Raw genomic sequence first — 102,524 nt, 5'->3', positions numbered from 1 at the left:
GCGGGGCAGGCTTTGCAGTCGGTGCGCGCCGGGCGGCCGGGTCGCTGCTGCCGCCGCAGCCGAGGGCGAGGAGCGGGGCAGGGCGGCGGGGCCGAAGCCGCGAGGTCGAGAGCCGCGAGGGGAGTCGGCTGCCGCGCCGTCCGGGCCGCGCAGATCCGCGCTCGGAGCTTGCATGGGGCGGCGGTGCTGAGCCGCTCCGCTGCCCCCCGTCGTCCCGCTGCCCCCCGCCGCCGCCGCCATGGCCGAGGCCCCGCAGCTGGTGGACATCGACCCTGACTTCGAGCCGCTGCCGCGACCTCGCTCATGTACCTGGCCCCTGCCGCGGCCGGAGTTCAACCCGCCCAGCTCGGCCACCTCCAGCCCCGCGCCGTCCTGCGGAGGGCAGCCCGACGGGGCGGCCGCGGCCGGAGCTGCCGTCGCCGTCGCCGCCTCCGGGGCTCTGAGCGCCGACTTCATCAGCAACCTCTGCCTGGTGGAGGAGAGCGAGGACTTCGCGCTGCCGCCCGCCGCCGCCCCCCCGGAGCCGGCCGCCTGCCGCTGCGGGGACTTCCCGGCGCCCGAGGCCGGCTGCCGCCTGCACCCGCCGGGACCGCCGCCGGTGCCGCCGGTACCTCCGGCCGTGGCCGCGCTGTCGCCGGGCCCCGTGGCCGGGCAGCCCCGCAAGAGCAGCTCGTCACGCCGCAACGCCTGGGGTAACCTGTCCTACGCGGACCTCATCACCAAGGCCATCGAGAGCTCCCCCGAGAAGAGGCTCACCCTCTCCCAGATCTACGAGTGGATGGTCAAGAGCGTGCCCTACTTCAAGGATAAGGGAGACAGCAACAGTTCAGCCGGTTGGAAGGTGAGGGCCGGACGGGACACCTTTTGTATTTCTAAAACGTGCTTTTTTTTTTTTTTTTTTCCTTCTCCCTAAAAGCAAAGAGAGAAGGAAAAAAAAAAAAAAAAAAAAAAAAAAGACGCGTTTCTGCCCACCCCCCGCAAGGCTCAGCTCGCTGGGCGGAGGGCCCCCCCCCGCGCCCTGCCCCGCCGAAAGCAAAAGTTCACGCCGTGTCACGGCGCCGGCCCCGGGCGAGGAGGAGGGAGCGCGGCTCCTCCCGGCCCCCCCCGGCCGCGCGGTGCGGAGGTTCCGCCGCCGCTGCGGGCACTGCGCGGCTCCGGGGGATCCGGGGGGAGCCGTCGGGGAACGGGGATGGGACAGAGGCAAACAGCGATGGGGAAAGAGCAGGGGCAGGACAAGGGTTGCAGAAGTGCCGTGTGTTTAATGAGTAAGCGCTGTGTTTGTCCCGGTGGCTGCGCTCAGCTCGCTTTGCGGGAGCGTCCTTTCAAACATTGAGACGGAGCTTCCTGCGATCTCGGTGCGGCCAGCAGCGGGCTGCCGGCGGGAAACCTGTTGATTTTGGTGCTTTCTGCTCAGCCCCTCCGCTTCCCGACCTCACCCACGCATGCGGTGCGCACCGCGGTGCCGACGCGCGGAGTTTGCGGCAGCGCTGCGTGTGAGCGGCCGGAGCCCCAAACCTCCTCTTCCTCCTCCTCCTCTTCTTCCTCCTCCTTGTAGAGATGGCACAGCGCTGCCCTACTCCTGGCTCCGCACCCGTTCAAGCGAGCCCTGCTCGCCCGTTCTTGAGTTTTGCTCCCTTCACCTTCTAGTATCTCTAATATTCACTTTTTTTTTTTTTTTTTTAAGCTCAAATCCTGTGTTTATATATTGTAATATATTAATTGTGTGCCGAGGAATGATTATTCCATCTGATTTTTGTAGATGATGTTATTTTGTGCAGGTAAGCAGCACCCTACTAAAGAAAAATAGGTGAGGATCTCAAACTCCTTTTTGGTGGAAGGCTCTTAAAGCTCTTAAAAGTAATTTGTTAGTTTCTATCTATGTGTTTGACTATCAAATGTAAAGAATAATTGTCTCAAGATGTCTTTCACGAGAAAGCCTCCCTAGGAGAGGGATTGATGGGTGACAACTTTGAGACAAGGGAGCTCAGCACTTAAAAATGCTGTGTTCTTTTTCACTGGTATTTTGGTCTGCTGGAAATAAGGCAAACTGCATTTGCATGACGAGCAGAAGAGACTTAAAACAGACAAAATTAAAGCAAAGAGTTCCCCAATTCAAGCAAGCAAAAGCGAGCTTCTCCTAGCTGCCCGACTTATGAGGTGTTTCTTTTTTATTACTCTTCTTCCTGTTTTGGTTCAGCAACTAATAGGGCTCACACACCTCTTCCTATTGCCCGCACATCTACGCTGTGCAGTACCGGTACAGAACTGGGGTGCTGGGGGATGTGGTACCCTGGAAGTAGACGTGTCCTGCCCATGCCTTGCTGTGCATGCCGTCCTTTTGACAGGCTGCTTGGCATGATGCAGGATAGCACTATAGCACTGGTGCTGTGTTTTGCAGAGCACCTTTATGGGGAGGGTTTAGGGGCAGCCCCCAGTGCCAGCCCCTGAGGAGTGCAGCCCCTGCAGCACCGGGAGCTTGGCTCAGCCCAGAGCAGGGCTTGGAAGATCAGGAGCTGCAGGTGCCAGCAGAGCAGAGCATCACCCGCAGCACAGAGCCAGCAGGAGGGGTGCGGGTCTGACCTAAGAAGTGGTGTGCTGCTGTTTGGCAGCCTGAGAAAGAAAGCGTTATCTTCTTTCCTTCTTATAAATAAGGCTTCGTCTTGTTGCAGCCTGCTGATTTGGGAGGGTAAACAAGGCACCTTTGAAATCATACACGAACTCTATGAAATACACAGCAGAACGAGCACCTCGTGCCCAGTGGCACGCTTGTGTTTGTCACCCGGAAGAGGAGAGCTGTACTGCTTGTGAACATGTGTGGCCCCTGCTTAATGTCTACGATTCAACTGCTTTTATTTTTCCATTGTATGAAGAAGTTCAGAGGTGTTGACATAATCTACTGGGAGCTTGAAATAGCATTGAATTTCTGCTGAGTGAAAATGTCATTTTTAATAAGGGGAGAAGCCAAACGCGGTAACATGAATTTATCACTGTTAGCTCAAAAAGTAGGTAAAGTTATTCTCAGCTGTGGAGAAAGCGGTTCATTACGGACTGTCTTAGCACAAACTACTCTAAAAACCAAAATCTCCATTAAGCACGGAGAGAACAAAATGGAGAACTCATGGCTGGAGTGGATGGAGTGCTCACAGTGTGCCCTGCCCAACCTGCTGCAGTACAGGACATGGGCACAGGCTGAGTGCATGCAGCCCTGCTCAGAGAAGGCTGAGGCAAGAACAAGATTTGCTTCTGAAATAGCTGAGAGATCATTGTGAAAGTTGCGTGGAAGAGTGAAACTTTGATCACAGCAGTCAAGTGAAAGCGTTGTTTTCTTCTACCTGTGCTAGTGGGAGACTGCATGTGGGGCTTAGGGCAGTTTTTAGGCCTCGAGGAGCTTCATGACAGCCATGGATTGGTTTCTTTTTACTCAAATCTGATAACTTCCTGGCTAATTACCATGTGCACAGAGTGAAACTCCTTTGTGATGGGCATATGTCATAATGTTTTTGCTCTATGTCAGAATCGTGATCTGTTGTAAGGGAGCCATCAGACTTAGGCTTTGTTGAATGGTCTCAGTCTTTTAGCCAGCTACTGAGAATAGGTCCAGATCACAATATCACAACCTGTGGTATTACACTGGCTTTACTCGGTAATTATTTGGATAGAGATTATTAGATTATTAAGCAGAAAATGCAGATTTTTGGCGCACCCATCTCAAGGTGGCCATGGTGGTTGTTTTTCCCTATGGGAGGTGTTAAGGTGGCACATGTATTTACACCTTCTCGACTTCTAGACCCAAGGAAACTTGATCACCCAAATTTATTTGTAGCCATTGCTGAAGGAATGAGGCTAGATGGTATCCAGGCTGCAGAAGGATGAATGGACGTCAGCCTGAAGGCCCAAGGACTGATCTGGGGGGGGGGGGGGGAGGGTTTGGGTGGCCTCCTCGTAGGCATGCTTAATGATCACGATTCTTCTGCAGTGAATTGGTCCCCATACAAAATCAGTGCTGGGGTGTGGTATGTTTGAGTTGAAAGCTACTCGTGTGTTATCGAGTGCTGGAAAGCTCTAGGAAATGAAGAGCCGTCTTCATGGTTGTCAAAAGCTTTTGATTTTACATCAGGGAATAACTGTACAGTGCTCAAGTGTTTAAAGTGGAACAAGGAGGTCTTGGTGAGGTTTTTATTGTGCATTTCTGTTTCAGTGTGGAAATGTCACTTTAGCTGAAGACTGCCTTGAGAAATTGCTCTGTGTTCTCTCAATGCTGGTTATGTACCTGCAAGTGTTTAACTCTGTCCCTTTCTGCTGAGACTACATAGGTAAAAGCTTTCCTGGGAGACTTGCAGACCCCCTGGCATCGTGCACTGTGTTATGCATATGTACAACACACACATGGATGTACATCTGCATATGTCTGTTTATTTATCTCTTGTGATAAATCTTACCACAGCCGTGCTTTTGTACACACGACACTAGCAATAGCCTAAGCATTGGGATGTTGCCCTCTCTGTCTGCCAGGGTCACCAGCTCCAACTCTGCTTACTAAAGGAGAAGCTCCATTTTTGCAGGTGTAGGATGCCTGTTCCTTCCTGTCTAATGGTGAAGCTCCTCAAATGCTTGTTCTTTTCAAGCTTCGTTCTCTTTACCATCTACATTTGCCTTTCAGACTTAGGCCTAACAGAAATAAGCCCTGCTCTGGGCTTTGGCCCTCCTGCTCCTGCCTTGTGTTCCAGACTGGTACAGCCTGCTGCTCCTGGACTCCCAGCCTCAATTCTATGCTGAAAAAATATTTTAGCTTTATATTTTAGGTGCTTTTTTTTTTTTCTTTTTTTTTTTAAATAAGACTCCAGAAATGACGTACTCCTGAGATAGATGTTTGTTCAGATTCTCTCCAATCTCTAAAACGTACCGCTACCTAAATATATGCAGCTCTGTTGACACAACTGGTGAATATTTTGCAAAACGACTGCTTTCCTTTTGGAACAAAAATGCTGATACAGTTTGCAGCCACAGATTTGTGAAATATGTAGTGCCGTTGCCACAGCCTACAGAGGTTCAATCTTCACCTTCTTCTGCTTTGGGAGAAAGTTAGTGTTTGAAGCAGGGATTTCTCCTGGAAATGATTTTGTAACCTTGGGTGGTGAACAGTGAAATAAGAGATACCGAAGGTACCTCATAAGTAGCTGCTTTTCCTCTTCCAGAGTTATGCAAAATGTAGATCGATCTACTTTATCGTTAGGTCCTATGAAGAAGGAACTTAAAATTCACTGATCCTGACAGCAGCTAACTATAGTTAAGCATATGGCGGTGCATACTAATATTGCAGTGAATTTTGTAGCATTCTGTGTGTAAGTTTGGTGTGCCAATGTGAGTTTTAAATGGGGGGAAACACTGCTTTTTGTGATGACAGTCTGCACGTCAGAAATGGATGAAGTTTGCTGGGAAGAGTTGTGTTTAGAACAAAGTCTGCTGCTGCACAAAGAGCTTCGGCATGAACTGCATTTATCTTGGAGGGCAAGTGCTGTTCACATTGAAGCATTACTTCTAAATATATTTGGTGAATGTTATTCGCATGTGTTCATCAAACAAAGCTGCTTCATTCCTGCGCTTTAGTTTGTAATATGCAAACATCTTCAGTTACTGTAGCAGCCACAGGTCTCCATTCCTAGTGTAGGAGGGGGAGGAGTAACGAGAATGAAGTCAACTGCTGTACTGTATTGATGATTATCTCAAACGAAGCACTTCATTAGACCTTGTGCTAGATTTTCGTAGTGGCTAATGATCTCTGCAAAAATAATATCTGAGGAGGCAAATGTATTTACTTCAGAAACATTTCTGTAGTAACTGGTGAAGGCTTAGGAGTGCTTTCCCATGTGATATGTGGGGTGGGAGGTGGCTGGGTTTGAAAACACAGTCACTGGTATTCTGCTGTGATTCTAGCAGCTGCTGCATCAAGCAGAAAGTTTCCGGAGAAACGAAGGGCAGCACTGAGTTTGCTCAACTTGCTTTTGCTCACGGCATCGTGCATCACTGCGTGATATCAATGATTTTACAGTTCTGCTTGCAAGCACTTCTTGTTCTAGAGTTAATTCAACCTCAAGCTACAAGTCTTCTCTTGTTCTAGTCTTAGAAACTTAATTTTTGGGAATGCTAGGAATCTGCACAGCTGGAAATGTGCTTGGTCCTGTTGCTGCTCCAAGCCAGTGGGCTGGAGATAGCTATGGCAGCATTAGAGCAGCCTGCCTGTCCCTGTCGTGTTAACTGCGTGCTGGTGTGAGGCTGTCAGGGCTGTTCCTGTGGTTCCTACCTGTGCTTTGCAAGATGTAAGAGTTCTTATTAATTAGCATCTTTAGTTTTTTTCTTTTTTTTTTTCTGAGAATCTGTTGTTCAGAGCTCATTTCGTGCTGGGCTTCGTGTGTCTCCCACATCAGGGTGTGAAAAGATGAAGGGGTCTGCGCTTCTTGCATGCTGGTGTCTTCCTCTAAAAGTGTGAGAGGCTCAACCCTAGCCCTTGCCCTACAGTTAATTTAATTAGTGCCAGAAATACGTATTTCTTTTTAGTCATGCTCAGAAGTCAGGAGGTGAAGGACTTTTTGGAATGAAATGAGTGGTCTGACCCTGCACTACTGGGCACTGCTGGTGTTGCAGAGGAGCAGAGCAGTGGATAAGCACAGCTGCTTTTCACCCGGATCTGTTCTAAAATCTCCAAAACCTACCTTTTTTTATTTTATTTTTTATTTTATTTTTTATTTTCCTTGTTGGCAGTTATGGTGAATGGGCAGTGGAGGGGCTTTGCTTTTTCTTTTTCTTCAAGGAAGGGAACTCTGGAACTTTGGAGCCTGGACATACGTTTTATGGGGAAAAAAAGTCAAAATGCAGATTGCAGGCTTCTATTTTTTTTATCTCCTTCCGAAATAAGGACTATCTGCATAGTTCAGAGTATGGACTTCAATTATCCAAATACTGTTTGCAGTCTTGCTTGAAATGAAAAAGTAGTGACTTCTTCAGTTTTCTTGAGCTTAGCTCCAGAAACTGTGACGTGGGTGGAGTTTCAATTACCCATCACTGACTTTCAAACTACACAGTTAGATAAGGCTGAAGCAACTCACTATAAATGTGGTGACTTGTTAGACCACATTTATTGTGCAAAGGAGCTTACATCTTGCAAGGTCAGCAGAAATGCTAAATGTTTGCCTGGCTGGAAATTAATTAAATTTGGCGACTGAAATTAAAGGAATGGATTTGTTGCCTGTTGTATTATATTGAGCTGCCTTTCAGTTCCCAGACTCTGAATTAGCACAGTTGCAAATGGTTTTTGGCATGCGTGAATTTTGGGTCCAAGTTGGTGCTGTCTTTTGGCATCTGTGGTGTTTTTAGATGCAGACAACTCGTTTCACTTTGGCTGCTGTCCTTTAATGTGCATTTGACTGTATTTGAAGCAGCTAATGGGGTTAAGGATATCAACAATCCAAAACTATGCTCTTGTGGTGGTGGGGGGTGCTGATTTGCCTGTAGCTTGCATTTGCTAAAAAATGATTCAACTTAATCTGCTAATTGGAATGTAATTGTTTGAATAAAAAATAAACTACCTGAGCTGTACATATATCCAGATTTAAATTTTGATTGCCAAAAGCCTACTTACAGAGTGAGAGATCTTTAGTGTTTGCCAACTAAATTATATCTTATAGCGGGGCTTTGCAATATGTAGAAACTCTTAATTAGGTATTCAAAAAATGAAGACGTTGTTATTCAGAGATGCTTCATAGCAGGCCTCCGCACTTCTCTGCTGTCAGGATGTGAAAGGATCTGCTGTGTGCTCCCATTTGTCGTTAATGTGTTGATTTCTCTTTCCAAAAATACTCTGATTAAATGCGAACTTTCGAATTCAACAAAATTGTTTGCAGCCCCCACAACCCTTTCTCCCCCAAAAACCCGGCTCTGCAGGCATCCTGGTGGTGGGCAGAGGGAAGAGGGATAACTCTTGTTGGACGGTGTGAGAAGTTGGGGGGGGGGGTGTTAAGATGGGGGCTGCTGGGGGAGGCCTGGGGCCTGCCTGCTGCCCCGGTGCTGGCTGGGTGCCTGATTAAAAAGTTAAAACCATTCAAATCAAATTAAATGGGGAGGCTGGTGGCCGTGCATGTGGCAGGGTGGTTGGAGATTCATAATCCCTGAGGTCCCTTCCACCCCTGGCCATTCTGTGAAATCAGGTAGGGTTTTCGTCCCTTGGCCTCTTGGGAGGATGCTTTGCTGCTGCATCTGCTTTTCAGTGAGATGCTTCAGGATGAGGAATAGTGGCTGTGCTGAAGGGAAGAATCCATGCTGCATGTGTCATAACTACTTTAAACTACAAGAGGATAGGTTTAGAGTAGACATTAGAAGGAAGAAATTCTTCACCATGAAGGGTGATGATGTCCCGGCACAGACTGCCTAGAGAAGCTGTGGGTGCTCCATCCCTGGAAGCATTCAAGGAGAGGCTGGATGGGACCCTGGGAAGCCAGGTCTAGGGGATGGTTGTCCCGGAGGGACTGGAACTGAATGATCTTTAAGGACCCTTCCATCCCAAACCATTCTGTGCTACTTTTATTCTTTCATTATTATTTATAAATAGCTTTGTAGTGATGTTAATGAAGGTCAAGATGCTGGAGACAGATCCGGCTCAGCCATTTGCAGGTAGTGTTTGCCTGCTGGACACTGCTGCAGCACTCGTCCTGCTTCTGCCCTGCCTCTTGCAATGAGCTCTGGTCAACTGAAGGATCTGCATGTCTAGCCAGAAGGTGCTTGGCAGTCAGGGTGAGGATACTTCCTCATGTCTTATCTGAACAAAAGATGTTATATAATTCAAACATAAATAAAAATGTACTACGTATTTTTAGTGAGATAAATTTAGGTCTTCATTAATACCTAGGAGTTTATAGAGAAGGCAACACCGAAACCCACACATAACACACACATCAGTATATACATATATATACACATATGTGCATTCAGATGTGAAAACCTGGAGTGTGATGCTATGCTCAAATCAGAGCAACTTCCTTTTTTCCCATAGTTATATTATGCCCTGCTATCCTTGGGGCAGCACTGAGGCAAAATGCACTTCTGCATTCAAATGCAGGTGGCATAATGCTTGAAAAACTTGGAGAGTGCCAGAGAAGGCTGAACTCTCTTTCAGTTCAAGCTGGATGAGTAAGTTTTTTCCCATCTTATTTTCTCTTCTTCCTTTGTGAATATGCTGTCAGTTTAACTGGATGTTTCTTAAGGTGAAACAAGTGTGTATTCTAGCAAGCAGAATAGTAATGCAGGTCTAAACTCTGGTGTTGCTGATGTGTTGTACCTCGATTCACAAATGTAGTAAATCCAGTACGTATGCTCTTGAAATAAAAGTTAGGACAGGAGGTTAAAGCAGTATTTTAAAATGCAGCCTGTTGCAATTAATTTTTTTGGGAAATAAGTAGATGCTATCTTAATGCAGACTGTTCCATGCTTGTTAGGAAACTTGAGTCGCTCTTGAATAATCCAGTTCGTTTAGTCTATGAAAACCTGATACTGCACTCTTGCCTACTTCTTCTTTACAGTTCTATGGCAATTACATAGCAATAAGTATTAAAAGGAGAAAGCATAATCTCCTCTGCTTGCAGTCTGAGCCGGCACCAGTCATCTCCTGATGCTATGAAGTCATCTTTTGCTTTGAGGTTGTTAACTAAAGCTTTGCTCCAGACATCTGCTCCAGGTGAGCAGTCGTGTTTCACTCTCACTGTGTCCAGGCTCTCTGCGGAGCATCCTCAAGGGGCTGACCCACAGTGTAGGAGAGGAATAATGCAGAGTTCATCCTGTCATTCGATGGTCTTCGTTGCTTCCCTATTCTGGAGCACTGGAACAAAAATGAAGATGTAAATGAATTTGCAATTGTTGCACAACCTGGTTATGCAACCAGGCTGACGTAGTAGGGTATACGCATGTAGAAAACACCTCTTTGAAGAGGTGGCGTTAGGAACAGTTTCACCACTTTATCCCCAAAGATGAGGGCAACTGTGTTATTGATTTCACCCCCTCCTTGATTAACCCAGGCATCAAAGCACACACAATATTCTGCTTCTGCTGACCGAGGCTTGTTGCTGATGGAGCAAAAAATAAATTAGTTCTTGTGGACTGTTTATTTTGGGAGGAGATTTTTAGCTTGGGGCCCAGATTCTGGGCAATTAATGTTGCAGTCGATCTGGGGACATGTCTTGCACTGCAGTGAATTTTTGTACTGTCAGCATAGTCTAGAGCATCTTTTAAGCATGTTTAGAATTTTTTTTTAGGTGAGGGATGGAGTTTCAGTTGAAGTCATTGAGTCTAACAGGTCTGTGGGTGAGCACTTCAGCTTTCCTTGCAGCTGGGATCTAAATTTGTTATTTTGTGTGTTTTAGTATTTTCCTGGAAGAAGTTGCCCTGCACAGCTGGCTCCTGCCCTTTGTGTGAAGGAGGGGGACTGATGATAGGGTGCTGTAACTGCTTTTTTTTTTGTGGCAGGTTAGTTGGTAAGGCTTCCTTGACACCAAATGTGATGTGTGTGTCCTATCCCTGGTAAAGTAGCACAAAAGCTTTATTGCATGTCTTCAACTGAGTAGATCCGTATTCAGCCCTGGACTGGCAGGAAATTCTTCTCCCAGCTAAGCTGTACAGTGTCTAAAAATGAATGTATCCTGTCCTGCCACACACACTGTCGTTAGTGTGATGTGTGGCCCGAGTTTTGGTGGACTTCTTTACTGATCTTCTTTACTGTCAGAAAACACTTCCATGTCCAGCCCAGTTGCTCCCCTTCTTTCCCCCATCTGTATTAACTCCTGGTCGGTGTAACAAATAAGTGGAGTCTCTGTGCATAATGTGAACTGCCGATTGAAAGATAAATTCTGCAAAATAAGCAAGTGGGCTGACCTGAGAGCTCCTCATGATAACTGCCTAGTTGAAGTTAACATGCAGAGTGTTTTTGTCCTAGTTTACTCCTTAGAGGCTAATAGAGGGAATACTGCTAGAGTAATTTTAGGATGAATCATGCCATCTGCCATGCACAGTTTGCTGTTTCAGCAGTAGAGAAGCAGAGAGAATACATGCATGCAGTGGTCTGAAACAGTGTATTTGTATTCACTGTAACACCAATTTAAGTTTCAGAGCTTTCTTTTTTCCTTGCAGGCATTTCATATCCCTTGCTTTATCAGTTCAGTGTGGGGTTCCAGCACTGATGCTGCTCTGTTGGATAGTCAGTGCCAAGTTCTGCAGCCTCTTTGTTCTGCTGAGATTTGGAAGGTGCAGGGCATACCTGATCTGGTTTGCTAGAGTATTAAAGTGGACCACTGTGAAGTCCTTTTTTGAAAATACAGTTTAAATGTTGACCTATAGCACTAAGAAACTGAGCCAGATGTAATTTACATGGCATGGAAGAATATTAATAGTGGTAGCAATAAAACTGTAGGCTTATGGTAGCCTGGCAGCGTAGTGTTGAAGATCACTCATGGGCTGAGTTATGTACATCTGATGCTAAAGTCTTGTTTTTCCAGAAGCTCTCCTGATCCAGAGGAGGAGCATCCCCATCACGCGGCTGTCTTCTCTGTGGGAAAGAGCAAGCTGGCATTTGAAACTGAAAAGTCGTAACCACGGCGTAGCATCAAACGTGTCGTGTCTCATCTCGTGTTTTGTCCAGGAGCAATTATTTTGGAGATTGGCCAGTCCATTAGTAAGGTTTATGGGTTTGGACTTAGGAATTGAAAGGGGTGGAATCGTAGTCTCACAGGGTTTGTACTTCAGCTCCGTCCCATCTTTGAGGCTACGATATTAGATAATGCTTTAATTATTACCAGCCTGAGTAAATTCTTCTGTTCCAATATATTAAAAACCTTCCCTTTCTGTCTGTCTTAAAGATCTAATTTTCTCATAAACTGATTTGGCTGGTGAACTGTTGGACTGAACAATACTGATAGATTTTGTGCTTTGTTCATGTCTTAAGCTTTTTATGAGAACTTTATCTCATACCCTTGTTCTGAGTGCCTTGACAAGCTGCATTTAAAGAAACTGAGAGTGGAATATTGAAGCGTGTAGCAATTAAACTATTTTTCTCTCTTTTGTGCATTTCACCCCTGCCCCTCAAGGGAATTATATATCTGGTAAACTCCAGAATTAATTATGTGAGGTCAGTTGAAGGCCTGAACAATAGCATGCTCTCTTTTTCAGACAAGACAGACAGTTTTTAAATACCAGGAATTAAGAGCAAAGATTGCTCGCCTATGGAGAGGAGTTGTTGCACCAGATACAGAGCTGACATGCAGGCAGATCTCTGCTACCCTTAGATGAGGATTAATTTATGCCCTGAGGCAAATGGGTTATTAACTCTTGTAATTTTATTTTAGCATGTTTAACAACAGATACTGTTGTTTATAAAATCCATTTAATCCCTTTTTAATCACTGCAAGTTATTTTCCAGTAGCTATCCTGCAGCCATGGGTTCCAATAGTTATTTACTGAGCAAAATATAGCATTTTTCTGTGTGTTCTTTAATGCCTTGAATTACAGTTCATTTAGGCATTTGTCTTTCTAAATAAGTTGGATCTCTGATTCTGTTGCCTTCTCCTCTCTCTTCATTACCCACTGAACATCTGTAATGGCAATTTCCTTTTGCTTTGTGGTCTCTCTCTGCAGCATCCTTGTTTTACTTTTCCCTGTCTGTTGCTGCTGGTATTGTGAAACACCAGCAGATAATCCTAATCTTGGGCTTTGCTCTGCACCTTCAGGCATTTACTGATAAATAGCGGCCTTGTATTATGGGATGTATGAACGGGAGCACGTGACTGTGCTCTTGTGTTGAGTATGAGAATGTGTGAAATGGCTGCGGTGGAGGTGTGGTCATTGTGTTCTTCAGTGTTTTAGAGAGCCCATGGCACGGTGTGCAGGAGGTCACGTGTGTATGAAGTTAAAGCAGTCATCTTCAAAACTACGTGTAGCTGAGAAGAAATATTTTCATTTTGGTTGGACCAGATGGTCTTAGAGGTCTTTTCCAGTGTCAATGATTCTATAGTTTTCAAATTAAAGTAGGCAAGAGAGTGGCGGAAAGAAGGGACGTGAGGTGAGGAAGAAAGCTGTGCAGCAATTGCAGGGGAGCTGCTGAAGCTTGGAGAGAAGTAAGAGAACAACCATTGTAGTTATTGGCACAACTGCTTGATGTTTTTCTCAATTTTTCCCCATGCGCTCCTGAGGTGAGAGCTGGTTTTTGCTCAGATACACGGCAGCCCAGCAGATGCTGCAGCCTGTCCTTGGAATCCGGGCTGAAGTACATGCACACCAAATGTCTTGATGGTCAACATAGAGCGTGTGCCGTGTGCTATGACTGAAGATAAAGAGCTGCAGTTTTTGGAGTAAGTGATGTGATTCCTGTCTCCCTTCTTCATTGGAGGTCAAGGAGAGGGAGAATTTTGCTATTCCGTGCTTGGATCCATGTGCATGGCCACGTACTCCAAAAGAAGGATATCAGGCATGACTGGGGAGTCTCAAAGCATCTTGAGTTTTTCACAGAGTCCTGGTTACCGTGGGATAGTGTAGGACTATTAGCACATAGCAAAAATTTGCCCTTTCTGTGCCAGTCACTGGGATGCAACACAGCAATGCTGCCTTGCACCTAGGGGAAGTTTTCTGGTCTCTGTCAAATGTATGAGCTGAAATGCATGCTTTCACCCTCTGAGCTACTTTCCAATGCAGTGTGAAAGATTATGAACGAGGAGACAGGGATAACATTTATGTCTTTCTGGCTGTGGGAGCTTTGCCTCTTGGCTGCGATTAAACTTGCGTTTAGTCCATGAATATTTTTTTCTGAATGTTAGGAGATCTGCTATTATGAGAGATTTTGCCACTGGGGCCGGCTGGCATAAAGCAAATGCCTGACTGACTTGAAATGATTTGATTAGTCTGTCTTGCGCTGGGAGAATCCCTCGCTCGGGTCTATCCCAAGGATAAATGAATCATGCCAGAGGAGAAGTCAAAATTGCCAACGAAGACTTTACGTTTGTTGCTATTAAGTGGCAGCAAAAAGAGCTTTGCTGTGGGTAATGTGCCTTTTTCCAGAAGTGTATTTATCTTGGTCTGAGCCATGCTGAAATCTGAAAATTCCTTCCAAATTTAAGGAAAAAAATCAGGAGACAGAACGTGCTTGTATTATCAGAATCTTCTAGCCAGGTTTATTGCTTGTGCTGCTGATCTGCTGAAGTACCTCTTACACTGGATTTTATTACATGAGGAATAGAGACAGAACAGTAAAATGTGTCCATACTGAGCTGAATATTCCCTTTCCCAATTTTTTCTGCTTGGATGTAAACCTTCCTTTAATGTTCAGGTCGCATCATTAAGAAAAGTGATTCTCATTTACCACCTAAGATTTAGCTTTTCATCTTCTACTGGCAACCCAAAAAGGACGTGTTGCCGCTGATAGAAACAGTCTGGGCAAGATCCTGATGATGCTCTCAGCAATTCCTTAGCAGCATCAAAGTTTCCTGGTAGAAAATAGAGATTTCTTGTGTGCCCTGACCAGTTAGCTGGTGTGGAGATCAGAGTCCCCTCCTGACCTCTTTGTGAGGTTGCCTGCAGTTAGAAGGCCCTGGTATTTGCCTTTGATTAAGCCCAATGGATTCTTTCCATGTGTTAACCTAATGCTGTCACAAGGAAAGCCTTTGGGTAGCTGAAAAAAGGAGAGAAGACAACTGGATATGAAGAGGGTTGTGTAGTCTCCTTTTAGCTTGGGAATCTGGTCTGTTTGGAGCTCTTCCATAGTCGGTGAAGGACAATAGGTTGCTGTTCTGTTAACAAGGAGACAATTCATCAGGGGCAGTGAATGACACCTCTAGAAAGGAGGCACCCTTGTGAACTTCTCCAGGAATCCTTTCAGGCTCAAACTGGTACACCATCACTTTAGGGAAAAGGCCAAGGGACAGCTTCAAGTGTTGAGAAAACAACTTTGTTAAATTTACTCTTGTAGTCTTGAGCGTGTTGGAAAAAGATACCTTGTACCATGTTTTCAGCTTTGTGCAAAGGCTTCTGTGCTGCGGCTCCTTGAGGAACTGGCTCAGTTTGCCATGTTGTGCAAAGTTTAGAAACCTCTGGATTTCTCTCTGTGCTTTGGCAAACCGATTTGGAAACCAATCTGTGTGCATCAGCTTGTCCATACCACAGTGGACTTAGGCAGGACATTGAAAGACTGGGAAGAAGGTTCTCTAGGAAGGTTTAGAACAACAAGTGTCCCCTAATCTGTAGAGAAGTCATGATGTCATGTGCTGCAGCAACAGCCTGCTCCTCCAAGGACATAGAAAAGTGACAGGTTTTACATGGGTTCAACCAGTGCCTGGCTCCAGCCTGCCAGCCTGAGAAAGCCTTAGCTCAAGTCTCTTATGAGACAAAGCTCAGCCACACCATCTACATGTATTCTAGGCATGCTTTTGAGATAAACAGCATAACTTGTGTCTATACACTCTTCAAGGGTTCTCCCCCATCTCCATGTGGTGAGAATATACGGGATACTTAGCAGCATGCTGCGCATCCCGATTGCTTGTGATGAAACATGTTCTGTGAGCCAGAGATGGTTGTGATGTCTCTGTCAGAGGGCTGCATGCCTCCAGAACAAACATGAGAAATATCTGAGCTGCATGTTGTTCTGTGCTTTCTAGAAAGACTGCAGATTGGATGTTTTCAGTATGGGACAAATGCTGTAGTGTACCCGTAACATCAGCGGGTTGCATGGAAATTTCCTCATGTTTGGAAGCAGTAGGGTTTTGAAAATCGTAGCAAACAAATGTTTTGGTTGTGGTATTTATAAGAAAAGGCGAGAGAGGAAATGAGAAAACTTTGAAAAGTGAGTGAAGTAGTAATTGGCATGAGATGTGTTTTTTTCCCTCGTTTTTTGCTTTGTAAATTCCTGCTTTCTCTTGCAGAGGCTTAGCAAGGAAAGTTTTACTTTCTAAAGAGAAGACAACATGTGTCATAAGGAAAAAGAACATCTTAAAGATATGCAGTCTGTTATGTAATGGAAGGTTTTGTTATGGAGAATATTTGCAACAGTAAGACTTTATAGGATTTCCTATTCAGAAAAAAATACAAACTACGTGTAAGCTTGAACTCTCTGGGAGCTTTGTGGGTGCTATTAACAGTGCAGAAAGGAATAAAGGAAAAAGATCTTGAACTAAATGGAGATTGCAAACAAGCTGAAAGAAAAGGGGAATGTGTGTTAAGTATAATTAAGAAAATGTCTATTTCAATGCAGATAAGTTGGGGGTTGGACACGATGGTCTCTGGAGGTCCCTTCCAACCCCTACAATTCTGTGATTCTGTGAAGTTATATATTAGAGTCAAAGAGGAGCTTGTGAATGTGGCAAGATGGGAGTCAGCCTCTTCTTCTACTTAACTAGTGACAGGATGAGAGAGAATGGCCCCAAGTTGTGCCAAGAGGGGTTCAGGTTTGATATTAGGAAAAATTTCTTCTTCAAGACAGTGGTCAGGTGCTGGAATAGGCTGCCCAAGGAGGAGGTGGAATCACTGACCCTGGAGGTGTTCAAGAAACATTTAGATGTTGTCCTGAAGGACATGGTTTGGTGGGGAAATATTGGTCAGAGGTGAATGGTTGGACTGGATGATCTTGGTGGTTCTATGATTTTGTGATTTTATGTATTTCAAAGCCGTTATGCTTTTTCACCATTGCTAGTTATCCAGAACAAGGTACAGCAAGGTCTGTCTGCAGATCTTGTCTTTAGACATACGTATTCTTTTCCACTATGTTTGGGTGAGAAGGAAGAGACTTTTTGCTCTTGTTGGTGTATAGTAAAAAAGAGCAGAAGTGTGCCCTCAAAAGTAGTGCTGTGTAATGTCATCGAATGATCTGTTCATATCACTAGCCGAAATTGAAAAAAGGTAAATTCTGGAGCTTAAAATGAATCAGTCTTCTGTATTTCTAAGGACTTAAATCCAAAGTGCGAAAGGGATTAGAAAATTGTGAGTGGACGTTAATTGTTATGTATCTGTGGACTACCTGTAAATCCTCATTTCTTACCCTTCCAAATGCCAAGTGCTTGTGTATCCTTGTATTATTACTGAAATTGTTTTGATTTGTAGTACTTTGTGATGTGCAGCTCTGGTGTGAAAGGTGGCCCTCAAATTGTGGAAAATTCACCCAGGTTAGAAATAGTCTTAAATGAGTCACACAGCAGTAACAAATTCAACTTCTGTGCTCATCACTTCAAAATCATTATGATGGCTGTCATAAGCCACAGACACACACAAACAAAAAAGGTTCAGTTCAAGAGTGAAGTGGTCTTGCCTGGACTATCCTTTGGCCAGTGTGAGCTCTGCTGGGGCTCTTTGCCCCACTGAGAGCTGCTGGGGAGGAGAGTTGAAGGATGCTGGGTGCTTGCAGTGTTTGTGAGCTGCAGAAGGTGAGAGAGAGGAAGTAGGTGTTGTGGTGAAAGAGTGCGGAGCCTGGGCTTGAGGTCATGTACCTGGGAAGCCATGTGGGGCACAGGGGTGAATCTGCAGGAAACCATGGCTTGTGTGGGTCAACCTTCCACATGGTAATGTTTTCACTCCTTATGACCTGTGTTTTGATGGAGGACAGCTGAGAGGAGCCATTTGCAAGCAAAGGCAACCCTGAACACATGAGAAGCCGCCAAACACTGTACAGAAAGCCAACCTGAAACCTAGGGAGGCTCAAGAGGAGTGAGTTATCAGTGCTCTCCATGCAGTGACGGAGCAGCTGAGAGGGACAGAGAAGAGAGCTGAGCCCATGCTAGGCCTTGCAGTAGAACACAGTGAGTCAAAGCCCCATGACTCAATCGCAAGACCATTAGTCCTTTTAAGTAGCTGCCTTAAGGGCTGCCAAGAATTAGGGCTGATGGGTAGCACCAGAAATCGACGTGAATTATTAGGTGTTCCTTTCCAGCTGGAAAGCAGCAGGGGGTAGAAAGGACCACTGCAGTGTGTTTCACAGGCAGACTGGCACAGTGATCGGTGCGTGGGGAGAACTTGCCTGCTGCAGCTGCAGCTCTGAGCCCTGACAGTGGCTACCCAAAGGATCCTGTGGTTTTAAAGGTCGTGATAGATTTGAGTTACTGAAGCATGAGTAAGAAGCTGCAGAAAAGATGGGCAAGGCACTGAAATTGTTCAGTTGTACATTTGAACTGGATGTTTAAAAATCTTGCAGAGATTGTCCAGAGACAATGCTTTAAAAGCAACTTTGTACTTTTATCTGCCCTTTTCTAGCCAGCATTAGATGCTTGGTCTTAGTAGCTGCTGATCAGCAGTTTATTAGCACTACTGTTCTGGAGATTAGCATTTGCTTTTCCTACTGTACTTTAAAGCATCAGTTTACAGTTATTCTGTATGTAACACAGAACAGTGAGTCCTTTTTTCCACTTTAATGAAATATTGGAGATATTTTATATTCTAAATACGTGTTATTTTCATAAAAATAATTTTGCATTTTTTAATGTCTAATGCCACTTACTATATATTTCAAATATGCAGTCATGGAGCTTGCAATTCTTTGAAACTGTTTCCAGGGGAAATATGCATTAGGGCTGTTTCTGTGATATTCATATTTTTTTCCTTTAGTAGTTTGAACAACTTCTACTTTTTCTTCCCCCCCCCTTCCCATCCTCTCTCTTATTCATGCTACTTCAGGTATTTATAAAGACACTTCTAATTTATTTTTCAATATTGTTTTTATTTTTTCCTGTATTGTTCTCTTGTTTTCAAGTTTCTGTATGTATGTGTGTATGTAAAGTACATGTTCTCTGAATTTGAACTTGAAATAGCCATTATAATTTGTGCCTTTGGCCTATGTAAAAGGATGATGCTTTATTGTCTCCTGCTGGTTACAATTCTTTTAGTTTGTCAGTAGTGTGAGGAATGATGGCACCTTGCTTGCAGTACTTCTGCTGTTACATATGTTAGGTAGGAAGTGAGTATTTTGAGGGATGCTGTTGTTTCATCTCTTCATATTCTTTGGTGGGGTTTGTATGCAGTGTTTGAGCAGACCTGCTAAATGTAAGGCACTGTTTGCTTGCCAGCAGTGCACAGAGCAAGAGGTGACATCTTCCCTTAGAGTTTACAACCAGAGGACCTGGCTCTGTGGAAGTGCAGCGGAGTAGCTTTGAGCGTGTTGCATGGGAGTGTGATGAAAGACAACTTCTTGGGAGCAAAAGTGCAGTCAGGGTTAGAGCCTTGCTCCTTGCCTCCACTGTTTTCAGGAGCAAAGTGCTGGAATCGCTTTGGCAGAATGGCTGTTTGTCCCAAATTTCATATTATTTGGCTGTTTGTGCTGTATTTTTTTTTCTTCTGTATTTTTTCCTAAGGTATTGTTTTTGCAGACCATACTGAAAACATGCTTCTTTTTCTTTCCTAATTTGATTGTAATGAGGGCTTTGTTAATCAAAAATAAGTGCAATAAGGGAGAATGACTTGGTTATTTTTACATTTTCCTGTTTAAAAGAGAAAAAAAAAAAAAAAAAGCTCAGTAAGTGAGCCACAATGAGCCGTGATGTATTTCCTCCATCAGGATGGAAAATAAGCCATTTATTATTTCAGCTCTGACTCACAGTGAACCTGCTGACACTGAGACATTTTATAATCACAAGGAACAGGTTAGGGCAGTAACTTGGACGCCAGGATGGGGATTACCTACTTATTACAGTGTTTTACAACCTGGATGCTTTAGGTTTTCTGGCAGAAAGTCCTAAACCTCACACTAAACACCACGCTGTTGTTGTACAATTACTGCTTGCAGGTCTTGCTGTAGGTGGTGCCAGCTAGACAGATGCTTTCATTATAATTATCCTTTTTACTATATATAAAGATTTCATCCCTTTAATCCATGTAAATTTTACTGCTCTTGAAAGTGACACTAATAGTTGTACTTCGAGCCCTTCCTCCTTGTCCTGTGTTCCCAAACTGACTTGGGGATGGACTTGGTCAGTGCAGAAATGGGAGATGTCCAAGGAGAGCTCCTGCAGGAAGCGGTGCTGATGACTCAGTAGACAACTCCGGTGGTCATTACATGGTCCCCTGACACTGGCTGCAAGAATAGCAGTGCTAACTGCAGCTCCATGGCCGAACTCCAGCTGAATAATTGCTTTTTGCCTGCCTGAAATTCCTCCACAGCTTCAGCTGGAGATGTTGAGCTTCGTTTCCCTTCTTATAAACAATCTCAGTGCTTGTGCAGAGAAGCTGCTCCTTTGCACCTTGGAGGTAACAGTATTTCAATGCTGGCTGAGTGACTTTATTCTTGCGCTTGTGTATAGCTTGGGAAATACTGGCTCTTAACATGCTTCTTTTACTGAGATGTGTGTGACAGATCGTGTTGTACTCTGCTTTTTTTTTTTTTTTTCTTCAGTAATAGCCTCTGAACACCATTGCATTTGTTGATAAATGAGGGCAACTGTGAAATTCATGATCACTTGACAGCTAGATGTTGAAAAATGACTGGGAAAGGGATAGTGAATTCCTCATTACAGTGCAGTGAACCAGGAAAACTCTTCCCACATAACTATTTAAGACCACCTTCTGGGTGGTCTCTTGCTCTTTGACTGGAAACCTGTAACTGAATGTCTCTGATGTACTGCAGCCTACAGCTCCACATGGGCAGATATATAGTAAACCAGAGAAATAGAGAGGTATGTCAGGAAATGATGCTTCCTTTGAGAGCATCTTCACAAATATGGGCACAGCCAGTGCTCTGCTCTGATTACTGGTGTTCAGAGAGGCCCATCCCACCACACTAGGAGGAAAGCTGTTACTCATTGGGAAGGACCAGTCCTGCCTGCAGGTGGGTGTTGTGGCCTTATTGTGCCAATATTTCATTGTTCTTCCTTTAACAGCAGTGACCTGAGGCAATCCAGTAGATTGGTTTTGCTGTTCAGTTGTGTAGTCTGGTGCCCGTCTAATGTGCTCCCCCAAGTTGCAAGGCTGACAGACCCTTGTGTATCTTGGTTTTGTCAGCAAGTGGCAATTGGAGGGTGCCTCAGATATGTCTTTTAATGCACATTTAATATGAGCAAAAGTTATTTGTGAGAAAACAAACTGCAGGTAGAACAACTGGTTGACTGAAGGCCTTGAGCCCCCAACTTTGTAGTAGAATGCATGCACAAGAGCCTGAATTGTTTTCTTGTGAGGGAGATGGAGCAGCTGACCTCAGAGTTACCCTCATACTGAGACTTCGCGTGGAGCTCATTTGCTGAAGATTGGATGACTCCATTTGTCAGGTATTGAGTATGTTTGAGTACAAGTACTAGGTCAAGACTTCATGAAACTTTCTCTTCATATAAGAGCTACCTTTCTGCCATTTATTCTTCCGAAGAAGTTAGGCTTTGCATGATCCACACTTGCTTCATCCTGTCTCCTCTTGACCAAGAGACTACTCATGACTTCTTGAAGCCTGCTGCTTAATAGCATTTTGCAGTTAACCACCAAATCCTGTACTCATCATGTAACTTAGTATTTTTTGTCTCTGTCCCTGAGAGCTCAGAAAGTACATCAGAGTTGCAGCATTGGTATCTTGCAGTACTGGATGTTTGATCAGAGTGAGTACAACTGGTTGCTTAACCAATGAAAGTTACCTACTTAGCTGTGTAAGGTAATTTGAGCAAGCCATCAAGAAGTCTACTTAGTAGGTTCTCCTAAAAAATTCTGTTTGCTGATTTAGTTTGAAATCCTCTTCTGGGAGTGTGTGGTACTTGACATGTTGTCAAATTGAGGACAAAATAAAGCATGCACATTGAAGCTTAGCAGAGGGAATCGGATAGCTTCAAGCTCCTTGGAAATGGCAAAACAGGACGTGCAAGCCTTTCATCGGGGTAGCCTAGGATTTTTTATTTGCTGTGTTTAAGCTCCAGTGTGTGACAAGGTCGGTACCCAGGAAAATGGGTACTTTCTGATCATGACAGTTTATGACAGCTGATGGCATAGGTTGCTTGAGAAAAGAATCTGGTAGTGAACATGCAGTTTTCTTAAGGTAATACTCATACCAGACATTATAATCTATTGCATTGTAGAAGAGGCACATAAGTTATTAGTCTCCTTGCTTTCCTCCTGTTCTTTTACTTTGGAAGCAAGAAAACTCTGTGTATGAAGTCTGTCTTTTAAAATGCTTCTTCATAAATGCATGATCTCTGCCCAGAGAGAAAACTGAAGTATGCAGTCAATGTAGCTATCCTTAAACTGTGTGAGGGTCCAAAATCTTACCACAGAATCATGTAATTGTTAAGGATGGAAAAGGCCAATAAGATCATAGAGTTCTACCATCAATCTGTCATCGCCATGTCCATTCCAGGGGCATTGGCGAAGCCCTTGCTTATCTGCTTTTCTGTATGATTACCAGCTCCCAGTCTTCATAGACCTTCTGACATGAAGGGGCATCACTGGAGTCGAGGCTAAGATACACACTGACAAATCTATTCTGACAAATCTATTCTTATATAGGAAGAGCCTGTATAAAGTAAAGAAGGTGGAAAAAAGTGTGGGACTGAAGGGAGAATTTTTATTGGAATGCTTTATTTATCGTAGGAAGCATGCAGGTAATCTGTTTGTTACTTTTAATGAGCGATTATTATTTTTTTATTTGACCTGGAACTTGTATTGAAAGGAGAACTGGAAGACACGGGTTTTGGGAATGGAAGCATAAGCAGAGTACTTCCCCCAGTGAGAGATTAACATCTGAGTGCCACTGGTGTTCCCATGAGCTGGAAAGGTGGCAGACTGGGAACCAGGCTGCAGTCAGTAGGTGCTTCCTTTGGAATCATGTGCATGTGCGAGCAGGAGATTTAAAGCGAGATATTTAGAGTAAGAAATTAAGTTTGTATGTGTATCAACAGAGAATGTATTAGTAAGTATTCTTTGGGAGTTACAGGGTGGGTTGTATTTTCTTTTTTCCCTGAAACTGAGATTGTTGTGTTTGTTGTCAAAATACTTTGTATTTTCTCTCCTGTTGTTACTTAGTCTGGCTGTAGCACCAACTTGCATATTTGTTACTGCACCTCCTTTTCTTTGCTAGGTCCAGCAGGGGAGGAGAGGAAAGGTAGTGACTTAAGTGTTCTTCAAGTAGTGTGGGTTATAGACTGTAATATGTACAGGTCTTTATCTCTGACACTGTTAGAAATTTCTATTAGTGTAGTTAAAAGTCTCTTCTGCTTGATAATTTCCTTTAAACTTCAAAAGAGATGCAAATAATTTTGTACTATGAAATGATAAAGGTAGCACTGCATGTGTTTTCGGTCAAAAAGTATTGAGATTGAAACAGAGACAACTCTGAGTTGCAAAGACTAAACTCTAGGTACTTTAATGCAGTTTAGTAAAAGAAAAGCTAAGGGTAACATCTTCCTTTAGCAGCATAGTGCTGGGGAACGAGTAGCTTTTAGCATCGTAAAACAAGAATGTACTGATGATTAATGCCACTTCATATGTGCCAAATATCTTTCTAATACAGTTATTTGACATTATTAGCTTCATGCTTACTATGAAAGACTGATTTAGGGCTAAGAATGAATGAAATTCCACAACCTCATCTTCTCGTCAACTTCAAATCTGGATTTGTATTAAGCTCAAGCATGTGGACCTCTCTGAGGACATTTGCTTTACAGTAAGGATTTTGGTTGAGAAACTAGCTGAATATATATGCACATCTTGAGCTATATTTCTGGAAAAACTTGAGACCGTGAAAATTTGATTTTTACTTGTAAGAACAAATGTTTATAACTTGACCTATTCTGAGTTTGCCCTATGCAAAGAGACTGGAAAAAAGCCCTCTCTGAGCTGTATTTTGCCAGATCCTATTTGTGGCAGTAATCCCAAATATTTAATAGGAAGTATATTTCTAGGAAAAATATTATTTCTTGAGAAAGACTACAATGAGAGTACTGATCTCCCAGTGCAGAGAAAACCCAAACTCTGACTTTGTCTGAAGCCAAGGTGTGATCCTTGTCTCCAATCACCTCCCTTCTTTGAACCATTGCTTGCCCATGGTTCACGGTTTGGGCACGAAGCCCTGCCCCCATGAGGTGATATCCAAGGAAAATCAGAGAAGACAGCACGAAGTATTGAGCAGTTGCAGTGTAGAGAATACTTTGTTTTGGATTTAAGTCTTGTTTCTTGGTATGAAATGGAAACAATCTTGTTCTGACTGCAGTGCCTGCTCATTGGGGTGGAAAACTCCATTGCTTTGTGCAGTTCTGCTCTCCTCCTTTTTTTTTTCTTTTAAATGTAACAGTAGCTTCTTCCTTGCTCCTGCATTCCTGGTACCTTCCCTCTGTTACAGAAGACATGCCCTGAAAATATCTCCCTCAAAAAGAGGTTCCATGTTGAGTTCAGTACATTTGCTTTATTGCTATGGAGAAATGGGCCTTCTAATGATGGTGTCTAGGAAACTGGGGAAAACACATCCTGGTATCCCCCTGGTGCCAACCCTTGTCTATGAGTCACACAAGGGTGTTAGGGCCAGCTGTGGCAGAGGTGAGGTCAGCTGGGTGATGACCTCCAGTGGTGTGCGGACCAGAGGCCATGCAGGGTGACCTGGTGCCCAGATGGCGTATTTTACTTCTTGTCTGCACAGCCCTTGCTTGCACTGGAAGGAGCTTGCATTTCAAGGGGAGGAAAGCCCACTTCAGCAGCATTAGTCATCACTCCAGCTTCTTCAGACTACAGCAAGAGGCAAAGCATTTTCCCGCATTGCTTTGCCTTGGAGAAATGAGACAGTGCATCTTTCAACCCCATGCTTCCATCCCCACTGCTGTGGCCCCAAAAGCTCCTGGCTGTAATTAGGGATTGCATCAGGGCAAGGGGGAGGATGAGCTGCTGAAGGCATGAGGCTCTGGCAGATGTGATTAGTTGAGTCTGGGTTTGAGAAGATGGGATGGGCACACCATGGTGGGAGAATGATTAAGATGGATGGAAGATGTCATGCTGCAGGGAATGGAAAGCACCTTTGGGGGCTGCCCTCAGCCTCTTGTTTGCCAGCTTGCTGTTGTCACCAGATTCAGTTTTGCCTACACTGTTGAGAAACATTGAGCTGGTCCTAGGCAAGTATCAGTCATCTGTATTTTGTCTGGGTCAGGATCTGGTGCCAGAATTGCTAATCGGATCAGGAAGTCTGGGTATGCTTTTTTTCTGTAGAATGTGTGGGCAGAATGCCGTGCCTTCTGTTCCCTCGGGTGATTGAACTTGCCGGGTTTTACAGCTTTGAGACTTTGGCCTCTATCACATGTATCAGCATGAAAGTGGTGCCAGGCTAGAGCTTCTGAAAGAGGCGTTTATGTGGGGAGGCAGAGATCAAAACCACCCTTGCAGTCACTGGCTGGGATTGCACGCTAGAGGGGATGTAAAGTGCTAGGGAAGCTGTTCCTGAAGTATTAGAATATGCCCAGCTAAATCGCAGTGTTTCTGCTGTCTGGTCTGGGCAAAGGGGAGTTTTGACTGAAATGAGATGGAGAAACACTGGTTCTAGCTGTATTTGTATTCTAGTGTATATGGGCATACAGATCAGAGACTCTTGTAGTGTCAGGATGGGCAGCTCATAGTGGATTTTAAACTCATGTTTATTTTGGAATTTCAAAAAACTATAAATAAATGCATGAAGTTAGAACTGTGGAAAACAGGATAGACACATGACCGAGTGTTTGTGACCATCTCTCCCATCCCAGACCTGCAGTGCAGCATGTGATGTTGTTATTTCTCCTTCAGCAGAAGGTAAAGGGACAACACAGTCACTGGAGCAGTGCTTTGGTGTGGCCTCAAATCCTTTCACGAGGATTGTGTTAACTCAAAACCACGCAGCATCACAAATTGTCTAAAATAAATTTATATTTCTCAGATATCCTTTGTAGTCCATCTCTTGTTGCATGTTCTTGTTGCATGTACAACTGCCCAATGTTTAACAGTGTTGGGGATTGGAGCCACACACAGCTGCATCCTTAGAAGCCACAAGCCTGTGTTTTGGCTTGGCAGATGCTTTTCTGCAAAGGACTGACTTGTGGCCACTGCTGGAAGTCTTTGGAGGAATCAGAGAAGTCCTTCCTCTGTGGGAAGCTGAGTTGAAATATTTCCCAGCTGTAGTCGGAGAGATGCTCAAATTCTTTGTGTGGTGCTAAAACACTGAAAAGCAGAGCCTGGGCTGAGCTCTGCAGCAGCACAGAACCAGGCAAAGTTGACTTCACGACCACAGAGTGCAAAATACATTTCCTCCTCCTCTCTCCCCTCTGCCCCCCTGAAACCTGTAGCTGTGGAGAGGCCCCATGCTGGCTAGGGCAGCGTCCTGGTCCTGCTATCGTTTCCTGTATGAACCTCTGCCCTCCTGTCCCCGGGCATAGTAAATCCAGGGCCATGCTGTCACAAGTCTTCTTCCTGTAATTGTTATCCTGACATCGTCTCTGGTGTTTGTTTAAGAGCACAATGATAGCTAGCAAAGGAGGAAGAAGTGGGGAGGAGTTCTGGCCCCAAGTGGGTGTCCCTCCCCTGCTCCTGCTGTCTGTCCAGGCAGTGCTGTGCCTGGTTACCCCCAGGCTGGTGGAAGGACTGATGGACAGAAGGGAGTGGGTAGTACCCCGAGACAGTGCAGCTCATGGGATCAGGAGATGCTTGACCCACTGTGCTTAGTGTCCAGATCAAAACCAGTCCATCTGAGTGCATTGAGCACTGTCTTGCTTTTGCAGGTTCACACAAAATGGCTTGGGTTGGAAAGGATCTCAAAGCCTACTCAGTTCCAAGCCCCTGCTATGGGCAGTGCCACCCAGCAGCTCAGGCTGCCCAGGGCCCCATCCAACCTGGCCTTGAGTGCATTAAAGTGCATTTCAGAACGGACATGGCTTTCATGGAGTTAGGCCTGAAGTCCCTCTACCCCAGCATTTCCTCTGGGACTGTTACACTGTCAGTGTCAAGGCACGTCTCTGTGAGCAGCTTTCACATGCAGGCAACAATTCAAATTTATTTTGTGGAAAGCACATCATTATAATTAACCATAGATGGTTAGCTGGAACACTTTGCATTTTCAGGTTACCTGTGCATACTCCTGAACAGTGTAGTTGGGTTTTCATTTGTCACATTAGATTCTGCGAGTACCAAATGATGTTTGTCGTGCCACACTGGCTTTCATAATTGTGATACAGTCTTACTATCACTTGTGTGCACAACACGCTTGTTACGTTTTACAAACCAAGAATCTTCATCAAGAGGGTTCTGCTGTTGATGAAACTTTCAGTCATATTTCTTGTTAAGAGGAAGATTCATGACAGTATTAAATTAGTATTTGGAAAAAAATAATTCTCATGTCTGTTTTGGAAAAAAAAAAATGCTGTAGGAATCTGTAGTGCTCTAGAACAATTTTCAATAAGACTATTGCAGCTTTCTTTGGGAAGATTTGTGCTATTAGCTCCAGTCCTAGAAGCAAAAAAGCAGTACAAGGAGGACCTGCGTGTGCAGACATGCTGCAAATAGCAGCGAGGACAGAGCATGCTTGTCAGCTGCGAATGCAACTTGTGAAGGCAAACTAAAATACTACGGGTTACTTAATTTAAAACCTTGGTTAAATACAAAGTCAGAGCAAATGTGGAACACAAAAAGCAATTGAAAACACATGGCAGGCAAAAATGCTCTAGAATTTGTGTTGGTATGAGCCCTAAATGAAAGTCAGTGATCTGAGCTTATCCCTGCTGATCCCTTTTGGGGTCCAAGGGGGAAAAGGAGGTGTTCCCAGCTGTTGTGCACTGCGAGGCTGCAGGCTGCCTCATCTGAACATCTAAAGAGAGATAGAGATTTAAAAATATGCCATACGTATATGCATTGTATATCTTAAAAAAGAAATAAAATATTTGTGTTCTGTTGCTAATTTCTATACGATGTGTGCATGTGTGTGCATATTTTTAAAAAAGCCTAACATGTAAAATGATTGATACCCAAATAATGGTTCTGCTGCAAAGGAAGATCCTTTACTTGTATGCAGTCTTTAAGAGACATCTAGCATCTGCGTGCTAAAATCTTGTTTCAGCAGCAGTTATTCTCACGTCGTGGATGTAGAAATGGAGCGAGTGCATTGTGTTGTTATCTGAAGATTAAGGTGAATCAGACTTGAGACATTTTTTCTGGTGATGAAGTCTTTTGTTTTTGTAGCCTCGCTGCTAAGTTTCCATGCAGATACTTTCTTTTTGAATTGAAATTTTGCTTGCTCTCAACTTTTATCTATACTGTAGGCTCTAGTTATTTTCAATCATCTTGCATGTTGTTTAATAAAGTGCATTTTCATAGGAAGTGAGTGAGTAGAAAGTACTGTTTGAAGGGTGGTGCTTAAGCAGCCATGTATAGAGGGTTGTTTACTGTTCTTACGGGTTTGCCACTAGGCTTAATGCACAGCCAAGGAGAGCTATTTTCAGTAATGTCTACATAAATAACTTGGCTTTAGCGGTATGAATGGAATGAAGGTATCCCAAGACCTAATTTCGTGCTTAATCCACTTCCTCTATTCACTTTTCACTTGGTCATTATGGATAGGAGATATTCTGGAAACAGTCATAATCATGGAACTAGGGGGAGGAAGAGGGATTTTCACTGGATCATGTGCCATAAATAAGAGTAACCTATAAGTTTTGCTGGCAGAATGAAATGCTGTGCCAGAGCAGTGTTCTAATGCAACGTTTTAAAGAAATCTTTGCAGGCAACAAAGCTTCACTTCATGGTGCTGTTACTGAAGCTGATACATCCAGAAGACTAACATGCACTTGGATTTTGCTCATGAAGTATAGTTTTCTGATGCATACAGAAACAAATATCTTGAAGATAAACAGTTTTCTCAGTTGTACTGTCTTGGTCTTGCAGGTTGGTGCAGAAGGGATGCTTTCAATTTCTGTCTGTGGATTAGTTTTGACTTGTGGGTTGGTGTGGATGTATCTGGGGGAAGGCTTGTTTCCAGCATAGTACTTGTCATACATACCATCCTCAGGCTCTTTTTGTAGCCTGACTGTCTTGGGCTGTCAGCTTTTTGGGTGACTGACTCCATAAGCCTCTGTGCCTGGCACAGCGAGGCCCCTTTCTGAGTGAGGTCTCTGGGTGCTGCTGCAGTACAAATATTTAATGATAAAACATGCTTATCTCCCGCCAAAAATCTGGCAACATCCTTATCGAGATATTATTAAATTGTCAGTTCAACCATATGCCGAGCTTTTTAGGAGAACAAATGTTCATGCTGGCTTTTGCATGATACGTGAAGCTCTGAGGGAGACAGGTGGCTGTGTTTGCACCATCAAGTACTGCCCAGTTCCCTACAAACAAAAAGTTGCATTAAGCGACTCTTGGTTTATAGAAGCTTAAAGATTTATGGACTTGGTATGCTTGAGACGATGGTAATTTGATTACACTTAAAACATTAAGCATGGGTTGGTGGAACCTTCACGGTTTGCATGTTAAAGGTGTCTCGGCATTGCCTGTGAAAAATAAATGGGAAAAGGAAATTCATCAGACACTCCTCATAACGAAATGTTGGCAAGGAAAGCATGTTTTAAAGTTTATTAGTGTCATAGTAATTAATAGAAATATGCTGTCATCCATAAACTTAATTCCTTCTAGTGTTTGCCATTGATAAATGTTAAGGAAGATGCTGGTGCTTTTTTAGGCCTTGCGTTCCACCTTTCCATCTGCTTTCTCTTAATAACATCACTATTTCACACAGGTTCTTGGAATACACGGGCTTGAAGAGACACAAAATAATTGTCAGCTCTTTTTGTTTTATCTTCTATTTGTCTCTTTTTTGGAGTGAGAAGTGGAAATGTTGTTCTGCCACTGCACCAGCATTTTTTCCCACACTTTTATTCTTGGAAGGTAGCCTGTCTGGCAAAAAATCAAAATAGTCCGATTTTCTGAACATGCCTGGAATTTTCTTTCAGACATCTGTAGCAATACCGCACAATCTTAGCTGTGGTCAATCAAAATGATATTTTGATTCATTTCAGTGCTGAATAATTTTCTCTCTCCTATGGCCTTGTTTTAGAAATAAATTAATAAGTCAGCCCATTGTGAGAATTATGTACTGAGAGCTGTTTGCATTTATTTCATTCAGAAGTGTATTCTGTTTGGGGGGCTCACTACAGACTGTGGGATTTGATTCCTCTTCATCTTCTTTTCTTCCTTCACAATCTTTTTATTATTATTTTTTTTTAAGGGTAGACTTTGTCCCTAACTTCACTAATGACAGATTGAAAGAGAGGTGTATTAATTCTTTCTTGTCTTCATCTGATGCTGGCATTTTAATGCAACATGAGGTAATGAAGTGAAAAATGAATTGGAATTTATTCCAAACGTTTTCTTCAGGAAAATGAATGCTTTTAGAATGTGTAATTCAAAGGAATTTGAACAAAGTTGCTGGTCTGTCTTTATTGATGGACATCATTTTTTAATAATTCTGCTTCTTCTGCCTGTGTAGTTTGTCTGGGAGAAAGGAGGTCCTATAATAAGAAGAGATTATAGTGCTGAACATCAAGAATGTGAATACTTGGTCTACCCTGGTCTAGTGTTTGGCGACCCTACACATAGCTGGGGGTTTGAAACTAGATGATGATCGTGGTCCTTTTCAATCCAGGTCGTTCTACGATTCTATGATACTTGCAATCTTCAACACAGTTTTGGGGAGCCTCCCTTACTCAAAGCACCAGTTACTCCATTATTTTTCTGACCTGTGTATTATTTTCTCTGCAGACCGTTTTTCTGGGATGACAGCAAAAACTGTCATGACCATAAATCTGTCTCACAGCTTGAGTGTAACAGGAATAATGTCATGAATAATGTCACCTAGCAAGCAGTGGCCTACTTTCCAGCTGGAAGCGGGACCCTCCCACTGGAGTTGTACCATGAATACTCTCAGAAGTGCCTTGCTGCTGCTGTACATCCTTAGGGCACAGAGGGAGCAAGGAGAGGCTCTCTGCTGTTTGGAGCATACCTGCTCTAATGCATGCTCATAACTCTCTGGGCTTGTGGGGTGATTGCGTCTTTATCCACAAGGTCCCTGAAACACATCTTGCAGCATCTTGGACCCTGGTTTCCTAAGTGGAGCAATGGTAACACAGTCCATCTGTTCTTCAGTCCATCCTGTGCTCTATGGAGTAGTTGCTCTGTGACTACTTATATTATGCAGAGAAAATTCCTTGTCTCACTGAAACGTGCTCAGAACAGTGTAAACCAAAGCTGTGTTAGGCTATCTCTGTTTCAAGGGGTAGATAAAATATAGCGGAGCTGTAGTGACACTGTTTTGGAGAGCTTGGACAGTGCTGAGTTGGTGTCCAAAATGGTTTCGGAACATGAGGCGCTGTGTAGTTTTCCATTTAAGTATTTGAAAGCCTTTTGTGCTTTTTCATAAAAAGCAGAGCACAATTTCTTTTGAATTGCTGTGGGCCAAAATATCAAAAGAGCATTGGAGGCAGCGTGGATCAAAGTGTTGTGTAAGGCACGGCTACATGACTGTGCCTCCTGTAGCAGTGCTAGAGATTCCAGGATGTTAACAAAGACCATCAGTGGAGGTGGACTAAGGGAGAGATCACAGATTGCAGGGTAGTTGGTGCAGGAAGGTGTCTTTCTGCCTAGAACCACATCCAGACAGCTTTGAAGATCTCCAAGGGTGGAGACTCCACAGCCTCTTGAGGCAACCTGTGCCACTGTTTGACAACTCACTATAAAGGCTTGTCTTAAATCAGGGAAAAGGTAATTTCATTGGAAAAAATGATATTACCAGAGGCCTGGTGACATGGTGCCGTGAAAGCAAATGGCCACTTTCAGTATTGCTGACAGAGCTGAAGTACATTTTAAACGCACTGGAGACCAGTGTTGAGAAGCTAGAATGTGCTCTTCATTTGCAGTTCATCTCCAGCCTTGGGAAAAATCACCTGGTGTCCATTGGCACTCCTTCCCCTTACTGGGCCATCCTGCCTAATCACTGCCTTCCCTCTCTTCTGTCTGTTGCATCAGATCTGAGTGTCTCATCTCCACATTCAGGGTCTTGTTTAACCTGCTGTTAGTTCCCTTCCACTTCTACTCACTTCTGTGACATTTACACCCACCTCTGGTTCACCTGTAGTATCTATCTCCTTTGCCTACTTCTGTACAAAACCTCTTTTCATGATCTCTCTCCAATGGCTGATGTTCAGCAAAACTGTTTCAGTATCCTCATTCAGAAAACCATTACACACCTTTGTAATGTTTCAGAGATCCTGATTGCACGTTGCTGGGAGCTCCTACTATTCCCTTGCATTCTCTTGTTGATTCTTCTTGCTGCTGATCCCATGTCCCTGAGAGACTGCCAATTTTCTCCTTCTGCAAAGAGTCTGTAGGAGTGGGATGCAATGCCTATCTACGTTCACAGGATAATCAATACAAGAGGAACTAAAGGTAGATACATGACCTTAGAGGCCTCATTTTTTGCCTAGGTGAACTTGGATAAATGGCTCCATTATGTAGAAGGCCTTGTGGTCCAAAGGGTACACTCAGGCTTAAGGACTTAATGAAAACGTGTAAAATGGAACAAAAGAAACATCCTGATTGATTTTGTATGGTGACCTCTCAGATGAAAAAGCCGGAGCTCTTAAAAACGTTGCCGCAACCCTGGGTTTGGTTTGGCGTGGATTGGAGGGGGAACAGTTGCGATGTGATTTGATCTCCACAAGGCTGCTGTGAGTCAGTTTGGGCAGAGTTGCTGGGGAAGATAAGTCAGATGAAACCCACAGAAAATAAAATAGAACAAGGTTGTTTGCTGGGGATTTTGGCATAATTCCACGTGTGTCCCCTCCCATCCATGGCTTTTGGGCAACACTCTGCCCGCATCACCCTTGTGCTTGTGGCAGCATGAAGCTGCTTGTGGTTGGGTTGGAGGCAGAGGAAAGCAATGGTGTTGCTGATCGGTTGATCTGTTGCCCTTGGTGTCATGACCAGCTGGATTTGGGGATTGTTGGTGTAACCCTGTCTTGTCTGTGGTCGTGTTTGTAAAGCAAAGTGCTTGCCAGTTGGCTGGCTTAGTTGGCTGTGAGCCCAGTGATGACTTTGCAGAAGATTCTAGGAGGTGTTTTTTCCCCCCGCTTTTAAGAGAAATAATGTAGGTAACATCACTGTATGTAGAACTTCAGTGGTCTTGTGGCAGCAATATAGAAAATGAATGTTTCTTTTTTTCCTTCTTAATATGTATCATCTCTGTATCTGTGGCCTAAAGCAGAAGTATGCTCTTGCCACAATTGAGATACAGTAGAAGTAAATGACACCAAAGTGAGTGAATGAGTCCATTGAAGACTGAAGTTACCTCTGTTTGGAAGCAGACAGCTGTGCTCTGGGGTTTTTCTAGCAGTAAACCAAACTTTGGGATACATTTGCAGTCACACAAGCACATCAACAGTTAAATGTTGTCTTTGCATATTTGAGTTACTTTGAAGAGTTCTCCATTATGAAATGACTTCTGACTGAACTGACTGCGGTGGTTCATCATTACGATTGCTGTTACGCTAATGGCTAAAAATGCTATTTTTAATATGTTCGGTATTTTTAAAGGCTGAAATTTCCAAGAAACATGTTTGTGATTTTTTGATCTTACTGTAATGCATGGAGCCAAAATTAAAAGTTTCAAAAGGTGATTCTTCTGCTGTTAAGCACAGAGCAGGTCACTTGCTTGCCTTCAGCTGCTCTCTGGGCGGTTTTCAGCATGAGTGTAGAGCTGCCGTGTGTTCTGACAGCTGTCTGCATGCACGTGTGTGCTTCAGGAGCCTGTCTTCTGCTTTTCCTGGAACCAAAGGAAGTCGTCTTCAGTTCAGCAGTTTTTAAGCCCATCCAGTTTTGCTGAACTTTGTCCCCAGGTCAGATAGGAAGGGAGAAGTATGTCATGTGGTCTTACTTCATCACATTCCCATCTCTCCTTTTTATCAGAGAACCTTCTTCTCACTTCCCTTGAAATCCAGAGCTTCTGAAGCAGAATTTGCCCTTCTGTGGAGTCTAGAAGGACTGCAAACGTGGCATTTTGTTCTGCTTTGTCACCGAATCACTCTTCCCTTACTTCTTTTTATAAAGGCGTGTACTGACTGGATGAGGGGAAATGGTTTTAAACTGGAAGAGGGTGGATTTGGACTAGATATTAGGAAGAAATTCTTTACTGTGAGAATGCTGAGACACTGGAACAGGTTGCCTAGAGAGGCTGTGGATGCCCCCTCCCTGGAGACATTCAAGGCCAGGCTGGATGGGGCTTTGAGCAACCTGGTCTAGAGGGAGGTGTCCCTGCCTACAGCAGGGGGTTGGAACCAGATGATCTTAGAGGTCCCTTCCAACCCAAACCTTTCTATGAGTCTATTACAAAGGAAAAAAAAAAAAATCAAGTGGAGTTTGGGCTGCTTGCTTAACTGCAGGCTTTGAGTCCCTGCAGTTTTTGTTGTGCTCTTGCAGTCCTCTTCTTTATTTGAACTCAGGGCTAAGCTGCAGATTTTGTAGCACAATTTTTGGATTTCTGTTGCATGGCTGTATAGCAATCTGAGATGGAAGTGCTTATATACTTTGGCTGAACTACTGCTCTGCAGCTGGCTGTATCCCTCTTCCCTTTCTGTGAATTACAAAAGGGGTGAGCATGAAGGGAAATAAATAAATATTCTTTGTGCTTTGGGAACTCAGACTTGTATTTAGTAGATTATAAGAGTGGCTTAAAGTATCTATTTTCAGTTTTCAGTTGACTTGTACATTTATTGAGGTTTTCTTTTTTCTTTTTCATTTAGCTTATTTTTTCACAAAAATAAAAGGAAAATCTTTAAAGAAAATACATTTTTAATTGTGTTTGAAAGTTACGACTATTTTTGTTTGTCTCTCTCTCTCTCTCTATATATATATATATAAAATACTGTATATAATACTGTGTATAGTACTTCTTGTCCTGAGTAAACAAGTTGCTTAACAGAACTACTCAATGCATATTTAGAACACTGCCATGGTGGATATTTGTGGCAGAGAGGCTTGCCTTTGAATGTAGGCGTGTATCTTGACAGCAGAAGGCAGTACAGATATCAGCAGATTCTGTCCAGTGATATGATCTGCTCACAGTTATATTGGATGGACCTCTTTGTGTGTGTGTCTTTTCTCAAGAGGAGTTTGCAGAGCAGTTTGAATAAGCCGTAAGTGTGTAGGAACAACACATATCCAAGGTGAACAAATGTATTTGGTCAACGTACACAGAATACGATAGAGGAGCAGTAAAATGGTGGAAAGGGATTGTTTCTTTTGTTGTAGTCATCAGCTTGATGCTGCTATTGTTGACTTTCAGGGGTCAGAAGTTTTGGTCCTGTTGTCATTTGAACTAATTGAATGTTGAGAATAGCATATTCCAGGGGACTGCTGTGGTGATACTGATAGTGGTTATTTTTCTTGAGAATGCAAGATTGTAAATTGAAAGCTTTCAATGAGTAAAATAATGAGTTAAACCTCTATGCATTACTTTTAATCATAACCAGAGCTATAGTTGTGTACTACTTCTGCTACGTACTGAGTTGGTTTTCTGTTCTCTTATCACATCTCTTTGGTCTCCATTGAGCATGACCAAGCTTTTAGTTTAAGACTGGATTTTTATGTCATCTCCTAAGCTTAAAGAAGACATTTTATTAACTTTCTAAGTAGAAGAAAATGTGAAAGGGAAGAAGGGAAAGGGCACTGTCTGCTTTTGTGCAGCAGGCTGTAATCCCCTCTTTTAACATGAAATCTCATTAGCCCAGTCTTGTTTCACTTCTCCTTCACCCAGATCCCTACCACATTTTTAAGCCTTTTATGCAAAATGTGACAAGCCAGTTATTTAATCATCTAACGGAAAAGTTTGGTCTTGGTTGAGTGCCAGATTTCAAAAATGTTATGGCAGTGTTTTCTTCTTAGTCTAGAACTGTGTCAATATACAATTGTCTCCTACCGAGCATCACTAGCTTTGCATAGCCTTTGTGAACAGTATATGATGTTGGCCATGGCTGAGGAAGATGAGCCAATGGTGAAAAGCCTGATGAAGGCTACAGACACTGATGATGTGAGTTATACTGACTATGTCCTTTTAAAACAATCACCCATTTTTTAATATGTTTCAAAATATCTTGGAATTCCCTGTCAGGTCAGTAGCTGTTGACAGTGAAACTTAGTTGCCTGGTTGGGTAAGATTTTCAAAACCAAGGAGAGGCATGAAAACAATGCATCTGAAAGCCCAGGAGCAGTGTAAAGAAAAGTCGGTACCACCCAATGGATTTTGCTTCCGATGCTTTCATTAAAAAAAAAATAATGGAGAGAAAGAATTCAAATTTTTGAAATCTCCCCATCTTTGTTTATAATAGCAGTCTCAGACATCTATTTCTGCTCCAGTGTAGTCATGCTCTGGTGCCCTCACCCCAAAGCGTAACATCTCTCAGTGCCTGGGTTCACGAGGTGCCTGCCTCAGTGTTTTGGGAAGGGCGAGCGTTTTGGGGTTGTGGCCCCAGCTGCACCCTGACAAGCTGCACGGCAACCTGGGTCCCCACGTTCCCTGAGGGCAGGCTCAGTGGGCTGCTCGCTCTTCAGCTGCAGCTCAGAGCTGCTGTAGACCTTCCCCAAGCAGTTTTGGAGCTGCCCCAGTGCTCAGGCTCAAATCTGTTGACAGCAAAATAGCTGGCCCACGTAGCGTGCCGTTTTCTGGGTTATGCAGCCAGGATGTTGGACTTGGTTGTGTTCCTCCAGTCCCATGTATTTAGCTGTAACTCAGACTTCAGAGGCTTGTGGTTAGCAAGTACCTCCTGTGTGTGTCGAGGGTGGGACCCTGGGGAGGGACTGCAGTGCTCTGCTAAATGAACATCCAGTTTTTGTTTGAATTGAACTCGTATTTTTGGAACCATGGGTGACTTATTCTTGGAACCCCATTTTTCAGAAACCCATCTGCACGCAACGTTGCCAGGATTTCTGGTACAAATATTTTGTCATTTGCTCTTGAGACAATCTGTTGTTTCAGTCCTGGATGAAGTTTTGTAATATGCTGCTTGAGATATCATGGAAAAATATCTAAGTGGTGGTGTAATCTTCTAGGTGAAAACACAGTTATACAGTTTTAGTAGAAAATTCATTATTTGCTTTCATCAATAAATAAAATCTGTTAAATTTCAGTACCCATATTCTTTCCGTATCTGATCACAGCAGTGAGGTCAGAGAGATGTGAGCCACCTTTTATTTTCCAAGTAATGTTTGAAGTTCTCACGTTTGGTGCTCATTTTGTTCCTTTCTTTTCTCACTAATTTCACTTGCTCAGAACATTGTGTCTGGAACCTCAATTTTTTTCACTGGATTTTTTTTCCTCTATTGACAGAGATTGCTCCTGTTGCTATTAGCTCAATTAGTATTTATACAAATGCAATTAGCATACACATACATACAACTACTTTAGCTCAGCAATGACATAGTAGAAGATTTGATGAGAAATTTTAGAAGGTGGAGATTAAATACAATGCCAAATCTTTACTTTCGAATGGCAATTTTTATTCTTTATCATGCTTGTGTGACTGATTTCTCTATTTCCCTTTAAATATATGTCCAGATATGATAGATTGTGCTGTTTTAATGAAGTGACACTGTACTACAAATAACTGTCATAGGGAGCATGGCCTGAGTCCTCTGAGTCAACCAGGTTATCATTAACCCTTCTGGTGTTGGCAATGATGTGATCTCCCCATGAGTGATTGTGTAGGGAACACAGCAGGGTATTGTAGGCTGGTTGCTCATGGTAACCCCATCACTGCTACATTAAGTGATAACAGTGAAATTCTGCTTTGGGGAATTATGAGTTTTTTACTTTTCAATCTTCAGGTGTTTGTATTGTCCTTTTTTTTTTCTTTTTTTTTTTTCCTTCCAACCCAGAAGAATGAAATGAAAAGGTCTTCTAGTAAGCGGGATGTCAGAAGAACTGTGTCTTTTCATGGAATAGTGAAGAAATGGAAATCAGTGCACTTGCCATAGTTGATTCTGGAGTCCTCGTGTTTCTTCTGCTTAACTGCCAGGTGCTCAGAAATTAAATCCCCACTCTTGCAGGTGGTTTAAGATTTCAAATGAATGGAAAAGACTCTTAGTCATCCAATGTAAGCTTCTGGAGATGAATCTCACTGAACCTGCAGTCAGGCGGCTTCAGCACCTCTGGAAGCAGATCCAAGAAGTTAAGGATAAAGACTCTTAATAAAGAGTTTGATCAACTTCATATATCTGGGGAAGCTGCGGCAGATTGTGTTGTTAACCATAAAGAGAAAATGCTCTCTTTCCGATCCAAAGCTGGAGCGTGAGCAGAATACTTGCTTGCTTGCCAGGTTTACTTTGGCATAACAAGTGCTGGTGCTGGTGGCTGCTGCTAAAGGTGTGCTAAGGAAAGCTCATTTCTGCAGTGGTAGCTTTGACAAAACTTCACATACTCTCAAAATCTGTGTACAGCACTTGCAAATACCATCCCTTTAGGTGCTCAACCCCTCTTCCCATTGCCACAGCTGGGCCTAGGAGCTTGCAGGCAGTGCTTCTTGTTTGGCCGTCACCAGGCAATTCTTTCTGCTGGTGCTTCCCTTGCTGTTGTTTTGCTCTCTGGAGATACCACGTGCCTGGCAAACTTTCAAGCTTGAGTGAGTCCGTGCCGGAGAGGTAGGCAGGGCTGACAGCACGTAGCTGTGCTGCTGTCCTTAACTTTCACTTGTCTCCTGTGTGGAAAATAAATAAATAAATGATGTGTGAAGGGGAAAAGCGTGGGAGGAAAAATGTCAGGAAATTCAAAGGTGAAGCTATTTCCTCCCTAAGTAATATTTTTTTTCTCCCCGCGTGTTATTTCTTCCCTTCGAACAATGGGGTGAGTTTGAATCCATTCTTAACTATCAGCCTCACCATTGTTTATTCATAAATTCTTTTATGTGTATGATGGACATTAAGAAAAAACCCAGACCTGACTTGGGAGTTTTCTGGGCAGGCTCTGAGTGATAGCAAGCCCATTCCTGTTTGGGATCCCAGGGTACCATTGCATTCATGCAACCATATGTGTGGTTGAAAGGTGTACACTGTGAAATTGCACAACAGTGTCAGATCTTCTAAAAAAGCAAATAAATAGCCAAGATACTTGGAATGAGGCTTCCTCATGTTCATTGCTTAAGTGTAATGGTGTTTGCTAACTTGGTGTGTGTGTGTACTTGCATTTGAGGGAAGGGGTGTTTTGCTGAAACAGGTGAAAGTTAGCTCTGTAGAATAAAACAGGAAGCAGATGGGTACTAATTAAAGCCCTGTTGATGATAAAAGGGTGACTGAGCTTTTGAAGCAGCTGCTTTCCTAATTTTATACATAGTTGTTGTGTACTTTATATAAGAGCCGGCCTCCCCACACTTCATTGTTTTCTTGAAGCCGGAGGAAATGCGTGTGCATGTACGTGTGTCGGGCTGTGGCCGAGGGATGGGGACTTACAGAGCTTGTTTGCTTCCTCCTCTGTGTTGGAGAAAATAGTGTTTTCTGAATGTCTGACAAAGGGGCCAAGCACCGTTTCATCTCCCCTCTTCTGCCTTTCCACAGGCAGGTAGGCAAGTAGGAGCGCCTGCTAGCAGTGGTGTTATGGGTAAGGCAGGGCACCTCATATTGCAGTGTCTCAACTCATCTAGGAGAGATGTAGGTTGGAGTGAAAGTTATTTTTCCTTGCTGTTTGTTATTGCTTGTTCAAAGTTAGTTGGATAGTTTGTATATGGCTTGTTCAAAGTTAGTTGGGAAGTCAACAGTCAAAATAGAAGCGAGAGTTTCAGCCTCCTGCGTGCACAACCCACAGTCCTCGTTACTGTTTTCAGTCTTCTTAAGGACTTTTTATCCGACTTTTGCTGCTTTTTATTGTGCGGTTTCTAGGACAAATAACAAACTTACCTTCCAATAAGTAAATAAATAAAGATTCAAGGATGTAGTACTGAAATTTAGATGAAGGAAGAATCACACCAAAGCATTGCAGGTCTTCATAGAGTGGAAGCAGATGTTAATTGCAGCATTTGAATGCCCTTAATAGAAAAATGCGTATTGGGATGAGAGAAATAAATGATGAAGTTTGCCTGGAGTAGTTGAAGTTTTGTCCATAATGGTAAATCACTGAAAGCTGCTTGCTGGCAGCTCTTGCTACTGGGAATCAGTGTAGGAGAGTAGGTTTCTTTGTTGGACAAAACGCCTGTGTTCAGTTGGGTGTTGGAGACGTCGTCATTACAGAGGAAATAAAGTAAACTTGGGTTGGGACAGGAGGAGGAAGGGGAAGAGGAAAATTTTGATCAGACACAGGTTTGAGTCCGGAATTTGGCCGATTCAGTGGACGGCAGCTGAAGTGTGGAGGAGTGCCTTGTGCACCGGACATCTGTTGTCGCACTGGCCACGTTTCTTCATGGACAATGCTTGGGAATGGAGATTCTGTCCAGGTGGAGCTCTCACTGACATGCACTCTGGTTGCCCATTTAATAGAGCAATTTTTCTATTTTGAAGTGGTGAAGCTCAGACTGCAGGTTCCTGATTTAATTTTAATTTGAATTAGCAAAAGCTTAACTTGTGAGTGGCAGGCTTCCTGCCAGCGCTCCTGCCAGTCCATAGGCTGGAGTCATAAGCTGGAGTAGTCCTGCCTGGTGTGTTACTGACCCGGAGGAGCCCAGGTGTTCAGGGAAGTGTTGCCTGGTTCAGCAGCTGACTCTCGTCCCTCAGCATCACCTTGTGAATGTCAAGCAGAGGAGGTCTTCTGGTGTCATGAGACAGGCCTTCAAGGCTGCAAAACTTGTTCAAGATCAGAAATGTTGACTCCAGTGCTGCAGTCACGTTTCCAGTTTAAGCTTTTGTAACTCAGTTTACCTGGGATTTTCCTCACAGGCTCCTTGGATAATCTTTGCCTCCTGCCCTGGCCTGCTTGGTGCAGCTTTGTGCAATCAAACCCTGCAGTGATGTCATGCCAAATGCTGCTAAGTGCTGCTGTCTGCTGTGGCTCATAGAGCAGCTGTGATGAAACTGTTGTACAACATGAGTCACGTTCTTTAAATCCTTCTCTGCTAGAGCTGCTAGTGTGGTTTATTCCTCCAATGCCTTTTCACTCCTGTTTAATTACTTCCTTGCTGCCGTCTTGTTTTAAATTGAGGAGAGCAAGAGCAGTTATGTTCCCTCCCCTCCTGTTCTTCTGTTTCCTGCTGCCAATCTCCTCTACCATGGGGGCATTCAAGACAATGAGCTTGGTGTTCAGGCCAACATATGGACATAAAACATACCAACTCCAATCGCACCCCAGGCAACTACTGACATAATTTCCATTAGTTACCTGCCAGAGTGCATTTGTAGTAGTGGAGTATGGAAAGTTTCTTTAGGATGTGTTGTTGGTGGTATATTTGTGAGATGGTGATGAACGCATCACTGGTGCATGAGGAATGGTAGGCCAAGGTAGCAAAAGGTGATGTTTGTCAGTGACTGCCATATGCAATGTTTATATAAACACCAGAGCATGTGGACTGGGGAGGACGACCACAAGCTAGAAGAGCTTTCTAACCAGTCACTTGCTCTTTTTTGTCCCTTGCATATGAGGACCTGGGAATCCCTCCATAGGAGGAATTCCAAAAGCTTCTTGGTCTCTGTGTCAGAAATGAAAGGAGGCAGCTGATACATCTGCCTCTCCTTGTTCCTGTTCCTTGAAGAAGAATGGAAGAATGACAATGCTGCCTTCATCCTTGGACAACGTGGCTCTCTTCTCAGAGGGTTAGCTTACTGTGATGTTAGCTGGGTTGGCTTCTCAGTGAGGTGAGCTTACCTGGTGCCAGAATGTGGTCTGGGAGTGCTTTCCTTCAAGCACATGCTGCACGATTAGGAGTTGTTCTCTGCAGACCTGGTTTCTTATATGTTTTGGTTTTTATTGCCCTTCACTGTTTGTCAAGAAGCTGTTGCTGTTTGAGTGTACTTTGACATTTTACTCGTGTTAATCTGCTTTGGACTTATCCTTTCAATCAGCCTTTTGACAAAGTCTGGGGGCTGGGTTTAATTTGGGGTGGTTCTTGCTCTGTTTCTATGATCAGCAGCTTAAAATTGTCTTATTTTCTCTTGTGATACTGGATTACAGGAACGCCAGTGTATTGGCAGAAAGGACATACAACCAAGCCTACCTTCTGAAGGCTTCTAAAAGCATTTAAGGGGTATCACAAGTCTACTGGGCTCCAAGCTGGAAACAATTTACAGTAAAAAAGATGTATTTGACTTGATTTATAAAAAAAGAAAAAAGAAAAAAGAATCCTGTAAGGTTAAGGCTATTTGAGATGTAAAAAAGGCGGGCAGCCTCGTTGACAGTGAAGAAAAGTCACAGAAGTCACACAGGCTGCTAACATTAAAGGCTGCAATGTACCCCTAACTGTGCCAGGAAACAAACACGTTGTCACTACTGCTTTCTTTCTTAAGGTAAAAGCTCCTTAAGCACGTATTAAACATGTTTCTGTGGTTTCTATTAGCCAGCTGTACTATGTAAAAATTGCTGCCACTGGAGAATTTGTATGCCTTGGAGACTCTTCAGTTCTCCTCAGGTGTGAATGTACCTTATAATTCTTTGGTCATTCTGATTCTTAATTTTTTTTTTTCACATTTAAGTATTTAACAGAAAAAAAAAAGACTGGAATAGGTGATATTTGCTAAAGGTTTCATTCACTCTGTTTAAAATAGCACTTCATTATTGTTTTAAAGATACAGAGCAAGGAGATTTATATTTTTGTTGCCAAAATTATTCAGCTGCTCCTCTCTTTGGAAAATCAGTCAAATGGGTTGAATGTATGTGCAGGGAGGGAAGTGGGGGCTGGCTGTTGTTTTTTTGAGCAGGCTTTGGGCAAGATAGCTCTAAGCTTCCTTATCAGATGTCCCAAAGATGCCTCTCTGTGAAGGAAGTAGGCAGCAGTGGAGCAGTGTAGCAGGGGTCCTTGTGTAATTGATGGAGAAGGAAAAAGGAGGATTGAGCCCACATCCCTTTTGTCAGTTTCCATTATTTCAGCCTGACACTTACTATGAGTTTTTAGGAAATAGCTCCTGAAATCTGCTGATCCCTTGACAATTTCATTAAAAGAGTATATAAGAGGGTACTAATCTCTCTTAACATAGTAATTGGTGCATAGATATCTTCAAGGTACTAGGTTGAGGTCCTTCACTCACTGCTCTAAAGCTGAGTTTTGGAAGTACCTTTATCACAGAGCCCGTCTTGGAAGCAGTGTTCTTTCCTTCAGTTCTCTCCCTTTACTGGATAAATGAGGAAGGTTGAGTTAAATCAAGACAGTTGTTAACTGTAGTCATTTTAAGGGATACAAACTTGAGCTTGCAGCAAACAATGACTAGCTTGTAAATGCTGAGGTCAGGACTCTTCTTCTGTTGTTATCTTCACTGATTTTATTTCAGTGGGGGAGTAGTGAATGGGGGAAGAGGAAAGGAAGGAGAAGGAGTAGGATAGATAAGCATTCCTACTGTTGTTTAAGGCCTAGTGCTTATACATTCAATATTGCTCAAGTGTAAAAGAAGATAAACTGCCATTATTGATGCTTTCTCTCAACTTCTGCCGCTACCATTTTAATGCTTCAGACACCAACTTTGTTAGGCAGAGACTCCCTTACAGTATTGTTTTATTGGTGTGGCTCCTTTGATGTAGCTTTGTCAAGCTGGCCCTATTAAATTTAATTTAACACAAAAGAGGAGGGTGATGATGGCTGATGTCAAGCTTGGTATATGCACAGCTGATGGCAGGGGGTGAGAAAAAGTAGTGGGTTGTGCACATGGTCCTATGATGAAGAAAACCATATTTGCCTTAATTATTTTTGTCCAGTTGGTAATGGTTTGGCTCAGCTGAATCTCCAGTTGCTGTGCTGCAAGGGCTGACATAGCAACTTTTTTGGTTTACAGCTAGAGAACCTCTGCAAACTCTTTGGATTTACAGACATGTAGGTGTACTCTTTCTTGTAATTGTTCTTGTGCTTTTATTTACTTAAACACATAAAATATAGGAATGGGGGAAGGATTCTGTTGTTGCTGGTTTGCTGGAAAGATTTCTGCTTCAAAAAAGAATGTTTTTTTTTTTTTTCTGAAGGCTATGGTGCTCTGAGGTTTGCCTCAGTAGGTTGCAGATGTCTGTGGGACTGGGGAGTTATCTTGCCAATTTACCTTAATTTGTAAGTGTTGGTAATCTAGAAAATGGGATTTTTCAAAGTTTTTTCAATGTTAAAATGATCCAAAATAAGGTGTTTTTAAAAGGGGTTATTCTCTTGGCCCACTGAGAACAGAAAACACTGGGTATCTGAGCCTGTATTTTTGGAGGACTGCAAAAATTAAAACATTGTATCAAGAATCAAGCTCTTCTATTTTGAAGATACATTTTTCCAAGATGGCCAAAAGGAATACGTAGTGAAATAGTCACGTTTCTTTCAAGATGGAAGGAGACAGAAATCCTGCTCCATGGGAACACAGAGCTTGAAAAATAGCATCCAACTTAATCCTATTAAAAATCCCTGAAAAATCCCTTGAAAAGCAGTTCTGAAAATTCCGCTTTGCAGCTGACATAGTTTTTATGGCTTGATGTGACTTCTAGAACATTTCTCATTTTGGGAATCCCGAGGGCACGCGCCTAGGAGTTGCAATGGGACAGCAGCAAGGATGAGCAGGGGGATGGCATGGAGTTCAGAGTCCCTTTTCTAACTTTCTGCCTCAGTGTTACGATGAACATGGGCAAACAGTGCTGTGCCTGGTCTCTTCCTCTTCCAGCTGCCTGTGCTACTGGCACTGCCTGTGTTTAGGAGCTGCCTCTAGAAGAGTTTTGCTCATTTTTTCCCTTTAATTTTATAAATCAACCTCCAGCAAATACAGTTACTTTAGATTCTTCTCCATTTATACATCCTGTTCATTACTCATTTTTCTTTATGTTGTCTTCTGGCCAATCATAGCTCTATTTACAGGTTGAAAAGCTGCATAAAATCATGGATTATCTCCTTGCTGTTGTAGATTAGCAGTGGACAGGAAGAAAACTGAAAATACTGAGCAGGCAGTGTATTGCTGCATAGGCATTTAATGTTGATAGAGTGTGATATAAGTAAGAATACTCCTTGTTTCCTCTTTGCTGTTCAAAACAACCTGAAACATGTTATGACCAACGTCTAAACAATAACTGCAAAAGTAAAAACAAAATTTTTAATAGAGAAGAGCGTGGCCTGCCAAATACTGTGCTTAATTTATGCCTATATGAATAATCAACAAACCAAATACTTGAAAACACCTGATCCTCCGCAGGGATGGAGTTAATTTCTTTTTAAAACAAAATGAAAATGTGGAAGCATTCCCTGTAAAATTTTCAAAACTGAAAGTAATCAAAAAAATAAAGGAGCAATAAGGGTTGCAATGCCTGCTGGAATTTGTCAGCAGTTTGATGAATCTGGACATAAATCCATAGATGTATCAATGACAAATAATTATAAAACTTCACGAACAAACTTGGCTAGATGCACAATATTGGAAAACATGCTTCAGATGCATGCTTTTTTTTTTTTTTTTTTTCCTGTTTCATCGTTGTTTTTAAAGAGACCCTTCTGTGATCCACAGAATAACTAACTTCCTGTGTAGGAATTGCAAATGACAGCTCCTACTGCTGACATTCCTGCTTTTTTAAATCTGTTTTAGGTTTTTGTCCTGTGAGGTTGTTTCTGTCTTTTTTTAGAGGTGAGTGCCCCATTCTGACCTATCAAGCAAATGCTCTCAGAGAAGTGCTTGTGCATCTCCAGAGTCTGTGTTGCCTCTATCTTGGAGCATCCCCAAGAGGGAAAACTAAACCTAAACAACTAGTGACACTTTTGGTCACTTGTCTCCCCTGCACTCTCACTACAGTGCTGGGGAAATCTAGAGGAGAGCTCCTCCACTTTGTCTTGAGGCAAGGGCATGGAAGGGATGGGTAGCCCAAGGTAGCCTTTGTGATTGAGAAGCTGGATGTCACAGTCCTTAAATTTGAATAAGGAGCCTGGTAGGCTCTATCTGCCCAGTTACCCATGGGCTTCGCATTGAGGAAGGGTGGGAGCAGTGGTGGTGAAATTTGCACCAGCCAAGACAGTGACCTCTAGGAGGAGGAAGCCTAATAGAGCTTTTAGAGATTGGGAGAATTAGTGAGGGAGAACGGGGGTGTTTTTTTTTTTCTGAATTGAGTGTGGTTGTGGATGTCCCACCTTCTGATCTCAAGCCGCCAATTGATTTCTTAGCATCTTCTAGGGACAAGAAAGATTGAACAGTCTTCTTTTTCTTTTTCTCTCTCTTTTTTTTTTTTTTTTTTTTTTTTTTAATGAAATGAGTGAGGGCTGTGTTCTGCAGAAAACACCAACAGGCTTTTGCAGAAACTCTCGTACACTCAGTCTTTGTTTTGCCTCTTGTCCTGAAGAATCAGTGGTTTCTCCCTGACTTGGCCTGGCATGAGCACAACGACAGAGTCCTTCCCAGGACTCACTGTTTTGCCCCTGGGTGTCCCCAGTGTGCCCAGAGCCTCCTTGTGCTAGGTTCTGTTCTGGTGAGAGCAATGGAAGAATGAGTGAAATCTTCTCTGAGCAGTCTCAGTGAGGCCGGTCTCCTTCCATACATCAAATGCAATAGGAAGGGAGATTGGCTAAACCTTGTCAGCAGGGAAAAAAAAAGAGGAACAAAAGCACCCAAAATGCTTAAGAAAGCTCATTTTTGCATAGCAGTATCCCACTCTGCTGTCTTAGTTTATGCTCAGTATGATTCTGCATCTCTCTCATAGGTGTGTAGTGAAAAGAAGGCCTTAAGTTTTCTTGTGTTGTATCTTCCTTTTTATGGCCCTCATTGTAATATTTTCCTTTAAAAAAAGAAGTGTATTTGGGTAGTATGATGAATGCTAATGTACTCTTGGACTTTATTAGTTCTGTTCTTGTCTTTAAAGACTGGCTTTTCTCTTGTCCTTTTTACTCTTCTGAGAGTTGGGGAGAGAGGGAAGCAAGTAAATACAGAGCTGATGATTTAAGTCACTGCTGCCAGATGACATTCTATGGGAATGTGGACTTGCCAGTATGTAGATTGTAAATAGTCCTTTGATTTAATAAGGGTCTGCTAAGTACAGAGCACAGCCTACAGTAGTGAGGGAATAGGAACGCTTCCAAAACTGGTGTGAGGGAAGAAATTCTCCTTTAGATTTCCTTCCCCTGCTCTGAGAAACAGAGCTCTGCTTCCCACAGCCTGCTGAAATGTGGGTTGTGAGTACGTCCACGGGTAACTTTGTTCATTGTTGGTGCAGCTCATTTTGCAAAATTGGGTGATCATGGCTTTATAACGCTGAACAGATGTCATGAAAGCCAATGATGAGCACCAGCGCTTCTTGAAGCTGCAGTCTGGAGAACATCACAGACAGCAGCATTCAAGAAGAGGATGCTGGCATGAACACTGCAACCACCCGCCATGAGTTCGCTGTGCCCTGAGACCCCCGTGAGAGAATACAAACTGAAAAGCCTTTAAGTTTAGACCACACCTTATTTGAAATAGGGGTGGCCACCACTGGCTAGACAGTGGAGAGGGGCAACGTACACATGGAATATAGCTCAAGGCTACAATGAAATTGGGTTAATGCTTTCTGTGGGCACTGCAGTAGTAAATCATGTTATATAAAATCTGCTATGCTGGGACCAGGCTTGAACTGGAAACAGCTCTCCAGAAGAGAGACTGTGCTGGTGGTCTGGCATGCTTCTCTAGTGAGGAAAAAACTGTACCAAGGCAAACTGTGTTCAAAGAAGCTGTGTAGAAACATAGTATGTAGTGTATACCTAGTGTTGGTGCTGCCTTTTGGGGATGCATGAAAAGAAGTAATTGTAAATCAGGACTGGCTTCTTGTAACTTTGGAAAAAAGAACAAGTATTAAAAATAGAACACAAAGTGAAATGAATGAATATTGATGGCACAAGGCAATATCTACATATTTGGAGATGATGCAGTAGGTTAAAGAGAACTTAAATCTAGTGCTGTTTCAGCTATTTTAATAAAAACTTACAAATCCATTTTTTTCTGTTAGGATTTTGTTAACAAGAAAATAATGCTTTGTTTTCTTTTTATGAGCAAGATGGATAAAGGGAGAATTGACAAGAGGAAAAATAAATAGACAAAATGATGACTTCATGCACTGGACTATGCTCATGTACAAAAGAAACCAAAGGGAAGAGAAATGTCCCTGTCTTCTTCCCTCCATTTTTCATGGTTGCTACAGCAACATCAGCAACATGAGGTGAAATCCAAAGGGTTGTTTTCTTAAGTTGACACTGTCCCCTTCAAATGTAAAACGTTCAGCACTTTTTCCACTAGGTGAGGTAAAGAATCTCTAAAGATGCAACGAAAACAAATAAAACCAATCAACTCCATTTTATTTTCCTTTTAGCAGTTTTGGGGTCTACACTTGAATTTTGATGGCCAATTATTGCACTTTATGTAGCCAAAATGAAGATCAAATGCACAGTGAGATGCAGTGTAAGATACTCAGCCCGTAAATGGAAGGCTTTGCCCTTCTTTTTACAAGACTTGCAGTTTCCTTCAGCCTGGGATTTCCTGTGGGGCACAGCTAACCCTGCTGCAAAGGAAGCTTGCTGCTTTCATTGATTCTTTGTTTCTTGAAAACTAGTATTCAGTGACACCCATGTCCGGAGAATTTTGCTCCTTTGCTTGCTTGATGAAGAAAATACTCTCTCTGCTAAACTGGTGCAAGTATGTAAAGTATGTATTTCTCTCCCTCTCTTTTATCCATCTTTACAAAGTCAACCCAAATTTTACATTATTGCAACTGTGCATCCCCTTTGGTGTTTTCTTTTCAAGGTAAGAAATACATACAGGCTTGGTGGCTCTCTTGGAAAAAAAAACAACAAATGCTTTTCTGTTGCTCTTGCCAGATGAGTCTGTGCTTTGTGGGTGTCATGGGTGCAGAGCTGCAGGTGCACAGGGCTCCATCCCTGGATCCATGGCCAGAAACTGGTGGTTGCTCCTTCTCTGTCTCCTTAAGGAGAGGTCTGTGATGGGGCAGCAGAGATGTTGCAGGTTAAGTGAATCCTCAAGCCTTTCCATTACTTGTAAATCCATCAATTAATGACAATCATTCCAGCAGTCTAGGTAACAGATGATTTTGTGAAAGCAAAAGGTCTTAATCCACAAAGATGAAGAGAAGAGGATGTGTGGTTCTATGGTAAAGCAATTGTAAAGCAATTCCAATTGAAACCCAACCTTTGGGTTAGATCTACTTGTACCTTTACAGAGACAAGTGACAAATGACCCTATTTGGTCTTTATCCAGGACTTTAAGCATTTAAAGTTGATGTTAACCTTCAGGCAGAGGCTTGGATATTTCCAATTTTTTAACTTAGCCTCTTACAGCTTTTGAAGCAATCATATCCTTTTTTGTTGTTTCCTGGAACTTCTCTGAATATCTACAAAGGGCAGTACAAAATTTGAGCCCTATTTTCAAACTGTGTTGTTTCTTACCTCAGTGGTTTCACCAGGACTTTCACCTATTTCTCTCCTTAGTGCTACTTCTTTATGATAATGTTTTTGTAGTGCTCCTCTTAAGATTATCTGCTGGCCTAATATACTGATAATACTGATATCCTTAGCACGTATACACATTCGTACCTCATCGTTTGAGCTAGCAAATGTCAATAAAAGGCAACTTAGATTTAAAAAGGGGAAAGGGGCAAGCTTTCTATAAACAGTGCAGTAGTCTTTGTGATGAATTGGGTGTAACCGTGGAGAGTGGCAGAGGTGAAGCAGGCTGTCTGTTAAACAGGAAATGAGTGATTAACATTTTTTGTCCTACTGATCATAATTATTCCCACTGGCTGAAAAAAATAAACACCTCTCAGTGTCTCTTTACTGCAGTTGCAGAATAAAATTTTAAGCTGTTAGTCATTCTGGCATTGTACAGATGAACTACTACTTCATTACTCCAAATGGTTTTATTTATTTTAATAAACTTTGCTTATAATTGGGATTCTTGTTTACCTTGTAATAATCTCTTTGTGCTCTGCACTCAGCAACAGCTTTGCCTCAGACCGTTATCCCTACTGTAGTGCTTGCATCCTGTGGTTGCTGCATTAGAGCCTGCAGTGACTAACAGGGATACTGTCTGCCACGGATCACAATGGCTTTCCTTATGGCTCATTGCACTGAAGATAATTCTAATCTCTGTAATCCCTTTGGGTGTGCATTAGAGGTGCTGAGTAGCAATAATCTTGGCTGTGATGTCACTCAACAGGTTATCTGCAGGTCTTCTCTGTCTTACCTTTCTTGATCAAATTAGTGAACTCTTCAAAATGTACTTCGTTTTTTTTCTTTGAAGGAATTGACCATATCCCTGACATCAGCATGTTGATTGATTGAATCCTTTATCAGTTTTTCTCTTTTATCACCTGGACTTGATGTCAGAGCACGCAGGTTGTACATACAATCCTGCTTTGCTACTTTGCATTACAGATGTGATTGCAGCAGAGGCTGGTTCTGAGGGGAGAGTTATGAGAAGGCTTTGTGAGAGGTGAGGAGCCCATCTACTGGGGCACACAGACTTCAAAATGTTCTTCTTCAGTGAGGCTTCAGTCCTGGCCTCCCACATCACTAATGAAGTAAGGAATCAGTCATAGAATGACTCTGGCTGGAAGGGACCTTAAAGCCATCCAGTCCCAACCCCCTGCCATGGGCAGGGTTGTCACCCACTTGATCAGGCTGCCCAGGGCCCCATCCAACCTGGCTTTGAAATGTTGCTTCTTCATGAGAAGCATATATGCATATACATATATTTACATTCCATATTTGTAGAAAACTTCTATTATCTATCTACAAACAGGAATCTTTTTCTTTGTCAAGCACTTGTCTTTTTCCGCCGATCGCAACAGCAGTCTTTGTTTGGATTATTCTTGGGCTTTATGCTCACCTTTTCTAAATGCCCCTGTAGAGAAAGTAGGAAAGTGTTAACATTTTATTAGAAATGTCCAAATTGCAAGCATGGAAAAGTACTTTAAAGGAGGCTGCCTAGAATGAAGATTAATTATATATCTTTTTTTATAGCGGTTGGGAATTCTTCAAATACATGTCAGCAGAGTTGTATCCTGACATGCGATTATGCCAAGTCCTTAAACACCAAATTCTAGAGCTGTGTGTGTATTTTCTGTTACTGCATGTTATGTTTCAGAGGAGAGAGCTCCAGAGGTGGTGAAATCCCCTCCAGCCCAGGGTGCATTGCGGGGTGAGGGGATGCAACCTGGAGGATGGCCAACCCTTCGACAGCTGTGGAGAGGAAGTGCAGTAGGGTATAAATCCATGGACTTAACTGCAGAAGGAGCAGGACTTAGATTATTGTCAGTGAACTATGGGCACAATAGACTTCTTGTGTCCAGGAGAGGCATGTGTAGTGGTCGTATAGTGATAGCATACAGTCTGCCACATTCTTGTACATTCACTCAGGGAACAAAAGATTGCTGAAATCTCTTCAAATGGAACATTCTAAGAAAGCATCTCCGTGTTTGGAGATGATGTTTTGTGGGTGGTGTTCTGGGAAAGACTCTCACTATGCCACCATCTGTAATGAAAAACACAGAAATGCAGTACAAGGTCCCTTGCAGTGTTTCTGCGCTTTTTCTAGCTGAAACTTCTTAGCTGTGTAACAGTGTAGGACAAAAATGGAGTCAAACAAAAGCACCCCCCTAAGAACAAAGGACCCAAAAAAGCATGACCTGTTTGGGAGGAAATCCTGCCTTTCCACCTTCATGCAGCTGCAGGTGGCAAATTGCCAGCCTCTTCTAAATATGACTCTTAAACCTGAGGCTAAGTGATATGCTTTCTGTCCATACTATTATTATTATTTTAGAGTGGCTGAGGCTCCAAGAGGAGGGTGATTTGAACATCTGAAGCTGCAGTAAAATTCCAGTACACAAACCTAGAGAGACAGGTCTGACGTCCTCTGTAACAGCCTATGTAAATGCTGGGTCTTTCCTTCTCTCCTGCCAGGCTTTTGCTTTGGTATCCTCTCCATAAAAGTCACCAATTAACATCATTTCATAGTGATGATGTTAATTGATAGGTCTATGAACTTCACTTCTACCAGTCCTCAAACCTAACTTTCTTACAAAGCATCTTCCTATTGAAATAGTGTTCAACTCTCCATTAAAATAAAAAGGCAATCTCAAGTCTCATCTCGATTCCTTTTATTTTTTTCTGAATCACTGTTATCTTAGAGGATTATGTCAAAAGCAGTATTGAAGTGTCACATTTACAGCTTTATCTCACCCTTCCAAGTCTGCTTTAGATTTTGCATGGAGAGATCAGAGAATTACAGTCAGATACTGTTCCCCTGTCTGTATTTACAGCCATTTCCACTGATGCTAGTGTCAACTGACTGACAACACTTGTAGACCATTCCCTTGAATAAATTGACATAATAAGTAAAGGACTGCTGAGATGACTTCTGAATGAAAAATTGGTGGGCAATCGTAAGACTGTTAATTTTTATAGATACACTTAGCCTGTCTTGCTCTTACATTATTGCCTCACACTTAGTTATGGCTGCATCTGTCTCCAGAGGCTGAGTCCTTCACCTTTACTGCCATACTGGTGAATCTCTTGTCCAAGATGCTGTGGTTTGCTTTATTGTAGTACCACTGGCATGTGTGCTTTGGTAGCAGATTTGTGATAGGAGATTGCTTTTTTTTTTTTAAATTGTTTCTTTTTCAGTACCAATTGTTGCAACCAATCCTTTTTCTCTCATTTAGGTGGCTATCACAGCACTGTAGTTGAACAGGGAGGGAAGGAGCCCCGCTAGGGGACCCATGCAGGCTTTTACAGCACTTGAGTCTCACAGCTCTCAGAATACTCTCAGTTCCACAGTCTGATCCTGGAGAAGGCTGCAGTGAGCCTGGACTGTTGTCTTGCAGTAAAGTTATACAGGAGCTCTACTTTCCCATACCTGCTCCAAGGAATGGGGTGGAAGAAAGATGGCCAGCGTACCTGTATGTCTTCTCTTCAAGTACAGGCTTGCACTATTGTTAAGTTCAATAAAGCAGCTATGTTTTCAAGGTGTTTCTCTTTAGTAAAACACCAAAACAATTCACTAGAAAAAAAATAATAATTAAATAAATCTACTTCCATTGTAAGGCTTCTTTTTTTTCAGCAGTTATTCAGATTAATCTTTAGCTGCCTGTTTAAAGAGTATCTCTTGGGCTTAAATACAGTAGGGATCCAGGAATTACATGTCTCAGACTTATTGTTAGTAAATGTAAATCAGTTTCAATTTATTTGTTGTTTAGAAGAAGAAGCGGGGTGTTCTTGTTGCAATGTGGTTCAGTTTCAAGAAATGTCAGAAAAGTAGATGAATAATGTAAGTGCAGAATCAAATGAATCATTTTTTTTGGCTTCGTTAGTTTTATTAGCTGGTAATTGCTCATTACATAGAAGGCAAATATTGGTATTGCATATTTTGACTCTTCATCAGCAAGGACCACCAATACCTGTATCCATAGCACCTGATCTTCTTGCTCAACTATGGCTGAAATGTGAAGTACATGCTGACGTTTGAAGGCCAAATGGGAGCAAGCTTCCTGAGCTTCATCTCAAACATGCAGACTCAGTCCCAGGAAACACCCCACAGGTGGCAGCAGTCTGGCTCGAGTCGTAATGTGGGTTTGATAAAATTCCAACGCAGATGCTTTCAGGCTGACCTGGAACTCATTGCTGTGCTTGGGAGCTCAGCTGGACATGTAGCCAATTGCTTTGCGTATCCTTCAGGTTGGCTTTGGGAGGCTTTGCTTCAAAGTCTTGCCAAAAGCCGGCGTTCGAAGCATCTTACAGCACGCTGAGGCGGCGGGGCTGCAGCTCGCGGTGCCGCTTCTATGGCTGCCAAGTTCCACTGCTGAAACTATACTTTTTTATCAGGGTCCTGTTTGCGTCTGGCAAAGATCTGTAGACACAACATCATTAACAGCAGTGCATATTTTCACAAGATTTACCTCTTCAACACTTTTTCCAAGTTAGTAAATCATAGCTTCTTTAATGTCCTGCTGGCTGCGTGAAAAACAGGAATTTATGTAACAAGCTCTGGTTTGCAAACCTTTTCCTGTTAGGAAAATTTTTTTTTTCATTGTTGGCAGCGTTAGGAGACAGCTCTGTTACTCAAAGAGTGACCTCAGATGTCCTCAGTGCAATAATACCAGATTATAATATTTTTGATGACTAAGGAATAGCAGTAATTTCTTAAATATTTAACGCTTCTCTTGCGGAAAAAAGAGAGTCGAGCACGAGCAGAAGATTTTCGCTGCCTGATGTTTTGCATGCCTTATATGCTTATTTTCATAGTAAACACTCAGCCTAAGCCAACTGGGTATGTTTACAAAATACAATAAAAAACTGAACTGGCGCAGGAGGTTTTTTAATCAACAGACGTGCAGAACAACTTTCTTGCGACATTGCTAACTCTGGAATTGTGTCAGCCTTTAATTCCGCTTTGGCCCTACAGTGAAAACAAAGGGCTGGCAGGGCCAGCTCCCTGCACTCCTCAGCCCTTCCAACCACAGCCACGGGCAAGTCCAGGGAAAGATCTTTGGGCTTACCCTCCTGACACGACGCTAACACTACATTACTATGATGTCAGGTCGGACGGGGGGGAGCAGATGCTTGCCTTGAGCCCCATGAGGCACTGAGCACCACAGGCCTAAAGCTATGCAGAGGGGAATTCCACGTGATGATATTTTTATGGGGCTGCATGTGGTGAAAATAACATTTTGAGGCTTTGTCACTGGATAGGAGATGAGATTTTGATTGCAAAGTTACTGCAGTGAAGAGATATAGTCCTATTGCAATTAGGTAATATCATAAAGATGGGCTTCCTTTCAAAATTGAATAAGGAAATGCTGAAATTGTTGCTGGTGTTGATCTAACTGGGATGATTTATTAAATGGGATGGTTCTCTGGAGGGGAAGAAGAGGTTGGAAAGGCTTCTGAAGTTAGTCAGACTTTTTGACTAGCAATTGGGCTGGCTGAACCGTGAGCTACCATGATGATGTCTTCTGCCATCTTCTGCTGTCCAGGGGCACTTAGTGACCCATCTGGTGTGAGGCTGTGCTCCTGTGGGGACATCCTCAGGGTGTTGCAGTCTATAAGGTGTAAACAGTCTCTGGTCCAGGACTGTTTGCTGTTTTAATCTGCTGAAGATTAGCCCTAGAGTAACCATTCCTGTTGAGCTCTTCAGGTGGCCAGGCCTGCTTTTGTCAATTGGCTTTCCACAATCCACACTGTGCCATGGCTGTGGCAGAAAATTGGAGCCTCTGATCTCTGATTTGAGCAAGATGACTTTTTCCACCTGACATGGCTCCCTATGACTGTTGATGCTTTCCTTTTATCGGATGGATATATTGGGAATGAGGCAACATGTGCATATTGGCAGTAGCTTTGAGAAACTGGATGTGTGCGGGAGGACATTTAGGATCTAAGAGGTGAAGGAAGACCAACTTGGCATTACAAGTCACTTGTTAGCTTGTCAAACTGTAGGTTTAGATTCTTAATTTTTTTTTTTCTTTCTGATGAGGCATAGCTGGTGTCTGAGGAGATAATGAAAAGCTTCAGTATTCCCTGGTCAGTTTTGGCACAAGATGTCTTGTGCCCTCAGGTATTGCATGAGTCAATGTTACATATTAAAATGTTGATTTTGAAAGAGAAAGATGGTTTTAAGACTAACATTTTAAATGCAAGTTTGTCTGTGCTATTTGCATTCCTTTCTCCCTTGTGATTTCTTAGGTGTTTAGTTATATTTATATACAAAAACTCAATCCTTGGTTTTCTTTGTGTTTTTGCTTTTGACAGAAGTCATTTGAACTTCACTAACGTTCAGAGATACACATGCTGGCATATTTAGGGTTTAGAGAAATGTGTGATGAGATCCCATTACAAGGACCATAAAACAAGATCTAATATTTCTCAACTTTGCATAAAAGAAATCCCTGAAAGCCTTCAGGTTCAACTCATTAGACTGAAGCTGATAATAGGACCTTCAGTGGGCTTTTTGGTCTTCTGATATATTTTGCTTCCTAAATCTTGAACGTGCTCAGCATCTCCTTTTATATAGCTGAATGTTATGCTGGGAACCACAGGTATGAATATAGCATTTGAAAACTAAGCTGTATGTAAGAGGTCTCTCTTTGAGAGCCATCACAAATGCAACCTGTGTTCTTATACCTTATTTTGTTTTTCAGAATTCAATCCGTCACAACTTGTCCCTGCACAGCAAATTCATCAGAGTGCAGAATGAGGGAACAGGGAAGAGTTCCTGGTGGATGCTCAATCCTGAAGGAGGAAAGAGTGGCAAGTCTCCTAGGAGGCGAGCAGCATCCATGGATAACAACAGCAAGTTTGCAAAAAGCAGAGGCAGAGCAGCCAAGAAAAAAGCATCTCTTCAATCTGGTCAGGAGGGAAACGGTGACAGCCCTGGATCTCAGTTCTCGAAGTGGCCTGCAAGCCCCAGCTCTCACAGTAATGATGACTTTGATAACTGGAGTACGTTTCGACCTAGAACTAGCTCTAATGCTAGTACAATAAGTGGAAGACTTTCTCCTATTTTGCCAGAGCAAGATGATCTTGGAGATGGAGATGTGCACTCCATGGTATACCCATCATCAGCCACCAAAATGACTTCTACTCTACCCAGCCTTTCAGAGATGAGTAGTTCAGAGAACATGGAAAATCTTTTGGATAACCTTAATCTTTTGTCACCTAATACATCAATGACTGTATCAACCCAGTCGTCATCTGCTACACTGATGCAGCAAACACCAGGTTACTCATTTGCATCTTCGACCACAAGCATATGTTCACCAAATCCAGACTACAGGAAATTTACATATGCTCAAGCTAGCATGAACTCTTTGCCCCAAATTCCTATGCAGACTCTTCAAGACAGTAAATCAAGCTATGGATCGATGAGCCAATTTAACTGTCCTGCAGGACTTCTGAAGGAGTTACTCACTTCTGATTCTCCTCCGCACAACGATATCTTGGCATCAGTAGACACTGGTGTTTCCCAGGCTGGTGGCAGGGCGCTGGGCCAAGGTGTACTGATGGTCACTAATTCAGTGATGCCAACTTACGGCAATCAGCCACCTCACAACAAAATGATGAACCCTAACGCCCGCCCTCACCAAGGACATAACCAGCCAACACCTGCAGTTAATGGCCGTGCCTTGTCACACACAGTGAACCCCATGTCACATACTTCAGGTCTAAATCGCTTGTCGACAGTGAAGACTTCGTTACAAGTGCCTATGAGTCACCAGATGCAGATGAATGCTATGAACCCATATGCCCCTGTTAACAGTTGCAATGGCTACGGAAGGGTGGGAATTGTTTCCCTCCACCAGGAGAAGCTTCCCAGTGACTTAGATGACATGTTAATTGAACGGTTGGACTGTGACATGGAGTCGATTATTCGTAATGACCTTATGGATGGAGAAACGTTAGATTTTAACTTTGACAGTGTATTGCCTAACCAAAGTTTTCAGCACAGCGTAAAGACAACCACACACAGTTGGGTGTCAGGATAGGATGTAGTAGGAGGTAAGCTGTGCTTTTTATAATAAATCTGAAAAACAGCTTAAAGGGAAGACAGATGTCAAATGCTTAAAACCTGGGCGATCGCTTTTGTTGGCACATGAAGTGCCTCTGTTCCAGTCAGTGGTTTTTTCAGTTCTTTATTAGTTTGTAAATCAGGTTTGCGCTGGTGCACTGAGATCGCCGTGTACCGCCTTCTCCTACTTCATTTGGAGTGCTAATATTTTGCCGTTAATATTTTGAACCAAAAAATTTCTGGTAACCAATAATTAATGAAAACGTTTTTCCCCATTTAATTTATTTTAAAGCTAGTTTGAACGTATTTTAATAGACTTCATCTTTTGGTGTGAAAGTTAATTTGTTGTTATTGTTGTTGTTTTTTTTTTTTCCCTAGGCTACGGTTAAATTCTCCAGACTTGTCTGACAGCAGGAACTGAGAAAAGCAGTACAAAGATGTCCTTCACCTTCCTTTTTAATTTTCTTGACAAAGCTGTGCGCATACACTAGCTTTTTTTGTTTTTTTGTTTTTTTTTCTTTTCTTCTTCCTTTCGTCAGAGTTGGCAGCAGACTGATTATTTTCCTGTACAGGATGTTTGCCCAAGGTTTGCAGGTTATGTGCTGCTGTAGATAAGAACTGTGCCATTGGAAATTTCATTACTCTGAAGTGCCAAATCCACTACACCATATAATCACAGCAAAGACTCTTACTTACATCATGTCGTGCTTTCGGTTTTGTACAGTATGATCTGTAGAAGAATTGTTTTTTAAGACTATCTGTTTTGGTCCAAGAAAAGTTTATAAACTTTTGTAAGAATACTGTGATGATCTCATGCCCTACGTAAGTTTAACCTTCATTGATGTTACCTGTGTTCTGATGATTTGAGATAACTGTGGACTTGCCTTGCAGCAGTTCGAACTGCTTCATTCTACTTAAAATTGTCACACATTTCATATGGGAACAGAGTAGCCGGTTTATATGATCCTACTAAACTCTCTCACTATTCAAAGCAAACAGTAGGTTAAATGCCATTTGATAAGTTACCTGTATTCATGTAAATTTATGCAAGAATATATCTGGATTCCATTGTCAGACTAATGACTTTGTTGTTGGACTTAAGATAATTTTTGGAATACTTTCCAAGCTATTTTTCTTATAATTAAAATCTACTTTTGTTACATAGGCAACTTGAAAAATAATTCTGAGATCTGGCAGCATTCATAACCTCTTCATTTTGTACAGTATTTTAACTGGATTAAGTACTTGTTTTTATAAATTTCCCTAGCACTTGGGAGTGCTAATAAAGGAAAAGCTTAATAAGTATATTGAATACAAAACATTTCTGTCCCTTTTTTGTTGTGTGATGTATAAAAATAGACAACTTTATGTTTAGGAAATATTTAATCAGTTTTATATATGCATTTTTAGAAACGTCATCTGCTTCTGCTATCATTTTAACTCTGACTACCACAAAGTGTTAAGTACTCATTGTTAGATGCTTGTACAATGCTTCTTCACACTTATATTTATTTCATGGAGGTCTCATAATGTTTGTACACCTGAGAGCAGGACCATTTGGAGAAAATTCATGATTTTGATAAAATTAAAGACAAAATTGATCTTTTCCTTACTTGGCACTGGTTTTAGAGTCTGTCCGTGTTTTTGTCAGCATGCAGTATAACTGAGGTGGCAAAAGTGCTACATTTTAATGGCAGGCTAAAACTTGTGTGACACCCCATTACAGGAAAATAAAAAACAAAACTACTTTTTTTTAAGTAAGAAAGAAAAAGTAAGTGGGAAAGTTACACAAACTCAAGAACCTTGGGATAGGGGTGAGTATTAATGATAGAGGCATTGTTCCTGTGGAAACACTTGGTCTTGTTTGAGAGGCACATTGACAGCTTCCTGAGGATTTTTAGGGTTGGGTCATTGATAAGAGATTTATCTTTTTTTTTTTTTTTTTTTTTTTTTTTTTGCAGTTAATAAGGCAGTTTTCATGGTTGTGTGGAGCATGGGCCTCACCTGTCTTTCCATTGGTCTACACACCATTTGTGTTACAGAAATCTTTGGAGCTGACGGGACAAACAGTTTATGTGCTTGCAGAAGAAAGGGAGAAAAATGAATTTTCACTGATTGTGGTTTTGTCTATGATGCTCACAACTGGAAAATGCTCTAATTGAAACTCTGGTTCCCTGTAGTGATGCTGTATGGTGGAGAAAAAAATGGGATGTGCCAAGAAAATGAAGTTCAGTAACAAGCCATATATTTAACGATCCTGTTAGGACTTTCCTAAGACTCTGCAATGCATCTACTGATGTGCTAGCATTTAGCACCCTGTTGGGCTTAAATGACTACTAACTACAGCTACTTTTTAGATATCTAATTACAGCTGTCAGCAGTTCCGGGGGTTCAGGGAGCTGTCCTGTGATACAGGATCTCCCCCAGTGTGATAGTGGTTTTTGAACTGTTGAGCATTAATTGTTTGTGGTGCTGAAGCCTGAGCAAAGCAGCCTGCTTTTATGGCCAAAAACTTCAACTAGCATCATCCCCATCAACTTCACATTCTCTAAGACTTGATGGTAAATCTGGGCGGTGGGCTCACACACGAGTTTCTGAAGTTCTTTCTTTCTGCTGCATGCGCAAAAATGTTTGTTCCCAAACGGGGATTCATAGCACAGTTCAAAGTAGGCACAAAATCCACCTCTGTGCGCAAAGAAGGCAGTGCTTAACTAAACTCTATGGGGTTGCAGCTAAACATGCTACATTTAACCATATACCTCCTGTTTATTATTTACTGCTACTGTACAAATTCCTAGATACAGGTATTTTCTTCCTTTCCTTTTATAACTATGAATATCATAAATGTAGCTGTCCCTGAGTTACAGCAGTCTGTAGGAAGCCCCTTTTAATTACTGAAAGAAAACAGTTGTAGATAATCAGAGGTTTTGGGTCGTGTGGTCAAATTTACTTTCTCTTGCATGGTGCCATCCTAATATTTTGCAATTGTAATTCTGGAATACTGTGAAGTCTGATGAAGGTGTTGTCTGCCTTGAAAGCAAACATTATGCGACCTCTAGTAATAAATCCTTTTCCAGTAAAAAGTACCGAGTTTCTGGAGTAACTTAGTTTGTCAGAATTGTTGTAAATGATTGGTTTGTGAATTGTGCGGATGATCTTACCTATGCAGCCTTGTTTTTGACTTTTCTGGTTTGTACTGTTATTAAAAGTTTATTGTATTATAGAGCTGTTCAGATATTTTAAATATAAAGATGTATTGTTTCCATAATATAGCTATATGATATATGTTTAAGTAGTAGATGCATTAATTGGAAAGCTCTGCTTTGATAAACCGACAATTTGCCTACACTTATAAGCAAAAGTCACATTGCTTATTATTGGCTTAAGTCAACAGAGCGTCCCTAAGAAGAGAAGGTAAAATTGGACCAATTATAAAACAGTATAAAATTTGCACTTGTTAAACCACTGGATGTATGTTAGTACTTTTTTATTTTTTTACTGATTTGAAATTCCTATTTTCATGATGAAATTGCTAGGATCCTTAATTTATGACTGATTTTAAATAAGGTATTCTCATTATTATTATTATTATTATTTTGGTAATCATAATGTAAGATGCAGCATGGTTTATGCAAACAGAAAGCAAATTACTTGGCATTAAACCTGGCCTCCTTTTCGAGGGTGTTCCACAAACCAGCAATATCTGGAGAGATTGGCATGTACGTACCGCTAGCTCTACTTGCGAGTGGCGTGACAGCTCTTCAACGCTCCACTGCTCTGACTTAGTCACACAGCAGAATTGAAATTCAAACGTGGATATTTTCAGAAAAGTGCCTGATGTACTTTTACAGACACACGAGAACAATCCCTGACAGTTTGTTGTATAAAGCCATAAATGTATATAAATTATGTTCAAAAGGTTTTGTGTCCTTTCTTGTATACGGAGAATGAGATTTGTACCAGGATTCTACTTGTGATTAGTAATCCTTCTGCTCAGACGTTGTCGTAATCACTTTCCGTACCGCGTAATCTTTTTAATGATGATGATCCCATTTGGACAATCTTGATGGCATTAGCAATTTTATATGGAAAAATACCTCATGGTACCCAGTCTTGTCTGACAAGATGATACCATATTAACAAGCAAACACTAACTGCAGAATAGTTAGACAAATTTTCCATTACTTGGTATAAAGGAATTTGTCTCAGAATTACTTCTGGAATTGGAAGTGTGGCAGGTACAGGAACCTACTAGGGCTGTGTTACAAGTGTTTTATCACAGTGTGCTAAACGAAACTTGTTTACAAGTCTTTGAGACTAAACGCAAGAAGAATCCATGCCTGACTCTTAGTGCTCATGAGAGATTTTGTGTAGAGGCACTTTGTTACTGGAAGCTGCGTTGCGCAGCACAGACCTGGTTGCCAGTGCTTCAGCAAGCCTAGTTCACAGAAAATGGAAAAAAAAAAGTCCTGAAATCCTTTTGGAATGGGTATTTGTAAGTATAAGCTCTTAATAAAATTGCTATGACATGAGATGGTAACTAGTGTATCAGAATGTTATGTAACGCATTGTTAAAGAAGAAAAAACCTGGGGACACTAGCATCCATCAAACTGCAGGAAAAATTAGTCTTTTAAGTCCAAATTGCATTAGATCCTAATACTATTAAAGCGGGAGGGAGCCGGCTCTAGAGAGCCATTTTTCTCTTTTCTCTGCCTCTTCCATTAAAGTGAGACACTTCCCAAAGGCCTCTTGGCCCTTCTCCCTCGTTTCTGTCTCTCACTTCCCCTTCCTTCCCAAAGTTCGTGCTTTCCCTACAAGTAAGAGTTTCTATGCCGAAAGTTTGTGCCATGTAGGCCAACCTGCACGCTGCTAAACTCTGTGGGAGTGCTGACGTGAGTGGAGAGAGCAGGAACATCCAATTTTTAATTTTTTTTTTTTTTTAATTTAGATTGTGTTTCAAAACAGAGCTGGAAGAAAGGAGGAGAGGCTGCCAAAACAGGCAGCCAACAACACCCACGCCACCATAGTCTTGTGAGGCCCAGATCCTGGCTTGCCTGCAGGTGGGGAGGGAGACGGCTGGTGGAGAGCTGCTTCCAATGAATTGCTGGCAAAAAATGCCAGTTTGATCTTAAAGCGAGCATAGGTAGACCTAAGGAGAGTGAGAGAACGCCAGCGTACTGCTGCACATGAAACCAGGCGACCTGAAGATATTTAAAAAATGATTTTCCCTTGTACTTTACGACGGTATTTTAGCTTTGCCTCTTTTATTTTTGCACGCTAGGAGAAAAGCATGGAGTGGAAGGTGTCTTCACTGGTGTTCCCAAAAGCCTCACTTCTGAAATGAGAAGACAGTTAAGATCCAGAGATACACTGTCTGAGTGTTTGCAAAGCCGTTGTTGGAAAGGATGTGCATCTAATTGGTACATGAGTAGTTACTGCTGTTGGGAGAGATAGTCAAAGCTTGTCTCTTGGGAAGGGACTGGCTAGCAATTTGTGCCAAGCTGGCAACAAGGGATTTGAATCTGCTGATCAAGCATACAGACCTCAAAGCATCCTTGTGCTCTGAGTCAGTTCTGCATCAATGTAATAAACATGTTTTTGTGCGGAAACATCAGCCTTTCTGTCATGTCAATTGATAATCCAATTAGAAGTACAAATAGCCTTAGATGTTGCAGCTGGCTGTAGTGCAGCTGGTGTGCAAAGATGGGTTTTTATGAACACCCTGAGAAGGAGAAACTTGCACGGAGCAGTGCCTGTGGTCATGACCACTGCTGGAATTGCATGCAAATCCCTGTTCATTACCTGCTTATGTTTTGCCTGGGGTAACGTTCTGGCATATGCCAAAATGATAGCTAAAATGAAGAGGCAGGGACAGCGCCCCATCTTATTTTATTTTATGTTTTTCTACTTGCTGTTGGACCCTGAGGCATTCAGAATTTTTGCATGTGTTTTTTTTCTTGCGAGTAAACTTCTTGCGGGGGTGATTATCACTGCAGTGGTGGGAAAATGGATGAGGGCTTTGAGTACATCAAGTGGAGCACTGTAGGAAACTGATGGGTATAGGGCTATGGAGTGAAGAAAGAAGCAGAGACATGGTTTATAAATTGGAGCCTCAACATTTTACCTCCTTGCTGTGTGCAATCTAAAACTGCTTTTGCCATCCGTCAACACAAAGGTCTTTCCAAACAGTTGTATTTCCTTCTCAGTGCCCTAGAGTGATGTTACCTGAGCAGGCAACTGCACAGAGCATGCACAAGAGCTTTGCTGCATTTCCAGGGAACTGCGGAGTTTGGCAGGGATGTGTAAATTGCTTATGAAATATTCAATCCCTTCAATTTTGCTGAAGCCAGGGGATTGTATCTCAGCATGACCATTACAGAAGTGCATGTATGTGAACTGCAGAGGGGGGTGGGGGGGGATAAGAATTTTGGCAGGTATTCTAAGCACTTTCCTGGCTGATGGAGCAGGGTAAGGGAGTGTTTCAGAGGGCAGAGGATTGCTCCAGGGTGGAAGGCTCAGCTTAGCGGGAAAAGAGCTTCCTTTTGGTTGGAGTTTGAAGTTGTGTTCAGTAGCAGCCACAGACTGCACAGTCTCCTGGGTCGATTTGTTGCTTGGGTCTTTCTCACCAGCTGAAAACAAAAGATGTTCTGTGAAACCAAGAGCTGGAGTCTCATTTCAGGAGTCCAAATGTTACCACTTCCTGCTCCTCCCTTTCTTCCCCCTTTACTCCATCAAGTTAGAGCAGTTGAGAGGAGCGTTTCTTCTTTTTTTTTCTTCTTTTTTTTCTTTTTTCTTTTTCCTTCCTGTCCCTTCTCAGAGCAGATGGGCTTCATAAGACCTTGTGTCCCTTCAACCCCAACTGTGATGGCCCATCTGCAGTAAGGATATTATCTGTCTCCTCCTTCAGCCCCCTCAACAGATCTATCAGATTAATAGCCAAATGAGCCCCCAAGCCAAAGTCAGTTCATTCCATGGTTGACTCCAGGAGCCCTTTGAGGTGGGACATCTCCTCTGTCTCTGCTTCTTTTGCTAAAGGGTTCCTAAATTGAAAACAGGTACTGAGGGAAGTGCTGGGGAAGGATCTGGTCTTGGGGTTGGGTAGCCACTTCGCTGTGGTCCTCTCCTACGCTACCTCAGTGTTCAGACCTTGCACTGGGCCTTAGTGAGCACACAGGGCTTCCACTGGATTACTTTCTGAGTAGGGTTTCTGCAGTCACAATGTTTTGTTCAGCCACAGGCTGGCTGCTCATGTAGATCCACGTGTTTGGAAACAGTGTAAAACAAGTGTGACTCGCCTGACCATGAACTTCTTGAGCGGTTGTTTGTCTTCATCACACTAGTCTTGGTGTGGTAGGTACAGCAAGCCAAGTGCCTGCTGGTGACCAAGCACTATGACATGTGAATGGGGCTTATGTTCACTCCAAAAATAATATTGAGCAATAATATTGAATATAATAATATTAAATATGTTGGACTCTTGTATAACTGCGGTGAGAGTTGTTGCTTAGGTAGGAATGACAGCCAGATAAACAGAATCATAGGATGGCTTAGCTTGGATGGGACCTTAAAGATCATCCAGTTCCAAAACTCCTGCAATGGGTAGGGCTGCCAACCACTAGATCAGGCTGCCCAGGATGTAAAGTAAAAGAATGAGGATTCCTGTCCTTGCGAGGGGTCCTACCATGATCAGAGGAGCTGGGTTTGACTTCCACTCAGAGTTACTTCACAGAGCGTGTGACAGTTGGCAACATTTTGAAGTGATGGGGCAGACAGCAGCCATGTCTCATCTGGAGCGAGCTGTGCTTCACAAATGTGGCTGTCGACAAGCATGAAGACAAGTGTGGTCTTCTGTGTAACCTGTATAGTTTTCCCGTGGCTTTGGGAATTTTCCTCAGTCAAGTTCCTGTGAGAAATGGGACGTAATGGAGGTCCTCTCAGTGCCTACAACTGCTTTACAGAGTTAGCCATCTGAGTACAAGTAGTACTTGGCTTTTCCACACTGGGAACTACAACTGCCTTCTCTCAAAGACCTGAAGGAGCTGTGCTGATCAACGAGTTAGAAAAGTGATCACCTGGCATGTTTGATGACCTAAATTACATTACTGAGTACACCATTATACAGGACAGTGAAATGTGAGGCTGTGCCAAGAATTGCAGGAGGATATTCTATGACTAGGTGAGAACAGCAGATATGATTGACTGTCGGTAATTGTAAAATAATGCTTAAGGGAGAAGGAAAAAGAAAGCCAAATACATTAAGATGCTTAATGAACCCTGAATGAGCTTCTACTACTTTGAGAACAACCTTGGTGTCATTGGAAGGATTTCTTGAAAGTCTTGGCTTACTGTTAAGCTGTAGACAAAAAGATACGACAGAAATGAGTGGGGGACAAGGATTGAAAACCTCTGTTGTGCTACTCCTCATGTAAATTGCACCTGCATCATAAATATTGCATGCTGTTTGACTTTCAAAGAGCATACTGTAGGGCTACAGAGACTCAGAAGCAGAGACTAAATAGAAAAAAAGATGAGTGAAGGCAGGTATAGGTGCATGAGATGGTAGAGATATGTAAAATTATGGATGCTATGGAGATGAAAATAATTCATCATTATTTCTCAGGGCAAAAACAGGGGTATCCAATGAAAAGATCAGGCAACAGGTTTGGAATAAAGGGAAGTACTTTTTCACCCAGTACATAATTACGTTTTGTAACTCATTGCCACGGGATGTTGCAAAGGCCAAAAGTTTAAATGGATTCAGAATATGAATTTATAGAAGCTAGGTCCATCAGTGGCTATTAAACACAATGCTCCGGATGCAGCCTCTAGCTCAGGAAGTCTCTAAATGACCAGTTGCTGGAAGCATGTACCAGGGAAGGGATTACTCAGTCCATGGCTGGCTGCTTGTGCTCCTTTCGCCTACACATCCACTGTTGGCCTCTATCAAGGACAGGATATTGGTGTAAGCGGACCTCTGATCTGATCTGGCAAGGCTGTCTTCACCTTCTTCATGGTAGAGGGAATAGGTACAGCCAGAAACAGCTACCCAACACCCTTCTGTAAGGAGGTTTCAAACATCCATGTAGACTTTCTCAGGTCTATGGCAGTGGTTGTGGACTGCCTCTCTCTGTGTTGGAAGACTTATCTGATACCTTTCAGGGCAAGGCATACTCTCAGCTGAGAGTATGTTCTCACTCTAACAAGCTGCGATGTAACAAATGCAAATTACCTGACAAGATTTATAAGACTTCAGGGGAGAAAAAAAGCACAAGGAAGAGAGAGGATCAGGCAAAAAACAAAATTTGCATTCTTTGCAAGCAGCTCTACAGAGGTTACTCTCAGGGAAAGTATAATAGAATTGTTAAGAATGGAAAAGACCACTGAGACCAGCTAGTCCAGTCATCAACTCATCACCACCATGCCCACTGGTCAATAACATGGTGCATTGCACGTCTCAGCCTCTCCCCTACACTGATGACTAAAGCACTATTTTTCTTGCTTTTATAGGTAGCCAAGGGGTTAAAGTCACTCATTCATGCACCTGAAAACCTTTCAGAGATAGTCAATGGTAGTACTGGACAGTAAGCCCAGAAGAACAGGTCTAGAAGTGATGGTGTGTCAGTGGTAGCAACTTCTCCAGTGCTGAGGTCAACCAGAAGATAAATGATGAAGAATGGAGTTCTCTCGGATTAAAATATGAAATTTTCTTGCTGGATTAGTTGTCTTTCCTTTGCACGCTAACAGAATGACACCAGGGTTGTTAACTCACTGCAGCTGATTCAGAAATGCTGACCTAAAGATGCAAGGAGAGAATAAGGCTTGTTATCTTGCTTGTAGCTCAGACAGCCCATTATAGGACTTCATGTGAAGAGATCCCGAGTAGACGTTTCGAGTCTTGAATGCCAGCAGCTAAAAATACTGGTGAGAGTGAATTTATGCTTTAGCTCATCAGCCAATATGCGGGAAATCACAGACTTCAGTGTTGAAAATATAATGCTAATGGACTGCCATATGCATTGCAAACTTCGCTTTCTTTCCTTAGATCTGTGTCCAAAGCTCCTTCCTCTGCGAAGCTTTGAAATGTGAAGTCTGATCAATGCTGACTCTTCTCAAAACATTCAAAAAGAATTTTTAAGAAACCTGTCACCTCTACATGTTCCCCTTCAAAAGCAAGTGGTTATTTTCTTTAAATTTCCACCCTTAAAAGAAAATGTTGATATTTTAAACTCCATAATTACAACCTGTAGGTTGCTTAAATTGGCTTAATGGTTGGCACCTCAACTGACTGGAACTTGGACTTTTTGATTTATTTCAAGTGGAATTACAGAGAACCATGCAATTTATAAAGCACTAGTTAGTCTTTGTTATCAAGCACATCCCCTCCCTTCTCCATCTTTTTTTCAACCACCTTCTTAGTGCTGGGTTTAGTAACGTGTTTATGACTCCCATAACATGGGCAGCATCACAGACTGCATCCAGAGCTACTTCCCATTTATCCTGCCATCTGCTATCAATTATAACTCAATTTTATTAACAGTATCCAAACATAATAAAAATCTTCCTGTTTTCACAAAACTTGCATCTGTCAGTTTCTGGTAAGTAATGGGATTTATATGGCTGTTTTTGATGGTTACAGTTTTTCTCCTCAATTTTTCCTGGTTGTCCTGAACCCTGTTTCAGCAACGTTAGCCATTAGAAACTAGTTGCACTGAGGTCATTTTGACAGGAAGCTCTTTGGCACCCACTCAGGAAGCTGTGAAGATACTCTGAGGCTACTACAAATGCAAAGTGAAAGGTTTAAGTCTACTCCATCCAAATAAACTTAATTTGGAGGTGGTTTATATCAATTCATAGAGTGATAGAATCATTAAGATTAGAAAGACCACTAGTTTCATCTAGTTCAACCGTCTGACCATTCCCACCATGCCCACTATCCGTGTCTCTCAGTGCCACATCTACATATTTCTTGAACAGCTGCAGGAATGGTGACTTTACCACCTCCTTGTGCTGCCTGTTCCAGTGTATCACCATCTTTCTGAGAATAAATTTTTCATATCACCCAACCCAACAACAACTTAAGGCCATTACTTAATGCTGTTACCTAGGAGGAGAAAACCAATCCCCATCTTGCCACAACCTCCTTTCAGGGAGCTGTAGAGAGGAATAAGGTCTCCCTTGAATCTCCTCTAATCTGAACAATCCCAGTTCCCTCAGCAGCTGTCCATAAGACTTGTGCTCTGGACCACTCACCAGTTTTGTTGCCCTTCTTTGGACACTCTGGCCTCAATGTCTTTCTTGTAGTGAAGGGCCCCAAACTGAGCTCAGTACTTGAGGTGCAGCCTCACCGGGGCTAAGTACAGAGGGACACTCCCTTCATATATATCTACATCTATACGTGTATGTATATATATATATAATTTTTTTTTTTTTTTCCACGGACAATGGTGTAGTGGTATTCCGACAGACAGTTACAGTGGCTCTGAGGAGCAATGGTAACTTCTATCAGGAAGAATTATGACTTCTTGAAAGGGCCTCTGGCTTGTAAAGGGAACTGGTAATGTTAGGTGGCCATAACCACCAACTTCCCTTGTTCACATCGTTTCTGTGCATCCTCACAATCTGAGTGAGGAAGGCCTTATAATTCTCCAGTTTAAGAGACATTCATGTATCGACCTTACAGTTGCTTTTTGTGCACTTATTAACTGAGTGACAATGCAAAGCTGTTTCTGGCGGCCAAGGAGATGGAATCCAGCTGGCAGACCTGCTGCTGCAAGGTCTCAGTCGGGCAGCTCCGATGCTGCGTGCTAATTGCTGGAATGTGACTGCTACCCACGGGGTGAGGAGAGAGAACGAGCTCTGGCAAATGAAGGCTCATGCAGCCCACTGCCAAAGTCTTGGCCACACTGAGCTCCAAGGGCCGCTCAGTGTGGTAAGCTGCTTCTCAGCTGAAGGCACTCAGGAGCTGCCCTGTGAGAGTCCCAATCCCTCCTGCTGCACAAAGGGTGTACTCTGTGCAGGGCATGATGGCTTTCAATTTCTTTCTTTCCTTTTAGCTTATCCAGTTGGAAAGCACTCATCGAGGGCTCCGTCTCCAATTCCGTGTGTTCGGTTTCTGGTGGTGCGGATTGAATAAATCATGCTGTGAGAGCAGCCTGTAACTTCAGCTTCCAGTGCCACTGAAGTCACAGGCTGCTCTGAAAATGGTGGGAATATAGCAGCTGTATTTACCTGGGGTGTTGCCTGTCTGTTGGAAAAATGGCTCACTTCTCCAGGGGTATCTTAAGGACTTAAGTGTCCTTAAGTTCAAGATGCATTCACTGTGTTAGAATTATCTGCAATTGCTTGGATGATTGTGGATTCTGCTATATTGACAGGAGCAGGACATACTCCTATTAATGCTCCTATGTGAAGGCAGGTGATTTGGTGCACTTAGGTATTTGTATTACAATGTAGTACAATGCACTAAGTAGCATGCTGGCAAGCAGTGTTATGGCCCACATCTTTTTAATTGTATTTCATATGTGTAGGAACAGAGAAGCCAAGGGAAAGAAGACTGAAAGGACACACAACCAAAGCAATGAGCTTAATAGAGGTATTCATACTTGTACCTGTGACCATATAATGCGAACAATCTTGTATAAAATGAAGAGTTTAGACAAAGTACGGAGAGTGTCTGGCCACCAGACTGCTGGGAAACAAAGGATCTCAGCTCCTGGAAGAGTCCTTAATGGTATTCATGTGGTTAATCAGACGTGAACCTTTTTGATGGGGCATGCACCAGGCAGGTGAATGCGTTTTCAGCCACTGGGAGAGTCAGACACCAGGTAGAGACATTCTCAATGTGGGAGAGGTGCCAGTGGAATCAAAACAAGACAGGGGCAGTGGAGGTGGACATTATTCAGTGCTAGAAAAACAAAACGTTTGTAGAATTTGTACAAGCTAGGATTTATCTTGAGTTTTGAGATCTGACCTCAGGATTTGATAAATGCATTTTTGCTCGCTGTATCCACTTCTGTTCTGTCACAGGCCAGGGGCAAGCAGATTCATCTGTGGTGGCTAAGGAGGAGTCTCAAGAAAATGCACACCTCCGTGCACTGCAGGCACACCTCAGTGGCCTTCTGTCCAGGCTGTGTAGAGCTGGTATTCTGCTGATCTTCAGAGGAACTGGAACTGGGTTAGTTCCAGTATAGCCAAGTTTTGAGTTTGGGGTTGGGACTATCTCTGCAAACTGGCACTCACTTGCAGAAGCAAACATCTGAGACACATCTTCCATTTCCAGCCAAACCCAGTGCCATCAGGAGCTTTAGCTATTAGTGGCTGCAGAGCACAAGCAACTCCAGTGACCTGTCTTGGTCCCTGTGTTGACTGTGCAGGGAAGCTGCTTGGGAACCAACACAGGGAACTGATTCAGACAAAGGAGAATGCATCAGGGAAGAAGTCCTGGGCATTACAACATTAGAGAAGAGAATCTGTGGCTCTGAGATGGAACTGTGCTAAGTCAACATTTCCTTCAAAACAAGGCACAGGGAAACCCAGGAATTATTATGTGGCCCAAAAGGCAGGTGCTGAAACATACACCTGTGACTGTGCTTTTGAACATAAGTGATGAAGAGCAGTGACTACACAAGGAAGCTTTCACTCTTCTGGGAGACACTAAGTACCATGGTTTAAATATTACTTTGCCCATGCCCTCTGCTTTTTCCCCTCTGCAAAGTCAGATCCATCTGTTTAAGAGTACTCCAACCAGTGCTTCTGGCGTAGAACCTCTGGGATCACTGATCCTTTGTTTTCCTTTTAACTTCCCATTTTAGCTAAGAGTGAACTGGTTTGGAGCTTAACAAATATTGATTCTGAGCCCTTAAAACTGGAACACATTTGTGAATTTAGTGGCTTAAATTTTCCAAGAAATTGCTTTCTGACTTGGGGTCAAAACTTACTCTTGGCATGGGAACTCCCCAGTGCTTGTTATGCTGGTTTGAAAAGTTCAGCCCCATTTATGGTGCTGGCTACTACATTCCCTTTTGTTTGAGAGAATTCATGACAACTGACATGCCCTCACCACCCACACACCCATCCTATGAGGCCTTTGGTCCGTAGTTTAACCCCCCAGAGAAATTAATAGAAACAAAGACATGCATACTTTACAGTGTAGAAGAATTTCTAGGAGGCACTTTATTTTCAGACATGGATGGATCTGTGCAAAATAAAACTGTTTGTATGTGGTCTGATGCTCAGGTCTACTCCTAGCTCCTTGTAATTCTTTTAGAGAGCTTGTTTGGAAGAGAAGACCAAGGCATTTTCTTCCTATTTCTTCTCCAGCCCATCTTTAGACTGTGCAGTGTTGTTACTTTTTGGAGCCTGTGGTCAGTGTGCTGTGGCTCTTAGAGTCCAGCTTCTCAGTGTTCCACAACCAGGTGTGGCAAGCTGCTGTTTCCAGTCTAATGACCTGTTCAAACATGACTTTGTGATAAGGCATGAAGCATGCCCATAACACATGATACTTGGAATAGGTCACCGTTGGTATATTTTGCTGTGCTTTTATTAAACTGGCTGATGGCCTCAGTTTGAACTGTCTGGTTCTAGCAATAAAACTCAGCAGCTGTGAAGTCTATCAGGTGCTGAGGGACCTTTGGGCATAGGTTAAGCCCAATGTCTTTAGGTCTGAGATGTTCAGCTTTGGAGACTTTAGGCTATAAAACTGCATTTGTTGGAAAATTTAAGCTGCTAAATCCACAAATGTTTTCCAGTTGTAGGGGCTCAGATTCAGCATTTATTCAGCTTTTAGCTAGCTCACGCTCAACTAAAATGGGATGTTAAAAGGAAAAAAGAATAAATGACTCCAGAGGTTCTATGCTATGTCCCCACAACTATTCCTACCTATTTCACAGCAGGTTTTAAGAGCTCAATTAATGAGTCTACTTTTTATTTCCTCAGGTAAAAGAACATGCCTAAGCATATGTGTTGCTCCTATGAAGGCTGCTTCCTTGGACTAGAGCTTCCCACTCTTCTCTGTGCACAGCAGAGAGGACGTTGGTGTCATTCAAGAGCCTTGCACAGGAGAACTGAAGACCTTCGGCCAGTTTCTGCTATTTCACAGAATCATTAAGGTTGGAGAAGACCTCCAAGATCGTTTGAGTACAACTGTCAATCCATCACCACCATGCACACCAGCCTCATGTTCTTCAGTGCCGCATTCACACGGTTCTTGAAATGCTTGCTGTCCATAAGCAGACTGAGTTGTAGATTTCTGATGAATACCAAAACAGAGGTGGTTTTTGAACAGTTGGACATTCTATATCAATGCGTGATAATGTGTGATAATTAGTGATGAGAATAAAACATCTACTACAAAACTAATTATTTGTCCCTATAGAGGGAAAGAGCTGGGGAAGATATACTCTGGATCACTTATTTCTTTAACAGAAATTCTTCCATAATCATAAGAAAGAATAAGAATAAAAGAAATTTTTTTCTCTCCCACTCCTCAGATGAAGACGAGAAGGGACAGAGCCAATAAATGCAGCAGGTGTTTGAGCTAATTAGTAACAATTTTGATCAAACATGGGAAAAAAGGGCCTGAAAACTCCTCAGGTTGCAATGAAATACTTTTTGTCACCTGGCAATATAGACCAGACGTCCCCTGTTCTGAGCAACTTTTCTTAGTAATACTATCCCCCTCCCTGAGGTGGCTCAGCCATTTGTTAGTGGATTTCAGTCTTGGTCAGCAGCTGTTCTTCTTTGGTGCAACAATGACCCAATGAATCTGAGTGACGTGCTGCAGTGAAGAACAGATTTCACTTGGTAGTTTGAAAGCAGTCATATCACTTACTGTTTTGTTTTTTGTTTTGTTTTGTTTGTTTCTTTTCTTTTGCTTTCTTCCTGTTGCTGCTGAGACAGTGAGAGCCCAGACCCAAGCTCACTAGGACAGGTTGCACAGACTGCTTGCCAATTAGGTCACATACGGAGCTGTAACAGCCCTTGGCTGGGTTTCAGGAAGCAAAGGTGTGCAATTCTGTGGCAGCTCCGCCCCAGCCGAAGATGAGGGAATTATTCTCCCTAATTTACTGTAGCAAGAGCCAGCGTCCCCTCCCACAAAGCTGCAATGCAAGAACTGAACTGGCCCAACTGACTCCTGCTTTCCATTGGTCTCTGCCTCATGCCAATGTGGAAACTGGAGAGCAGAAACACAAACAAGTGAATGTTATTGTTGTAGATGCTGGGCTGGTCTTTGTAGGTATCTTCTTCAAAGACCTCAGTTCTTACTGGGAAAGTACTAAGAAGAAATGATGGAAAGACCTTATGTCATGTTGCTGAGCCTAAGCTGACAGTGCTTGCAAAACGACATAGCTTTTTTTGGATGTGTTTTTCTGTGTTAGTCCTGCCTCACTGGGTTGAGGGAAATGATTGCCATTTCACAGGGGGCCAATAAACACTGTTAACAAACTTCACCTTTTTTCTTGTACTGTATATTAGAACATAGGTGACTCTTCAACACCACAAGTAGTGGAAAAATGGGTGTATATGAACAGTGTCCTGTAAGACTCTGCTTTTGTCCATTGACTGTAAAGGAATTCTGAAGTGACCAACCCTGATGGAGATGCTAGACAAGTTTCCTAACCTCTGCCTTCAGCCTCTGATTCTTGTCCTAAAATGTTCTGATAGAGTGGATAAATTCTCTGGCAAAATACCATGGTCTTCTCACCTAATCTTCTATGAGAAACAATTTGGAGTGATTGGCAGGGTTCTTAAAAAACTCTTCAGTCATTCTTTGAGTTCCTCTCTGATTTCCAGTGTGCTCTCTGACATCAGAGCTGAGTACACTGAATCAGCAGTAGTCATGTGGTTCCTACTATGGATGTCGTACAGGTCTATTCATACATCCAAATAGTGCATTTATTTTTTGGCCAGAATGTAGTGCTGCAAGCTTGCTGTCAATTGTCTGCCAGCTGTGGATGCCTGAAAGGTTTCCTTGCCTATGGGAGCATTACTTAAGACATTCCCTTGATGGTTATTGCCTTTGCCATTTTGACATTACCAGTTTTAATTAAACTTGTCAAGCATTTTATTGATTTATTTATCTTCTGCCACCGTGGTCCAAATGTTGGTGCCCAGAAAAAAAAATTCACATATATTTAAGCAGATCTACAATGCCTATGGCTTCTGTGAAAAATTGTGTCCTGTTAAGACATCAGTTTAATTTGATGGGATTTATTTTCCATAAATCCATGCTAATTCTCTTTAAATTCATATAATTCTACATCATTCTAAATACTTTTATCAAATGCTTGGCTATTTTGCTAGTGTCAGTAGCAGAGAATCATAGAATCACCAGGGTTGGAAAAGACTTCCAACATCACCCGGTCCAACTGAATCAGACTGATAGAATTGAGCTGAACTTTTTATTTACCTTTTCGACTAGAGAATGAGCTCTGAAGGGCAATGAATTGAGTGCCTTAGCTCTTTGCAGCCCATGGACTTCTGCAAAACAGGCCTAATTATTGCAAAGCAGTCACTGAGAGGCATTGCTGTTTGTTGTAAAAAAGGGTGTGGACAAAGATAAATTGTTAGATTTTTTGGAGGCCTAATTAGGAGGCCATCTGCAATGTAAACAGTACCAACAAGGTAGGCAGAGCCACTGCCAGATGCTAAACAGTGAAAGCCAGCTTAGTTTATGTTAGCCCACCGACTACATTAGCTTACTGTCTTGAAATTAAATCCCTTGCAAAGGTTTTAATGATGCTGTGGATTTTTAGTTGTGCCTTTGGGTTGTTGGGATGTATCAAGCTAAACAGATTTTAGAAACAAAGGATGAAACCTGTAGACCTGTCTGACTGGTTGATCTTGGAGGCAGTACAGCTATACAAATGAAAAATATCCTTTTAAGAATACTTTATGATGGAAATGGAGTTGTTTAGAAGGAAGAAACAGGTACTATCCCGTGGCAGTTACTGCCAAGGTCCATTATTCACAGAATCAACATATTCCTAGCTCTACGGAGAGGTACTCCACCAAGAGAGTTATAATCCAGGAGTTATCTAGGAATAATAGGAAATTCAAGAAACTGAAGAGGGAATAGGGTACTTGCTCTCCAGAGCAGTTGTTTGTGAACGACTTGGGTGCTTTCCATGAGAGGCTCCAGGTGTGTCTCTGCTAGCAGGATGCCAGGCTCACGTCACCCAGCATGCCTATGCAGCGGGGTGCTCTTGCTGGCTGGATACCCCAAATCTAGAGGAAATTCTACTGAACCCATGTGATGTGCATGGATCCCACAGTCCAGTAGAAGAAATTCTGCTAACTGTGTTGCTCCTAGCTCTTGACATGCAGTGTCAATTGCCACACTGGAATCTCACAGGAAAAGTTTTTACCTCTTATGGAAAGATGATGGCAAAAAGCAAACCAGACAATGCAAAGGGGCATTCTGGAGCTCCAACAACATATCCATATCTGTCAATGAGTGCTTTGAAAACTTTCCTTCACTTGAGAAGGATTTAAGGCTACCTTGGTGCTGTTTTTCAGACCAGGTAGTGGTAATGGTGCATATCAGGAGAGAGAAAATGGAAAAAAAAAAAATCCTTAAAGGACACAAACCCAATAGAAACTGAAGGCTTGCTGGTGCAATTGCTGGTGTCTCTGCTGTGAATTTGTTGTCAGCCTGCAGATCAGAACAGGAAGCAAGGCTTTGAGAGTTTTGTCAGAAAACCTCAAAGCTTTTGATGGTATTATAAAAGTCAAGTATATTTTAAAAAGGAGGAAAGTACCAGACTCTGTTCTGTACAAGACAATTGGGACTTCATAATATTACAGGAAGCTGCATGTGAGAATTGCAGAGAAGTTAAAGTCTGTGGTGTCAATGCACAGTAATAACTGAGCTCTCAATATGTTCAGTTTATCCCCCTTTTGGTATATTTCCGGGCACACACAGCATCACACTGGTTGAACTGTGGAGAACAGACTCATCATTTGAAAGGCACTCACGGTGAACCTTCCCGCAGGTTATCATCCTCTTCAGTGTAAAGGTAAAAATAAAACAATCAAAATCCACACACTTATGCTTGATTGCATATCAGATAAGTTGGCCAGTAAAGAGTGTTGTCTTTCCATGTTGACATTGAAAAAATGGGGGAAATGGTGGTTTTGGGAGGTCTGAGAGTGGGAAGGTAGGTTATTTGTGAACCCAAACAAGGGGAGCAAGCTGGTAATTGTTGACGCCTCAAAGACACTGGAAGTAAGCACAGAAGTAAAAATTTCTGTCTCAGACACATGTGCTGAACTTATAAAGCTAAGATTACAATATGTTTGTATGTAGGAAACTCAGAAAAAGAATTGACCCTGAAAATACTTCCACCCCTTTGTGGCTGGCCTCGTACCAAGCATCTACGAGTCTGTGTTGGCAAAACTGAAGCAGAACCTATTATAATCCACTCAAGACTAAATTGTAGATAATTGGACACTGGAGAAACTGAATTATGAAGTACAAACGTATCCATGGAAGAATAAAAAAAAAAAACACATTAAGGAGTCCTGAATAAGTGTCCTATCTACCGTATTTGGAGCCCTGTTAAGAGAGATTTTTTGTTCTTTGATTCTTATTACAGGCTGCTGTGGTAAAGATTTCCAAGCTGCTAATTCACTCAGTCTGAAAGCACTGTGTTAAATTTTTAGAGATTTTATTTTATTTTTTTTTTTATAGCAGGAGGTCAATATTGACTCTGCATAAAAAATAGATGTATATAATTTAAAATAATAATAATCAGTTGTCTTCCTCAGATGAGAGAGAGAGAGAATAACAAGTGGCACAGGACCACCAGAGCCTGGTGGGGCTGTTTCTGGGCTTTGTTTTATTGCTGTGAAATATTTATCCTCTAATAAGTAGAAAGGAGAGAAGGTATCCTGTGAGCATAAGGAACCTCTTTGCCATTCAAAAATGTATGGGCTCAAGAAGAAAACTCTCTGTTATCTTCCCAAAGTGTTTTCCTTTCCCACTGACCTTGCTTGAACATGCCAAATCTCCCAGACGACTAAATATGAGAATCATAGAAGAGGTGACGATAAAATTTCCTGAATGACAGGTGAACACAAGGCTGGGCTGTTGCTTATAGCTGCCATGTGTTTGCTCGACAGGAATAAATGTCAGTCTTCAAGGCAGGCTGCAGCATGGCTCACACTGGTTTTGACCATTGACTTTCCTTCTGGCTACATTTGTCTCAGTTACCACCTCTGTGCTGTTCTATGGGTACTTGTCTCTCCCTGTGGCTTATCACAGAATCATAGAATTGAGTTGGAAGGGACCCCTAAAGGTCATGCCTAGTCCATCTCCCCTGCACTGAACAGGGACACCTACAGCTCCATCAGGTGCTCAGAGCCCCTCCAGCCTGACCCTACGTGTCTCCAGGGATGGGGCATCCATCACCTCTCTGGGCAACCTGTGCCACTGCCTCACCACCCTTACGTAAAATAATTTTTTCTTATATCCAGTCTAAATATGTCTTTTTCTAGTTTGAAACCATTTCCTCTTGTCCTGTCACGGCGGATCTTGCTAAAAAATCTGTCCCCTTCCTTCTAACAGCCCGTTTTAGATAACCGAAAGGCTGCTCTCAGGTCACCTCACAGTCTTCTCTTCTCCAGGCTGAACAGCCCCAGGTCTCTTATCCTGTTCTCACAGGAGAAGTGTTCCATCCCATCATTTTTGTGGCCCTTGCTGGATGTGCTCCAACAGGTTCACGTCTCTCCTGTGCTGAGGACTCCACAACTGGAGCAGTGGGGCAGGATCACCTCCCTCGCCCCAGTGGCCACCATTCTTTTGATGCAGCCTGGGATACAATTGGCTTTTGGGTGGCAAGGGTGCATTGCTGGCTCATGTCCAGTTTGCCATCCCTTAGTGAATGCCTGGGAGGAACCCTTTCTGACAGCTCTCAGAACTTTGCTTGTCTCTGCCTGCATCTGTGGTAATCTGCAGCAGTGACCTTCCCAGTTCTCACCTGAAGCCTGTTGCAGTCAGGGGCAAACATTGCAAGCAGGTGGGTCTGATCCTGCAAGAAGTCAGTGCTTAGATGGAGGCATATCAGAGGAGGTGCTCACAGACTGCTGTAGAAGCAGCTGAAGGGGTAGTTTGGGTTGGTGCAACTTCACACTCATTTCCCAGCTGATAGCAGTGGGATTCCACTGCACGCTCCTGTGCAAATGTACTTACAAGTGCTTCTCTAACTATGCCTTCTGCTGGTAGAGGAGGAAGAGAAGACAGTAGTAAAAAAAAAAAAAAAAAAAAAAAGAAAGAAAGAATTTTCAGGAACTGTTTTGAAGCTTTGTAAAATTAGTCTCCTTGTAAGTCCAGGAAGTTCAACTTCACAGAGATATTCTGATAATTTATGTTTGCGTATTGAGATTTATCATGTCAGAGACTTGCATTGCTTTGTGAAGCATTACTTTCATAATTGTGCTGAATCTCACTATCTTTATGTTTTATTTGTGAGATCAAATTCCTGGAGCCTGGAGTAGGGTTTGTGTAGGCAAAGAATGAGGAGGATTGAAGTCTTAGGTAATCATTATTATTTCAGCTTGGCTTTCATGCCTTCAAGAGGTCACAGAAATCATCCCTTGCTGCAGATATTATTTTTCACACGCTAAAAGGAAAGATTAGATTAGGTTTTCTTTTTTTTTTTTTCTTTTTTTCTGTCCTGCTTGAGTGAAAGACTTTCAGGAAGTGTATTTCTTGAAACAAAAACATGGGGCGATTAAAATGCATCAAATCATTTTCATGCTGTTCATTTCCCACTGCAGCTCAAGCAGATCACACCGTGGTGCTCTCCAGATCATAGAGGTTTTGATAACGTTAAAGATATGCTCAAGATCCAGTCATTCTTGAGTTAAAAGGATGCAAACCGTCTCTCGCAAACATGGCATTTCCATAGGAGATTTGAATTGGTTTGCTTTTGTAGTGCTGTTGCAAAACAGGCACACAGAACCACCTCACAAGCAAAACAGAGGCATCAAAAAGACAATATACCTTCCTTCCTGAGGCAGATATTTCTGGAGTTGGGGAAACACAGTTTCCTGTGTTCTCACACGGATTTAGATAATGAAACTTTTGGCTGATTCAGAAAGAACGAAGCACTACGCGGTTACTTGGAAATAGTGCTACGTTGTTGTACGATGCACCGTGGCTTTAAACTGCCAGCTGCAGTGAAATCTGTGTGTCCAAAAAAAAATCCTAACCCCTGGGCTGTGACTGGTGCTTCTACAGTGTGCTCAGGCTGGGATGGGAGGTGCTGGAGAAGAACGGCAGGCAGGAAATAAAACCCAAATTCATGTACCGGTAGTGAGCAATAAAGAGGTTAGAAATGGCTGCTTCATTTCTATTCTTTTAAATATGTGATTATAGGTGGGGCTGGGTAGCTTTAATTACCATTAAAGCCATGCAATACCTGGCAATTCAAGGCTGTTTTTAATTATTACTCACGTTCTCAAAGCTCGACAGTGTGGGCTGAAATTTTCAGCGCAGTATGCCTGCTGCCATAAGGTAAATGTAATAAGAAAATGAGACTATGATGGCTCTTTTTCTTTTTTACTCCTCCAAAGACAATTCAAGATAAATTCAAGGTTTTTAAAAAACTTTGTTAACATTTTTGTGATCTTTGAATGCTCTCTTTTCCACACTTCCCTGTGCTTTGTAACAGGATTTCATAGGCTTTCCCTGTGAAGAATCTCTCCAGGCCTGATCAAGTGATGCACCATTTGGAATCTGCGTTTCGCACAAATTTGATGAAGAAACTTGCAGATCCTCTTAGAGCTCAGATCTCCTGATAAAGGGGGCTTGGAACTGCATGATCTCTGAGGTCCTTTTTAGCTCTATGATTCAAGCCATTCTATGATTCTGTGATATACTCTTCACTGGCTCCAGCCACATTCCAGCCCTGACAACACCCTCACATACATGCTCCATCCTTGCAGAGCATCTGAGTATGCAGTGGGTTGGAAAGCACCTCCCACAGCTACGGGAACTGCTGTGGGCTGTGCTGGGACCAGCTGCTGGAAGTGAGAATGGAAAGGAGAACTGCTCTGCTCTCTGTGGTCTTTTCCTAGCACCCCAGTAGTATGGAGGAGAAAACTGTCTTATGCAAATGTAGAGGGGTGAAATAAGAATAAGAATTTTACCAGGTAAAAGTGACAAGAAGAGAGAGAAAGAAGCAGTGCTGGGAGGCTGTATTCAGTATAGATGGATGAGGAATTTAGCAAAGAGCTAGGTGGATAGGAAGGCAGCAGGGATTAGATATGTGGCTGAAGAAAAGGAGGCACGAGTACTGGCTGAACAAGGAGAAGGAAGGCAGAAGTTCTGGATCACTGGAATACAGAGGTACGAGATGCAGCTTGAGACAAGGGTACAGAAGACAATCTGGGACAGAGGGATTTTGGAAGGGCTTGGAGGAAATCAGCCAAGGTATTCCCACTCCCATTAAAATCCAGATTTTCTGAATTATGTCAACACTTTTGCTATCAGCAGGTCATTTCTGTACCTCATTATTTCCCTTCTTTCACTGTTCTTTTAAACTGGGCTTATATTGCTCAGAAGGAAGAACAGTTCTGCAGGATTTCGGACTTTCTAAATCTTGAGTTCTAAGCAATATGGATGATACCTGAAAGGTCAGATAGGTGGGTCCTTCTCCAAATCTTTCTGTCCAGAAGCAAGATGAAGTGAGAGGCTAATGCCATAACAAGGGTCAAGTACACGGCAGCAGTGGCCACGTGTGGTGATGGTAGAGGCTGCATGTATTAAGTATGCAATTGCAAAAGCAGCAAAGAGAGCTTACAGGATGGTCCTGAGTTTGATTTTTGAGATCGGTTTGACCACAGTGTGATAGAAATGTTCAGTGCCCAATTTTGGATACATCCTTCTCTATATGAATGAGGAGAATGACAAGGGCATTTCATCTTGATAGAATCATGGGATCATGGAATCATGGAAGTTGCAAAGACCACTAAGATCATCTAATCCAAGCACCAACCCATCCCCACCATGCCCACCAACCATGCCCCTCAGTGTCACATCTACACCTCTAGGGACAGTGATTCCACCACATCTCTGGGCAGCCTTTTCAGATCAAGCCTGACCTGGAAATGTTAGTTCCTCATGAAAAAGTCACTATATAAATAACCACTCCTTTTCCCTAACATGTGAGAAGATGGAGAACCATAATGACTTATGCTAATGTGGACTTGGCAGTAAGACCTCAAACACCTGAGAGCTCAGTGGAAGAAGGCAGTAGTGCAGTACTTTGGGAGAACAGCCGAAAAAGTAAGCTCTGACTGGAAATGAGCTCCTAGGCCTCTTGAAATATTTCCATTGCTGCTGAAACATCTCTGTAAGAGAGATGGGTATTTTTATCCTCCACTTGATTCATGTCAGAGCCTTGCTGGAAAGCAGAACAGAGCACAGCTGTTATGAAGAGGCTTGAGTTCATATTGATTTGAAACATTTGGTGTTCACGGAGGTGAGCAGTGCTGAGCAAGCATGGCCTCAATGGTACCGTCTGCCAGGGCTGCCCTCAACCTCTCAGCAGCAGATCCAAAGCAGCTTTTAGGTAAACAACGTGTCCTATCTTTGAGAGCATTACCATGTCATGTTTCTACCTGAATAGAAACAAGATCTTGCTGAAAAACATTTACTGAACTTGTGTCAATGGCAGAACCATGGAACTTTAAGGCAGTTAAAATCGAAGGATTGCCTCTGAACAAGCCAGGTAAAGTGAAACCAGGTAAAGTAAGACTGCACCAGCGATTTGGTAGGGGGAACATATACCTATAGAGACTTGGGTATCTCTGATTTTATTGGGGGCTTCTGTTAGCTAAGTCCACTGTAGAATGATGGTCCCTGTTTCAATTTTGTTCTCCCATTTCCTTTTTCTCAGTTCAACAGAATTAGAACTGATGTGTAAAGTGCTTATATTACTAGGAACAACAGTAGGAAACCCTTTGTTAACCTTAATTTCCCATCTAATATTTCTCTGCAGCGTCAGCTGGTCTCCAAGGAGATAGGGCTGTTGACAATAACTCCAAATTGCTATGTAACTGTCAGATAGTGCAGCTTCTAAAGAGCAATTTGTTAATTTTACCTTTGCTCGTAAGTTGTTTTTTTTTTTTCCTTTTTCCTAGAGATCATACAATATCCAGAACTTCTCACATCTCCTGAATGCTAAATAAATGAGATACCTGCTTCCTTCTGAAGAAAAAGAATATTTCTATTTCTATCAAAGATTAAATCCAGCAGGTTGTTGAGATCCTACTGTAAAGCACTATGAGCCCTGCACTGGGAAATCAAGAAGAGGTAAGAGCTCCTACTATTGTAGGAGTTACACAGCCTTATGCACAAATTTGTCTTTTAAGATAAGGTGTTGGCACTTCAGATGAAATCCTGAGATACACTGAAACCTTGCTTGCCAGCCTGAAAACCTGAAAGCATGCAGGATCTGGGGATGGAAGGTCCCATTAGGGGAGGTTTAGATTGGATATTAAGAAAAACTCAGAAACAGCAGTGAGTCAGTGGCGTAGGCTGCCCAGGGAGGTGGTGCAGTCACTGGCCCTGGAGGTGCTCAAGAGCAGTGGAGGTGTGGCAGTGAGGGACGTGGTAAGAGGGCGCAGTGGGGATGGGTTGGTGGCTGGACTAAATGATCTTATTGTTTTTTTCCAGCCTTAACGATTCTATGATTTTCAGACTGCATGGAGATGGATTTGTGAGTTCATGTTGCTCTATGGAATGTACCCAGAAGAAATATAGGTATGCTCTGTTTGTGAGACTCTCTTGCTGGTTACAACACCCCGAAGCGTTTACTCTGTTTTGCAGTTTTACACAGTCTCATTGATCAGGGAATCTTGGCATTTCTTGGATCACTTTCATATTCTCAGGATGCATTCAACTCAGTAAAACTGAGTTTCCTAAATGTTTTTGATTTGACAACAACTCAAATCTTCCAACAAAGCCTGTGTGGTTTCCCCTCACTGCCCTTCTTTCTTACCTGTGGTGCCTGCTCTCCAGGGCTATTGGCTTCGCTCTCATTCTCCCGGAAGGAGGGAATGTTAAGACTTTAAATTCCCGCATGCATTTTTTGTTTGGGGGTGATAACAAGGTAATCTGCACAGGTCACTTTACCTATTGCTGAGGCATGAAAGCAAAGCACAGACCCAAAGTAGGAATGTTCCTTATCTCTTTGGCAGAGTGAAGAGCTCTTCCAACCACCAAAAGTGTGGTAGGTGAAACAGAAGAAAAAGCATGTTTATATTGTCATTCAGGCTCCATCCAGCTCCTTGAGAACACAGTCAGGTTTAGTATTTTGATATTTTAGCTACTTTTAGCCATTAGGTAGATTTATGAAGGTTGGAACACTCAAACATAGGTTTGGAACATCAACATACTCACGGAAAGGAGAAATAAAACACATAAGAATGCGAAAAGAGAAAGATGCAAAGTAAAGAACAAGCCAAGGCTGATTTTTTCTTCCTCTTTGCTTCACTCTTGAAGAAAAACAAACACAAAAAAAGTGAGGCAATTCATAGAAGCAGTGACTCAGAGCAGTAATGATTAGTGAAAGAAATAATTAGTTTATGATTAGCCTTTTTTCCTGTGCGTTCTCGTGTTTGGGTAAAGCATATTGTTCTTACAAATGTTGAGCGGACATTTATCACATCCTCTGTCATAATTATTAGCGACAAGTCAAGTCTGAATGAAAACAAATGGCAGAAGTAAATGTTTATCTCACTGTGAATTCTTTCTGATAAAGTCTTGTGAAATTCTTTCCATCTTGCACTTTCGGGAACTGAAAGAGCATTTTGGCCCTCAGACATACTGGGTGTATTACCATCTTTAATGGAAAAGGGCATCCCCTTCAGCTCTTCCAACTGGAAAAGAAAAAGGCCAGTCTTATCCCTGGGAACTCTGTACCTCTATTGTTTTCAAACTTTTTTTTTCATTAAGTTGTACTTAGTTGAATAGTTACAGGTATCCATTCAGTGTCTGTGCTGCTCAAAAACCACCCAGAAGTGTTTCCAAGTTTTGCACTATGAGAGTTAAAGGTGTCTGAATTTCCTCCCTGTGTGAACTACTTTTCCAGAAGAGGAAAACTAAGAAATGATTCCCTCCGATGGCATGGAATCAGCATTTTGAGGAGTACTCCAGTGTCCCGCAAAGAGAGGACAGATGAAGCCTCTGTCACTACTGCTCATTCATAATCTTTTTTACTGGTGGTTCATTGGTGCTGGGAGTTTTGCAGTGTATCAACAGAGGAAGGAAGCAAACCAGTTCAACAGAGAACTGGATTAATGCTATTTCCATGTGTTTGCTCCAGAGACTAGACAGAGATAAGACAAAGAGGGTTTAAAGGTTGGGAGACCTTCAGAAGTGCCCTGGAATGGTTGCTCCTTTTGAACCCTGTAGTATAAAGCCTGTGGATTTCAGAGGCAGCTTTGTCATAAAGATAATTCTAATTCTTCAGGAAACCAATCCTGAGAAATATTAAACAGCCTGGAGTGAGCTGGCTCTGTAGCAAACAGGATTTCAAAGGAAAGGGCTCTAAAATTGCCTGAAAGAAAACTGATGTTTTACTTAATATTTTTATGATGTGCTTGAGGATTTTAATGTGTCTTTCCATCCCTTCCCCTTCCCCTTCCCCTTCCCCTTCCCCTTCCCCTTCCCCTTCCCTCCTTTCCCCCTCCTCTCTCTCTCTCTCTCTCTCTCTCTCAATGTTTCTTTCTTTTTTCCTGTTCTTGAATTCTCTAAGGCATTTTACTTGAGGTATAGGCTGGACCAACACTTTCCAAGGGTTTAGGGAATGCAATACTTGAGCATTAGGTAGTGTGTCTGATAAAGAGGAATGAATTTGGTTGCTTTTCATGCATGAGACCTGCTGGAGACCATTGTTAGGAGCCAGGGACACTGAATATTTGAGTGCAGGATGATTAGGTGAGTTCAAACTCTCTGTAGTTTTATATGTCTCAGGAGCTTGGTTTGTGCTCCTAGAAGTTGAGTGTAACAATAGTAAATGCTTTTTAAAGCAATGCTTCTGTTTTTGGCGTGCTAAGGAACATTGTCAGTGTGCTTTTAGGCACAGTGCTGACTTCTAGATGGATTAGAGTGGCTGGAACATATGGAGGGAGAGAATGGAGCCTGAGAGTAAAGCCTGAAACTTCAGAGAAACAGAGACTATGCTGCATGCCTGTGAATTAGATGCCAGTTTGGGCAGGATAGGCAGAGAATGCACACCCAGCATATGAACATGAAATCCAAGTCCTGCTCAGCACAGCAGGCTATTGCATAGCAGTGGAATCAGATGGATGAGGTCTCTATGGATAATCTTGGTTGGGTCCCATAACGTGAGGTCTGAGAAACTCAGCTGTTTGGCTTGCTGCTTTGGAATCTCAGTATAATCCTGTCCCTCACAATGGCCTCTGGTTTGGAGGGTTCATTGATTTGCAGAGATCTGATGCCAGTATGCAGAGGCAGTGGAAATCTCATTGGAGCTGCCTCCAAAATCTTTTCTTGTATGTATGTATGTTTCCTGACACTTCTTTTTGTGATTCTGCCGAAAAGCAGCTCTGAGATTCCTCCCCCCTGTGTCGTTTGCTCCCACACTCAGTGCCTTGCAGGTATATTAAGGTGACAGGACTTGGTCATCCTGCTCTCCTACATCAAGACTGGGACCTAGCTGTGACCCATACAGAAGTATAGAACGGAGCACAGGATGGATGCACCTAAGAGCTGGTGCTGCAAGGGTGTATGCTCAGGGCAGATTAATGGAACTGGGAAAAGAAAGTGGTTTTAGGTCACAGCCACTCTGGAAAAAAAAAAAGGGACAGAGAACTGTGGTGAACTGTTTGAGGCAGGAATCAAAAGTGTTTCAGAAGCAATAAATTTGACTGTAACAGTGGGTTATTCTTGATGAGTCTGTGGCATTGCATCATTTAAAATAGATCTGTAATTCTGATAAAGTATTACATAAGAGTCTTTAATCAGGCAACTTTCCTGGGGTGAATGAACTGGGATTCCTTTTAGATCATAGTGATTTTTTTTTTTTAAATTTTCAGTCCTCGCCAGGCTGAAAATACAGTAAAAATATTTTTTTCATGCAGCATTTCACTGTTTTCCTCCTTGTCTGAAGAGAGGAAGCGGAGAAGAATGGGAAAATAAATAAAATCAAGTAAGTTTTTCTGGAAGATCAAAGAGTTTTATTTGAATTTTTGGGCAGGAGTTTGAATCGCTTTTTATTTTCTGTGAGTTTATTTTCCTTCCACTCTGGCTCTGTACGCTGTGTACTTTCAAGATAACATTGTTAAAAATCTTATGAAATTTGCACATAAACTGTCTTGAATGAAAGGGAATATTTAAGTTTGGAGATAGTTGTAGAGTGTCATGATCTAATTACAATAGCATTTTTGAAGGATAACAAGTGTCAAAAGAAAGAAACTGGATGTTATGGAAAATAAAATGGGGGCCAAGAATCTAAGGCTAGCCAGAGAAATTAAACATTGAGGCTTTTCCTTTGGAAGGTTTTAAATCAATTTAGTGTTGGTGAGACTGAGAGCAGAGGAAAATGATGCCTTGTATTTACTTACAGGCACGATTGGCATGAGCCAGTGGCAGCATCTCTTCTTTAGGCTAGCAGTGTGCTTTGACACTCAGCTGAGCTGACCACCAGGAAAAGCAGCTGAAAAGTCTGAAAAGTCCTTCTGTCTCTCTCCTCTTCTGTCCCCTGAGCTTGCCAGCAGCCTGACTATGCGTTGCTTATGAAAGCAGTTTCGGTCATGTGGATCCATCCATCAAAAACTGCGCTGAGACAAATGACTCCTCATGCTCCAGTCCAGGAACAGCTGTTGGATGGTCACAAAAAATCACAACGTTTTTTATTTGCATGCAAATTTGAATGCCTGTGGATCAAGTGATGGGGTCAGAATTGATCTTTTTAGCATGCATATTTCACAGTTTGTTTCCACCATACACTGGGAACAGTGGGCAAGAAAACCCTCCACAACATGGCAACGTGAAGGGGCAGCTAGGAAAAGAAAGTGGTGTTTTTCAGGCTGCTTCTAAAGAGTAGAGATTTTGATGGTAATAAAGGTGTCTTTTCTTAGTTCTTCAGAGCAGTTTTCTTACAGGGCTGAGCTTTCAAAATTGGCAAATGCAGGAGTGTCTGCAGACTTTGTACAGTCCCCGTGGGACTGCTTGTGGGAGTCCTCAGGTGGCAACTTAAGTTGGAAGATGAGGAACTGTTCCATAAAGTCTAATTTTTTTTTTTTCATGAGGTTTTACCTCCTACTGAATGCAGACTTGGGGCTGAACGAAGGAATTCATTTTTGTTGGATGTTTAGCGAGTAGCTGAAAAAAGAGGCTTTTCATAGGGCCTTGCTTTCAGCAGTGGGGGCTGGATCACAGCAGGAAGGCGGCCCACGTGCATGGCTGCCTCCTTGATAGGATGAGAGGGAAAGGCCTCAAGTTGCACCAGAGGAGTTTCATGCTGGATTTTAGTAAAAATGTCTTTTCTGAAGAAGTAGTTGGGCACTGGCACAGGCTGCCCAGGGAGGTGGGTGAGTCATCGTCCCTGGAGGTGTTCAAGAACAGTGTGGATTTGGCACTGAAGGACATGGTTAGTAGCCATGTTGGGATGAGCTGATGGTTGCACTTGGTGATCTTTGTGGTCTTTTCCCACCTTAATGATTCTATCCAGCTTTTATAATTCTAGAATTGAAGCCCACCTCCTCTCCAAAATGCATGACTCAAAGCATCTTATGGCTCGTGCAGAGGGTGTGAAGGTATCAATTGCATCTCATTTTCGGGTAGATTAATTTACTCTGTGGGCTCAGACTCCATTTTGCTGGCTTAACATCTTCATACTGCTTGTAGAGTTGCATGCAATCAAGGGCAAGCAAGGCAGTGTCTGTCTGCAGCTGCAGATGACAAAGCTTTGAGTCATCAAGGCTAATGGGACCCACTGACTGAGTATTTACAGTAGGCAGCCACTTGCCAAGGAGGTGAGGGAAGGGAAGGTCTATCAGGAACTAGTCTCTCTCTGGCATGCCCAGGTGGCGAAGAAGACTCATGGCATCCTGGCTTATATCAGGAATGGTGAGATCAGCAGGACTAGGGAAGTCATCCTGTGCCTGTACTCAGCACTAGTGAGGCCTCACCTTGAGTACTCTGTTCAGTTTAGGGCACCTCAGTACAGAAAGGTGCGAAGAAGGGCAACAAGGTTTATGAAGGGCTTGGAGAATATGTCCTATGAGGAGAGACTCAAGGAACTGGGACTGGTCAGTCTGGGGAAAAGGAGGCTGAGGGGAAAACCTTATTCCTCTCATCCAATATCTGAAAGGTGCTCACAGCAAGAGCGGGGCTGGTCTGTTCTCGCTGCTGGCAGGTGACAGGACAAGGGGAAATGGCCTCAAGTTGTGCCCAGGTAAGTTTAGGTTGGATATCAGGAAACACTTCTTTACAGAAATGGTTGTTAAGCAGTGGAATAGGCTGCCCAGGGAAGTGGTTGAGTCACTGTCTCGGGATGTGTTTAAAAACCATTTGGATGTGGTGCTCAGGGACATGATTTAGCAGAGGGTTGTTAGGATAGTACAGGTCAGGTTGTGGTTGGAGTCAATGATCTTTAAGGTCTTTTCCAACCTGAGTGAGAGTGATTCTATGATTCTATGACTCTGTGATTCTATGTGGTACCACAGATGCTGTGAGATTTGGCTTGGGATAAGTCAGGGCCGTTGCACAGGGCCTGCCTTGCATCTGGGATTCCAGAGCTTGGGTATTACAACAAAGGCTGAAGAGGAAATGGTGATCTGGATTGAAAATAAAACACAATAAAGCATTGCAAGGAAAGACTGGAGGGGAAACTAGAGCTCAGAGGGATGTTCTCAGCTGAAGTAAAATTCCAAGGAAAAGAGCAAGAATAAAGAGAAGGACTAGGGTGCCCTGGGACCTGTCATGGTCCCAGCACAAACGAAGGAAGGGCCAGCCTCAGGGTTTGTGCTCCTGACTGCAGCTGATGGTAGAGTGATGCCAACTCCCCAACCAAGCAGCTCCCCTGGACCACCAACCCTTAGAGTTGCTATGCTGCTGCAACTGTGGCAAACTACCTGTAACTTGCAGCTTAGAAAACTGCTTTGCTGTATAGTTGAGAGAGAAACATCTGGCCCCCAGCTCCCCCCAGGGGGTTGGTTAGGGATGATGCCAGGAACTGGCTGCCTCTTAGGGAGGGCAGGTTTTCACACCCAAGTGTCACTGCTGCGTCTTTCAGGAGAGACAGATGTTTCCCTGCAGAATTCAAGAGGAAAGCACAGAACTATTCCCCCCTGCCTCTGATAATATACTTGACATAGCCAAAGGAAGAAGTACTTAGTGGTCACAGAAATGCTTGGCTTATGGAAAAGCCCTGGAGACTGCAGTTCTCCACTGGTTTGTATAAAGGCTCTGCTGTTGTACAAGGGCTTGCCAGCTTTTATGCACTGCCCCACCAATCTAAATTAATTTGAGATCTTTGGGACTGACTCCAAAGGTGATAAAGTCGGTCAGCTTTCATTTCCTTTCATTCTTTGATCTCTCTCCTGAGGCTGACTTCAATGGAACATAATGAATTGATTTTATTGTTATTCCTGACGATGAAATGACATGGCCCCAGTGGGAATAGAACAGAAATCATGATGTGCTTCTTTTTTTCTTTTTTTTTTCCTTTCCCCCAGATACAAGATTTCAAGAATTTTAATTTATTAGGACCATATTTTAGGGAGGGTGCATTACTTTCTGCTGGATCTCTTTTCCTTTATATGGAAGTTGGTTTTTTTTTGTGAGGTGTCTACAGCTAGGTGATGTAAAGACCTCCGAGATTCCTTTTTCATTTACTCCTCCTCTGTTCTTGAACAAAAAGCACAGAGATTGCTTATCAAACCAGCATCTGGGTGTTTCTCTCACTGCCAATTTTTTTTTTTTTTTTTTTTTTTTTTTTGAGAAAACAAGTATTTTCTTCACTGCACATAAACATCAAGAATTCAAAGAAAGAATTTTATTCAATCCTTAAATGCATTTTCTTGGCTTGCATCTAATAGAAAACTTGCATTAGCTATTCAAATTCCATATTTTCAAATTTAAAGATTATTGAGCAAAATCTATCTAAATTTAGTCATTCCTAACTCTTTGCTCCTCTGGAAACCAGAGTCTGGCTGGATGTCTTTGGCACTAAAACAACATTATCACCAGCATTACAAGACTGAATGTTCAGCGATTGCCAATGATGTTAACAAAACTGGCAGCTTTTGGCAGCTGAGGTAAAGAGAATTTTAAAGGAGTGGTCTTAGTCTTTTGAATCAGGATTGCCATCTCTACTGGCACTTTAAAAAAGAAGACTTTTACTGTTCCTGTTGGTGTACAGGATCTCTCTGAGTATACAGAAATATGTGTTCCCACTATTCTGACCTCCCAAGATGAAAGAAATGCCTTAGATTTGCCTTACACCTCTCTGTAAGCTTTTGTTATGCTGGTATATACAACAGTACTTTCTACTATTTAATCCTCCAGCACGTATCCTCTTCTGTTTTGGTCATATTTCACATGAAAAGTGAGTCTGAAGATATGTGGGTGCTTTTTCAATTCTTACTTTTTCTTTAGTGTGGTAGTAGTCTGAAGTTTTATAGATGCTGAAGCTGGGGAATAAATCCCACCAATAAAAATAAATAAATAACAAATATGACAAATAAAAGCTCTATCCCAACTCAAAAAGCTTAGCTTATCCAAGAGTGCTTAGTTCTACTCTTCTGTTACCTGACCTGCTCTAAACTTTGGTCTTTGTGGTAATGGTTACTGCAGGTCTGTCTACACAAGGGGCATGAGGGGATTAGCCAGTCTGCGAATAATTGCTTAAATGAATTAAGTATTTAAAAAGTATTGAAGAATTAAAACTGTTAGGGATTATGTAGCCCGTTCCTCCCACTGCTTCTTCTCTCTGAGGCAGAAGGATTAACACAGACTTCCTACTGCTATGTACCTGCCCAACATTATTCTTCATCTAGTAAGGGCTGGTTCAGACAGGGAAACCTCCCTGCGTAACCAGCAGCAAGCTTGCTAGCCTGTCTTGATTTCTCTGCCTTCATGTCTTTGTGTATGTTTTTTAGTAGTTTTCTGCAAAGAAATGTGCTCCACCCTAAATGAAGGAAAACACTGTCCTTGGGATGTCTAAATGGAGGCACAGAGGAGCTGGTGTGATGCACCTCACATGTTATTTATTAAAATGCATACTTAGATGAAGTCTTCCTGTGTTCACAAACTGGCTGTGCCCTATCTTGAAAGTGATTTAATTTTTCACTCCCTTCTATTGAAACGCTGCTCCAGAGTCTCCCAATCCCCAGCATTCTTTTAATCACTGAATTTATCCAAGTCCAATTTAAAGCAAGCCCAACTTATATCTTTGTCCTAATGGTGTCTTCTATCCTCAGTAACCTGGTGTAACACTTGCCTGGTGCTTTCAGTGATGTGCACAGACAGGAATGATGCCTTTTCTTTAACTTCAACTCCTATGATAGACATTCAGTTTCTCTCATCTTAGCCTGATTCCTTACTTCAGTATCCCTTCAAGGTGAAATTAATGTTTCATGGGCATAGATGACTGAATTAGACATGAAAATATCAGCTTCATACTCATCAGCAGCCAAGAAATCCCCATTATTAAAAAAGAACTACAACACTAATCCAAATCAAACATAGGAGCTATTAGGAATGGAATAAAGAACAAAACAACCTTGTGCCTCTGTTTAAACCCATAGGTTGACTATACCTTGAATGCTTTGCATGGTCCTGTTCTTCTTAGCTTTGAAGGGTGTATTGAAGATGGTTAAGGTTCAGGGAAGGGCAGTAGAGATGTTGATGGATATAGAGTGACTGAATGCATGGGGCCTCTTCAGCTTGGAGAGAGGCTACTTGGGAAGATATGCTGGAGGTCTATGAAATTTGGGTATTAACTGTATCCTGTTTTACCCAGTGCAAAACTTAAAGGCCACTCACTGAAATGAACGGGAACTAAATTTAAAACAAAACAAAAAAAAAGAGAAGGTGATTTTTCTTGTGATAAGCAGTAAATGTTAGGAAGTCTTCACCAAAGGATACACTGGATGCAAGGAATTTACACTGGCTCGAGGATAGATTGAGAATCATGTGGAAGAAAAATCCATTGTGGATTGCTTAATAGACAAACCACAGCTAGCTAAGAAGGAAATCCCCTGAGCTGAAAATGTTTTGAGGCTGTGAGAGTATCAGAGGGAAGTCTTACATATTTTTGTCCTATACTTATTCTTCCTGTTCTTACTCTGTCCACTGTTGGAAAAAGGCAAATGAGCAAGGCAGACCTCTGGTCTGAACTAGTTGGGTTGTCTGTATGTGGTTGCCATTCCATGTTGGTGTGCTGCTTTATGCCCTGACAAGTATCACCTCTCTCCCCTGGAAATGCCTTGACTGACATATCCTAGGATCACATTTGCTTTTTCTCACAGTTGCATCACTCGGTAGTTTCAGTCATCCTATAATTAACTAATACTCCCTGCTTCTTCTCCTTCTCAGTCATCTCCAGTTAATGAGCTCTCGGCTTATGGTAGCAGTTCTCATTATTACTCCATGAATATATGATCTTGTGTTGAGTAGCTCTGAATTTCACTCCATTTTTATGTCTTCAGTCACTTTACTCCTCCAGTTCAAGGAGGAGCCTTTGCAAACCTTCCATAGGAAAATAAGCCCTTTCTCCTCGATGCTACAAGCAAATATCAGCAGTACATTCACTTTGTATATCAAGCTCATTTCTAAAAACCTTAAACAAGGCAGAGCCAAGGCTGCTCCCTGAATTATTCTATTAGTAGCTTCTCTACATATCGATACTTCCCCTTTCATCAAAAGTCACTGCTGTCTTTTCTTCACCTACTTCCTTCCTACTTTGAAGTTCTGCTATTTGGGCCCTGATTTTGTACAACCTGTGCAAGTGGAGCTCAAGAGCAGGGCCTTTGGGCTGGGTCTAGAACAGCATGTAGCACTGCCCTAACACTGTTCTGTAAAAATCAACGCCAGTGCTGCTGGTTGTTGCCAGCATTAGTATCACATAAAAAATGCCACTTGGGTCTTATTTCAAAGAGCAAATCTGCTCTCATAGCCAAGTATTTGATTTATTTCACGCAAAAGCACGGGGAATTACATTAGATTCAAATTAGTGTGTTTGCTTCTCTCCCATTCAAAAAAATTTCATAGTGGCCCTGATAACCCTTGGTTAAAACTTACTTAATTCACTTCTGAACTATATTTACCCATGCAACATTAATTGGTGGGCTGTGGTTAAATCCAGAAGGCTCTGCTGTACCACTGCTATGATTGCATGGAACATGAGGCAAATTATAGGGATGCTGCTATATTCCTGCAAGTCAAGAAACATTTTTGAGGAGAACACACACCCCTTAAAAAGGGGTCAATATCTAGCTAAATTGCAACTCATCTTTAAGACTGCTAATCTGCAGAATGTGACCGAGAAGCATTTTCAGTGTAAAGAAGATAGTGCCTCTCTTCATCTTGTCAGGGGACTTTAAGAGAACAGAATTTGGTAGATCTGAGGCCTACACCAGGTGCCCACTCCCCAAATCCTTATTTGCAGAAACCAGATTAAAAAAAAAAAAAAAGACTTTTGATGCAGTTGCTGAGAGAAGTGGCGCAAGTCAGGGCCAGTGATGCAGTCAGATGGCAAATAAAATCCCTTAAAATTTCATCATGTGTCAGCTGTTTTTTTGGCAGGAGTGTGTAACTTAATTGTAACCTTAAAGAGTGAGCTCAGCGGAAGTGTGGTTAAGGAGGTGGATGTTCCCAAAATGCCGTTTGCATGTGTGAGCATGGCTACAGAGGGACTCGCTGTCTTGCTGGTGCTGATCACTCTGTGGACTCAACAGCATAGCTCCAGGGGAAATTAAATTACTTGGAACTTATCAAAAGGTTGCTCGGCTACTTAATTGTTGTAATGGCTCACTTGCAATTTCCTCCAACCTGTAGTATGTGTGTTTGCATATTACAAAGGCTCAAACAATGATATTCTCATTGATTATAATTGGATGTTCCGTTGACATACAAGACAGGACACTGCAGGTTTTAGGACATATGCCTTCGAGGAGCAGTGCAGAGTCTGTAGTTTAAACCACCTTCCTCTGGAGGAAGGAAATTTTTCTACTGTGTATGCTCAGTAATTAATTGCCCTGTAGCCTTTCATTGATTGAATGCAAACTCATCCATCTGAGAGTACTTGCATTCATTTGCAGGACTCCTATTTGTAATAGGAGCTGTTTCATTGCATCGCCTGCCGTTGCTGATGTGCACAACCAGGACTGTAATTTTACCATCCTCACTTTAAAAATAATTGTTTGGAGCATTTAGTGCTTGTGGCACTGATTTCTAAACAGATTTAGAAACAGCATTTCTTCCTCTCATGGCATCTGGTCAAGGGTGATTTACAATTATACTTTCAGCAAGTTAATGAGAAGGAAATGATGTTTTCCTTTTCTGCTCATAGTAATGTCTTTTCCTCACTGTTGATGGAAGTTCTAGCATGGTGTTCCTGTCTCTTCAAAGTGTTACGATCCCTCAGCTGATAGCACTTACTGCATGCTTTTGTGTTTGTCGATCTCCAAAGGGAGTAAATATTTTCACCCTGTAACTGAGGCTGACAGAGACTTAGTCAAGTAAAGTGGCTTGTGCTGGAAAGAAATCAAGAAATCATGATCATCTTGATGTTTATGCACTTACCATCACTTCTAGATAATTAGGAATCCCAGCGCAACTTCTGTGAAGTGAACTGAAGTGGTTGGACGTCAGCATGTTATCTTCTGTGGTCCTTTATTGTTAGCTATCGTGAAGCAATACTGAATGCAAACAAGCTTTTGTGATTCTAGCAGGCAAAGCTAAATCTTACCTGTAAGGCTATGTTTAAGGTTTACACATCGGGGCAACTGTAAAATAAATGAAGATCTTCAGGAACAGATGTAATACGTCAGCACACTTAAACTGTAGTCAGAAGCAATGGCCATACCCATACCACTCTTGTAATGTGTTCCCAAGGGCTGTCCTGTGCCCCCTCCCTAATTCCTCTCTGTATGGTGTCTGTGGCTCTAAAGAAGACTGAATGAGTCCCCATGGCAGCCACTCAGGTGATGTCTGCTGAGTTGTGGGAGGGCGTGGGTGGATTTGAGATTCCCTCTGTACCCTGGACAATGGCACTGCTTGGTGGATGTGATGGGCCTTTGAAAACTCTGATTTTATGTATAACTATTCCAGATGAAGAAGAGTGAAAGGGAAGTTTTGCAAAGCTGTGTGACTCCCAAAGGCAATGGGCTGCCTTAGCACTGTCTGTACAGCTTGCCATGGGTCTGACATTGCATAGAGAGCTGTGCATCATGAGAAACACGTTATGAGAACCTGTAGGGTGAGACCAATGGTAGGCAGGCAATTCTCCTCAACTGGTTCACAGTGGGAACTTAAGTATGAATTGCAAGTATACAATAGCACTTTTATGGAAAAAAATTCCCACCTTCCTACAGTTATCTCTCTAGACACTTCCTCACCTGGGAGAGAGGAGAACAGCCTTGCATTTAATAGGTGTCAGTAGGTTATACATTTGTTCCCAAACTTTCTAAGTTTTCAAAAGTTTTGTGAGCATGTTTGGCTGCTTTTTAAACTCATGTAAATGTTTAGCATCTACCATGACCAGTTGCGAGGGGCAACTCTCCATGCACGCATGTGTGTGAAGTATTTCCTTTTGTTTGTTTTGAAACTGCCATATGCTAGTTTCATAAAATGCCCCCAATTTTTTGCATATGAGGGGAAAATGAAGAAAAGTTCCCTGTTTTGTCCATACCACTAAGGATGCAATATGCATGTCATGGTATTTGATGTCACGTTCCTCCTCAGTCCCTGTTTTTCCAGGCTGATGTATTCCTGTCTCCTTGGTCATAACTTATACAGAAGCTTTTTTCTTATTTCCCTTTAAAGCAGTCCTTTACACCACCCTTTCCAATTCTACTATATATGTTTAGAGATGGAAGGGTCGAAATATACCACAGAATTCAAGATGTAGCTACATCATGAAATTGTCTTATCTGGCTAAAGAAGTTTTTCAAATCCATGGAAGCATGGGAATGCTGGGCTACAAGGTATGTGCACCACTGTGTACCTCATTCTATACAGCTCTGTAGGGAGTCTCTGTTGGCTCTACCTCTGTGCTGGAGATACTGTTGTGAGAGTAGATATGACCACAGAACACCAAGTAAGAAATCAGTGTTTGTAAGCTTTCCAACTTAGTCTAGCAAGGGTCATGGTCAGTCAGGAGGCTGAGGGGCTCTGTAGCCTGGGTGGCTGGATGATGGCTGGGGAACAAGCCCAAGTGTGCTGCTGTGGGTATTGTAACAGAAGAGTGCAGCACAGCCAGAAACATCTCACTCTGGGCAATTGCATTTGGTATCATCAGCAGTCTGTGAATCACTGTGGGTGCTGCTCCTTTCCTTCCAACTTAATCTGTTGGCTAGGATAGCTGAAAACTATTCTTAGAAGTAGATAAATTAAATTAAAACAATTTAATCCTCTTTGCTGATCATGATGTAATGGAGCCAAGTTTCTTGCTGTCCTTGTGTGAAACATAATGCCATTTGATGTTTCCCTCTTTCTTACTCTTTCAACTAACCAGGAGAGCATGCTGGGTTGCTTTTCTTTCAAAAAAGACAGGATAAGAGGAGAAAAAACATTCATGCTCATGTACAATACTATCAACTCATTTTGAAAGTCTACTTTGTTGAGTAAAGCAGATATTATTATGCCCTGAAGCCCTGGTCTTGGAGATGGGTATCTGACCCACTGTGCCTAAATGTCTTTCAAACTCATTTAAGCATCAGTTTTACAAATATTCATAACAGATTAGGCACACCACCTTTTCTGCAAAGCATAGTATTAAATGGTGGAAGATTGAACTCTGTGGTGAATCAGATGAAACTATTCAAGGCTGTTGTAAATCTGCTTCCAGATTTGGTCTACAGAAGATAATTGTCAACACTAAAATCATTAATGCCAGTAAGGCTTATACAGAAAGAGCCATATGTGCACAAAGAGAACATGGCCTTCTCATTTTTTTTGTTACACAAAGGAAATATTTTATGAAAAGCTGAATTTAAACAAGTCTTCATCTGATCAAGTATTTCAGATTGTTTAGCAGGGCCCATTCACAGAAATTCTGCATAATTTCAGGTACTGAGAAATGTATATCTATGTATCAGGAGAGAATATCTCCTATCTCCCAGCTGACACTATTAAAGCTGATTAAGCAGGTGTTTTCCCTTGAAGAGAAAGTCTTGGGCTGTGGGAGTGCATAGTGCAAGCTCTTGGCTGATTCAGATGAAGACCTGATCCAGGTCAGGTGAATCACAGCCCTTTTCTATCTGTATCTTTGCTTCTCAATCTGTGAAATGGGACAGAAAAAAAAAATTCTGTGCAGGAAGGGGTTGGTGCTGTTTCTTATATCAGCAGGAAATGACTTTTTTTCTCGACAGTTAAATCCACCCAGCTGAGCCCATCCTGGGGTGATTCTCACAGAGCTATGGCGAACAGCTGGCTAATGTGGGACATCTCACTGAAACACAAGGGCCCTTCTTTCTGCTCATCTGGGGCATGTAGAGGGTCTCTGGGTGGCAGGGCACTGCGGTGTGGCACCAAGGAGATGCTTCATGACAAAAGCGTGAATGGGAGGAAAGGGCTGTTCATGCTTTGAAAGCGAGGGCTTTTTACAGAGGGACCTGCACACAGGGCACACAAGTTATGGGGGAAACACCTTGGTTTAGCTGCAGGCAGAGGCTGTTGTAAAGCTACTGAGCCAGGCCCTGCAGATGGCTCTTTAGGGGTTGTTTCTAGCTCTGCTGGGTACATTCCCCTTCTGCTGCAAGGAGTGGTGTTGAGTATGTGTAGCTTCAATTACCTTCTGCCTGCCCGAAATAATAACAAGCTTCTTCTTCCTACAGTGACATGCGTTCTCTAAATGTATTGCCGTATAAACACACTGTGGCTGAAGGGCTTCTCTCATTAACACAAACCTTGAAAGTCAAAGCGGTAACCAGGAACGAGTCACTGGGAGTTGCTCTTTATTTTTCACCCCGTATGACACCTGCAGACCATGCCCTTCCTGGGTAGAAGGCAGGAAATCTTCATAACCAAGCACCAGCTACATGCTCATCCGTTCTGCACGCAATTAGTGTGCCTTTCCTAAAAACACGTTGTGCAGTTGTTTTGCGCCGAGGTGGTGGGGAGGGGATGAATGTGTGGGACCGGCTGTGGCCTGCACACAGCAGCACGGAGATGGGTTTGGCCGCAGCTCTGAGGTTTGCACCGGTGAGCTTAGCAGTCTTGCAACCTCACCTCCACATTACGAAAGGTTTTGTACAGTAACTTGTCATATGAGTTTGCATCTAGGCTGATATTCACACAGATAGTGCACCGCACGTAGAAGCAGGTCCTTCACAGACACACTTCTTTTGTAACAGCCTCATCTCTGCATTTTCCCAAGCACGGGATTGGCCTCTCAAAGCACTTTTGTTTCAGCATCCCGCTCCTCTTTGAGCAAACCTTTTAATTTGGCAGGATCAAACAGCTGCGACCTTAATGGGGCCGTTTCTGAAGTTTCTCTTATTGCTGAATCTCTGCTCCTGACAGCAGCAAAGGTGCTCGTGTGTTTCACTTGATAGAAGTGGCTTATTTGTATGCTCAAGAAATACAGACACTCAACAACTCATGCAAATTTGTCTTTTAAAGTGGTCCACGTGACAGTTCTCACAACTCCGTATGCAGAAATTTCTGTTTCTACCAGGTGATGAGGGTGGAAAAAATTGCAACCTTGGGCTGCTGTCATGTCCCCATTGCCCAAAGCCCAGGGGCAGCTGCTAGCAGTCTGATGGGCAACTGGGATCCACGCTGGGCTTCCTTTCATTATTTCACAGTGGCAGCAGGAATTATTTCTCAAGAGGGCGAGCCCTGTGCTGCCAGAGCTGCGAGAGCACAAACCGCTCTGGCACAACCTCTGTGGCTAGCAACACCTTTCTCAGGATGCTCTCATGTCAGGTGCAGATGCTCAGGACCACTGTTGTGAAGAGGTTTCTCCCACGGCCCCTCCCAGCCGTGTGGTTTGTGGTTTGACAGGTCTGCTGGCAGCAGATCTGCTCATCCTCAGATATGCAAAGGCATGTGTGCTCCAGACAGCACGTTACGGGCTGAGTCCCTCAGACCTTGCAAGGGAAACCCCCAGCTCCTCATGGCTTCTCCTGCTCATGCAAGGGCTGCACTTCAGCTCCCTTTGGCTCTCTATTAGCAGTCTAGCTATTTCCTGGAGACATGGGAGTTCACAGTGGAAGGAGGGGGTTGTCCTTCCAGCACCTGCATTTTGTGAGACCAGGCTGTTGCTTTTGCAATATGAAGAAGGCTGGAAACCATGGCACAGCCTGTCCTGGCAACTGGTGGCTTTTGCACATGAAGTCTTTGAATGCAATGTTAGGAAAGGCAAAGGAATGATCCTAGTATGAGGATAATTTCTTGTCCAGTGCCCAGGTACTGGAGAATCTGCATGTAGAGTGCATTTTCCTCTGCCTTGCCCACTCTCTGAAATTACCAGGACAGGTTACTGCAGCTGGAGATCCTCTTGCTTTTCCTGTGGAGCTGCTGCAGGCTGGGGAGCAGCAGTAGCTGAGGGACCCCAGCCATCACAAAAATGGAAGGCTGTGCCTTGAGAACTGCCAGAACACAGGGATGCTCCAAGGCTGATTTTTACTTCATGTAGCCATGGCCTTCCTCCCTAGCATTATGAGTTCTTCTGTGCAGGGTGTATTTCAGTAGATGGGATATGGTACTGGTATGGTTTCACCTTTTGGATACCAAAAGGATGTGTTCATCTACGTTTTAATTTCTATGTGACTTATATGTTCAGCATCAGACTATTAAGATCAATGGACTGCCTGTCCCAGTTATGCTGAGGAAATCTGTCCATTTTGTAACAACTGGTGCCTTTAATCTGCCATGGCAGAAGAATCTGGTCATTAACGTTATCTCCTTCACATGGAAGCAGTACGAGCATTTGAAGTCTGGGACAAAGACTCCAGGTCTCCAGACTAGCCAGCTGCAACATCCCAGCTCTGTTCTGACCAAGCTGCACTGACAGCAGTGACCGTTCCACCTGCAAGAAAGCACAAAGCAAAGCAAACACTGAAGCAGGGGGAGTGCTGGCACTCAGGACACACTGTGGCTATGGTGGTGAAGAGGGAAAGTGTCACAAATGAGAGGCAGTGAAGGATGCTTTCCTTGAAAACTGTTGGTGTGAGGGGATGGTCTAAGATCTCCGTGAGCTGGGAAAGCATAGCTGCAGCTGATGGGATGGAAAAAAGGAAGAAGTAGATCATTTGACTAACATAGTGTTTTGCACTGATTGGGGATACTGTTTGCCACGATCACTAACCTATACCATTCTCTTGCTGTAGGAATGAATGGGTATGTTTATGCTAAGATGCTTAGCATATTCTAGCAGCTCTTTATAAAGATCATTATCTATAATTAGGTAAGTGTGCATAACTGTTATTGCTCTTGTGCTAAAAATTGCTGCAAGTGGAGCTGAGGAGGGAGAGGATTTTAATTTAGACATCAGATAATTGGACTTAATTTGCTTACGACAAGTACTGGTTGTGGCCACTTGAAACAGTAGGTCTTAAGCACAGGAATAAAACGCTTTTCTAAAAGTATTTAGCGTTGCTGTTCATATCTGTGTCAATATTTCCATTAGAGATAAGTGGTTTTGTGACTGAAACTCAGCACATGAAAATGTCAGTCAGCGCTGCTGAACAGAAAAGTCCTGATTTAGCCTTTTCTCACAGAAATCTGAAATTAGAAACAGGTTGCTGTTTCCTAAACTGAGCTGCTTCTGTTGATCTATTGTGAAGTTCACTGGCCCCTTTTATCCTGGTCAGATTTCCAGGAAGGTTTTAGAGGTGCATTTGCTGCTCCTCTTGTTACCACAAGTGTGGTAACAGTGGATTCAGAAGTGGCTAATAAAGGTGCTATGAACACAATACATGTTCCCTAAAGGCTGAACTTCACCTTTCTGCACAAACCTCACCCAGGTCTAGATTTCACCGCCTGTTTTGCGAAAGGTTGTGCTACCTTTTCTTGCTTTCGGAAAGGAATCACTAAGTGAATGTAACTGCCCACAGTGTCATCTGCTGTGTTGCATTGATACCCAGCTGACCTTACACTTTTGGAGTCTGATGTGGGGCTGGCACTGCTCCTGCACTGAGTGGCTACAATAAGTGCAGTGTTAGGGTTACAGAATCACACAGAATCACAGAATGGTCCGGGTTGGAAGGGACCTCAAGGATCATCCAACACCCCTGCCACATGCAGGGCCACAAACCTCCCCATTTAATACTAGACCAAGTTGCCCAGGGCCCCATCCAACCTGGACTTGAACACCTCCAGGGACGGGGCATCCACAAACTTTCTGGGCAGCCTGTTCCAACAACACCTCACCACTCTCTCTGTAAAGAACTTACCCCTGACATCCAACCTAAAACTTCCCTCCCTCAACTTAAAACCATTTCCCCTTGTCCTGCTGTTATCTATCATTTTCAAAGAGTTGATTCCCCTCCTGTTTGTAGGCTCCCTTTAGGTACTGAAATGCTGCAATGAGGTCACCCCACAGCCTTCTTTTCTCCAGGCTGAACAAGCCCAGCTCCCTCAGCCTGTCTTCATAGGGGAGAATCACACATAAAGCATTGAACCTAAGGGTACTTCAACGAAGTTCTGTTGGTCTCTTCAAAATCAAGGCTACAGATCCCAGAAAATCAAACCCTAAACATGCACATA

General features: G+C 42.7%; 1 protein-coding gene across 1 annotated transcript; it reads left to right on the top strand.

The window, feature by feature from the left end:
* The first annotated feature begins 223 nt into the window (after positions 1-223).
* FOXO1 (forkhead box O1) lies at positions 224-63,219 on the top strand. Its single transcript, XM_042867993.1, has 3 exons — positions 224-841; positions 56,243-57,599; positions 57,988-63,219. Exons 1-2 carry the CDS (start codon positions 239-241, stop codon positions 57,584-57,586), a joined length of 1,947 nt encoding a protein of 648 aa, XP_042723927.1. The 5' UTR covers positions 224-238; the 3' UTR covers positions 57,587-57,599; positions 57,988-63,219.
* The last annotated feature ends 39,305 nt before the right edge of the window (positions 63,220-102,524 follow it).

This window comes from Lagopus leucura, unplaced genomic scaffold (genome assembly GCF_019238085.1).
Source record: "Lagopus leucura isolate 7727_CA_CO unplaced genomic scaffold, USGS_WTPT01 Super-Scaffold_100001, whole genome shotgun sequence".
NCBI classification, from domain to species: domain Eukaryota; kingdom Metazoa; phylum Chordata; class Aves; order Galliformes; family Phasianidae; genus Lagopus; species Lagopus leucura.
Note: the sequence above shows the minus strand (reverse complement) of the source record. Positions and strands in the feature narration are given on the sequence as shown.

What these genes read in the sequence shown, in the direction of transcription:
- FOXO1 (XM_042867993.1), top strand. Translation starts at nt 239, where the DNA reads ATGGCCGAGGCCCCGCAGCTGGTGGACATCGACCCTGACTTCGAGCCG. An exon ending in ACAGTTCAGCCGGTTGGAAG is followed by an intron (nt 842 to 56,242) that starts GTGAGGGCCGGA and finishes TTTGTTTTTCAG; the next exon opens with AATTCAATCCGTCACAACTT.